Genomic DNA, 125,128 nt, shown 5'->3' with positions numbered 1-125,128 from the left:
AATATTTCCCAAATCAAATTTTCTTAAATTTAGTCGGTTACAGTGCATGGATCCTTCACTAGCTGCTCACGTTCAACCTTAATCCATAAACAAAAAGAACAAAATAAACACACAAGTGGACAGGTGTATAAAAATGCTCTGTTTCATTTTAAATACTTTTGGATAACATAAAAAATTAAAAATAGTTAAATGATGGGTTTGTTGGTGATTAAGTGATTAATGATGACATTATCATAATTGATCAAACCTGTCTCTTCCTTTCATAAACAGAAGCGCCAAAAAGTCTATGCATATTTCTTTAACTATAACAGTTAACCGACCAATATAAAATTTAATTTTAATACACTGTCGATACTAAAAAATCGTTTTATATATATATTCAATCACATAACGTCACATTAATAAAAATAATTATTTTTTATATTGATCGTATAAATAATTATCTAAAATAATAGTTATAATTATATAGTTGTATAAAATATTTTACACTATTAGTATATGAAAATTATTAAACTCTTATTAATATATACTTTAAACTATAATGAATTTGTACTCACTCATGGTTCGAAATCCATGATGCCTTTGCAATTTTTATAAGAGTATGGCCGGTGCTATTTGTGGCCCAAACTTGGTCATGTTCTCCACTTCTTTGCAAATTTGGTCATGATGATTGTTTCAGTCACAATTTTCTACCCTACCAAACACTACCTCTAATCTCTATTCCTCACATGGAGGAATCATTCATTCGCTTCCAGACATTTCTAATAAAGCAGGCCAATGACAGCTAATTAAAATTGGCAAAAAAAGCACCTGATTGTGATTGGACATGCATGCATGATGTGTTCTAAGTTATAACTTTTAGATCAAGAAGAAAAGTGATTTTCTTCATTTATTTACTTTTTTTAAAAAATAAAATAAAATTTACAGACCATCACTATTTATTACTACTATTCTCCTTGTGATGCTATACTTTACTTTATCTATTAACATGTGAAGTCACAAATAATATGCAACTATATATATTTTTGTATTTGAAATATATGTATAGTAGTGATATTTAAATAAACTAAAATTTGATATTTTTTGGAAATCTAACAAAGTCTAAACATAGAAAAAAAAAATTTAGATATTAAAAGTAAAAAATTAATTCTGGTGCATTCTCTAAGTGTAAAAGAATTTAATATTAATATTTAATTAATTATATATTATTATATCAGTAAAAATATACCCATAGGCAAATAATCAAATTCATGAAATAAAAAAGTTAATAAATTAAATAATTTTGAATACGAGTAAATACCTAACCCGGTCTTAGGACTACGAGTTTCATAACAAAAAATACCTAACACAGCTTTTGAACTTTATTTTCATAGGACTGATTAACCTGTGTGTAAACAAAAAACAAAAACAAAACACTGACACAGGACTAATGAGTCTCATAAAAATAAAACTCAAGAGCAGAATTAGATATTTTTTTATTAAGGGTCTCGTTGTCTTTCGAAGTAATTGTCAGAACGGACCGTTTAGAATTTTTTTCTAATACACATACACTATTTGAAAAACTAATAATTTTGTGCTATATATATAACGTTCCAGAGAAGCCTTTTGTGCTACATTTCTAAAGCATTTTCCTTCTATCTCTTAATCTTATCCTTAATATCTGCTTCTGAAGATGCCTGCCATAGCATTCGGGCGTTTTGATGATTCTTTCAGCTTTGGCTCCATCAAAGCCTACATTGCTGAGTTCATCTCAACATTGATCTTTGTTTTTGCTGGTGTTGGTTCAGCAATAGCCTATGGTAATTACTGATTTAATTAATTTTGAATTATTAGAAGATGTTGAACAAATTTGTTCATGTTTGATTTAAATTTGTGTAGGAAAGCTGACATCAGATGCAGCACTTGACCCTGCTGGATTGGTAGCAGTAGCTGTGTGCCATGGATTTGCTCTGTTTGTGGCGGTTTCTGTTGGAGCCAACATCTCTGGTGGCCATGTCAACCCTGCTGTCACTTTTGGTTTGGCACTTGGAGGCCAAATCACACTACTTTCTGGAATCTTCTACTGGATTGCTCAGCTTCTTGGTTCCATTGTTGCATGTTTCCTCCTTTCTTATGTCACCGGTGGATTGGTAAGTTTATAACCATAGATAAGTTTACATTCTCTGCGTCGAAACCACTTTGATAAAGACACTAAAAATATCTTTTTTTTAATGTTTACATGTGTCATAATATTATTGGACATCTTTATTAAATTAGTTAATAATTTATTTTTTAATAAACCAAAACAAAATCGGTTTATATAGCAACAATGTATACCTAATTGTCCACAGTATAATTATTAGACCCGATTTTATTCGATCGATTTACACAATTTAAACCAAATCATGTTTTAAATTTTTTGATAAAAAGACAAATATATTTTTTATTTTTGTTTAAAAAAACAAAAAAAATCGTGATCCAGTGAGTTATGTAAATTGGTCGGTTCGACTCGATCTGATAAGAATTAAGTTTATTGTTATTGTTATGAAAAAGTTGGTGTTTGTTAAAAAATTTAAAGGTAACCGGTTCATTAATACGTCCAATAATAATACAGCACATAAATATTTTATAAAAAGACGTTTTAAGCGACTTTATAAGAGTATCTTCTTGTTTATAAATGCACATAAATAATTTTCTGTCTAATAGAATCAGTTTTATAAGAATATTTCTGTATCTTCTAGAAATTAGAAGATAAATTACTTTTTTTTATATATCATTTTTATTTACTATACTATAATCCATAAAAAAAACTTACATTTTAGTTTTGAAAGAATAAATAGACTAATTACTTAATTATAAAATGTTATAGAAAAAGATAAATAAATTTCTTATTTTTTATCGCGAAAATAAACAAATCTCTGGTCAAATTAAAATTCAAGTAAATTCCTAATCTTTGTAAATAGAAAACACATAGATCCTTCAAGCAATGGTTTGAATCCGACACAAAAAAAAATTATACTTTTGCTATTTATATATCTTCAAAATAAAAATTCAGAAACCTATTTCTCATTTTCTCGTAATATTAATAAGAGAACATATGTTGGGTCCCAAAATGAAAATGCACATATGCCAAGGTATTCTATGTAGAGAAGCATTTCTCAAATTAAATCCAATACGGATAAAAACAAAAAGAATGTGACATTGTTGTAAGATTTTGTTGAATTATTTGGATGCAGACAACTCCAATCCATAGTGTGGCAGAAGGAGTAGGAGCATTTGAAGGAGTAGTGACTGAAATCATAATCACATTTGGATTGGTGTACACTGTGTATGCCACAGCAGCTGACCCCAAGAAGGGCTCACTAGGCACCATTGCACCCATTGCAATTGGTTTCATTGTTGGTGCCAACATCTTGGCCGCCGGTCCCTTCTCCGGCGGCTCCATGAACCCGGCTCGCTCCTTCGGCCCTGCCGTCGTCAGCGGCAACTTCCATGACAACTGGATCTACTGGGTTGGACCCCTCATTGGTGGTGGCCTTGCTGGCCTTGTCTATGCCAATGTCTTCTTGCCCTCTGACCATGCACCTCTTTCAAGTGAATTTTGATTTCATCAATTATTTGAGACTTGAGACTTGAGAGTTGCAATTTGTAATTTCGTCTTTTAATTTCTCCACAATAAAAGGAGGAAAATCAAGAATTATTTTCTTGCTTTTCTTTCTTTTATCTCTTTCTCTCTTGCTTTTGCTCTTATTGTAAAGGGTCTGTTTAGTGATGTGCATTATTAATTAGTCCTTTTCTGATTATGATCCCTATAAGATTTACTTTTAATTTTGGATTCCTTTTATCTTGGATGCTATGAGGACTAGTGTGCTACAACATACGGGTGTATGTTACCGAATCAAAACGAAATTTACCGTAAAATCGAGTCGAAATTTACAACAACCGAATAAAAAACTGAAAAAATTGGTTTTTTTAGTTTTTTTAAATTAAACCGATCAGTTCGGTTCAGTTTTTGGTTGGTTCGGTAGAAATCGAACCGAACCGAAAATATGGCTTAGTAATGCAATGTTTTATATTTAGTTGTTGAAATTGTGTTGAATTTGAATGTAATGTAATATTATTTCAATTTATTGATTGTTTTAAATATCATTTTATTAAGATTAATTTTCTATTAGTCAGGATTTAAAATTTGAAAAAACCGACTGAACCAAATCACTTTTAGTTCGATTCGGTTCGGTTGTTGCACAGATAACAAACCAATTAATTAGTACTCTGTAAAAATCGAATAGATCATTTCGATTAATTTTTTATCCAAAACCAAACAAACCAAACCAATAACACTCCTACTACCACATTTACAGTTATTATCTTTAATTAGATATAATAAGTTGACATAATCAGAAAATTTCAACCACAAATGTAGCAAAAAGATGGAATAAGAACTTCTGTTTTTTTTTTTTTTTTGAAATTATTGTCCATGGAAGAATTAGATAATGAAATGGTGCAACTGAAAACAATATCCAGTTGGTATTTGCAAAGTTTATTAAAATAGGCATGAATTGCTAATAAATTATTAATTCTTAACAACTAAGAACAAATTATAATAGAGATAGTCACCAAAAAAAAAATTATAATAGAGATAAAAAAATATATGTAAAAGTCTAACTTACTTTGCTACCTGATAAATATGCCAACTTGTCATACTACTAGATAAATACGCTTATATAATTATGATAAATTTTAGTCATAAATTTTAACTATCTTTTTTATAATTTGATTAATTTTGACTTATCAAATTCGATACAATTTCTGTAATCTTTTATAATTTGTTCTTATCAAAACATTAATAAATTCAATTTGTACTTCTCGTAAATACTTGGATATGACTTATTATATTGAAACTTTTATAATTTTCTAAAATTATAATTTAACTTGATTTTTTAATTTAGTTATTGATAATTGATAAACTTAATTTAAGTTTCAACAATAAAAAGGGTACAAAAACAGGAATCCAATGAACAAAGAAACATGATTCCATTACATGAAATGCATAATGTCTACAACAAATGTGCTATGGCCTATGACTTTATGTTTGTCCAATATAATCATATAAAGTTGTTGATGTGGTCCGAACCATCAAGTGCTAATAATAATAATAAGTGGAAAAACGCTAGAGGAAGGGCTTGAACCTTCGACCTTGTGGTTAACAGCCACACGCTCTAACCATCTGAGCTACTCCAGCTAATGTTATCAAGTTTCAGTTATTAAAATATTTGTATATAAAAAACGCGTGGACCTTTTCAATTATTTACAAATGTTGAATAAATAATTGTTATCTAATTTAATTTCGTAATCTCCATTATCTTCTATATCATAAAGGAATTGGAGAATGAAACTGCTTTTAATATCCAATTTTTTACTCTATTAGCATTCCACTTCTCTACTCAATGTTAACTAAGCTGTGTATGTATATTAGTGTTATCTAGATTTTTTTATTAGGTTAATATCGATGATAATTAATTATAATAGGAATATATAAGGAGTACATAAAATTAATTATAAAATATTAAACTAATAAAAAATAATTTAAATAATAATTTATGTATAATTTTTTTCTTTTTTCTACATTTAATTTCCATGACTCATTTTATTTTTATTTTATTTTTTAAATTTAATGGACAGACAAAATATTAATGAGTTTAATTTTAATACATTAATAATATAAAATATTTTATATAATTGTATAATCATATATGTTTTTTGAGATGAACATTCATGTAGCCAATATAAAAAAATTTATTTTTACTATTATGGTGTTATAGAATTAGATACTTATATAAAGTACCTTTTACATCTCAATTAAGAATTTAATTTGAAATTACCACTCACTTTTTTTTTTTTTCGGTTTACAAATTACCTTACAACTCTCAAAATAATGAACTGCTTCTCCAACAAACTACATCCCATAGATATAGTTTTCAGCCCAAAGCGATGTCCAAATACTTTCGAAACAAAATACTTTTTTTTTTCCTTATAAAAACCTTCAATCCGCACTCTTACTCAATTATATACAAGGGCAAGACCGTCATTGTGTATTGTAGATAACCCTCCCTGCTATTCTTCCCTTCCTCCACGCCACTCGCAAGTCGCAACAACCCATGGCTTCCTCTCTCCGTCTCCAAAACCCCACTTTCCACAAACCCCACGCTCCACCACCAACATGTACTCCCACGCGCCACCGCATCAACTACGTTCCCGTGCGGTGCGGCGGCCCGCGGTCACAGCGCGGACCCTTACTCAAAGGTCGAATCCTAAGCATCGAAGCAATCCAAGCCATACAAACCATAAAACGAATCCACCGAACCAACCCTCCTAACCACCAAACCCTAATATCCAACACCCTCACGCGCCTCATCAAAAACGACCTACTCGCCACTCTACGTGAGCTTCTACGCCAGCAACAGTGCGCTCTCGCGCTCCGCGTGTTCACCGCCGTTAGATCAGAGTACGACGCCGATCTCACGCTCTATGCCGAGATGGTCAACGCGCTCGCAAGTAAAAGTATGGGTGACGACGTGGACCGTCTGATTTTGGAGTTGGATGGGATTGAGTTCGCTGACGTGGCGGATCAGAAGGGGATGGTGAGTTTGATCAAGGCCGTTGTTGGTGCTGGGAGGAGGGAATCAACGGTCAGGATTTACGAGATGATGAAGAAGGGTGGGTGGTGTGAGAATGTTGAACCTGATGAGTATTTGGTTAATGTTTTGGTTAATGGGCTCAAGGGTTTTGGTGAAATGGAACTTGCTAAGCAGGTTCAGAATGAGGCTAATAGGGCTTTTGCTAGGTTCTCTAGGCCCAATTTGGAGTCATTCAGATTGTAGTAAGATTTATAAGATTCTTAAGTTCTTGTATGCTGGTTCTTATAAATCTTATGTGAAATTTTTTGATAAAAAAATCTCGTATATTATCTAGGTATCTGTTATATTGTGTGAGTTTATAATTTATAGTCTATCCTTTTGTTATTTACTCATTAGTATGTTATATAGGATAATAGGTCTAAACTTACGAATCAGTGAAAATCTGATATCCTAATTAAAAAAAGGCAAAAATAGGATCATTTTAAAAATGTTATGCTATTTTGATTATCTGCTAAGAATTAGAGGATAATAGAATAATAATAAGTCCATTGCTTGAGGTTTATGCTTATATGGGAGTGCTATGATATTGCATTCACGTGTAGGTTGGAACTTGGAAGAAGACAAAATAAAAAATATAGTAAATTCTTGATGGTTCAAAATTTTAGAATAATAATCTTGGTGGAATCGAATAGGCAAAGTAAACCCTCTGCCTGAATTTGTTGCTGGAAACTCGGAACTTGCTTTAGTGGCAGTATCACAGTTCCATTTATGGGTAGATGTTTTTTGCCTTTGTATGAACCCTAAACCACACTTAGAAAAAGTATTCATTTATCACCGAGTAAAAGTACTCATTATTTTTGTGCAACTTAATTTTTATTTTACACAAATATTTTTAAAATAACAATAAAATAAAAAATTTATTATGTTGTAAACAAGTTAGTTGAACCCCTCTTTTGTGCATATTTTTGCTTTCGTGGACTAAAATCTATATAGAAATTTCATTGCTAAATTGTTCAAAGGTTGATGTGTCATAGAAAACCTCCTCAGATTTTGGTGGCTTCTAAAGAAGTTATTAAATAGTCCAATGCAGGATCCTATAAAATAATATATACAACGCTAGAAGGAGGGCTTGAACCTCCGACCTTGTGGTTAACAGCCACACGCTCTAACCATCTGAGCTATTTCAGCTATATTTTCTTAGTTTTCCTTATTAGTTTATTTTAAGATGAGACTGTTGATAACGATATGTATGCCTTGACTAAATTAAATCTGAGATTAAAGGAGTATATCATGAAGCAATAAAAAGCAATTAATTATTTTTCATATTTATTTATTAATTAAAAATATATAAAAATAATAATTCAAAAGACGACTTATTTGAATTTTGTCAAAAAATTCAAGGATTGATCTTATCTAATATCTATTTTATGTTCTTCTTTGTACATGTTATAAACTTGTTGGATATATATATATATATATATATCACCAAAGAGGTACAAGAGACACTTTTGATTTTTCAGAATTTGAAATAAATTGATCAATATTATACTAAATAATTTGTTATTTAAAGGAAAAAGTTTAGATAACTTCAAAACTAAAAGGTTAGGGAAGAAAACATAAATGATGTCATATAATTTTACATATGTCAAAATAGTGAGTGGGAGGAAAGCAAAGGAAATTGAAAGTGAAAGAAAATGAGACAAAAGATATGATATCTCTTGGCACCAAGAAAATAGACTTTACAAACATTATGAAATAAAAGTGATGGTTGAGCTGATGAGTTCCATATGTATAGGGACAACCCAATTTCTTAGTGGAACTTACGTGTGAGGAATCTTTTGAACATGAAAAAGACTCTAGTTGCAATGGGGTTCATAAAGCATTATGTTCATTCATGCAAATATCATTTCAAATTTTATGTATATCGTTGATGCAAGAGTATATAAATTAAATGGTTTTAAATTTAACATATATCTTTTGAAAAAAAATATTAGGCACATAAAAAAAATAAGTCAACATGTATTTATATATAAATAAATATATTATTTAATTTATTTTTAATATATATTTATATTTAAATATGTATTCTATATAAATAATTAATTCATTAATTTATTTTTTATATGTACATGTAGCATAGTTGTTCTTTTGACATAAAATTCTTTTTGAATTTGGTATGTAAATAATTTATATATAGATTTATTTTGTCTCGAACTATAATTTTGTTTATATTTTAGAAGAATGAACCAATAAGAGTTAAATTGTGGACTTTATATATAATTATATAAATTCTGATAATATGTGATGAAATTATTTATTTTAAAAATTTAAATTGTTATGCAATATCATAAATAATTATATATCTAATTATATATATGCAAACAAAGTCGTTAAAATTATTTTGTAATAATATAGAAATTAAAATAGATTTACTCAAATAGAGAATAAAAAATAACTCGTCGGATTAAAAAAAAAAAGAAGACATTTCATAATTTATATATTATCTTCATTGCTGGTATGTTACTGTTACAAATACCTTTTTAATTATTATATATTTTATTTTTCTTCTACTTAAATTAATTAAGATTTAAAACCACAAATCATATTTAATTAAAGGAAAACTTAAATGCTATACATAGTTTCTCTTTTTCTTTTTCTGACAAATAAATCTTAACTTATAGTTTCTAAACATGGCATCTTTTTTGGGTACCAATAACACAGAAGTGGTATTTTGCATTAGACATTTTCCAAACATGAAAAAACAACCTTATGGAATATACATATATAGTGCTTTTGCTTTCAAATCTTGAGTCTCAGCTTAAAATTTGTTCTCATCACATTGTCAACAACGAAAAGAAAAAATAAAATAAAATAAAAAAATAAAAAGGAGAAACTTAAAACAAGAAACAAAATAAACATCCAGTCAAAATCAGTCAAAAACACTTTATCCTATTTTTTTCTTCATGCATGCATGATTAAGTAAAAGTGCATAATAATTGATGAATTAAAAGGGATTGGTAGATATCACTTAACTAGCTTCAATTCGAGCCTGTCGGAGAGAATTTTTTTTACTTTCTAATTATTGTTTTGGATATTTTTTTAGTGGAAGACCAATGGTCAAAAGAAATATATATCTTTTACAAAATCCTTGTATACCATCACGTCTCATCTTCTATTGATTTTGGTCATACACAACATGTGGCATGTAGAATTAATTCCTTTTATTTTTTATTTAATGAAATTTGAGATAATACCACCTTTTTTTTCTTTTTTCTTTTTCTTTTTCTTTTTCTTTTTCTTTTTTACTTTTGTTTTCTTTTTTTATTTTCCTCCATATATTACGTTATCAACTTATCATCTTTCATTTTCGTTGATTTTATTGTGACGGAAAAAAACGCTCACTCATAGAAAAAGGCTCCTTTTTGAAAATTCGACTATTCAAAAAATTAAAGCTATATACAATTATGCATGCTTGAGCTAACAACTTCCGTGTGCAAATATATTTTGAGATTTGAATAAGTAATTATTTATTCCAAAAATATTATTTATACACTTAAATCGATAATTATATATTTATGCATAAATATATGTTATTTAACTTATTTTAAATATATATTTTATATTAATGACTGATTTTAATATATATATAACATAATTATTTATCTATTTTATTTATTTTGAATTATTGCTTTATCAAACAATGCGTTTTGGTGAACAACTTGCATTGGAAATTTTTTTAGATTTACCTGTTTTGTTAGTTTCTATAGTTTTATCAAATTTTTAATTAAATTCTTATATTTTTTTAAATTGGGATTTTATACTATTTTTAATTTTATAATTAGATTCTTTTTATGTCAAATATGTTAAAAATTAACAGAATATTTTTTCTAAAATACATGCGATCAAAAATCTAATTAAGTATTTAATTATAAATACATTCAATTTGTGAAAAAATATTCAGATATACTAAGAAGGACTTAATTATAAAATTAAAAGTAGTATAAAAATCCAATTAAAAGAAAAAAATATAAGATTTTAATTAAAAATTTAATAAAATTATAGAGATTAATAAAATAATTAAACTATTTTTATATAGAATTTAATTTTTATTTATATAATTTTTAAAATTTATGAATTTAAATGACATTTTAAATAATATATTTAAATACTAATTATTTTTACTAATGTAATAATACATAATTAGATTTTGATCAAAACTTCTATAAACTAAATCATGATGATAAGGTTTCAACGCAAATATATACACATATTAGACATATACACAGCATGGACATAAAATTACAGAATTTAACTCCAAAAATATACATGCTAGCAGAACGTACAATACCATCATCATCATCATGAGTAGTTATCAAATTTAAAACTAGCTATTTGGCGTTTGGGGAATGTAATTTTCTTGTTGTTGCATTTCGTTCTTTTTGTTGTTTTTGGATCATAGTGCACAGAGTGTGTGATATTTTTGGTCGGTACTCGGTGATGATGTTTGTCTACAATTATACCAATGGTCCAATATATATATGTTAGAAGGTTTTTCTTTATTTCTTGAAATAAATTTTTAAGGTGAAATTCAATATTTATATATTAACATATTATACTATTTTTTGGACGTGGAAACATAAGAAGGTTTATTTAATCTGAATAAATGATGATCTTCAATTTCTTTTAACATTAGCGAAATTTTGTTCTTAATTAAGTCAATGAGACTTTTAAAGACAAAGTTATTATTGTAAAAAGTAAAATAATATATTTATGTGTATTTCATGTTTATACATAAACCAAGCTCCTAAGTCAAAATTACACACACTGTTTTACTCTCTACTAGATATATTTATAAAACGTACACTAGATATAGTTTTTTTAGGAGAAAGTATTATTATTTTAGTTTTTAATATTTGGATTACGTTTTATTTTGGTATCCAATATTTTAAATATTTTATTTTTAATTTTAAAAAAATTTTAAACGTTCTATTTTAATTTCAAAAAGTTTTGAACAGATTTAATATTGTCTAACTATTAAATTTGATACGAACAATTCACATATTAAAGAGTCAATAATGTTTGATGATTGATTATGGAGCATTGATGATTGATGGTTAGAATTTGAAGTTTTGTACAATAAAAAGATGTTATAAAAAAAAAGTTTTGGTTATATTTTGGTGATATGACTTAACCAATAATATTGTGACATCTATATCACTCGCTCTGTTAATAATTTGCGTCAAATTTAACAATAAGACAACATTAAACTTATTTAATTTTTTTTTAGAATAAAAATAAAATTTAAACGTCATGACAAAAAGAGTATTTTACTCTTTTTTTTTCGTTGTTAACCCTCCTCCCAAGAGTCAACAAGGCAGTGAGTTCAGTTACAATAGTACATACACTAGATATTTATCTGATTGTTTGCATTAGTAGCCAAATTAGTTATATTAGTTATGTAAAGTTAGTTAGAATTCTGTTTTCTGTTTGTGATGAATTGGCAAGTTAGTTACAGCTCCTTGCCTGTGAGTATAAGCTGAACTTCAGTTTCTCATTCCTCTCATAACTTTGTTACAAACTTACACAACTCACTACCATAACCCTCATGACCACTCATGCCTTTATAGGTAGCATTTGTTTTTTTTTTTTTTTTTTTTTCCTTCAAATCAAACAACCATGCATATATAAGATTGCAAATTGGACTTGGCTATTGCACATGCTATCCTGCATGTTAAGCTGAAAATTACATTATTATTATTATTATTATTATTATTACTATTATTATTATTATTTTGAAGGTGATGACTTAGTTAATAATTTTGCTTCAATTTTTGCATTAAATTTTCTCATTTACTTTATACTAATTTTTTTTATCTTTTGAGATTGATTAAAATTAAATTAAGAATTATTAAAAGAATTTTTTACAGAGAAAGAAGAGATTCTTTCTTTGATCTTTCCAAGATTTTCGTCTACTTTGCGGAGGGGAGACTTTAAACATCCCATTGATTATGTATCAAGGTTCTAATAAAAATACTTGCATGCATCAAAAACCTCAAGTTCAACACGGTAAATACATAAAAAGGGGTCAAATTTTAGCGGACGGTGCTGCTACAATTTGCAGCGAACTTGCTTTGGAAAAAAACATATTAGTAGTTAAATTTTTTGGACATAAAACTTCTACTACCATATTATAATGATATTATTTAAAAAATTAAAATTAATAGAATAAAATATATAAATAGTTATATCTCTAATAACTAATTAATTAGTTGATAATATTATTTACATAATTGACTAAAACTTTCAATAATTTGACCACATAATGAGTATGGTTCTTTCCATAATTATTATCGATAATATTAGAAAGACAAAAAAAATCAAAATTTGTCTTATTTAACATTTATTAATTGTTGTAATAAGGTAAATTCTGTCTGTTTTTGTTTAGTTCTTTTTGTTATCAAATATTTTGAATAAAAAATGTTAGGAGGTTAGTCGATTTTATAATTTATAATCATCAAACAGTAATTATTAATATTTTTAATGGTATAAAATTATATCTAATACTATAAAATTATTCATTTTTTTACTGATTAAATACCAACTAAATTTTAATAAAAATATTAACCCTAAACTTTCTCATTTCGAATTATTATTTATGTACCTCTAATCTCTATGATAGAGTTATATATGGATATAGTAGACTATAATAAAAATTGTAATTATAAAAAAATTTAGACGCATATTCCGTTTTAATAATGGATCACTTACTTACCAACTACCACTGCACTCAATTCTTTTTGTTGACTGTATAAGTATGTTTGTGCGTATTTAATAATTGTGCAAAATAAACATTTATCCAAGCAATGGTTCTGTGGAAAGTGGAAACTGCTGTTAATTATTATATAATATGTAGATGAAAAATTATATTTAATATTTTTTTAATTAACATAAGTTTTATAAAGATCCTTTTTTTATATTTTATTATGAATCACTTTACACAAAAAATAAATTTAATAGATAAAAATATAATATGAATAATTATATCTAACAATTTAAATGAATTGAAATATTAAATGTTCCTAACTTTTAGTTAAAGTTCAATTTTGTTCTCAATAATATTTAAAATATTTTAATTTTATTCGTAATATTTTTAAAGTGTTTCAATTATATAATTATATTTTTATTGTTAAATTATTAATAGTGTTGTCACTTTTTTTTCTCAATTTTTTCTTTGTTGTATCCTACTCCACGCACCATTTCCAGTGCCATTGTCCCTGCTACCATTGTTGTTACCACTATTTTTTAATATAAAAATGAGAAATAGAAAAAAAACGCAAAAGATAAGAAACAAAAAAAATTAAGAAAAAGGAAAAGAAATAGAAAAAATATGTGTTTTCTTCAAAGATTTTTGTATTTGGTTTTATAAAATTTTTATATTTCTATTATTTTAAAACAAACTAGTAATAGTTTAATATTAAAAATTTAATTACAAAAATACCCCGTTCATTATTCAATATTATTTATCGTGTATATAAAAAATAATATATTATATATCATTGTGTAAATAAAGAAAAATATATACTATAGTGCATTATTACTGTTCTAGAAAGAATTATGAATATATTAAGCTAACAAGTTTTTGTTTCCTTTGTATGAATTAATGGTTTGGTGTTATTATTTTAATGAGGCACTTAGATTCTGTTGTTTTGTTTGTTAAGCGAATTATTGGTGAAGGGAATAAATAAAGCATCTGACATTGATCTCCATACTTGTATGCCGTACCCCTAACCCTAGGTATAGTCCCAACAATCCCAATAAGGTTCGAACCCAAATTGAGGAACTAAGTCTCTCATATTAATTTATTTTATTTATTTATACCCTCAAAAAACCAAAGGCCACCACCACGCCAGCTTTTGCGTTTCCACACTTTAATTAATTTATTCATTAAAAAGGAATACTAAGCTATCATGGGTTGTTAATGTAGCAATAAAAGTTTGTCACATATTTTATAAAGGCGTGTATAGATTTTGTTTTTTTTTTACTAGGCAATTACTTTGATTTTTTTTGTTTTACACGGTATTCCCCAGTCCGACAGGTAAAGGACTAATTCATTGCAGATCTGAACTTCATTTAAGAGTCTGTCGTTAACTAATGGGTTATTGCATGCACAAGATAGGATTAAGCGAACGAATGAGCTTACCACTCGAACAACCCAAATTGGTTACTTTGATTGTTTTAAGAGAGAATTAGAGGATGAATTATTTTTTATTGTTAATTATTGTATAATAGGTTTAATTTAATTATATATACATTTAATATATAATAATGATGATACTTTTAATCAATTAAACTCATTAAATTTGGAAAAAGACTTTAATTATCTTAGAGCACCTAGCTACCCGTTAAATATATCTTAAAATTGTATAAATATTTTTTAAATTTCATATTATTAAACTACCAATGATGTAATAAATTAATTAATTAACACTTAATTTAAATATTATACTTTATTGGATTATTCAAATGAAAATATATAATAAGATTTATTTCATGTTGTATTAAATGTATGCATAATTAGACATATCATATAATAATACATGATAAAATTTAATTATTATCCAAAATTTATTTGACAAATGATATATAAGTCTTTCTATAAATAAATATATACACTGATTATTAAATCTTAAATAATAAAAGTATTTTAATTTGATATATGTTGTTGGTGAATTTTACTAATAATGAAGTCATGTAAACTTTTGTTAATGAAAAGATATAAAAATAAAAAAAGATGAAAGGGAATGGTGATGAGTCAATGAAAGTAAAGGAGAAAAGAAAAAGCAAGTTGTGCAAAGTTTCAGAGTCTATAAAATACATGAGAGCCTCAAAACTTTAGGTTCTTCATTGAATAGAGGGAGGGAGGTAGTAGCTACTAAGAAAGCAAAAAAACACAAGCTCTCAAACCTTTATTAGGCAAAGCCCTTGTTTGGGTGCACATACAAGGAAATAGCACAAAGGTGTGTCAAGAAAGATATCAACAAAGTAGAGAAGAAAAATTAAAGGAGAATAATAATTATTATTATTATCAAAGATTTTTAAAAATAGTTCATTATTTTCTTCTTTGTATATTTTTTATGTTTTGAAGGCATATATCATCATCACATAGAAGAGTGAGAAGTGAAGCAAATGATGGCTGGGAACCCTAATAATTGGTGGAGCATGAATCCATCTTCTTTGATCCCTTATACTCAATATGTGCTTGGATCTTCTTCTTCTTCAATTCCTTTCAATCCTTTGGTGGCAGAAATTCCAGAACCTTCTCCTCAGTCTTGGAGCCAACTTCTTTTGTAAGATCTTTCTTCCAATCCTTTGTGCCTGTATCTTCTTCTTCGTCTTCGTTTTCGTCTTCGTTTTCGTCTTATTATTATTATTATTAACAACATCCATTGCTATTATATAGTTTGTATTATAGATTAGCCCAATGAATAAGTCTTTCTTTACTTGAAAAAATTACAAGATAATATTTTGAGATTAAAGATTATGTTAAAATATGTTAATAAACATGACTTTATTTTTCTTTTTATTTTTCTTTTTAAAGCAACATGAACATTTAATTATCAAAGGGCCCTTTTATATTTCTTTTGATTTTTGCAGCACTGGGTTACCAGGAGAAGAAGAGAGACTTGGATTCAATCATTTTCATCAATCAAAAAAGTTAGAAAACTGGGATGACCATAATATCCTCATCAACAACAACAATAATCAACACAACACAAGAGTTGGTCCTAATAATAATAATATGATTGTTGATGGAATAATAAAGCAAGAGGTTTCCCAAAGTGGCAACTTGTACGGCCAAGAAGAGTTTCATGCTTCTAATGGGTCAACTTGGTCAACACATATGGTTCCCATTAATTCTTCATCACCTAGGTCAAGTGTCACTACCAATAATAATAACAATAATAATTTATTGGATTTCTCTTATAACAAGGTTGATCATAGCAAGAACCAACTACCTTATGCCACACCTCAGGTATATATACATAAGAAGATTAGCTAGCACTAATCATTATTATTACTATTATTTTGCTAATAATTAGCATCTTAGTATATATACTTTAATTAAGTGTTGGAATTCTAATTTAGTCATGCATGTACTAATTTTTATCTTTTATATATATTAAATATTGTAAAAATTTACGTACAGTTGTCTTTATATGAAGTTAAAAGTTAAGAATTATTATATCATAATATAGTAAAATCTGTTAAATCATCTAACAGCTCTTAATTATCAACTTCACGTAAAGACAACTGTATGTCTCTACATTATATTTAAATTAATTAATTTCTTTAATTTTCTCTTTTGCCCTAATAGTGTAATAGCACATCCAGTGCTGGAATTTGCAAGAAAGCTAAGGGTCAATCAACTTCAAGCTTACCACCATTGAAGGTCCTCTTTCTCTCTCTCTCTAAAACACAAACATACATAGTTGGTGTATTTTTGTGTGTTGTCTTTTTTTGGTTTGTTTGTCTCTCTAAGACTGTAATATTCTTTCTGCTCAGCTGAAAACACATATCATTGTTAACAGGGAGCAAAAAAAAAAAGCATATATATAAAAATTATGAATGAATTCATTTATGTCCTCATTCACTTCCATTTATGAAATCTGAAATTTTGTACTCATCATCAGGTGAGAAAGGAGAAGCTTGGTGATAGAATAACAGCACTTCACCAGCTAGTTTCCCCATTTGGAAAGGTATCAATAATAATATTAATAATTAATTCAATTATTGTTATCACACTCCATTAGCCATAAATGATAATGTCACACAATATCATGTTTAATTATTTACTTGTATATTTATTATAAAAAACATAATAAAATATAAATTTAATTTTAATATACTATTAGTATAAAAATAATTATTTTTTATATTAATAACATAAATAATTATTTAAAAAAACGAATATAATTAAATAATTATATAAATTGATAAAATATATACTTAAATGTTTATATTAATTCATACATAGAAATTAATTAAGAAACTATTACAATACAACTAGTGATATTATTGTATAGAAAATTTTTTAAATGTATTTAAAACATTGATATTTCAGTAATTTTAATAATTAATTTTAATTAATAAATATTATATATATTTTTTATAATTAAAATTAACGGTTAAAATTATTAGAACATCGATGTATCCAGTACATTTAAACTATTGTATGTATTTGGTTACAGTGTTTACTAGTCCATCCCCATGAATAGTTATTTTCCAGCTTTGTAAGATCCAATATCCAATAATCTAGACTTTAGGTCTTTATTAATATGAACTTTTTGTGATTGATTTTAAGCAAAAAAAGAGAAAAAAAAAAAAGAGAAAGAAAAGAAAGGTGAAAAGAAAGATGACCAGGCCTTGTGGTATGTGTTTAACTTTTGCAGACTGACACAGCTTCTGTGTTGTTAGAAGCCATTGGATATATTAGATTCCTTCAGAGTCAAATTGAGGTGATGTTTCTCTCTACACACTCACTCACTCATTCATCTGCAACTGCAAGCTATTCATCAGTGTCAGTAGTGTTAATTAGAGCATGCACTTAAAGTACTGTTACCACACCCATATCATCTTTCTCCATCTCACAATTCAAAAACATTCTTTAGCCATGCAAGTTATCAATTTTTAATTTACACACTCATCTTATAGTTTTTTTAATAATATTTTTTTAAAAATTAATTTTAAATTAATTTAATTATTCTATTAACTTTTATAATTTTATTTAATTTTTAATTAAACTCTTATATTTTTTTAATTAGATTTCTACACTGTTTTTAATTTTATAATTATATTATTTTCATATTAAAAATATTAAAATTAACATAATATTTTTATCAAAATACATATGGTCAAAGATTTAATTAAGTTTTTAATTAAAAATACCTTTAATTTGCGAAGAAATTCAGTTAATTTTAAAAAATTTTACACTATAAAGGACTTAATTACAAAATTAAAGCAATGCATGAATCTAATTGAAAAAAAAAACATAAGGATCTAATTAAAAATTTAATAAAATTATAAAGATCAACAAAGTAATTAAACCTTTAAAATTTTATTTGTAATGTTCTGATATGAGTTAATTATAAATTAGGAAGAATTTTAAATATTTTTAAAATATTGGTGTTTTGATAATTTTAATTATATATATAATATATATTAATTAAAATTAATAATTAAAATGACTGAAATATTAATATTTTAAGAATATTTAAATTTTTTTTATAAGTTATATAATATTTCAAGATTAAAAGAATTTTTAAACATAATGCCACTCATTAGAAAGGTTTATTAATTATTATTATTTGTAATAATGATGTGATTTATTAATTTTAAATTTATTTTTTCACTCACTTGGTGCAGGCACTTAGTTCTCCTTACTTAGGCAATGGATCAAAAAACATGAGAAGTCAACAGTATGTAAGTACCAATTTTCCAATTCAATATAACAAATTATACATGTGTTGAACATATAATTAAATATAGTAAGGGAGAGGTATAAACTAATGTGAATCTTTTTTTTTTAATCTTGATTTGATAATGTATGTCAATTTGAATTATTAGATGATAAAAAGGGAAGAAAGTATATGAACATTAAAAGTATGGTATTATATATATAATGTCCAAATAATTTATAAACACTAACTTTTTCCAAAGCCTCTTTTTCTCTTCAAACTCTCACGCGTTTGAGAGAAGGACAAAAATATCCATATTGTATGTTATGTAACTAGAACAGGGACAGTTCCATATAATTGAAGGAAAAGTTCCCACTTTTTAATTTTTTTAATTTTTTAATTTTTTTTAATTTTTTAATTTTTATTTTATCAAACAAACAGGTACATGGAGAAAGAAATTCTGTATTTCCTGAGGACCCCGGTCAGGTATGCATGCTTTATTGGATCCATCAACTTTTTTCATTATAATTAAATTAATTATTAGGAGGCTCATCATAATGCAATATTATTCTAATTAATTATTTAATTAATTAATTAAACCCTAGAGAAAGAAGAAAGGATAGAATTGAAAAATGACATGGTTTCTCAGCTTTTTAAAACACCCTTTTAAAGCTACTAGTGAAAAGCATAATGTGAGGCTACATTGCTATTAAGTCAAAAAGTGAAATTACTAATTAAACTTTTTTAAATTAATATATTTTTTTATTCCTATCTAGCTGTTGAATGATACTGGCCTGAAAAGAAAGGCAGCTTCAAGCCAGGTATTCTTTCTTTCTTTTCATACAAAGCTGTCTCATGATAAGTTTAGTATATTCTCCCTTCATTGACTCATTCTTATTTTTGGGTGTTTTATAAGTGTGAATTCTTCAACCTAATCATTATTTTCTTTTGATAAACTCAGCCTAATCATTATCATTGTGTATCAAGTTAAGAAGCATTCTAAGCTTTTTTCATTACTTAATGATGAAGATAACATATTAAATTCAAGTACATGTTATTTATTTCTTTCTTCAATCCCGGGGGGAAAAAAGCAAGGGCTATTTTAGCATCTTATTCATTCTAAAGTTATAAAAAAATTCTTATAAATTAAATACTACAATGTTAGTCCAAACATTTCCGAAAACATGTTATTTTAAAAAAATAGTTTTATAGTAGTTAGGAAACCGGATTATCATAACTCTACTCTTTAGGAATTAAATTAAAATACTTTTAAATTAAGTTTAATTACTTTATTAGTCCCTATAGTTTCACTAAATTTATCATTAGGTCTTTGCACTTTTTTTTTAATTAAGTCCCAACATTATTTTTAATTTTGTAATTAGGTTATTTTCATGTTAAAAATCTTAAAATTAACAAAATATTTCTTTTAAAAAATGTGGTCAAAGATTTAGTTAAGTTCTTAATTATAGATACTTTTAATTTACGAAAAAATATCCAATTAATTCTAATATTTTTACACTAAAAAAGATCTCATTATAAAATTGAAAACAATATAGGGACCAATTGAATAGAAAAAAAAAATACAGAAACCTAATTGAAAATTCGGTAAAACTATAGAGATTAACAGAGTAATTAAACGTTTAAACTATAAATTTAATTATTTTAAAAATAAAATTATTTTAGAAATAATTGAAATGTTTGGACTAAAAATTGAAATTCTTTAATGTAAGAAACAAAATTATTTAAACCTATTAATTAATTAATTTTATTTATGAAAAAAAATTCAGGATTCAAAAGATAACAAGGCAAAGGATTTGAGGAGTAGAGGATTGTGCTTGGTACCTGTGTCCTTCACCCAACATGTTGGAAATGAAAATGGAGCTGATTTCTGGGCACCTGCATATGGTAGTGGATTCTAATTAACATGTATGAGTATGAATCCTTTTTTGCTAAACAAATTAAAATGTGACAATATATAACATCTTGAGCAGTCAATCTGTAACAATGAGAGAAGGTTGATTCCTCACGATGCTATATGGCATTAATTATTTATGATAATGAAAAAAAAAAGTGTCCATATATAGTGTATTGTCACTAATCTAATTATTAGGATATATTAATTATTAAGTTGTTTGAGACGTCAAAACTATTTTAGCTATTGTAATTTAATTTTAATTATATATTCTTAATTACTATGCATTTTCTACTGATGAGGTAGTATACTAGTATACCTTAGCTTCTTTAATTGATTCGGAAGGAGGATTATGTTTGTATGTACGATGCAAGATTATAATTAATATTGATATTTAATAAAATTAAAAAAAAAAGGATGAATAATATTTATTGTATGATATTGTATACGAGAGAACAATATTATTTATTTATACTATTACTAAATTAATTTTAAATTTTAAAATAAGCTAAAACAATCAAAATCTCTAAATGATTCTGTTAGAAAAAGATAAACATAATAAATTTTATTTCTAGAAGAGAAAGATAAGATAACAAATAAAAATAACACAAGAATTTAATAATATTTGTGAAAAGAATTTTTATACTACTACTATTCATAATTATATTTAAATTTGATCTAATCAGACCGTTAAAAAAATTAATGAACAATTTGTCAGTGCACTACCAGAAATACGGGTATTACCAACGGGAAGATACCCACGAATAAAAAATAGTGGCAAATTATATGATCGTGATAATCACTTGCAACGTCTTGTATCTCCGTGGCTAAATTTTGTGGATTTTTTCGACGGTTTTATTTGTTCGTGGCTAACTTGAGATGACTTTCCTCATTTACCACAGACCTAATGATCACCGTGATGAATTCAAACGATTTTCACTTCAAAATTGTCTTTAATTTGGCGTTTTTCTCCATCTCTTTCAAAATATTTTTATGCAGTTTATACTTTTTCTCAATTTTTATGCAGGCTTTTCCAATTCTCCAATTGTTAATTTTTTCTCCCTTCTTCCTTTCTAGTGCTACCGTCGAAAAATTATACTCTGCCATATCTCCGAATCTTTTTTTAATTTTTCTTTCTTGATTTAAAAATAATTTTTTTGTGTGGTTGTGTTGTTCATTACTTTATAAAAATCATATTGTAATATAATAAAAAAAGACTAATTCATATACATACAATTTTACTATTTATATTTTTTAGTTGTCACTTTTTTTTATTCGTATTCTTTCTGACCAAATACAGTTTCAGTGTTCAATTTTACATTATGCATTAATTTAGAGACTTTAGTAATAAAATAAAATGATTCAATTAAAAATAAATGTTAAAATTATAAAAAGAGTATCAAAAGAGTACAAAAAAAAAGTACATATTTATCTTTAATAAAATAACTCTAGCTAATTCTAAAAAATAAAAAATATTAACTATAATTGATTAGAATAATAACTAATTTAATTACTCACTATTAATTTAGTGCAATATTAATGAACAAAGTTCTAACTCTTAAAATTCAGAATATTAGTTTTATAACTACATTTTATTATTCTATCTATTTATTAACATTTTATTAATTTAATAAAAAATAAAATAAAATAAACTTTATGGAAGTTCATTTTTTAACTATGTACAACATTTTTATTCTTTTTTAATTCAAAGGTATCAAATTTTTAAGTTTTAAGTTTATTTATTTTAATTTTTATTGATGCCATCTTTTTTAAATCCATCGGGTCAAAATTCTAAATTCTAATTTGTATGTAAAATTTTTAAAATATAATTTAAAGTTATAAAATTTATAATTTAATATTTTTATTAAAATTAAATTTTATTCTAAATTAAAAATGATAGTTACTTCACTAAACAAAATTCAAATTAACATTTATAATAAGATAAATGAAATTTTTAGCGGTAATGTTAAATGTAACTAGTAGCCCACTCACCCAGTTTTTACGATAACTTCCTCACACTATTTTTTCTCCAAATTCCCTATTTGTTAGTTCCTGTAATTGATTCAAGTTTGATAACATGCAACCTATCCCTCTCGCTAATAACATTCTCTTCAGTTTCTCCAAATCCGTAATTTCTTAGCTCCTGCAACTAACTTTCAGAGTAAATCCGTTATGCTCAATCCGTTCCTGTTTAAATTCTGAGTACGATCGCATTAGACATTTTGTGGAAGAGAAAGGACCATGATTTGCAGCAGTTCGAGTACCGTCAGTTCGAGTCACCGAAGAAGCAAGCAAAATCGGTAGAATCCGATTCTACGGCAAATCGCGAAGAAGACTTGAAGGAACCCTAGGTTGCTTCATTGCACCTCCTTCACTGTCACTCTCTCTGGAGGTAGTGCTCTGAATCTTGCCTCTCTAAAATACTGGTCGATTTAAATTTTCTCTTCTTGTTGTTGGTGGAGATGAATGCATTGTCTTGGATTTGCATGTTTTATTCATTTATCCTTTTGATGGTATAGAGAATGAATTTTTGGTATAAAGTATAATTTAAATGCATAAATATAATTATCTACTTAGTAGTACGTACTAATGTGATTAATTATATTCCTAATTAACTTTAGTTCTCCTTTATATGCTAAAATTTCTAAAATCAACATTATTTTGGTAATGCTCATAGCCATAGCAAGGTAGCAAATAAGAGTTATTATTTACATTTCTTATCATTTCTTGTGTTTCTTATTTTTGAGTCTAACTTTATGCATTTAGTTTTATATATTCTAAACCACTTCATAAGAAGAAGTTCCACCATTTAGATCACTATGGTAGCATCCATTCTTTAAACATTGTAATTTTTTATATACTTAAGAGCCTAATCTTTGTGAATATTTTTTTTTTATATGAGTGTTATTTTGTGATCATAATAATGTTAATCAGTGTAGATCAAACTATCTCAAACGAGAGAGATTTTAGTTTGATGTATGAAGAAGAAGGAATTTTCAAGAATGGTAAGAAGCATTCTAGACGTTGATCAATAGAAATGAGGTGGCAGTAAACAAAACTTCTTAAAAAATTGTAAGGATACTTTATTTGATTTGCTTCTTTCAACCTTTCTCTCATTATAACACTAGACAGTAGTTGAGACTGTTTTCTTTCAATTATTAAAGCGAAGTTGTTGTGTGATTGAAATTTGAAATTATTTAATAAAGAATAAGAAAAGTGAATTCATAATTGAAGTGGAGGCTATAGGTCATGTTAGACATAAACATCTTATGTGCCTGCTTGGAGGGAGTTAACAGGTATTTATTTTTAGCAAAGTAAATCATTTTAAGTTATTATCTATGCTCTCACAACTCCTGAGTACATAGTATCTATTTCTTTGTATTATCAATAGCATTTTTATTTGTTTTTGTTTCAGTATTTAAGCTACTAATGGATGAATATGTGAACAATGGTAACTTAGAGTAATGGATGCATGTTGCCATGGAACAAGGGACACTTACCTGGAAGATCCGCATGCTCGATATGCTCAATATTTACCTGGTAAGTTCAACTTTCTACTCTAAAATATTGATCTTGTTAATTGCTAATACATTTCTATTTTTATTTTTAAATTCTGTCTCTAAATGATTTTGATTGTAATCTGATATCTTACTTACTTACATGAAACAATTGAATTGAAAATTGTTTAGTAGGATATAAGTCTAGCAATATATAATATATTGATTGATGAGGAGTTTAATGATATGTTTTATGTTGTGAAAATGAAAACTCAGTTTTATTGGGTATGCATTTTTACTTTTTTTTACATTAAACTATTATTTTAAATAATGTCTTGGAACATTTTTTTTTCATGAATTAAGAGATAACACAATCTTATTTGAATGTTTTTGTAGGTACTCCAATGAAGACGTTAGAGATCTAATAATGATGCATTCTGATACTTGATTTTGTAATAGTTTAAACTCATTTAGTTCAGGATATTTGCTTTTCAACATTATTACTTAAATTTCATATTTTTATTAATAAGAATTCTACTTATATGGATATGACTAATTTTTTTTAATTTTATACGATATAATTTTGTACTAAGTAGCATCTTTATTATATATATATATATATTTTTTTTTTTAATTTATCTTTTATGATTAGCCACGGAAAAAACCATGGCTAAATAACCCACTAACATTAGCCACGGGCAAAATTGTGGCAAAAAAACCCAGCCCACCAATATTAGCCACGGACAAAATTGTGGCAAAATTATACTTGTTGATTATATTATTGTCATTTAGCCACGGTTTAGAGCGTGGCTAAAATAGTGAAAACCGTGGCTATTTAAATGTCTCCACGGGTCACAAAACCGTGGCTAACAGGCCAAAAACCGTGGCTAACTGAAAATGCGTCGCCCTTGTTAGCCACGGATACCCATTCGTTGCTAACGCTTGATTGCCACGATTTTTCTTGATTTTAGCCACGGTTTTTTCCGTGGCTAATCACCGTGTTTCTGGTAGTGGTGAGTGAGTGACTGGTTTAGAAGCGTTTCTTTTAAAGCAAGTTACTAGGATAAAAAATTCAAACTAAATCAAGATATATTTTGATATTATAAATTTATGTTCTATGATAGAGATAGAAATATAGATAACCTTAATATCGAGTTACAATTTCAATATTTGTACCGTTTTAAACAACTTTATACAACGATTAATTTTGTATTTTTAAGGAATTAAAATTAAATTTGGTTATTTAAATTTCATTTGGAATAATTGTTTCTATTTCTTTATAAGTTGATATCTTTTGGTAATTTGCTCTTAATTAGTTATCTTAATCTATCTTATCTTCTTTCGTATCTAAATATCTATTTCATAATCAGTTATAAACACATGATATATATATACGACATAATCTAAAAAATAAACTCAGAAAAACTTTAGAAGTGCATACACTAATCTCATCACCCCAAAACTAAAATCTATTACTCCATATATCAAATATTCTCAAAGGTCTTGTTTGTTGCTGCTGCTGCCAAGAACACCTGCCTTCTCCATGGATGATCAACGTAGACTCTTCTTCCGTATTTTGTTCTCACTCTTGAGATTTTGTATCGTAGCCTTTGGAATTTTTTCTTGTTATGTCTTCCTTTCTTTTTCTTTTCAATTTTTGGCAATTCTTAGGGCTGTAATTTTACTTCTATTTCGTTAACTTAGAGGCCAATTAATTTTTATTTTCTGCTTTTTTATTTTTTAATTCATGACATGGTATATAAAATAAAAAATAAAAAATAATTATATAAAATAATTAGGAGAAATTACGTATATAAAATAATTAGATAAAAAATTTATACAGTTATCTTCTAAAATATTTATATTCTGTTCTAATTTTTTTTATATAAACCGCGATATTCTATGATATTTTAATCATTTATACCCGCTATATTTTGTCTACTTTATTACGATTTACATTTAATAAGATAATTTTCATGTGTTTAAAAAGTCTGATTAATGATGTTTTAATTAGGACTAGAAGTAAGTCGAGTTGAGTGGAGTTAGACCAAGCTCAAGTTCGGTTCACAAAAATTAAGTTTGGCTCACGACTCGACTCATTAACAATCGAATCTATTTCGTAAGTTCAAGCTCGACTCAACGAAAGCTCACGAGCTAGCTCAAATAAATAATAGGAACATAATCTATAATTCTATATCAATAAATTATAACTTATATATATTAAAAAATTATTAAAAAATAAATTTAATATATTGTTTATCTATCAATTATAAATTTTTTATTTATGTCTTACATCAAAATTATATATAATAAATGACTATAAAATTTTAAATAATTAAGAACATTAATATATATATAAAATCATATATTACTATTTTATATGTATATATTAAATTATTAATACACATATCCAATATGCATTTAATCTATACTTTTAATATTATACATATAATCGAGTCAGCTCACGAGCTAATGAGCTGAACTTATCCAAGCTCAAATTCGGCTCATTTAATTTATGAGCTCAAATCCAAGCTCAAGCTCGGCTTACCAGCTCACGAGTTCAGCTTATTGAGCTATTAATGAGTCGAACTAATTATAATAATTATTGAAATAAATAATTTTAAAAATATTTATTGAAATAAATATTCTTTTCTTATTTTGTTTACATTATAAACGACATAATTTTGCACGTATCAGTGTAAACAAGATAGGGATAATTTTTCAATTTTCATATATCTCGTTTATAGTGTAAACGAGATATATGTATTTATAAATAATTAAATATAATTTTTGAAAATAATAAAAAATATTAATGATTTAAATTGGACTAAACTCTTAAAAATAAAATGTATCAAATAATAGAAAAGATGAACGATTTTAAATAACAGGAAGATGGACGGTCCATTTAAAATAAGCACGTTAACAGCTTTCCTAACCGTTGAAATAGGTGAAAGCACACCATTAAACTGCCCACTATTAACACAATTATCTTTTTTTTAACTATTGATTGGTTGGATGATTTCTAATAATAAATAAGTCAATGCCCATTGGATAAAAAGAAAGGTAACCGTGTTAACAGTGGACAGTTTAACAGTGTGCACTTTTAAAGTAAACGTGTTAACATGTTTATTTTAAATGGATAGTCCATTTTTCTTATTATTTTTTTTTGGGTTTACACCAGGGTATCCATCAGGCCGGAAGCCCAATGACTAATCCCTCGGGTACTGCAGAGGCACACAAAGTGGGCGACCCTCCCAAGCAAGCAAGCTCCATTCCCATCCTCCAGTGAGTATCGAACCCGGGAGAAATGGTTAAGGGACACAGACCCTCATCCATCTGTGCCAACTTGCGTTGGTATTTTTCTTATTATTTAAAATGGGCTGTTTATCCTTCCTATTATTTAAAATCGTGCATTTTTTATATTATTTGAAACATTCTCTTTTTAAGAGTTTGGTCCAATTTAAATCATTAATATTTTTTATTATTTTTAAAAATTATATTTAATTATTTATAAATATTATGAGATATATGAAAATTGAAAAACTACATATATTTCGTTTACATTGTAAACGAACAAAATACTTGTAAAATCATCTCAATAATATTTTTTAAATTATTTATTTTAGTAATTATTATAATTTATTTATTTATTAAAATAAAAAATCTCAGAAAATCGTGGTCTATATAAAAAAGATTAGAATAAAAATGTAAGCAGTTTCATAATGTTGTAATTTATGTAAATTTCTTCTCCAATTATTTTATACGTGTAATTTGTCCAATTTATTATATTTGATTAAAAAAGAGGAAGCGAATATGTATTGATATTTCAACAAATTTTGCTTAATCAAATTTTGTCTTGAATCTTACAAAAGAAAGAAAAAAAAGGAACAATGTCTCGGATCGTAAAAAAAATGAGGGCAAATTTATGCAGAGTATTCATATGCATGCAGATTCTGCAAAAATAAATTGGTCGTGTTTTGAAAGCTAATAAGGGACGCTAATTAATATTTATACTTGCACATAAACAAATAAATGGCATGCAATGTAATGCGATGATCATGAATGCTAATATATTATACATCATTAATACAGTCACTAATATTTTATATTTTTTTAAAGTTAATTCAGCCTTTTAATCTCATTCCAAATTCTGGTTATTTTGTAGGTATATTTATTAGACACTAATAAGTAATAATCATGAATATCACGCACGTGATATAAATGTTTACAAGACGTTTATCCTTTTTTTTTCTTTTTTTTAATCATTAAATCTGTTTTCTCTTAAATTATATATAGGATGTCAAGAAGTCTAAAAATTGATGGTATATAAAATCACTATCATTGTTTCACAAATTTATTAGGAACAAAATCATTTTACATGTGTATGATGTTTTGCCTAGAGCTACTAAAAAAAAATTAAAAAATTCATTTCAATTCACCGTCATTTTTTTTTCTTCAAATCCAATATATTACCATTCCTCAATAATTTATTATTGTCAAAATTTAAAATTCCATGTAATATTATTAACCTTAGCATGAGAAAATTTGACTATAAATTTAATATTTGAGAAAAAGATAAATAAGTCTTAAATTTATTAACTCGAAGATAAATAAATCTTTGATAAATTAAAATATAAAAATATGTTTTACTTTTTAAAATGCGAGATATCTAAATTTTTCTGTGTAAAATACACGAGAATAACAAATACATCTTTAGAAGGACTTAGATATTTTACATTTTTAAAAATTAAAGACATTTTTATATTTTTAATTAATTAAAATTTTATTTATCTTTAAATTAAAATTAAAGGTCAATAACCTATTTAAAGTGTTCTCTTTGTATTTTTATGGACTTGCCAACAACAAAATATGAGTAACTTGCCAAGAGTTTATGGCTATGAAATTCATGTAAGTGGCTTGTGGATAGATCTAGCTATATCTAGGGTTGGTATATATATATATATATATATATATATATATATATATATATATATATATATATATATATATATATATATACCCTTTATTTTATTTACTTTCGGTCACATTTTACAGAAACCTTTTGGCTGTTTATAAAACAAAATATGATGAGTATAATTACATTATTAATAAGGGAATATATAATTGAAGCTTTAATTTCTTTTTAATCATTATAAATTCAATACACATGCATAATGGTCCAAAATCTCCTAATAAGAAAATTTCACATTAATTTTGGACCACATAGATTTTAAAATAAACAATACTCAAGTGCTCCATGCCCCATTCCTTCAAAATCCTCAAGTGGCGCTTTCATCATACCTACGCTTCATATTGCATCATCCAAACACTAAAAAGCTTCTTCTTCCTTTAATCAATTTTTGTCTTTGCCTTCAATCTTGTCTTAATCAATTTCCACTTTCAAATGAAAATTCCAATGGGGTAATGACTTGTGATCACCTTTTATCCACTCCAATAATTAATTAAATTCACATTAGAATAATATGATCACGTTAATTTGTATATGTAATTATTAATATTTAAATGAATTAGTTAGATGATGATTAGTCCATTACGTAACGTGGCTCTCAATTTAATTATTGGCCTAAACATTTCATGTTTTGTTTTAGAATGACGTAGTACTCCTGTGGAAGGTTATAGATTAGAATTGTTTTATACATAAAAAAATAAATAAATATGAGGAAATTAAAAAGTAGATAAAGTTAAAAAGTTTGAATGTGATTGTATCATTTGTTTTCTAGCATGGTGTTTTTATCGCTTTTGTTTGCTTCAGCAGTCAATATATATATATATATATATATATATATATATATATATATATATATATTTATACGACACAGTAATAAACATATAATAATAATTTACTAGTTAAAGAATATGTATAATAAGTATAATGAAATAATATTTTTTTTTCTAATAAAAATGAAATAGAAGAGTTTATGACGGTTAAAAATATATGTCTTTAAAAGATATTAAAAGAATTATTTATCTTTATATCTATCCCTTAGTTAATTTATTTAATCCTTAGGCACGTGTACATGATGATGATGATAATAGTAGTACTTATAAGACGAATGAACAGGAATGATATGGGCTTAAGAATAAAGAACAAAAAGAAGTGGTTAGGAATTAAAAGACCCAATTTTCAAAGTAATTAAGTTCTTTATTCTTGGGTCATGTTCCTTTATCTTTATATGCTGCCAATTATGGGAATACAAGTGTATACGATAGCTTAGGTTAGGTTAAAAAGTAGAAGTAAAAAATGAAATTTAAGAAATATTTTAAGAGTAATCTTACCTTGCAAATAAATATTATTATTTTTTATTGATATTTAGTGAATAATAATTTGAGCTCATATTTATAATAATTTTATACATAATAAATATATAATTTAAATTTATATTTATCAAAATTTTATATACATAAATTAATACAGTTTATATTCATATTTTTTTAAAATTTTATATATTTAAATTAATAAAATTTATTTATTAAAAAAATATTTATATTAGTTAAATAATAACTAAAAATACTAAAAATGACCATTCCTAAGAATTTCTCTTTGTAATATATGTTCCAAACGAATTCATTAACACAAAATAAAAAATTTTATTACATCAAATAGATTACGTAATTGAAGAACTAAAATTTTGTAGTTTACCTCTACTATTTTTTTTAAATAATTATTATTATGCCAGTCTATTGGATCATATTGGCTTGATATTTAATTTTATTGCCACACTAATAATGCTAAAAGAAGCCATGTTTTTTTATATAATCCACAGAGATAGCATTTTTTTATAATTATATAAGAAATGAAAATTGATAATAAAAAATTGAACTTTAACAATTGTAATTATAAATAATATAAATTAACTTTGTTAGAAATGTAATTAGTTTAAAAAAAATGAATTTAAATTTTATGCATATTGACAGTGCAACCGAATCTTATATATACATCAAATTATATATTATCTCATCATTAAAAGGTAATTAATTATTAAACTTAATATTTAAAAAATTATCTAAATGTACAAATTTAAACTCAAACTAAATATAAACCATTTGTTAAATAAATTTTTTCTAACATTTTAGTAATGTAGTCAAATTAAATAAAAAAAAGTTGATTATATTATAATAATACTGTATTTTAATTATAGTCAAAATTCAAGTACAGCTCATGTAATTAAAATTAATAACTAAAAATTATTACATAATAATTTAATCAAATTTATTAAATTATTTAATAAATTTTTAATTATCAACTTCACATTAAATTAACTACACTAATTTTCACTATTGTTGATATTAGTATTATTTTTGAGGTTGCAGCATATGAAACTAAGAACTCATGGCCAAAACTGTGGCTTTTACTAATGCAAAGCCACCATCTAATCTCCATAGCCATGGAACCACATCACAAACTCACACCGTCTCCTTTCTCAATCTCAACAACCTCAGTTTCATATCTTGGTACTTCCCTTTTCCTTGTTTTTCTTTTCTTTTCTTTTTCCACTAATTTGTGTGGTTCATGTTGCAAGCTTCTGTGCAGTGCTCTGACTCTCAGACACAAGAATAAGCAACCCAATTGGTCAAAACCTTCGTTGGTACGCTCAAAATCTGGGCTTGGGCTTGGGCCTGTTGACCCATTGGAAATGGCAGCACAGGCTTGGAATCGCACTGCTCTTCTTGTAATTGACATGCAGGTCTGTTCCTAAATCCTAGCTGTGTTTTGTTGTTTTTGTAGGATGTGTTGGGAGAAATTAAGGATTTTGTTGTGTGTTTTGATGGTTTCAGAGAGATTTTATAGAAAATGAGGGTCCTATGCTTGTAAAAGGAGGGAAAGAAATAGTCCCAAATGTGATCAAAACTGTGCAAGTTGCAAGACAACGTGGAATTCTCATAGTTTGGGTAATAATTTACTTCATCACTTCATTGCCATTTGTGTGAGAGATGTATGTGGTGGATAGTTTTAGTTTAATTTTGATATTGAAGTGTATATTAGTATTAAGATTGTTGGATATTAGATAAACACATGTGTTTTTCTTTGGCTTGAGAAGTTATGGATACAACTTTTCTTTAGCATTTCTGTTGTAGGCATTGACATTAGGAAATGGGATAAGAAAGATGTGTTTTTTATAATTGTTGCTGGTGAAATCATAAATATGGAAAATGAAAACTTAGCATCAAATGTTGTTTTCCTTGAATTATACCCCTATATTGTTATGCTGTAAAAAATGAGGACACTAAAGGATAGCTTTGTGTTAAGCATTTGAATTGTTTGCAATTATAACAAGTTGAACAAATATCTCAGTTGGGTGCTTCTTGGTCATGCACTTAGCAGTCAAGAAAACGATTCAATATATACTAGTTGAATTGTGACTCTCAAAATGTTTTCAGGTCGTCCGCGAACATGATCCTTTAGGAAGAGATGTTGAACTCTTTCGCCGGCATCTATACTCGACAGGTGAAGTTGGTCCAACCTCTAAGGGAAGCCCAGGTGCGGAGTTAGTTGACGGGCTAGTAATCAGAGAAGGGGATTATAAACTTGTGAAGACTCGGTTCAGTGCATTCTTTGCTACACATCTTCACTCATTTCTTCAAGGAGCAGGAATTAACAATCTGGTTATTACTGGTGAGTATATAGTAATTGTTCTATTACACAAAGTTAACTACTTTTACATTTCTTATGTTTACTAATTCATTTTGTTTGTAGGGGTTCAAACTCCAAATTGTATAAGGCAAACTGTCTATGATGCCGTAGCATTAGACTATCAACCTGTAACTGTTATTGTTGATGCCACAGCCGCTGCCACGCCTGATATTCATCTTGGTAGGCATTTTTTCAGTTTCTTGGTAGCATTACAATATCATATAATTCTAAATATTTGATCAACTTTACAATATTGTATTTTTGTTTAAACTTTCAATGTTTTGTTCTTGAATCCTTGCTTGAATATGTTAAGTAGTGTCTCTGGAATAGTATCTGCTATTAGTTGCACACATATTTTGCACAATCGAGAACTATGATCGAATTCGGTTTGAACTTGTGCTGAAGTTGGTTAGATCATGTATTTTTTCTGGTTTAGTTGCTTGGTTATCTAACTCTGCAGATGCCAATTGCCTAATATAGTTAGCAGCAGCTTTGTTAGAGTGTGTGCTTATCTGATATGAAATCTATAACTAAAGGAATTCTTCATGCTAGTTTCAGACATAAATTATTTTTTTGAGATAAAGAAAAGGTGAAAACTCAGGTGTAGTCGACTTCACGTAAAGTTAATAACAGAGCCGTTAGATGAAAATTTAGTCAAATAAGTCAATTCATCTAACGGCTCTCAATTATCAACTTCACGTGAAGTCGACTGCACCTGAGTTTCCATAGATATATTATGATAGGATCACGCTATTGAAAACAACTAAAATACATGTATGTACCATACTGTTGAATGGTGGCATGTATGAGGAACTTCTTGGTGAATTATTACCTTTTCCTCTGTAATCTTGTGGTATAAGTATAACACATACACGAGTGTATTTCTTTTGTGGCTCCATTATGGTGTTTGGATTCCTTCAAGGCATGTTCATTATGTTATTCTTCTCCAAAATAACTCTATGATGATCAAATTTCATATCTGATGATGTGTGGTTTCAGCCAATGTGTTTGACATGAAAAACATTGGGGTCGCAACCCCAACGCTACAAGAATGGACCGACTTCAAAGCTTGACAACTTGGTGTGCCTTGGTGATGTTCAATTCAAGACTCAAAAAGTTGCTTATGTCTCTGTCAAGTTAAAATGCAGAGAGTTAAAAAAATGAGAAAAATGTATGATGCTTTGCTTTGCTGCTGCTGCCCATATGTATATGCGTATAGTGGCTAAAATTTCTATTTAACTTTCAAAATCTTTGGGTACTGTAATTTTAAATGAGTCAATTAGTTTTATAAAATTTGTACTAAGTTTTCCGATTTTACGGTTTAAATCTTGTCATAATTTTATGTTCTATGTGCTTAATTTACTTTTCAAGTTTCCAACTTGTGTTGTATAGTACATTCTAACAGAGAAAATCACAAGTTGCTAATTTCAACTCAAATCTATTCTTCAAATGCACTTCTAAATTGACTTTTGGAAATATTGGTCAATTTTTTATTTTTAAATTTTTTCCAACTTTTATAATTCTTAAAAAACTAAAAAAGCACTATAAGAAATTTTTCACTCATATTACAAATTATAATCAAAGTTAAACCATTTACCTAGAAGTGACCCAAGATATTACAACATATAATTAACCATGACTAATAAAAAGTTAAAAACAACTTTTTTCAATCATAGTCAAAGCCTTGATGAAAACTGATGTTGACTTTTGTTTATTATTTTCATGGCCAAAGAGACCATAATAGCAAATTATCTGGAATTTGAATGAAAGGCAATCTATAGTTCTAAGCAACATGATGGGCACCCCAACTTTTAAAAGAAATTCCTGACTAGGAATACCAGGAGATTTTATTCTGTTAAGAAGTTTGGAGTTTGGACATATGAATAATATCTAATAAATTATTGCTAAGATTGTAGTCCCAAAGACACAAACGATATCAGAGCTTAAATAAGTTAATGAATAGTATTTTTTTGCTAAGAACATTTGCAAATATTTACAAATACTTTTAATCTATGAATTTAATTGATATTTTTAACATTGTTTTCAACACATTTTTTTTTCCAGAGTGTAATTTTATAAAGTGAGAACCAATTAGGGGTGAACGCAGATCGGATTGGGTATGACCAAAATTTCTATTCGATCCGTACTAAAATCATTGGATTTAATATCTGCAGTTTTTTAGTTTGGATCTGATCCGATCCGCCGGATAACGAATATATCCGTAAAACTCAAAAATATTTTTAAAAGCTTATTTTTATTAAAAAATATCAATAAAATTCATTTTTTCTATTTTTTAAAATATGTTTAGTCTTAAAAGAATATTAAACATATTTTTCTTAAATAATAAATTAAATTAATACAACATATATGATAATTATTAGTTGAAATTAAACATAAAAAGAATATTTATTTATTTATTTGCGGATATGCAGTTACTAACACAAAATCCGCAATCTGATCTGACTAATGTGCGGATCTGATTCGATCCGATCCGATAGCCTTGTGGATCAGATCCATATCGCAATTTTCGAATCGAATTCGGATAAACACTGCGGATATAAAGATCGAATCCGATCCATGAGCACCCATAGTAACTATCACGTGCATTTTAAATGGAGCAATCTCAAGTAAGCCAAATGCTCATCATAAGAAAGAACGCGTGTCCAAAACTGCCCCTCTCACTAAACCATCCTCATCTTTTGCAAACCCACCGACTAATCCATTCTCAATCATAAAAACCAGAGTTTCTCTGACTCAGAGACACAACCATAAGCAACCCAAAATCTGGGCTTGGGCTTGGGCCAGTTGAGGCATTGGAAATGGCAGCACAAGGATGGAATGGCACTGCTCTACTTGTACTTGACATGCAGGCCTGTTCCCAAATCCTAGCTATGTTATGTTGTGTTTGTGGGATGTGTTGGGAATAAAATAATTAATGATTTTATTGTGTGTTTTCAGAAAGATTTTATAGAGGGTCCTATAGCTGTAAAAGGAGGGAAAGAAATTGTCCCAAACGTGATCAAAGCTGTCCAAGTTGCCAGGCAACGTGGAATTCTCATAGTTTGGGTAATCATTTATTAATTACTTCACTTTATTGCCATTGCCATTTTCAGCATCTCAGAAATGAATGTGGCGGATAGTTTTTAAATTTTATTTTTATATTATTGGATATTAGAGAAATCATGTGAAAGTGTACAGCAGTATTAAGATTGTTTTTTCAGTCTTTTGGAGACTATCATTATGATGACTACGATAGTATATATTTTTGTCAACAATTCAAGAATTTTTACTAAACTTGAACTAATATTGTTTTGCTATTTAAAAAAACACTTTTTAATTTAAAAATAAAAAATGCAAAAATTTAGAAAATATTTATTTAATTTTAGAAAAAATTTTTAAATGTTACAAAGGTGTTATATTGATTGTAGATATTGTAATGAAAATTATTGTCCACTTAATTATTTAGGAAGATGTTCTCAAATTCTCAAAATAGTCCTTTTAAATTGGACCCTTACACTAATGTCACTCCTGAATTTTTAATTGCACCATTTTGGTCCTCGAGATTAAACTCCAAGCACTATAAAAGTTTCCAAGCCTATTTCCAGTCTGAATCAGTAAATCGGAGTGCTGATTTGGCAAGTAGCTGTCACAGTGGATGTGGAAACGGCTATATGACATGGACATTTGGTGAATTTACTCCAATATAGTCCCTACTCCCATTTATAAACCCTAAACCCAATGCGAACCCTATCTTCTTCTTCCACTTCTGTCTTCTTTCTTCTTCATCTTCTTGTGACAAATGATGGGTGGTGCTAGTCACGCAGTAGGGAATTCGAGCCGCTCCTCTTCAACCAAGGACTGGACAAGAACATCAAATGCAGAGTCTTTTTCCCAAATTAATAACATGGTTTGTAGGATGACCATGCACCTCGAATTTCTCATAACCATTATCACCAGCCCAAATTGGATGCCAGTTTTTAGGCTCATTCCTAACCTTCTCAAGCCTACTTTTGATAACTGGTGATAGTATTCCCACGTGATTTTTCAGCTTCACCTTATTCTTAGACATTGTGCGCATTATAAATATTTTGACTTCCTCGAGCAGTGTGATGATTGGCTTTTCTCATGCTTCCTTTATCTTTGAGTTAAATACTTCACATGCGTTGTTGCAAATAGAGTCCAACTTCAGCTTGTGACTAAACTTTAACCTTGTCCATGAATCTCCTGGCCATTTTTCTAGATATGTCCAAGCATCCTCGTTAAGCCTCTTAATCTTATCCATTAACTCCTTGAACTCCTGGTACATAGTGGCCCGTGCACAATCCCACAACAATCCTCCTAGCTCTAAGTCTTTCCATTATTTCTTGAAATTACGCCACAAATGCCACACACACAGAAATTGTGATGTAGATTAGGCATCACCTCCCTCATGGCTGGAATCAGGCCCTGCAACAGAAATTGAGATAACATAGCCATGTTGAGTGAGAATACATAATGATTCACCATAATAGTCCTTAACTTTTACCCCGTGCACCATAATAGACCCTGACTTTTAAAAAATGCACCATAACAATCCCTAACTTTCACACTGATTCACCATAATAGACCTTAACATTTACATCGTACAAACAACATAGTCTCATTCTAATTTTGCAGAATCAGTTCCTATTCAACCCAAATAAAATTCACCAAATTGATTTCAAGAACAACTCATAAACGGTTGCTTATGCTATTATGCAGACTTCCTGATTTCAAGAATCAATAATCAATATATCATCATTATTAATCAATGTTAGTCACACACATACAAAATCAAATAAATAATTATTATTTCAATAATCATTAAACTTTTTGGTGAACAAGCCACCAACATTCCTTCGTCTTGTCATACCCAAACTCTTTATGATAATTCCTAATATAGAAAATATCTAATGTATCTTCATCAATATAAGCCAAACAACTTTTCTTATCAGGAGAATAAACCATCATTCATTCTTCATTTTTTTCAAAGCTACCTCCATGATAGAATATAATGTCAATTAGATTTTTCATCTGCATCAGAAATAAAAATTGTACACATTAACTCAATGATCATGGTCACAACCCAAAAATTAAGAGATTGCATTTCATGGATGGTAAAGAAAAAACTTTCTCCTGTTTCATTAGGCAAAAACAGAGCATGTTTAAAACCCATATCCTAGCAGAACAATATATGAAACCCTAAACCTTTATCAACGATGAAAACACCCCACCACAAACAAACAGAAAGCCAACTAAACCCTTGAAAATCAAGCTATGATTGTCGAAAAAAATAAATAAGGGCACTGTGTACTCACCTCAATAACAACAACAATGGTGTTTCCTCAATAACGGCACTGTGAACTCCACGACGACACTAGCAGTCCCGCAAAATTGTTGAACTCACAAACCCTAAACCACCACACTAAGCCTTTACCATTGTCAGAGGAAGAGGGAGTCTAAGTGTTTCGGTGTTGGAGAAAGGAAGGAGAAGATTGTGAGTGATCAAAACCCATATGGCTCTAACGTTTTGTTTTCTTCATTCATGTAACGTTTTACTCTCTTTAGGCGCCAAAACCCTAAACGACACCGTATGAAACATCCACTGTGGCAGCCACTTGCCAAATCAGCACTCCGATTTGCTGACTCAGGCTGGAAATAGGCTTCAAGACTTTTAAGGTGCCCGGAGTTCAATTTCGAGAACCAAAATGGTGCAATTGGAAACTCAGGAGTGAAATTGGTGTAGGGCCCAATCTGAGGGACCATTTTAGGGATTTAGTCCATAAAGACATTTAAATTGTCTTTTTGTAAAGATGTTTATGTTTCATATTATTATTGGACGTATTAATGAATCAATTATGTTAATTTTTTTTAACGAATTAGAATAAAATCGATTTTTTTATAACAATAAACACATTTTTTTAGAGATTTAATTGTATTTTTAAATTTTTAGGGATTTAAATGTCCACAAAACAAAAAATCAGGAATATATTTGTCTTTTTATCAAAAAATTTAAAGATATTTGGTTTAGATTGTGTAATTCGATCGGATCAAATCGGGTCTAATAATTATAATGCAAACAATTGAATTTATTATTATTACTATAATAAATCAATTTTACTCTAGTGTATTAAAAAATAAATTTTTAACCAGTTTAATAAAAATGTCTAATAATAACATGACACATATAAACATCTTTTAAAAAAATATTTTTAGTGTCATTATTAAAATAATCTCTAACTTTTTATCTATAAATATAATCACAACCACGTGCTTTTTTTTTTTTTATATTTGGCTTTAGGAATTATGGATACCATGAGTTATTGTACGTACACGACGAAAAAATTCTAGTCACTCGAACAACATAAATTAGCTGATTGTTTGTGATTATAATAAAAGTTCAAATATCTTAGTCTCTTGGTCAGACACTGAACAATCAAGAAAATGATTCAATATATACTAGATAAATTGTGTGTCCCAAAACACTTTCAGGTAGTCCGAGAAAACGATCCTTTAGGAAGAGATGTTGAACTTTTTCGTCGACATTATTATGCTCAAGGTCAAGTTGGTCCAGCCTCTAAGGGAAGCCCAGGTGCAGAGTTAGTTGAGGGGCTAGTAATCGGAGAAGGAGACTATAAACTCGTGAAGACCCGCTTCAGTGCATTCTTTGCTACACACCTTCACTCACTTCTTCAAGGAGCAGGAATTAACAATCTGGTCATTACTGGTGAGTAAATAGAAATTGTTCTAGCCTATGAAAGATGAACATTTTGTAAGTTATCGTCTTTTGCGACATATTTTACACACGACACTAATGCAATACTTATTCGACAAATCGACGCACATATCTAAAAAATACTTTATATTTTATATATATAACGTGTCTCCATTTCTTATAAAAAATTAAAATTCGTGTGTTCGCATACTTAGTCTTTTCATAGGTTTTACTTAATACGTAAAGTTAAGTACATTACATTTCTTGTGATTACTAATTTACTTTAATGTATTTCATTTGTAGGAGTTCAAACTCCAAATTGTGTTAGGCAAACTGTCTTTGATGCCGTAGCATTAGACTACCAACCTGTAACTGTTATTGTTGATGCCACAGCCGCTGCCACGCCTGAAATTCATCTTGGTATGTGTTCTTTCACAATATCATATAATTCTATTGATCAGCTTTTCAAGTCAAATGGTTATGATGATATGTGGTTTAATTTCAGCTAATGTGTTTGACATGAAAAACATTGGAGTGGCAACCCCAACGCTACAAGAATGGACCGACTTCAAAGCTTGATGTCAAGGGACATTGGAGCAGACAACTTGGTGTGCCTTGATGATGTTCGATTCAAGATTCAAAAACCTGTTTAAGATTCTGTTTATATCTTATAAAACTAAGAATAATTTATATTGCGGTATTAAACATCACAACTTCTTTAACATTTATGATTTACTCATTTAAATCATCGTTATAATATCTTATTGTTTTAATCATCTATCAATTTCACGGGTTAGTTGTAAGCCATGACTAATTGTTATGTATATCACAACTAATAAAACTAGGCATCTATGTATTTTTTAAACCGAATTTTTAATTAAGTGGTCACGTTTTTTTCTTATTATGTATGTGTAGTTGCTGTTTTTTCTTTTTTTTTTTTCTCTTTTTCATTTTTTTTTGTGTGCTTCTTTCTTCAACAAAGTCATGGTCATTATCACTACTTTCTTCTTTTTTTTTATTATATGCTCAACAAAGATATTGAGTATAAAAATTTTAATAGTACAAAAATTTTGATGTACAATATAATAAAATTTTTGTTATTTTTATAAATTTATACGCTATGTGCAAAATTTTTTGTATTGTATACAAAAATTTATATACTTTATAACAAAATATCTGTGTATTGTAACAAAATTCCTATGCTGAAAAAGTGCAAACAAAAAGCCCGTGATGAATGCGTGTATATTTTTTTGTTTGTTAAACTTGTATTAACTTAATTAGACTTAGTTACTAAAAACATGTGTATATTTATGATCATCCATATCACAAATCATTACTAATATTGACTAAAAATTTGAGAAGTACAATAGTCTATTATAAATTTATAATATTTATATTTAACTTTTTTTTTTTAAATTTATGTGTTTAGAACCAATGAATTATAGTTTAAATAATATAGTCTTTCTATATTCATCTAAAAAATTACAGATTTAAATCTTTTTATTTTTGATAAAAAAAATCATGGTGTTTGGATGTTTTTGCTCAAGCAAATTGTATATATAACACTCTTTTTTTTCCATGCAAATTATATTACATAATATTCACATACATTATCTCTATTTAGATATCAATCTCCACTTTTTGTAAATTGTAGTGGGTTCTCAATCATATCATTGTAATTATTTTTTCATTTACAATTTTTTTAAATTTCAAATGAAAAATATATAAAAAATATATAAAAAACAAAAATACCATAAGAAAGACTATAATTGAAAATCATAAAAAGATTTAATATAAATTATAATGTAAAATGCTAGAAATAGAACATATAATTGTCAAAGCTAAGTATATGGCCATTGACTTAAGAAATATTAGTACAGGTGCATAAACTCGCTAATCACACCTCAAAAAAATAAATAATAAAAAATTCAACAGACCTCCTAGGATTTAACACAGAGTTCTTGATCTTTCTATGTATGCTCCAGAAGATCTCAACCTTAACCTTAACAAATCTTTCAGTTTTCTTTCCTCCTTTTGTGTGTTTGTGAGTCAGTGTCTCTTGCTTTAAATTAACTCATCATTCTTCAGCTCAAGTGAAGATGGGTTCCCATCCCCAACTCATAAGGGGTAAAGGTGGAATTGCCACCATGCCCTTCATCATAGGTTTGTTTAATTCACACTTAGTTTTGATATAATGGGTTATATATAATTATCAAAGTAATTTAATTCTGTATATATAACCTTGTTGGCAGCAAATGAAGCACTTGCAAGGGTAGCAACCTTGGGGTTATTGCCAAACATGGTGTTGTATTTGATGGGAAGCTACAATCTCCATTTAGCAAAAGCCAACATGATTCTGTTATTATCAGTTGCTACCACCAATTTCACCCCTCTCATTGGTGCTTTCATTGCTGATTCTTATCTGGGTCGTTTCCTTGCTGTTGGTTTCGGTTCTATAATCACTTTCCTGGTAAGACTTCATTTTCAGTTGTAATAGAATTGAATTCAATTCTGTCAAGAGTTTAACTCTGTTATTTGGATTGAATTAGTAGATGATGTTATAGGATTGTATTCAATTTCATTAGTATCACTTTAGTTTAGAAATTAAAACTGTGTGGGTTGTTCTATTAGTCTATTGCATATAAATGATGTAGTTGTTTGACTCTAGTTATTGATTTTACTTTCTGCTTATAGTATCAAAGTGCAGTGCATATCTTTAAAAGGAATTTACATCACAATTTTGTTTTCTTTTGATATGATGAATTTACATTGCAATTATGCATTAGCTGAATTATGAAGTTACAAATATCAATTATGAATTTCACAACTATGTGATCTTCAAATTGTAATACATATAGGGGTGAATAAGCTACCTTGATGCATTCTTTCATGAAACAATTCATTACAACGATAACAACAAAACTTAATCCCACTAGGTGGAGTCGGTTACATAAATCAAACGAAGCTACTATGTCCTATCATATATGTTTACAATGAAACAATTCATTATGATGACAAAATAAACAATTTAAATAAAATTTTCACTTTCTAAGCCTGGTTTTTGAAGAGATCATTTACATTGTTACATTTAAATTAGGCAAAGGAATAACTAGTCCAATTGGGATTCAACTTTTTCTTTTTCTTGTCCCCTTTGGTTTCAGGGAATGGCACTTTTGTGGCTGACAGCCATGATCCCCGCGGCACGGCCTCCTCCTTGTGATCCTGCAACTGAAACATGCAAATCAGCAACAACTATGCAAATGGCAATACTAATCTCTTCCCTTGCTCTCATGGCATTTGGAAATGGTGGCCTTCAATGCTCCCTAGCATTTGGAGCAGACCAAGTGAATAGCAAAGATAACCCCAATAACCAAAGGGCCTTAGAAATATACTTCAGCTGGTATTATGCTTCATCAGCTATTTCAGTCATAGTCGCCTTCACCGGAATAGTATATATCCAAGATCATCTTGGATGGAAACTGGGTTTTGGTGTTCCTGCAGCACTCATGTTCTTGTCCACTTTCTTCTTCTTCCTTGCTTCTCCTCTTTACATTAAACACAAAACACATGGCAGCTTGCTCACCGGCTTTGCACGAGTAATCGTAGCTGCCTATAAGAACAGGAAGCTTAGATTACCAGCCAGGAAGTCGACCGGAATGTACCTTCAAAAGAAGGACTCTGATCTTCTTGTTCCAACTGATAAACTAAGGTTGAATCAAATCGAATTCTCACATTACCATTGTTGTTTTCTTTAGCTCATTCCATGTATGAAATAATACTAAAAGTAAAACTCTTCTGGTCATGTCTTTGTTTTGAAGGTTTCTGAATAAAGCTTGCTTTATCAAAGGCCCTGAAAAAGATTTAGCCTTAGATGGATCAGCCTCCACAATAGATGAAGTAGAAGAACTAAAAGCCATCATCAAAGTTATTCCCCTGTGGTCGACCGGGATCATGATGTCGCTTAACATTGGAGGCTCATTTGGATTGCTGCAAGCTAAATCACTGAACAGATATATCACTCGAAACTTCCAAGTTCCAGCAGGTTCTTTGAGTGTGATAATGATATTTACAATTTTCTTGTGGATAGCTATATATGATCGCATTGTTATTCCTCTAGCAACAAGGCTTAGAGGCAAACAAGTTAGGATCAGTGCCAAGAATAGAATGGGACTAGGATTGTTTTTCTCTTTTCTTCACTTGGTAACCAGTGCAATTGTTGAGACTTTACGGCGAAATAGAGCTATCAGGGAAGGATATATGAATAATCCTAATGCAGTGTTGAATATGTCTGCAATGTGGCTTTTTCCTCAACTCTGCTTGGGTGGCATAGCTGAAGCATTCAATGTAATAGGCCAAAATGAGTTCTATTACACCGAATTCCCCAAGAGTATGTCGAGCATCGCTTCGTCCCTCTTTGGACTTGGCATGGCTGCAGGATACGTGTTATCTTCTTTGGTATTCAGAATTGTGGAGAAGGTTACTTCTAGGGGTGGAAAGGAAGGTTGGATTTCGGATAATATCAACAAGGGTCGCTATGACAAGTACTATTGGGTTCTTGTGATGCTGAGTGCCATTAACATAGTGTATTACCTTGTTTGTAGCTGGCTTTACGGACCTACAGCTGATCAAGAATCTAAAGAAACTAGAGGAAATGGTTCAAATGATGAAGATCTTCCATTAATTGAATTTAGAAATCCTGGTATGTATAACAAGGTATCCAATTTCCATTATGGTTACAACTTGCAACAAAAATGATCACTTGTGTTGATTATCAAGGTTTAATTGTTCTGGTATTTTCTGTAGTTTTACTAGATTTTTTTTAACTAGGTTCTTAATAGTAGTCATCTTCTTTGATCCCTTTCCATATGTGCTTGGATCTTCCTCAATTCCTTTTAATCCTTTGGGGCAGAAATTTCAGAACCTTCTTCTCAGTCTTGGAACCTTCTTCAACACAACACAAGAGTTGGTCCTAATAATAATATGATTGTTGATGGAATAATACAGGAAGAGGTTTCCCAAAGTGGCTCCTCTTTCATAATAAGATTTACTTTTAACAACATTCTGATAGCAAGAAGCCATTATCCAAGCTCTCTATTTTCTCACCAACTAGAAATGCATGCACTTGATTTCCAATTTGAACCCAACTGCAACCAGGATTCTTTTTAGCTCCCCTTGACTTCATCAATTCCCTAACTTTGTTTGCCTCGTCCCATCTTTCAGCTTCTGCATACATATTTGAAAGCAGAATATAGTAGCCACAGTGCTGAGGCTTCAACTCAAAAAGATGCTCAGCAGCCCAGCACCCCAATTCTACATTTCCATGTATCCGGCATGCGCCAAGCATCGCACCCCAAATATTAGCATCTGCTTCGATGGAAAGGCCTCTAATAAGGTCTGCAGCTTCTTCCATTAGCCCAGCTCTTCCAAGGAGATCAACCATACATGCATAGTGCATTTGTGTTGGTTCAATATTAAGATCCTGCATCATTATAAAGTACTTTCTCCCTTTCTCAATTAAACCCCCATGACTGCAAGCTGACAAAACTGCGATAAAGGACACTGAATCGTAATCCACACCATCTTCCTTCATTGCCTCAAAGAGGTTGATTGCAGTGTCAAGCTCACCCAGCATACCATAGCCTAAAATCATAGTATTCCAAGAGGCTGTATCCTTGTATTCGATTAAGTCAAATACCTTGCTAGCAAGATCTATTCGTCCACATTTGGTATACAAATCCAAGAGTGAATTTGCCACAAAAAGATGTGTGTGAAAATGCTGTCTCACCAGCAGACCATGGATCTCTTTCCCTTGCTTTATGGAAGCCAGATTCGCACAAGCAGATATGGCACCCATGAATGAAACCATATCAGGCACCATGCCAGAGAGTATCATTTCTGAGAACAAATTCAGGGACTCTAAGCAGTCACTTGTTTGGGAATAGCCCATAATTAGCATATTGTATGAAACTTCATCCTTGATAGAAATATTAAAAACATTTCGAGCAAGGTGTAAGTGTCCGCATTTTGAGTACATGTCTGTAAGAGCATTAGAGACAAACAAATCAGAAAACCATCCCATCCGAATTATTTTGGCATGAATCTCTTTTCCAACTTGCAGGAAACGTAATCTTCCACAGGCTGGAAGAACATTTGTGAAGGTGACAGTGTTTGGGGTTTCTCCATTAGCTTGCATTCGCCTCACTAACTCTATGGCTGCAAATTCAAGCCTGTTTTGAGCAAAATTTGCAACCATGGCATTCCAAGATACAGTGTTTCTATCTATCATTTTGTTGAATACGGCCGATGCTACACCGGAATATCCTGATTTTGCATACATATCTATCAATGAGTTAGCAATAAAAATATCAGACTCCATACCAAATCTTAAACACAACCCGTGGATTTCCCTTCCCAACCTGAAAAGTCCTAATTCTGTTAACACAGGCAGCATGCTAGAAACCGTCACAGAGTTTGGTAACATTCCTGCTTCAATCATCAACCTAAATACATGAAAAGCATCTTTGCAGAGACCTCTAAAAGAAAAACTTGTCATAACAGCATTCCAAGAAACCACATTTCTGTCGTCCATTTCATCAAAAACCCGCTTGGAAGCTTTCTCGTTCCTACATTTCCCATAAGCATCAACCAAAGCATTCCCAATCTTCACATGACAACCCACCAAACCAACCTTCAAAGCATAACAATGCACTAGTCTTGCCATCACCTCGTCCTCAGTCTCCGCACAAATAGGCAACACACTAACAACGGTGACCAAATCCGGTTTAAACCCCGACGCCTCCGCAACCATCTCTCTGAGAAACCAGAGCGCCTTATAATAGAACCCATTCAGAGAACACAACCCAATAACAGTGTTCCAAGACACCTTATCCCTCTCAGGCATTTCATCAAACACCTTCATGGCATCAGCAAAAAACCCACAATTACCATAAAACATCAAAAGGGTATTCCCAACAAAGACATCCCTATCAAAACCAAGCTTAAAAACAACCCCATGAACCTCTTTACCTTTCTCAACCCGCTCGAAATCAGAACAACACTTTAGGACAAATGGGAAGGTGTGATCATCAGGCTTAACTCCAGCACGAACCATACGGTTGTAAGTGTGAAACCCGTCAAACACTCGAGCAATGGAGTTTGCGCGAATGAGAGTGTTCCAGAGGAAGGCACTGCGGGAATGCGGAGAGGTTCGCTGGAAGAGAAGGAGGGAAGCAGTGAGGTTACCAAAGGTGGCGTATTGGAGTATGAGGGAGGCGCAGAGAGAGATGCTGTGAGGGAGGAAGTCATGGATGAGGGCAAAGGCGTGAACTTGCTTGATTTGGAAAAGAGTATTCGAAAGATTGCAGAATTTCAGAAGGTTTGAGTGGGTGTGAGTATGAATGGTTGAAGAAAAGGGTTTCTTGAGAGGGAGTTTGTTGAGAAGATGGGAATGGAATATCATGGATCCTTCTCTCCCCAAACCACCAAATAGACTCTGTTATAAGTTTCTAGTGAATCTCTATAATAACCGTCTTGGGATTCCATCTTGATTCTTGATTTTTGATAATTGATTCACTGTCAAGCCAACTCATGAACCAGCTCAAATTCGATTTGTTAATAGCTCGATAAACTAAGCTCGTGAGCTTGTGAGCTAAGTTTGAGCCTGAAATTGAGCTTATAAATTAAATGAGTCGAGTTTGAGCTTAGATAAACTTAGTTCATTAATATATATATATATATATATATATATATATATATATATATATTATAACAATCTTAATTATTTAATATTTATATTTATTTTTTATATATAATTTTAATATAAAACATAAATAAAAAATTTATAATTTATTAATACATAAACAATATATAAAATTGATCTTTTTAAATATTTTTAAAAAGATATAAGTTATAATTTACTGATATAGAATTATAGATTATTTATTTATGTTTCTCTTATTTGAGCCAGCTCGTGAGCTTTCGGTGAGCCGATTTTAAACTTAAGAAATAGGCTCGATTGTTAATGAGTCGGCTCAACTCGGCTCACTTTCAACCCTAATCGATACTTACACAATACACTGGTGCCGAAGAAAATAGAAGAGAGTCAAGTTGAAATTTTATTTTTATAACTTTGTTAAGTTAAAAAGGAAATCGTTCTTTTGGGGATCAATTTTTTCACCGCCCACATCATTCAAAAGTTGAATAGTTAGTGACCGAAATAAAATAATATATCCAAAAAAATTATATTTTGTAAGTATTAATGATTTTTATATTTTGTTTTATATATTTTATAAAAGAATTTAATTTTAATATATTAATCATATAAAATAGTTATATAATAGTTTATCTATATTTATTTTTTAAAAAACTTTTATTATATAATATTATTTAATTAGATATATGTGTAAAATTATTTTAACATATAATACATCAAATTAAATTCTTTAGGAAATAGCAATAACTCATTTTTGTAAAAGAACTCATTCGAAATTTTAGAACTTTCTTATATCAAAACGAAGATGAATCTCTTTAGTTTAACCACACACTGAATTTCGATACTAGGATAGCTGTGGTTATCATGCTTAAGCTCTCTTCGAATATATATATAATCTCCACACAATACACATGTGCACGCATTGATGCATGTTATAAAATAAAATTTTAATTATTTTATATATTTATGTTACACTTTTAAATTTTATTTAATATAATTTTAATATTATAAAAAAATTTTGCATAATAATTAATCTTATTGAATAAAAAATATTCATTTTTTTATTTATATATTTTATATTTAATTATTTAAGAATAAAAGATTGTGTTATTAATTAAAATATTGTGTATTAAAGTATTGTTATCTAAAGCATTTATTTATGTACTAGGATATTCTGTATTTATTAGAGTCCATCAATGCTCTTCTTTCATATTAGCCTTTGATTTTTATCTAATCAAATCTAATAGTCTATATAAATGCGGCGCATCCAATAAGCATATAATTGTTGTGCTCGTTTTAGACATACCCCATGTATAGCAGTATATATGCTATATAGAAAATTATGTTTTCTATTTAAAAAGTCCACCTAACAAATATCAAAAATACTATTTGCATATTAAAATTAACATATTGATATATTTGTGTATTTATATTTATATATAATATATATAGTTTAATTTATTTTGTTGAATTAAAAAAATTATTATTTATTGTGATGATAAATATTTGATTACTTGATTAAGAATTTATTCTAATGTATGGATTGATTGTTTGTGCTATAAAATTTTAGGATTGGTCTTAATATTAATGCTGAATTGGTTAAATTTGAAAAGAATTCATCATCAAGAGTAAAAAGATTATTGCTGCTAAGAATAGAAAAAAAAAAAAGCCAATCATAACAATTATGAGCTAATAATGAATTAGTAATGCAATAATTTGATTATATTTGGATATACAAGGAAACACGAAGAAAATAAGAAAAGGAAAGTTGCCGCTTATAGGAAGAAAATAATCATGTCTTAAATGTGGAATGAGGAAGTATTGGGGGATAGAGTATCTATACAATGTGTATAATGGGGATATAGAGATGTTTGATTTGGTAGAATGTCAAGTTTTTATTATTTCTGGTACTCGAATGGTTATTCTGAATAGTATAGGTGTATTGTATTTGAGAAATTAGTAGTATTTTATTATGACTGTTTATTTTAAACTCATATTAAACTAAATAAATAGTTTATTATATACATTGTACAAATACACCGTTAACTTGCTAAGGGGAGTCATGTGGAATTGATCAGCTGCAAAGGTTAGCAAAATAATCGTTTTTGCTATAAGAAGAAGCACAAAGTTTGATGGGCATTAAGGAGAACATTCAGAAATTAAACACTGCACTATTGAACATTTTAGTTTGTATTTGATATTTAATTTTGAAAAAAACGTATAATTTATTGAGAAATTATTAGAAAAAATTTATCAATAAAAAGTCATTAACTAAGAAGAAAAGATAACTTAGTTTCAGATTTAATTTGTCTTTAATTTTGTTTGGTCTACTAATTTGATTTGGTCTTGATATTAGTTTGTGAATCACGAAATTATTACTTCGTTTGTTTTAGGGTAGAACCGGTTTAGTTCAATTTGTCTTTATATTGATTTTGACATTGGTAATTATAATTTTAAATTTGATACAATAAAATTTTGTTATTTTGTGATGAAAACTAGACGTAAATCTCATTACACATTGAAATTAAACTAAGATATTTACTGGTGTGAATCTCTCTACTCTTTCCTCATTTAAATTATTAGTTGTATAAAATAAATTTTATGTTTTGTAAATCAACAAAATAATTAAATAGGCAGTGTGAAGTGTGAACATAATGTGAAAGCGGTGTAAGGGATTTGCATAGCAAAAAAATAAACCTTTGAAATTGGCCTATGATTATAAACATAGACAATAAACAATCTTGTGTCGTGAACCATGAGGCATTTTTTTATTATTATTTTCTCTGTGATTGATGCCTTTTCCGAAGTTGGCTAACCATATAGTTGTTCTTTTATTCATATTCTATTTTGTAATTAAAGATTGGTAACACTATTAAATGTGAACATTGTAAAGGGAAGGTCAATTGTACATACAAAGTGGACTTCTAATTATAGACGCACCTATCAATATTACAGCTACCAAATTTAATTCATGACCCCCACAAAAAGAAGAAAAAAAAAACCTATTTTTTTTCAATATTTCAGCACTTATTTAATAATTTTTTTATTTTTCCCAGGTCAGTAGAGTGTTTTCACATCATAATAATAACATAATTGAATTAGAATATTAGTTAAATAAATAAAAATAAAATATTTTAATTTTCTCAATATATTTGATGAGTACGTTACAGACTTCAAAAGTTTTTTTTCCCACGAAAAATTTCTTCTTAACAGCTTAACACACAAAACATTTACGAATGAAGATGGCAAGAAAATATCCGCTAAGCTTAGAAGCTGCAAATCTATCTCTTTTGAATGATTGATAAAGAATATATACCACAAAAATAAATCAAAAGGATTGGATTCATTAGTGGTCACAACTCACAACTCACATGAAAGGAACGAACGTGCTCCAATACTAGGATAATTTACTTTAATTTTAGCACTTCATCAATGTATAATAATTGTGATGAATTTAATTGATGCACTATCACGTTAAAATATGATTAGAGTTATTAGTAGTTAAAAATTAAGTTAGTAATGATCAGTAATTAATACATAAAATATTTATGAAATTAATTTAAAATATTTCTATAAATAGTATGATTTTTGTATTATGTATAATATAATTTTAATATATATTTTTTATTTTTTATTTTTATTTTTTTATGAGATCAGAATCACGGTATTTAGGATAGGATTGTTGTGATAAAAATAAATTGAATGTCCATTTATAAGATTGGGCGGCTAACTATTCTCGTACCGAAGGAATGGTCTTTCAAGGCAAATAGAGAGTTAATGAAAGGTTGAATGGTTGAATATTTATATGTATAAATAGAGGATGAATCCTCTCGTAACATACACACAGCAATAATAAAACTAATATATTCTCTCTCTCTTTTTTACTATAAAGCACTTATTTTCTTTTCTCTTACTACACACAACCAAATAATAAGAAATCGATTCCCTTTTATGTTGCAATCAAATACCCTTCTCCTTATATTATTATTACAATTCTTTCTCTTCTTTTATTTTATAAGTATTTTAAATTCTATTTTCTATTACTCTTTACATATAATATTAATAGCAATATTAACCATCTTTAATATATTGAGATAGTAATAATAAACAAATGCAATTCTCTCTCTCTTTATTTTTAATACTCCTTTCTATCTTTGTATATATATATACATTGCAACATATAATATTATTATATATATATATATATAAATTATTATTGAGCTAATTATTTTAATACTAGAGTCTTCTATTTATACATCTTTATTTCATATATCTTTTATTTTACAACACGTTATCAGCACGAGACTCTAATCAAATCTTTACGAAGACTCAGGTAACAAATTTTTCATTATGTCGAAACTCTCTCATCTTGAATTCAATGCTCTTGAAATATCTGGAAACAATTATTTATCATGGATATTAGATGCTGAAATCCATCTTGATTCAATGGATCTTGGAGATACCATTAAGGCTGAAAATAATGCATCCCAGAAGGATAAAGCTAAAGTCATGATTTTTCTCCGTCGTCATCTTGACGAAGGATTGAAAAATGAATATCTTACATTAAAAGATCCTACAGATCTTTGGAAAGACCTTGAAGAAAGGTATAATCATCAGAAAACGGTGATACTTCCTCAGACCCGATATGAATGGACGCATTTGCGTTTACAAGATTTTAAATCTATAAATGAATATAATTCTGCAATGTTTCGAATCACCTCACGAATGAAATTGTGTGGGGAAAAAATAACTGATCATGACAGAAAACTTTCTCAACCTTCCATGCCTCGAATGTGCTCCTGCAGCAGCAGTATCGAGAGAAAGGGTTTAAAAAATATTCTGAGTTAATTTCTTGCCTTCTTGTTGCCGAATGCAACAATGAGTTGTTATTGAAAAATCATGAAGTGCGCCCAGCTGATGCCGCCCCATTTCCTGAAGTAAATACGGCAAATCATTACCCCAGAAGAGGTAAATGGCAAGCTTTTAATAACAAGAAAAATTATGGAAGGAAAAAGAATTATGTTCAAAAGAGAGGATCTTACCAGAAGTGGGATAAAGAAAGGAATATCAGGCAGAATAAATCAACCGAGGAGAAATATTTCCGTTGTGGTGGAAAGGGCCATTGGTCTCGTACCTGTCGTACCCCAAGGCACCTAGTCGATCTTTACCAGGCATCTTTGAAAAAGAACGACAAAGGAAAGGAAACAAATTTTTGTTTCAAATGAGGCTGAGAACTCCACCACTCATTATGATGTATCTGATTTCTTTGAGGATCCTGAAGGAAATATTGGTCATTTGATCAATGATGGAATAGTTTAATATGTGGGATTGTGAAGTATCTATGTAAATAAATAATGTAAAGAACTTATTGTTAAGTTTTATTTTCTATGTGTTTAAGTTTCAAATGTGATGTACATAAATAATGAAATATTAATGTTTATGAATTTTAAAATCATTAAATGTGTTATGTTTTAAAATAAAATTTTAGTGTATGACATTATTTTATGTATAGTGTTTCTTAGAAAAATAATTCTGATCAAGTATTCAATTTAACTGTGCATACTACTTATTTTATTATTATTTGTTTTTGAAGAAAATGGCAAGGATATGTAATGAAGATGTATGCCTTGCAGATAGTGCAAGTTCGCACACTATTCTCAAAAGTGATATATATTTTACCCATCTTGTGCCAAAAGAGGAATATGTTAATACTATTATTGGCTCAGGCAATGTGATTGAAGGCTCCGGAAGAGCTATAATTTTGTTTCCTGGAGGAACAAAATTTATAATAAATAATGCACTATTATCTACCAAGTCTCTGAGGAACTTGTTGAGTTTCAAAGATATTCGCCGAAATGGATATCATGTTGAGACAATGAATGAGGAAGATCATGAGTATTTATGTATCACAACTCATGATTCAAATAAGAAAGTTATATTAGAAAAATTACCCTCACTTTCATCTGGGTTGTATTATACCAAGATTAGTGCAATTGAATCACATGCCACTGTAAACCAGAAGTTTACTAGCTCAAATGAATTCATAACTTGGCACGACCGATTGGGTCATCCGGGAACAACCATGATGAGGAGAATTATTGAAAACTCTCATAGACATTCACTAAAGAACCAGAAGATTCTTAAAACTGGTGAATTTTGTTGTGCTGCATGTTCTCAGGGAAAGTTAATTTTAAAGCCATCACCGGTAAAGATTGGATTTGAGTCCCCTGAATTCCTAGAAAGGATTCAAGGTGATATATGTGGACCTATTCATCCACCATGTGGATCTTTTAGATATTTTATGGTCCTGATAGACGCATCTTCGAGATGGTCACATGTGTGCTTATTATCTTCTCGCAACCTGGCGTTTGCGAGATTACTGGCTCAAATTATTCGATTAAAAGCACAATTTCCAGAAAATCCAATCAAAGCAATTCGTCTTGATAATGCTGGTGAATTTACTTCCCAAGCTTTTGATGCTTATTGTATGGCTAATGGAATAAGTGTTGAACATCCAGTAGCTTATGTTCACACACAAAATGGGTTAGCAGAGTCACTTATTAAACGACTCCAATTAATTGCTAGACCCTTACTTATGAGAACAAATCTCCCAACCTCGGTTTGGGGGCATGCTGTTTTACATGCCGCAGCACTTATTCGTTTGAGGCCAACGAATTATCATCAGTTCTCTCTTATGCAATTAGCTTTTGGCCAGCAGCCAAATGTTTCCCATTTAAGAATATTTGGGTGTGCGATATATGTTCGCATTGCACCACCTAATCGCACCAAAATGGGACCCTAAAGAAAATTGAGAATATATGTTGGATATGATTCTCCCTCTATAGTGAGGTATCTTGAGATACAAACTGGAGATGTATTTAAAGCCCGGTTTACGGATTGTCATTTTGATGAATCAAAATTTCCAACATTAGGGGGAGAGAATAAGCTTCCTGAAAAGGAACATAACTGGAATGCATCATCGTTGATGCATTTAGATCCTCGATCAGGGCAATGTGAACTGGAAGTTTAAAAGATTATACATTTGCAAAGAGTAGCAAATGAATTGCCTGATGCATTTTCCAATACAAAGAGGATTACCAAATCTTATATACCAGCGAAAAATGCCCCCATTCGAATTGATGTCCTAGTAGGACAAGTAGCCACTGAAGCAAATTCACGCCAGAAACGTGGCAAGCCTGTCGGTTCCAAAGACAAAAATCCTCGAAAGAGAAAAGAGGTAAATAATATTCTTGTTGAAAAAGACATAGTAGAGACGCCTGCATTTGTCCAAAATTCTGATATAATATTAACGCCAGAAGACGTTCAGGAACCTGAAAATTGTGAAAATGACGAGATCTCGATAAATTATGTCTTTACAGGAGAGAAATGGGACCGAAATAAGACAATTGTCAATGAAATATTTGCATATAATGTGGCATTGAATATCATGCATGAAAATAAGGATCTTGAGCCAAGATCAGTTGAAGAATGTCGACAAAGAAATGATTGGCCAAAATGGGAAGCAGCCATGAAGGCTGAATTAAACTCACTCGCAAAACATGAAGTCTTTGGACCTGTAGTCCGTACACCTGCAGATGTAAAACCTGTTGGATATAAATGGGTATTTGTAAGAAAACGAAATGAGAAAAATGAAGTCGTGCGCTACAAAGCCCGACTTGTGGCACAAGGTTTTTCACAAAGGCCCGGTATAGATTATGAAGAAACGTATTCCCCTGTAGTGGATGCGATAACTTTGCGTTATTTGGTCAGCTTATCTGCATATCATAAACTGCATATGCATTTAATGGATGTGGTATCAGCCTATTTATACGGCTCATTAGATCGGGATATCTATATGAAAGTCCCTGAAGGATTAAAGATATCTAAACCATCCAATGAATATTCGCAAGGGTTATACTCAGTTAAATTGCAAAGATCTTTATATGGTCTAAAGCAATCTGGACGAATGTGGTATAATCGTCTTACTGAGTATCTGGCCAAAAATAGATTTAAGAATGATGATATTTGCCAATGTGTTTTTATAAAGAAAACTACAGCTGAGTTTATTATAATTGCTGTGTATGTTGATGATTTAAATATCATTGGGACTCCTGAAGAGATTCCAACAATTATAAAAACTCTAAAAGAAGAGTTTGAGATGAAAGATCTTGGAAAGACTAAATTTTGTCTCGGCCTGCAGATCGAGCATATAAAAGACGGGATCTTTATTCATCAAACAACATACACAGAAAAGATCTTGAAGAGATTTTATATGGATAAGTCACATCCATTAAGTACCCCAATGATCGTAAGATCTTTGGATGTGAAAAAGGATCAATTCCGTCCTAAAGAAGAAAATGAGGATATCCTTGGTCCTGAAGTACCATATCTTAGTGCTATTGGGGCACTAATGTATCTTGCTAATAATACGCGACCCGATATATTATTTGCTGTGAATTTACTAGCAAGATATAGTTCCTCTCCAACCAGAAGACATTGGAGTGGAATCAAACAAATTTTTCGATATCTTCATGGGACGGTTGATATGGGATTGCTTTATCCCTATGGATCCAAGTTACAACTAGTTGACTATGCAGATGCTGGATACTTGTCTGATCCACATAAAGGGAGATCTCAAACAGGATACCTGTTCACATATGGTGGTACAGCTATATCTTGGAGGTCCACGAAACAGACGATTGCTGCAACATCCTCTAATCATGCTGAAATACTGGCGATTCATGAAGCTAGTCGCGAGTGTTTTTGGCTGAGGAGTCTGATTCAATATATTCTGTCATCATGTGGACTGATTGATCATAAGATAGCTCCAACCGTCCTGTTTGAAGATAATACAGCATGCATTGCTCAACTTAAGGGTGGATACATCAAAGGTGATAGAACAAAGCATATTTCTCCTAAATTCTTCTTCACTCATGATCTTCAAAATCAAGGGACGATTGATGTCCAACAGATCCGCTCAAGCGACAATCTGGCAGATTTATTTACAAAGTCACTCCCAAAATCCTCCTTTGAAAGATTGGTACATGAGATTGGGATGCGTTGATTTTGAGACATTAAATGATGTCGACAAGAGGGGGAGACTGTACTCTTTTTTCCTTGGTCAGGTTTTTTTCCCATTGGGTTTTTCTTGACAAGGTTTTTAATGAGGCAGTCCTTATCACAAAGAATATTGTACTCTTTTTCCTTCACTAAGGTTTTTTCCCAATGGGTTTTTCTTTAGTAAGGTTTTAACGAGGTAATAATCCTAAATGGTCATCAAGGGAGAGTGTTGTGATAAAAACAAATTGAATGCCCATTTATGAGATTGGGCAGCTAACTATTCCCATACTAAAGAAATGGTCTTTCAAGGCAAATTGAGAGTTAATGAAAGGTTGAATGGTTGAATATTTATATGTATAAATAGAGGATTAGAGGATGAATCCTCTCGTAACATACACACAGCAATAATAAAACTAATATATTCCCTCTCTCTCTTTCTTACTATAAAGCACTTATTTTCTTTTCTCTTACTACTCACAACCAAATAATAAGAAATCGATTCCCTTTTATGTTGCAATCAAATACCATTCTCCTTATATTACTATTACAATTATTTCTCTTCTTTTATTTTATAAGTATTTTAAATTCTATTTTCTATTACTCTTTACATATAATATTAATAGCAATATTAACCATCTTTATTATATTGAGATAGTAACAATAAACAAATGCAATTCTCTCTCTCTTTATTTTTAATACTCCTTTCTATCTTTGTGTATATATATATACATTACAACATATAATATTATTATATATATATAAATTATTATTGAGCTAATTATTTTAATACTAGAGTCTTCTATTTATACATCTTTATTTCATATATCTTTTATTTTACAACAAGGATATATTTTTTCGTAAAACTACTATGTTTTCTTTCACAAAATTATTTTTTCTCTGTGTTGTTCTTTTTTTTTTCTTTATATCTGTTTTTTATGTTTTCTCACTTTAACCATAAATCCATCTTTTTCGTTTCATCTTTTCAAGTTCAACAGACCAAAAACCACTAGCATTTGCCGGCAATCCCATCTTTGCTGCCACTATCCTCTTTCCATTTTTCTTCTATGCGTCATCGCGTCGCACAAACTTTGTTCCTCCTTTTTGTCATGATCAGAGTTGTGGCCACGCCACACTTCTCTCTTTCTTTGTCTTTCTTTTTCTCTCGCGCCACACGTGCCGCCTCTTCCTCAACCATCTCATCAAAACTTATCAAAGATAAAATTATTAACATTTTTCATTCACCAGCTTATGGGATATATTAAAATATTATTAGAGTTGTTAGTAGTTGAGAATTAAATTAGTAATTATCGGTAGATAAAATATTTATGAAATTAGTTGGTAATATTCCTATAAATAGGACGACTCTTGTATCATGGAAAAACTTTAACACGGCAACTTTAATATATATTTATCATTTTTTTAATTCTATTTCTATTTTCTTATTATGTCAATAAAATAGTTTTACACGTATATTTAATTACATAATGTCATATCAAGAAAAATAACTATCTTTACATTAATTGCATGAATAGTTATCTAACATAACAAATGTAATTGCACAACTATATAAAATACTTTACACTAACAGGACATCAAAATTCAACTTTAATTTGAATATAATAATATAGAATGTCTAAAAAACATTCTAATATCTTTTCTTAAATATCAAGTGAAATAAAAATGAATATAATTGATGTTTTAATCTTAAGAAGTAGTATTTTCTTCCAAAACACAATTTTTAGAAGGATTTATTTGTTAGCAGGCTATATACTTATTATATTTTTTTATAGTAATTCACTCATATTCAAATTAGTATATGATTTAATTGTAATATACATTAAGTTAATTTTTTTAGGTTCATTAAAAAAATTATATATTTAAAGTTTAAACACATTTTTTAGATATACTAATTAATCTTTTAATAAATCCAAAAAACAAATTGGAGACTGTTAAATTAAAATGAGATTTTTTTATTAATTTATTCTCTTTTATATATTAATTTAGTAATATTACATTCATTTACTTCTTTTTTTTGTTTTTTTAAGTAGCTAGCCACTGATTTGAGATTAAACAATGGGAATATATCTGAAGGAGTAAATACCACTTGGGAAAAAAAAAGACACTCAACACTCACACACAAAAATTTCTGTATTTCAATTTAAGTTGTTAAATAAATAACTTTTTTAAATAAAAAATCGAAAATTCAACTGTATACATATGAAGATTAATATCTTAAACATTAGAATCCTTTTTATGATTATTTTTTTGGCATACACATACACACTACTTTAATTTGATTATGACAAAATAAAAAGGAATTATGCTAACTAATCAATAATTTTTTAAATAACATGAATAATTACTAATTAAATAAAAATATATTATATTTTTAAATTATTCATATAAATTTTAATATTAAAATAATTATTTATATACCTAGTAAAATAAATATCTAATATATTTATTATTTATATTATTTAGTATTTTTATTATCTACCTATATTTTTCAATGAAAAGAGAAACATGCAATGGCTATAGAAGCAGAAATAAATAAATAATTAATCTAAAAACTCCACTTGCATATTTGGATTTGTATGTCCCCATCCACAATCTGAAACCAATCAAGAAGATTTTGAATAATATAATGTTTGACTCCCAATAATTGTAGGCTTGTTGCTAGGGCACAAGCTGAGTAACAATAATAATCTAGTGGATGTGGATCCACTAAATCGGGTTCAAACTTTTCAATCAACTGCAGTGCTATATATATAACCAACTTGGGTTGGTTGAGAGATTAACTCACTCATCCACTTAAACAAGTGTCGAGAATTCGAACCTTGTTTTGTGCATGCATTAATTTATTGGCCAGCGACAGATCCTTAAATGGAGCTCAGATCCGCGACGGATTAGTCCTTGACCTGTCGAGTTGAAAAATACCGTTTGGGTAAACCAATATATATATATATATATATATATATATATATATATATATATATATATATATATATAAGACATTCGTGTTACAAACAAAAATAGTTATTTGTATTTTTACGAGTAATTTTTTTTTTTTATAATACATCTTTAACTAGTTGTTTGTGTCATTCCAAAAATTTGTTAAACACTGAATCACCCAATATTTAAGTGATTCATACAATATATACAAAAATTAACCGTACATACCATTCTTTTAGTTGCCATGTTTGCATCTTATCTATGACGTTTCTCTGCAATTCATTCCACAATCCACATGCATATTTTTGTTTTTTTTTTTTAATTGTGTTTTAATAAAAATAAAAATTCTTTAAACGTAATTGGATATATTCAATTAATATGATTATACATCTATATGTTTAATTGTATTGTTAGTTCATTATATTTAAAAATACATTACATGATTAAAAAAAATTAAAATATACAAAAATTAATTTATATTTAATATTAATAAAATATAATTTATATTTAAAAATACATTATATGATTAATAAAATATTAAATATTATAATTTATCAGTAATATATATATATATATATATATATATATATATATATATATATATATATATATAAACAAAAATTTGAAATTAATGTAAATATGTCTTACATCGTGTCATGTCTCATGTTTCATATTCATGCTTCATAGTTTTACATATTTTTTTCATCCGTTCGTTAATTGTTCATATTAATATATAAAAGAAATAAAATTTTAGTTTTTGAAAGAGTTTTCATCTTTTAAATAGGAAATAAAACGTCACATAATTGACACAAAATAATCTAAAAAATGTGCTAACTTTTTTTTAAAAAGATGTATGTTACGACTTGGTTGTTATTGTTCTAAAGCCAAATTCAATAGAGAATTACTGATATTGATTTTATCAAACTCGATGTTTATTTAGTATTAAAATTTAATTTTGATGCATTGTCAATATTAAATAATTTTATGTGTGAATCTAATTACATAATAATAGGTTGGTAAAAATAATTACTTTTTACATTTATTGTCTGAATGCTCGTTCAAAAAAATAGATATAATTAAATGACTGTATAAACTATAAAATATTTTATACTGTTGACGCATCAAAATTAAACTCTTAATATTAACTTAAATTATATGTTCCATTATAAACTAAATTATTATTTTCATTTGATTTCAATATAAACTATAAAATATTTTACATTGTTGACCCATCAAAATTAAATTCTTGTTAAAATATAAATACACATTAAAAATAAATTAAACCGCATATATATTTATACATAAATACGTTAGTGGTGGTTTTTGATGACTAATTTTTATGTACGAATAATATATTTGTCAAATTATTTAAAGCGAAGTTTGCTATTTTGAATTTCTCAAATTATTAGTGGTTGTTAAGATTTCTATTTTGGAAAATTTTATCCCAAAAATTAAAAGATATAGTTTAACTTCCAATGTATTTATTAAAAAGAAATGTCAAACTTTCTATTATTAGTATCATAGATTTTACTCTTTTTTTTTTAAAAAAAAATCTCAAATAGATGGCCCCATCATAGATTATTCCAAAATGTATGTATCCTAGTTTAATTAATGAATTTATTAATTAGTAATAATTAATGAATAATGTTGGGACAAGACAGAAACATGGTCCAAAGGTGGTTCACTACTTGAGCTGTGTTATCTATGCACACACGCTTATCATTCTTCACTTTCCCATTTCCCACTCATTACACAAGCTATGACATCACACTTCATTAAGCAAATTATTTTTTCTTCCTTTTAATTATTATCTCTGCTGCATGTCAAGTTCTATTTAAGATTTTCACTCTTTTTCTCCACAAGAAAGTAGAAACAAGTTTTCAATGGAGAAGGAAGAAGTTGAGCATTCCACAAGTGAAGTGGAAATGGCTTCTCACCAAAACATGTCACAACCACAAAAGAAGGGTGGTCTTGTTACCATGCCTTTCATCATAGGTACTTACAAGTTAAAACTTAACATAATTATTGTGTTATGTGATTTGTTTTTTTAATTTGTTTGGTTTGTGTTAATAATGGCAGCAAATGAAGCACTTGCAAGTGTTGCAACAATTGGTCTTTTGCCAAACATGGTGTTATATTTGATGGGGAGTTACAAGCTCCATTTGGACAAAGCAACTCAGATACTCCTTCTATCACAGGCAACAAGCCATTTCACACCTGTGGTTGGTGCTTTCATTGCTGATTCTTATTTGGGTCGCTTCCTTGCTGTTGGATTAGGATCCATAATCACTTTTCTGGTAAATAATCTTTTTTTCAACCTTATGAGTTCAATCAATAATTGTCCTTTTTGCCCTTCAATTATTATCATGTAAGAAAAGAAATTACTTGAGGAGGGAAGGGTAGTGTTGGAAATTCAAGTGTAAGTAGTTTGGTCTTAATTACATTAGTAAACTCGGATTAAGTGACACCTTACTTTAAGAAGACCATCCATGAGGTGGTCAAACGAGATCTACATGTAAACAGTCTCTCTGTAGACATGATACATGACAAAGCACAATGGCGTCGTTTGATTCATGTAGCCGACCCCACTTAGTGGGACAAGGCTTTGTTGTTGTTGTTGTTGTTGTTGCACTTAAGTAGTTTAAGTTAGATCTCCCAAAAGGCTTGTCTTGTTCTGTTCCTTTCAATTATTGCCAAAATAGTAAGAAAATAAATTTAAGAGGGAAGGTAGATGAAAAACAGATGTAGTTCTCTTTAATGTTAATATGTCAAATGAATTATGCTTAGAGGGCATGGAGGGTACTCAAAATTTGTTCATGATAGCAATATAAATATTTTTGTTTTCTGTTATTTGTTATCGAAGATCAGAGTTTCATGAAATGTAAGACAAGATCACTATTTCAATGTACTAATTCTCCAACAAAGACTAAATACTAACTTTTCAGTTTTCACTTATCTAATCACCTCAGAAATGTTGAAAACATTCTTAATCTTTTTTCTTCCTTTTGTTGCAGGGATTGGCACTCATGTGGCTAACTGCCATGATCCCTCAGGCAAGGCCTCCACCTTGCAATCCAGCAGCCGGAAAATGTAAGTCGGCGACGAATCCACAGATGGCAATGTTACTCTCAGCCTTTGCTCTCATGTCCATTGGAAATGGAGGCCTTTCATGCTCCCTAGCATTTGGTGCAGACCAAGTGAATAAAAAGGACAACCCTAATAACCAAAGAGCCTTGGAAATTTTCTTCAGTTGGTATTATGCTTCAGCATCAATTTCTGTCATAATTGCATTCACTGGCATTGTATATATCCAAGATCATCTTGGATGGAAACTTGGTTTTGGTGTTCCTGCAGCACTTATGCTCATGTCTACTATCTTCTTCTTCCTTGCTTCTCCACTTTATATCAAGAATAAGATACAAGGCAGCTTGATCACCGGCTTTGCTCGAGTAATCGTGGCGTCCTATAAGAACAGGAAGCTTCCATTGCCGGCTCAGAGCTCAGCCGGAATGTATCATCATAAGAAGGACTCTGAATTTGTTGTTCCATCTGATAAACTAAGGTAGAAAATCACATATTCACTTTAATATAACTCCTCTGAAGTAAGCTTTTTCTTAAGTTTGAGAGTAAGGGTGCATTTCTTCTTCTTAGCAATGCCTTTTTTCCTCTAAGTGGAATCGGCTACATAGATCAAACACTGTCATTGTGTCATGTATATGCATTGGGATGCGAAGTTAACTCACTAAATCAGTGATCTAAGACTAAATTACTGAACATGTGACACTGCTTTGTGTGCTTTTCAGGTTTCTGAACAAAGCATGCCTCATTAGAGATCCAGAAAATGACATAACTTCTGATGGCTTGGCCTTAAATCCATGGAGTCTTTGCACAGTAAATCAAGTAGAAGAGCTGAAAGCTATCATCAGAGTCATTCCTCTATGGTCTACAGGGATCATGATGTCTCTTAGCATTGGAGGCTCATTTGGATTGCTGCAAGCAAAATCACTCAACAGACACATCACTTCAAACTTTGAAGTTCCAGCAGGTTCTTTTAGTGTGATCATGATAGTTACAATATTCTTATGGATTGCTCTCTATGATCGTGCCATTATTCCTCTAGCATCCAAGCTCAGAGGGAAACAAGTTAGGATCACTGCTAAAAGAAGAATAGGACTAGGCCTGTTCTTCTCTTTTCTCCACTTTGTAACCGGTGCTATCGTCGAGACCACAAGGCGAAGAAGAGCAATCGAGGAAGGACACATTAATGATCCTCATGCAGTGTTGAAGATGTCAGCAATGTGGCTTTTCCCTCAACTTATCTTGGGTGGCATAGCTGAAGCATTCAATGCAATAGGCCAGAATGAGTTCTATTACACAGAGTTTCCTAAGACTATGTCAAGTGTTGCTTCGTCTCTTGTCGGATTGGGAATGGCTGCAGGGAATGTGGTATCTTCCTTAGTATTCAGCATGGTGCAAAACCTCACTTCTAGAGGTGGAAAAGAAGATTGGATTTCAGATAACATTAACAAGGGTCATTATGATAAGTACTATTGGGTTCTTGCTTCAATTAGTGCTGTTAATATATTGTATTATCTGTTGTGTAGTTGGGCTTATGGACCTACATCTGATCAAGTAGTATCAAAGGTAAGTGATGAAAAGGGTTCAATTGAAGGAAATGAATTGGGGAATGAGAGTGAGGAAATTGGACCAAAGGAGAAAGAGTTAACTGAATTTGGTCATGGTGGTCAAATTCATAAAGGTACTTAAGGTTGAGCCAATAATCTGTCACTTTATTTTGTCAACTAAATTCATGTGAAAGATGGAAGAGGTGAAGTTTGGGTTCATGATGATAATTAAGGAAAAGCAAGGATTAGTTGGCTAGTTGAATTGTTTTATAGTTGATTAAAGGGTGTATTATATGGGGAGCAACAACCAATTTGGATAGCCTTATTTTTGTTTACAAGTTTTTGGCTAGTAATAGATATAAGCAGGTTATGGATGCAGATATGTAAGGTATGCCTGAAGGTAATAAAGATTCAAATTTACTCCATAGAGAAATTGTATTGTTTTTGGATGATCTCTCAATGATATGAAAAAGAATAGATTTATAGATTATTTAGAACTCATTGCTGTATGAGTCTATGAAAGTTCTTTTTATCTTCTTTTAGTTGTATCAAGTTCTGAACTTATGATAATCTTAGATGACAAGTTATTGTTTTAGGGTAAAGTTTAGTGAAGAAAGAAATTAGAAACTATAATATCCCATATTTTAATGATCATTCATTCATGTTATGTTCTTCCATGTTGATTTTCAACATTTTGGTTCCCGGTTGTTATGCAGAACTGGCTAACATCTAAAGGGTCCATACTCCATAGTAGTTAGAAGATTTTAGAATTAACAAATAAATAAACTTTTTGATTTACCAAACATAAAACGAACACAAACATCTTTTCAAAAAACTTTACCAAACCAAGCCCCAGTTAGCGCAACAAAATGATACATTGATTGGTTTCTTCCAACGAAATCAGTTCAGTGGGATAAGGCTTGGATTCCTGAGCAAACTGCATAATCTTAACAACTTAACAGCATAAAAGAATGATCATAGATAATAAATTTGACCTGAACACTAGACATTAGACAGCTTTGTTTAAAGCATATCACCCAAATTATACACAAATAATATGTCAATTAGTTTCTAATAGTTTATAAAAAGGTAACTATTGTTAGTTGTTTCCGAAAATAATGTCATAGAAGAATTAACTATCTAAGTTTTAAAAATAAGTTACTACTTTTTAAAACAACCATGCCAAGGTTTTACCAAAAGTTTACCACCAAATCAGTCATATAAAAAATATATATTTAAATATAAAATATATATTAAAAATAAATTAAATAATACATATATTTATACATAAATATATAATTATTTAATAATTAACTTTTAATATATACATAATTTTTTAAAATAAATTATTAATAAGAGTTAATTTTCTTGAGATCATAATTTTTTTCAGGTAATTTCATCAAAAATTGAATTTATTTAGTCAAAATTTGAATTTTTTTGAATATTACTCTTTATTTTACTAAAAATTAATTTTCTAATATTTTGAAACATTAAAATATTTTATAGAATATAAACTAAAAATAATATTAAATAATTAAATTTTTCAATTAACATCAAGTTATTAATTAATTTTTTAAAAATTATTTTATTTATTTTAAAATTTATATTATAAATTATAAATTTTTAATCTTAAATTTTAAATTACAAATATAAATATTAAAATTGACCAATGCTAATTAATTAAAATTGATTCTTTATATTTTTTTATTAGATATATATACGTATTTTTGTACACTGTTGTGAATTTTTAAATATTTAATTATTTTATCACAAATTTAATTTTGATGATAGTGTAAAATACGGGTTAATTTTTTTATATTGATAAAATATGTGTAATATGTTGTTATTGGAAGATTGAATATTTTTTTTATATGACGTTGATTTTTTTTAATTGATATTAATCAAATCGGATGATTCGATTTGTTTGAAGAGAAAAAATAAATTACAAACCAGAGGATTTGATTTATATTTTAATTTTTTTATTTTTGAAAACAAAAATCGAACTATCCAATTTTAATATTAAATAATTACTTTTGCTTGATGACTTTATGTAATTGAATACATCAAAATTAAATTTATTTATCACATGTTAAAACTTCAAAAGTTCTTTAAAACGTTTTTATCATTTTAATTTTTAATCTTGAGTAACATAAAAAAATTTACAGAGAGGCACCCCTACACGCTCCAAAGAGATTGGAATTTTCAGTGCAGATTACAGAGGATGGGAGGAAGAGCAACGTCGCAGCCACGCGATGAGGACGACGACACCGACAACGACGTTATCAAGAGGAAGGGGAAGGCTTTAAGAACCACCGCGGAGCATCTCCATCCTTCGGCAACACCGCCTCCATGTCTTCCTGATGAGATCATCACTGAAATCCTGCTGAGGCTTCCAGCGAGGTTGCTTGTTCAGTTAAGGAGTGTCTGCAATTCATGGAAAACCCTAATTTCCAGCTCCCAATTCGCCAGCAATCATCTTCGCCGTTCAATCACCGCCGCAGAACCAAGCTTGAGCGAGCCACGAATCGCTTATCCTAGATGGTGGCATAAACACAACCAATTCGGAGATTTCTCCGTACGATCCGTGTTCGAGAAGCCTTTTACGGAAGGGTTTTGCTTCGAGGGAAAACGTGACTACAACATTATTGGCTCTTGCAATGGATTACTCTGCTTGGTTGATGCTGATCATAATAAGTTCCACAACCGTGTGAATGTCATCTTGTGGAACCCCTGCACTGGATTGACATCTCAAGAACTGGAATTTGAGGGTTTGTTGAATGTCTGTGGCTTCGGCTATGACCATGTTAGTGACAGTTACAAGCTTGTTGGAATTGTAAATGAGGAACAGAAAACACTAAAACCTCATAAATCTGCAACCACTGTATATACATTTGGATTGAATTCTTCATGGAGAAAGATTCAGGATATGGCATTTAAGGCCAGATATATAGAGAATAAGGAAGGGGTATTCGTCCCCGGCACCGGAACTCTTAATTGGATTGTTCCAGGTGATGGTGCTTTTAATCCCATGGTTCTTTCCCTTGATTTGGAGAAGGAGACTCATAGTTTGTTTTCCCCACCTAATCATAAGGATATGTATTGTCATTTCAAAATCCTAAAGTTATGTGTGCTGAGGAACTACCTTGCAATTTGTTGTGAACATAGAACTCATTGCCCTGTGTGGTTGATGAAGGAGTATGGAGTGTCTGAATCTTGGACTAAATTGGCCATGATCCCACAGTACCTTAACATACACGTTACTCCTCTGTATCTTTGGGAAAATGATGTTCTTCTGGGGACTGCTGCTCCTTATTCAAGAATAATTAGGTATAACTTAAACCATGGCAACTTTAAGTTCCCTGTCATTGATGGCCACAGGGATGGCATGATGAAAGTTGCTCCTTTGTCTAAGCACTCGATGGCGGCGAAGCGATTCCATGTTTATCATGAAAGCTTGGTTTCTCCATCACATTGTGGTCTTCTAAGTAGCACATCTGAAATGCGTTGGATCAAACTCATCAAAGTCATAAAAAACCCATGTCTACAATCTCTTCCAAGTGAATTCCTCTATTGGTAAAGGCTTTCTCGCCCTATTTAGTTTCTAGCTATTCTAGTTGAATGATTATATAGTTTTTTTCAGATTTGGTGTAGGGCTGCAAAACTATACTTTCTGTTGACATGATTGTTCCCCATTGCTAAATCACAATGTCACAGCAATTTTTCTGCTTTATTTAGGATATTAAGGAATGACTATCATTTACTGGTGTTCATTTACAATTAGAGTTAATTTTTTCTAGTCTCAAGTTCTATTTTTGTATGACAAGTTATCATTTTTAGGGTTAAGTTAAGGGAAGAAAGAAAATAGAAACTGTAATATCCCATAATTTAATGACTACAGTTTCATATTATGTTCTTCCATGTTGGTTTTCAACATTTTGGTTTTTGGATTGTTATTTAGAAGTTAGAACTGGTTTTGTCCATTGTCACTTAGAAACTGATTTTTATTCTTTTTTCTTACCTACATAATCACAGAAGTCAACCCATCCTTTTTTCCTACAACCTTTGCAACAATTCAACCTCTTTCTGTCATCAAATTTTATATTAGAAATTTTAAAGAAAAATGAAACAAGGCATGAATCAATTTGACTCAAATCCATTAATAAAAAAACCAAAGATATTTAAACATGTAAAATAAAGAGAAAAAACTTATTTGAAGATTTGCTATTGAGTAATACTATATACTGAAATCAAGAGAGACATAATCAAATGAATTATACGAGAGTGATAGAATTTACATCATCGTGAGAGCTATGACTATGATGAATAATTTTGAATAAGAACAACAATATTATCCGAGTGTATGAATAATTTTGAATAAGAATAACAATATTATCCGAGTGTATGAATAATTTTGAATAAGAATAACAATATTATCCGAGTGTACGGATATCCACCATGCCCTTACTTGCTTGAGATGGATAATTCACTTTGAGTTTATTTGGTTGAAATTAAATTTATATAAAAAGATTTTTTTTTTAAAAATTATTTTTATTATTTTAATATGTTTGATAAAATTTTAGTAATAAAAGTATAAAACTAAAAATAGTAGATAAATTAAAATATTTGTATATAAAATATTCAAATATAAAATTTTTCTATTTAAAAAAAATTCATAAAAAATCACTCAAGTAGTCAAGTCTTTTATGTTACAAAAAAAAATAGCGGGATTAATTTTTGAATTTTTTTTGGTTATTTAACTCTTTTTGAAAGGCACACGCAGTCACGTGGCCCACGGAAAAAGAAATAGGAATTGGAAATTGTCAAGTACCTACTCTACTGTAGTGCAGTCGGGAAGTTCAAAGTTTGTGAAGCTAAACCTTTTCGCCGTCGTGGCCGCCGCTAACCTCTCTTTAAGTTGTTATGGAGCAGCCACATGATTATTACGAGAGGGAGAGGAAGATGAAGCCTTCAAGAGTCACCATAAACGCCCCAAAACGGTCGCTGTCTTCAACGGTAACGCAATCGCAGCCGCTGCTGTTCTTTCCGGATGAACTCATTAGGGAAATCTTGTTGAGGCTTCCAGCAAGGTCACTGGTTCGGTTACAGAGAGTGTGCAGTTCATGGAAAACCCTAATTTCCAGCTCTCAATTCGCCAAAGACCATCTTCAACATTCAACCGCCGCGGGTCCAAGTTTGAGTGGGCCACGAGTTGCTTATCATCATAGTTGCAGCTACGGATTCGGAGATTTCTCCTTACGCTCCTTGGTCGAGAACCCTTCCAAACCTACGGAAGTCGTTCTCTTCGAGGAGAGACGTAACCACAGAGTTATTGGCTCTTGCAATGGATTGCTGTGCTTGCTGTTTCATGTTGATGGCATCAACATCTTTGTCAGGTTGTGGAATCCCTGTACTGGATTATTGACACCCCCATCGGTGGGATGTGGAGATTTCTTATCGGTTTGCGGCTTCGGCTATGATCATGTGAATGACAACTACAAGTTTGTTGGGATTGTAAATCACATGGGGGAATATAACACTAGAATTTATACATTTTGCCGCAACCCTTCCAATAGAGCCATTCAAGAGATCCCATTTAACAGCATAATGGGTGATGATAAAGGGGTATTTGTGCCTGGCACCGCCACTCTTAGCTGGATTCGTAGCCATGCCATCCTGGGTTGCTTGGTTTTTTCCCTTGACTTGGTGAAGGAGACTTTTAGTGAGTTTTCCCTGCCCTTCAGTGATCCGCATGGTAAAATCTTCTTCTTCCCACGGTTATGTGTGCTGAGGAACTGCCTTTCATATTGTTTTAATCATGAGAAAACTCATTGGTTCGTGTGGATCATGATGGAGTATGGAGTGCCTGAATCTTGGACTAAATTGGCCATCATCCCCTGCCTTCCGCGTCTATCTGATTATCATTTACGTCCATTGTATATCTGGGGAAACAATATTCTTGTGGCGGTTGCAACACCTTCAAGGATAGTTCTGTATAATTTGGATAATGGTAGCTTTGAATTTCCTCTATTGAAACCTACTCCTTCAATAGGATTGTCCGTCTTTATTTATCACGAAAGCTTAGTTTCACCACTATATCCTGGCCTTACAAATAGCTCATCCCAAATTCAGTTAATCAAACCCTAACGGACAAGCTGTCTTCTGAATAATGGTTTGATTCTAGTCAACTCCTAGGCCTTCTTTATGAGTTTTGACTTTTGAGAATTTATCTGTTCTTATTGCTTTTCTAATTTAGTGATTATTTATCTAGTTTCTTACAAAATTATTACTACCTGTTATGATTATTGCCAATTTCATATTCACATGCCCAGGCTGGATTTGTAGGGTTAACCATCATTTACTAGTGTTCCTTTGCACTTACAGTAAATTTATGCTTGTGATGAAGATCTGATCCAAGATTCAAACCTATTATTTAGGGTAAAATTAAGGGGAGAGAATGTAATATGTAATTTAATGCGTACCGTTTTTCTTTTAATTTTGTTGTTTTTGGATCCAAAACTGAATGCTTTACCCGTTGAATCAGATGAAATATGCTGATAATTGGTGCATGAATGATTCATACCATAGTATTGGCATCTTCAAATTATGGATTCATGGTCAGATGATTCTTTTATGACTAAAAAAAATCAAAACATTTTTATTTTTTATTTCTTGTGATAAATAAATGATTACCAGCTTTCAGTGATCAACATACTAGGCAGTGGGAAAAATGATATATTGATACATTTGTTTTCTCTCTTGGTGGTCAAAGAAATAATATGAACTTCTGAGGTACCAACCTGGTGATATAAGTTATCTGTTATTGATGAGTATTAAAGAATTGGAGCTTAAAACAAATGGAAGAGTTGATACGAGATTTTAATAAACAAAACTATAAGCCATGTCACAAAGAAAAAGAGCTTTTATATTCTTAATTATCTAGTTATCCCTTGTAGTTCTAGACCCTGTTTTATGACCAACAGTAGCATTTGTCCTGTTTTTTGCCAGCTCTCACTTTTTTTTATATTAGCCCTCTAGCAATTCTCGGGAATACTTATTTACAAACTTTCATCGGCTAACAAACTTAACCAACTCATCTTGTCAAAGAATAATATGAACTTCTACAAAATTAACCTGATGACAGAAGTTATTTATTATTCATGAATATTAAAGCGAAATATTTTTATGAATATATCACATAGTTTGTTTTTCCTGCCTAATCATAGAGATATGTATTGTCATTTCAAAATCCTGCAGTTATGTGTGCTGAGGAACTACCTTGCATTTTGTTGTGAGCATAGAACTCATTGCTCTGTGTGGTTGATGAAGGAGCATGGAGTGTCTGAATCTTGGACTAAATTGGCCATGATCCCACATTACCTTGGCATACACGTTATTCCTCTGTATCTTTGGGAAAATGATGTTCTTCTGGGGACTGCTGCTCCCTATTCAAGAATAATTAGGAATAACTTAAACCATGGTAACTTTAAATAACTTAAACCATGGTAACTTTAAGTTTCCTGTCATTGATAGCCACAGGGATGACATGATGAAAGTTGCTCCTTTGTCTAAGCTCTCCATCGCGGCGAAGCGATTCCATATTTATCATGAAAGCTTGGTTTAATCATCACACTGTGGTCTTGTAAGTAGCACATCTGAAATGCGTTGGATCAAAGTCATCAAAACCCATGTCTACAATTTCTTCCAAGTGAATTCCTCTATTGGTAAAGGCATTCCCGTGCTATTTAGTTTCTAGCTATTCTAGTTGAATGATTTATTTATATAGTTTTTTCAGACTTGGTGTAGGACTGCAAAACTATACTTCCTGTTGACATGATTGTTCCCCATTGCTAAATCACAATGTCACAGCAATTTTTCTGCTTTATTTAGGAGAAGATTAAAGAATGACTAGTATTCATTTACAATTAGAGTTAATTTTTTCTGGTATCCAGTTCTATTTTTATATGACAAGTTATCACTTTTAGGGTTAAATTAAGGGAAGAAAGAAAATAGAAACTGTAATATCCCATAATTTATTGACTACAGTTTCATATTATGTTCTTCCATGTTGGTTTTCAACATTTTGGTTTTTGGATTGTTACTTAGAACTGGTTTTGTCCATTGGATAGAAATAAGCAATACATGTATGATCTATAGTATTAAGATATTTGAATTTTGGACACAAAATCATCATCAATCAATCTTATGTTTGATTTAAGATAAATATGGAGATTGAAGGATAGATTTAGATCATGACAGCTTTGAATTTCCTGTATTGGAACATACTCCTCCGTCTAACAAAATGGGATTATACTTCTGTATTTATCACGAAAGCTTAGTTTCAACATCATATGGTGGCCTCCGAAGTACCTCATCCCAAATCCAGTTAATCAAACCCTAGCATACTGTTTTCTGGATGAACCTGATAATTGGTGCATGAATGATCCATACCATAGTATTGGCATCTTCAAATTATGGATTCATGGTCATAAATGATTCTTTTATGACTAAACAAAATCAAAATTAATACTTTTTTATTTTTTTATTTTTTTTCTTGTGATAAATAAATTTTTACCAGCTTTCTGTGATCAACATACTAGGTAGTGAGAAAAATGATGTATTGATACATTTGTTTTCTCTCTTGGTGGTCAAAGAAATAATATGAACGTCTGAGGTACCAACCTGGTGATATAAGTTATCTGTTATTAATGAGTATTAAAGAATTGGAGCTTAAAACAAATGCAAGAGTTGAAACGAGATTTTAACAAACAAAACGATAAGCCATGTCACAAAGAGAAAGCGCTTTTATATCTGTCCTGTATACAATAGGAGAACACTAGATGGTTAGTTGTGCGACAAGTGTACAACCATATATCTATCTTCCTACATATTGAGTAAACACAAATGGAATGGTAGTTCAAAATACAGAGATTATCACCGGTAAGGAAGAAGGAGCTCACGGTGATGGAAGGAGTAGAATGGAGGTGGTCGGTGCTGCAGTTGGGAAAGCGTTTGGTGAAGAAAATAGAGGACGACGGCAGAGGCTCCGAGTTTGTTTTTGGCGAGCAGCAGAGATGATGAACAATCAGTCAATGTGACGGTGGCTGTTGATGCAGCGTCAAGTAGAAAGAACAGCGGCAGCGGTGATTGGTGTTGCAGCTGTTGGTGAAGAAGGAGCAGCTGACAGCAAGTTGACGACACCGATGAAGAGAACGGAGAGCTTGAGATCCTACCTTCGGTGGTGTTACAGAGGTAATTTAAAAAAAAAAAAACAGATATTTATGTTAATCTGCTTCTGTTTTGGCTGGATGTTGAAGTTGGACTGGGTTGGGTTGGCAGAGGAGTTAATGGTGGTATGGCTGATTTGCAGTGATTACGATGGCACCCTTTCCAGCAACTTCGAATTATCTTCAACCGGTGCATATAAGGTATCTATTTTTATTTGCTAGGGTTTTATTGCTGCTTTCTAATTGTAGCATAAGCTAGCTTGGTCCAACTCACAGAAAGTCCTAGCCTTAACCTTGCATAGTTTGCACTTCTTCATATTTACCTTCTCAAATCTTGATTTTGTTTTGATTCTCAAATTAGAAAAATATCTTACTATTTTTATTCTCTGTTTGTTCTCTTCTTCGAAGGGTGAAGGAAGAAGAAGGAGAAAAAAAGAAAGCTGTAGGTTTCGTTGCCTTATATTATAAGTGAGAAGCTTGGGTGATGTTGGAAAGCATTATCCAACTGCCAAATGGGTTGTCATCTCTCAGAAAAAGAAGAACAAGCACAATCAGTTAGGCATAAACAGCAAGTTTAGGCGCTGATGGCAAAGAGAACTCAGAAATATGTAATGGTGGTTATTTGGCAGGAACCACATGTGATTGATTGTGCTTTGTTTTGTTTGTACATCTCACAATTAGTGATCCATTCTTGGTGGTGTTGCCGAAGGGGATGGATTAATAGTTGTTGGATAGACTTCTTTTATCCTTTTGATGAGTCAAGTATGTACCGAATGATCTTAAAAAAATGGTGAGCATAGCAGCGCATAAAGAAGGTAATATTTTACAACCGATCAACCCCTAGTTTTTTATTTTTTATTCTTTTGGCATTTCATCTGATGCATATGTTCAGTTTAGATTGCCAATTAAAATCGAAGTATATCCAAACTCAAAATTGAGAAATTTGATGTCAGCTGCTGACATTTTTCTTTTTTAATGTTAATTGGAATCTCTTTTTCTTCCTGTCTTCCCCTCTCCTTTTCTTTTTTGGTGTTTTGATTTGGTTGTACAGAGCATATAGGATAATAGGAACCAAGACTGCTGGACAAATCAGGAGCCATGCAGAGAAATTCTTCACAAAGGGTAATGGCTACCTTCTCATCTTGATCATATGTTAGGAATATGTATCTGTCCTTTTAACTTGCTGATGATTTAGTGGTTTGGTACATCACTTTGTATACTTTAATCAATATAATCCACCTCCAATGGCATCAAATAATTTTGTATCTAGACTAATGCTTTGGAACTTAGAAGGATCTCACATGAAAGTTAAGTAAATCTGATAAATTGACCATTTGTAGAAAAATTCAGAGCAAAAGTGGTTTTTTATGTTCATGTTTTGTTGAGAAAGTTGTGAGCACCTTTTAAAGTCTTTGATTCGATAAATCATTTTCAAAAAGTGGATGTGAGGTTGGGGACTTGAGGTAGATTATGTTAAGTTTTATAGACGTGCTTCAAGGATTATGCATTGAAACCTAGAGCTGTCTCAAAATAAATTTTAAAAAAATTCCATGGAAAATTAGTCTTTGTAAGTATATAATTAGATGTGTGCTAATTTAAATACTTCACAAAACCAATATTTTTATGTTGAAACCTGGAAAACGTTATGTTGATTTTCTTAATTTTAAGTTTGATGGGAAAGGCTAATACACAACCAGCATATGATACTACGATCTCATTTTTCAAATGCATCCAGTCAGTATTGTTATTGAAATAAAAACTACTCGAGTCACCAAATCCTTTCTTGAAAAAACAACCAAGTTCACAATTTCGAAAACTGACATTTCAGTTTCTAAGATCCCCACTTGTACGATTATCTTATTCTTAGAAACAAGTAGAGTCATTATAAATGGTCACAAAGCTACACAGTAACCAGACATATTTGATGAAGATAATAAGCTTACTTGGGGGGAAAGAGGTACGTGCATGGTGCTGAGAGCCGTAATTTTTATTATTACAAGACAAGAAATTGATGAACTCATCCATAAGAAACTGAAAATAGATTAAAGCTTTGCTACTGCATTTCTTTTACTTTATTTTTTCTAATTTTTTCTATAAACAAATAATCTTGATGAGACAATACTTGGTACTGCTGCTGCTTTCATTTTAAGTGAAATATTATTTATGGATTACAATATAGGTATGCAGAGCTGAGTTGAAAAATTGAACTCTGAGTTTGCTCATTCCACAATTATACACACCAAAGCCTAATGATAACTGAATGAGACAAGTTATACAAGTTCTACAGTTTTATATTTGTATTGAAAAAATTAGATGAAGGAATTGTTTCGTTACTATCATTATTGAAATTAAAAATTAACTAATATATCAATTCAAAGTCTGATATGTTAGAAAAGGTTGGATAATAAAAAGTTCTTTTTTACCATTTTTTTACTGTCTAAAGTTTAATTAATAATATTTACTTGGATACCCAATAGTAGGCAGCAATTTTACTTCTATTCCTGCTCAAGCTTAATGTTCTAAGTGAGAATTAGTTCTTGAGAGTTGCATGTTATTACTCTTTTGTACTGTGAAAAAGTTGGCAATTAAAGTAGTTTTTTTCTTGATATTCCTTTTTTTAAAGGCCTGATAATCATGCTATGATAATGCAGCTTCTTTGCCATAAGAACACTATGGAGAAAAATCCTTTGCAAGCTGCTACTTTTCCTAAAGGATTTGAGGTCTACAACCATCCATCCTTTAATTTTCTTGACACTTCATTTTTCTGATTCTTGAAAATTATATACTTGATAGAAATCAGCAATAATATGGAGTATAGACACAAATAAAAAAAAAAGAAGCTTTTTTTAAGCTTTTAGCAAGACATGGGATAAGATACTTTTCCTTTTGATCAATGACTTTGGTCCAATATGCAGAATTGCATTTATGAAATAGCCATGTCCCAGGATGATCCTAAACCACTAAAAATCCCCTAGAAGTATTCTGAGAGCTGAACCACAAACATGGCTGGGCATCAATATTGAACTTTTTTTCATTATCCTATGATACAAATTTATATGTTGCATGAGATGTCTTTTGGACATACTAAAGACCTTAGGTTTGACAGCAGTTGTATTCACAATCTGTCATTATCTTTTGAACTCTTCTTTCCCTGACTTGGGATATGTCTCATTTGGTTATCATCAGGCTTTGGTCACAGATGTATGTGATAAAACTCTTTACTATACATGTATAACTGCTGAAGTAATTGAGTTCTACCAATTGTTATACGGACTTATGTAGCAAGAGATAGAATTGTTACTAATCCTCTGTGCTAGCCCTTTAGTATTTGCAGGTTTATTTTTATAATTCCGTTTATCAAATTTGAAATATATGCCCATTTATATTTAATTTTAATAAATGTTGTTGAGTTAATAATCTCTATTTTTATTTGTGTATACCCTAAAAGGCACATGCTTCATGACCTGTCATAATTAGAGAAGAAAAAAATGGCACAAATAACTGAAGTTGGAAGGAGAGGGTCATGCTTTTAAGGTATATCTCTTCGTTTAGAGTTACTATCGGTTTTTACTATATTTATTCCAAATTCAGGTTGTAGCTTATCAATCTTAGTCCATGTTATCTAGGAATTTGTAAGCATAGAAATTTAAATAAAATTCTTAAAAAGAAATATCAAAAGTAATTGCAAAGAGTTTCTTTACTGTTGAGTTAAGAAATTAACTAAAATAATTAGTGATGACAAACATTATTCTTGGCAAAATAAATAATTAGAGTGGTTAAATTAATAAGTACACATTGCTAATTATTTATGCTATGTTGCAGGTCACACTTCATTTTTGGCAGCCCAAGTTGAATGAATAACAAAACAAAGCTAATGGGCTGAATGGAAAGTAAAGCCCAAGTCATTCATATCAAACAAAGAAGCATAGCAAGGCACCGGGCCAAAAAGAGAATAACCCGATCCAAGCTTGAAAGTGTTTTCAATTTCCCACCATCTTGCTCCAACCAAGGCAACGTTCCACTCCTCTCAAATCAGGTCATATCAAGACTTCAGAAAAGTAAGAAAGAGAAAGAGCTTCTTCCATAAGCCTTTAACCAAAGAAGCAAGAGAGAGAGAATTGAAGCTTGAAGCACAGAAGCTAAAACTGAAATCCCAAGCTAAATCAAGCTTAAGAAAGGTAAATCATATCATCTTGCATGCATCAGATCTTCACCCTTTCTCCACTACTCTCTGCTCTATCCGAAAATGGCCTTCAAGGGAAATCTATTCTCTGCCCTATTCTGCTGTGTATCTACGGTCTTATTCAAGACTTGGGGACCAAGTTGGTATTCAAGGGTTCAGATTTGGTTGACCATTGGAAAACAAGTTCGGTCACTTCTTCATGGCTTTCGGTCAAGTTGGAAAAGTCAGAAGCAAAGGTTACTCTTTGATGTTAAAAATGAAAAAGTGAATCTGTGAGTTGGTGAAGCTCAAGGCTCAAGGTGTTGACCTTGGATGAAGAACCAAGGAACGTGCATGAAGATAAAAAGGAGCTTGCTGTTCATTCAGTAGTAAGGAGAGAAAACCAGTGAACCTGAAGTGTTTGTTCTGAGAAAGCTCTTTGAAGAAGTTCAACTAACTGGACAGTGTAACCTAATCAAAGGTGCATTCCGCCAGTATGAAGAACTGAATCAGAAGCTTGCTAATCTGGTTTTTCGCATAGCACAGAGGCTGTTGGTGAAGTCAATCTCCTTTATGTTTTCTGATTGTAATGTACTTTTCTAAGCTTATCTTTCTGTAATTTCTTGAGAGAAAAGGCAAAGTGAGAAAGCTTAAGAAAAAGCCATGAGTGAAAAGGCTGAGAGATACACTTGAGAGAAAAGCCTAGAGTTATTTTCAGATTTCTTTAGGTTGGTTAAGTGTCTTGTATCTTATTCCTGTTTGGTATCCCTTTCTTAGTTGGGTTAGCACTAAGAGAAATAGTTAGGTGCTAGCATAACCAATGTCAAGTTAGGTTAGAACTTGAATGTGAAATTGGTGTATGTAATACTGTTAACTATAGTGAAATTCTTCCATATTTGTGGAGGAGACTGGATGTAGGTTGCATAGCACAAAACAACCGAACCAGGATATATGCTGGTGTAAGCTTTTTCTTCTCTGTGATGTTCTGTTTTCTGTTTTTCATGAGACAAAAATAAATTGTCTCATAAATTTCCGCTGCTGAGTTCAAACAGAATCTGATTTGTAACTTCTACTAAAAAGGGTCAAAACAGCAACTTAAAAAAGAAGGCATAGATTCAACCCCCCTTTTCTAAGCCTACTACAACCTTCAATTGGTATCAGGAGCAAAGGTCTCAAGAATCAAGCTTAACCGCTTGGAGCAAAGATCCAATGGCGAACAACTTGGGCACAACCACAGTTGCCTACACCCTCACTGAAGGTCAGTCAAACAACCGACCACCTTTCTTCAACGGGAAGAACTATTCCTACTGGAAAGAAAGGATAAGGATCTTCATCCAATCCATTGACTACAACCTATGGAAGATCGTTGTGAGCGGTCCAAAGATCCCAACAAAAACAAGTGCTGATGGAGTGGTGACTCCAAAAGAAGAAGCTGAATGGAATGAAGATGATAAGAAGAAGATAGAGCTGAACGCGAAAGCAATCAACCTTCTTCACTGTGCTATCAGCTTTGAAGAGTACCGGAAGGTGTCTAGATGCAAGACAGCCAAAGAAATCTGGGAAAAACTCCAGGTTACACATGAAGGCACCAAACAAGTCAAAGAAACGAGGATTGATATGTTGCGAAAAGAGTATGAGATGTTTAGCATGAAGGATGGAGAAAGTATTGATGAAGCATTTGAGAGATTCTCAATCATAATCAACAACCTTGATGCTATGGGTACAAACTATGCAAAACAAACCTTGGTGAGAAAACTCCTTAGAAGCCTCACAAAAGAGTGGGAAAACACTGCCACTGTCCTAACCGAAAGCAACAACATAAGTCCAATAACCTATGATGAGTTGAGAGGAAAACTCCTTGCCTATGAAGCCACACACACAAACACAGACTCAAAGAAAAAGGGAATAGCCCTTAAGTCACAAATAGAACCGAAAGAGAGTGAGTTAAGTGATGGTATTTCAGATGACGAGCTTTTGTTTTTTGCTAGGAGATTTAGAAGGATGTTGAAGAGCAAAGGCAAATACAAGGGCTCAAGTTCAAAGGAGCACAAGATAGACTTGAGCAAGGTGACATGTCATCATTGCAAGGAGGCTGGACATTTCAAGTCAAACTGTCCAAAGCTCAAAAAGGAGGACAAAGGAAAGAAGGAAAGGAAGAGAGTACTCATGGCAGCTTGGGAGGATCTTGAGAATGACTCAAATGAAGAAGAAGAATCTGAAGGAGATGACAAGGACTGTTTCATGGCTGGAAACAACAATCTCGATGAGGTAAACTATTATGATTTGACCATTGAGGACTTGCATGCTATTATTGATGATCTCACCTCAAACACCTCAAAACTGCTTGATAAATACAATGAATGCAGATCTGAAAGAGATGTGTTAAGAGCTGAAAATGAGGTTTTAAAAGAAAAAGTGAAGGAAACTGAATGTGCTTTAGACATCATTGAAGAAAACAGATTTCTAAAATCTGAACTTGAAAAATTAAAAGGAAAGCACATTGTGGATCCCTCACATGAGTTGATTGCTGAAAATGAAAGATTAAATGAAAAAATTAAAAGGCTGAATGGTGACTTGGCAAAATTTGCACAAGGTTCTAGTAACTTGGACAAATTACTTGCAAGTCAAAGACCATTGTTTGAAAAATCTGGTTTAGGATACATAGCCAAGGAAGATGCTGTTTCCAACACTTCCTCTATAAAATTTGTGGCCTCTTCATCAAATACTAAATCCATACCAAATAAATCAGGTATCGGATATGCTTCCACTTGTGAAGAAAAATCTGATGAAGAATACACAAATAAAACTGAAATTTCACCAAGAACTGGTCCGAGTTCAAACCGACCAGGTTTGGGCTATGTTTCGAAAAATGAGGTTGTTTTCAAGAAACCATCATTTTACAACAAAACCTCATATTCGAAAGGCAATAATGTTCAAAAAAATTCTGGTGAAAATACTTTTGCAAAGAGGAATAACTTTAATAAAAATCAGTTTGTTAAAAGAAATGCATCTCCTCCAAAAACCAGAAAATTTCAAAGCTTTAATCATTTCAAGCAATATAACTCACATCAGTTTCAGCAACGCACTCAAGAAAAACATTGTGTTAATTGCAAGAAATTTGGTCACTCATATGTACAATGCTTCATTGAGAAGAGAGTTGTAGGAAACAAAGTTTACAATGTTGTTTGTGATTTCAATGCACTTGGGCAACCAAGATGGATTAACTTCAAAGGATCCAAATTAATTTGGATACCTAAGGCTACTTGAAACTCATCATGCAGATTTGCCTAGCATCCAAGAACAAAAAGGACATGTGGTACATGGATAGTGGATGTTCAAGGCACATGACTGGAAGGTCAACCTACTTCATCAAACTAAATAAGTATGATGGAGGTTTTGTGACCTTTGGAGATGATGGTAAAGGTAAAATCATTGCTGTTGGAAAAGTAGGTAATGAGCAATCTACCTTCATTGATGATGTGCTTCTAGTTTGTGGTTTAAAGCACAATCTTTTGAGTATTAGCCAACTGTGTGATTTAGGATATCTAGTTGTTTTCAAAAGACTTGAATGCTGTGTTGTTAATGAAAAAACAAATGAAGTCATGTTTGTTGCCAAACGTTTCAATAATATGTATGGACTTACTCTTGATGAACTAAAGGATCAAAATGTAGCTTGTCTTCACTCTAAAGAATCTGAAAAGTGGTTGTGGCACAAGAGATTGGGTCATGCAAGTATGTTTCAAATAAACAAACTTGTAAAGAAAGAGTTAGTAAGAGGTCTTCCTTTGATTAAGTTTGACAAAGACATCACTTGTGATGCTTGCCAAATGGGAAAACAAACAAAAAGTTCTTTTAAACCAAAGGAAGACATCTCTACTAAAAGACCACTTGAGCTGCTACACATTGATTTATTTGGTCCAACAAGAACTCAAAGCCTAGGTGGTAAACATTATGGTTTAGTAATTGTGGATGACTATACTAGGTTTGGTTGGGTTTTATTTCTTGCACACAAAAATGAAGCCTTTTCGGCCTTTGAACCTTTTTGCAAGAAAATTCAAAATGAAAAGGATTTGAAAATCTCTTCTATAAGAAGCGATCATGAAACTGAATTTGAAAACAATTTGTTTGAATCCTTTTGTGAGGAATTTGGAATATCTCACAACTTCTCTTGTCCAAGAACACCACAACAAAATGGTGTTGTGGAAAGAAGAAATAGAAGCATACAAGAGATGACAAGAGCCATGCTTTGTGAGAGTAATGTTCCAAAATTCCTTTGGGCTGAAGCGGTTAACACAGCTTGCCACATTTTGAATAGAACAATCATAAGGAAATTTTTGAAGAAAACCCCTTATGAACTTTGGAAAGGCTACCCACCAAACTTAGATTACTTGCACATTTTTGGATGCAAATGTTTTGTTTTAAATAACAAAGAAAATTTGGAAAAATTTGATCCAAAGGCTTATGAGTGCTTGTTTGTAGGATATTCCACAACTAGTAAAGCATATAGGGTTTATCATCAAGATGCTAGAATTATTGAAGAGTCCTTACATGTTACATTTTGTGATACTAACTTGGTGCAAAGCATTTTGGAAGATGGTGATGCAGGAAATCAAGCTCAAAAGGATGATGAAGCTGCTCAGAATTATGAAAAAGAAAATTCTGGACAAGCTGAACCAGAAATAGCAAATGCTGAAAAGTCAAGAGACAATTCCATTTTGTCTCATGAACCTGAAGGAAATTCTGCAGACAGCAGCATACAGATTCCATTGGTGACCGAATCTGCCTCCAAGTCCACTAGACCTCGTGAATGGAGGTTCTTAAAGAATTATCCTGAGGAATTTGTCATTGGGGACGTCTCTCATGGAGTGCAAACTATGTCTTCCACTAGAAAGTCAAATGAAGGTTCAAACATTGCCCTTCTTTCACAAATGGAGCCTCAAAACGTCAAGGAAGCCCTTAGTGACCCATCTTGGATTAAGGCTATGGAGGATGAGCTTCTTGAGTTTGAAAAGAATCAAGTGTGGACGTTGGTTCCAAGGCCAAGTGAAAAGAGAGTGACCGGCACCAAGTGGATATTCCGGAACAAGTTGGGAGAAGATGACAGCATTGCAAGGAACAAGGCAAGACTAGTGGCACAAGGATATGACCAAGAAGAAGGAATAGACTTTGATGAATCCTTTGCCCCTGTTGCCCGAATAGAAGCCATAAGACTTCTCTTAGCCTATGCTGCATTTTGTGGTTTTAAATTATACCAAATGGATGTGAAATGTGTATTTTAAATGGTGTGATAGATAGAGAAGTATATGTGGAGCAGCCTCCTGGTTTTGAAAATAAAGAGCATTCTAATCATGTTTTTAAATTATCCAAAGCTCTCTATGGTTTAAGACAAGCTCCTAGAGCTTGGTATGAGAGACTTAGCTCCTTTCTTTTGAAAAATGGTTTTCAAAGAGGCACCACTGATACAACTCTATTTATCAAGAATTCTAATGATTCTTTTATTTTAGTCCAAATATATGTTGATGACATTATTTTTGGATCAGCAAATGAATCCCTTTGTACTGAATTTGGAAAGCTCATGACAAGTGAATTTGACATGAGTATGATGGGTGAACTTAATTTTTTTCTTGGGCTACAGATTAAACAAACTGAAAATGGTATTCTCATTCATCAAGAAAAGTATGCCAAGGAATTAGTTAAGAAATTTGGTCTTGAAAATGCCAAAACCATGGGAACTCCCATGCACCCGAATTCTAAATTGGATAAGGGAGAAAATGAGAAAGATGTTGATGAGACTAGGTATAGAGGGATGATCGGTTCTCTTATGTACTTAACCTCCTCTAGACCCGACATTGTGCAAAGTGTTGGATTGTGTTCAAGGTTCCAATCCAAACCTAAGGAGTCACATCTTTCTGCGGTTAAAAGGATCATTAGATATGTTAATGGCACATCCAACTTTGGTCTTTGGTATCCTAAGACTGATGATTTTTCTGCAGTTGGTTATTGTGATGCAGACTTTGCTGGTGACAGAGTTGACAGAAGGAGCACTTCTGGTTTATGTTGCTTCCTTGGAAAGTCCTTAAATGTTTGGTCAAGTAAGAAGCAACCAACAGTGGCCTTATCCACTGCAGAGGCTGAGTATATAGCTACTTCTTCTTGTTGTTCTCAGCTTTTATGGTTAAAAACACAGCTTGCTGATTACAAATTAAATGCTGAAAATATTCCCTTAATGTGTGATAATATGAGTGCCATCAATATTTCTAAAAATCCAGTTTTGCACTCTAGGACTAAGCATATTGAAGTGAAATTTCACTCAATAAGAGAACATGTCCAAAAGGGGGATATTTGCATTCAATTTGTTAAATCAGAAGAGCAATTAGCAGATATTTTTACTAAACCATTAGCTGAGAATAGATTCTGCATGCTTAGGACTTGTCTAGGAATTTTGAGTTATGATTCCTTGTTTGAAAAATACTGATGTATTTGCTGGAGCTTTTTTTTGTCTCATAAACAGGCATGAGACAATTCTGGGCAAGTGATGAACGTTTCCATCAAGTCAGTGTGATCTGGGCTTGTTTCAAGTAAATCTCAATCTGGGCCAACCTTAATATTCAGATCAAGAGTGGTCCAAATGTGTTTCATTGATTTCAAATCACATCTGGGCCCAATGTAAATGTTACATTCTTACTTGTGTGCTAAAGTTTTCATTAAAAGTTTGTTTGTGGCCCGAACAACAGTTTTGTTTTAATTTTTTATTTTGGTCCAAAATGAATTTCAATTTAATTCTGATTGCCATTCAAAATTTAAAATTAATTTCCTGTTTTAATTTTAAAAATCAAATAAGATCTTCTCTTTTATGAGGTCATGTCATGTCAAGTCTTTTCAAATGATGATACAGTTGCATGGTTTTGGAAAATTGCTTTTGGGTACGGTTACCAACACTCCCTCTCTTCCCTCCATAACTTCTCCTCAACCCTTCGGTTTCTTCCCTCTCACACCACTATCTCCCTTTCATCAAAAGCATCATTTTAACCAAAATGAGGAAGAAGGTCATTGCAAAAAGGGCTCCTCGTGAGAAGATTTACAAACTACCCACAAAACCTTCCACTCGCTCTCAAGACCGAACCTTTACCCCTTCTCCTTCTCCTCCAACCTCTCCTCCTCGGTGTGACCCCATGGCTCGAACCAAGAATACTCCAAGGTTCCCTGCCTCTGCCAAACCTACTCCACCACCAAAGGCAACGCCTTCCAAACCTGCCTCCTCAAAACCTGGCTCTTCAAAGCCACCCTCATCCAAAGGGAAGTGTCCGGCGACGGAGGAACCTGTTCCCGAGCCACACCAACCTAGGGCAAGGTCAGTTCCTGTGCGTTCACAGAGAGGTAAAGCTCGAGTTCCTCTCTCATCTGTTAGAGAACCAGAAGTTGATCCTTTTGCTCACAAATCACACTATATGACATCTCACTCTGACTTTAACCCCCATCGTTTCAAATCTGCCATGAACCACGATTTCTATGAGGGAGTTATTAAGTATCGTACTCTATGTCCATCTTTTCTGGCTGATTTACCTGATTTGAAAAAGAAAGGTTTTCCTTTTGTTGAAAACTTGGAATTTTTAGACTGGAATCACCTTTTTGACATCAAAAAACCTGTATATCCTCAGTTGGTCAAAGAATTTTATGCGAACATGACTTATCATGAAGGAAGTGTGCATTCTTATGTTAAGGGCAGAGACATCTTTTTAAATAATGAAACTGTCAGTGATGCATTGAAGTATACTGATGTTGGGCCTTGTGCTTACACTTCGGTTAAGTGGGATGAAGGTGTTGGAATTTCTTATCTTGATGCATTGGCTCACATTTGTGAACATGTTTCTTTAATTGATGGCATCACACCCACTCACAAAGCCCTAGGATATGAACGTGCTCAATTACACCGCATTGTCAACCACATTTTGATTCATCAAAGTGGTTCATATCAAAGGGTTTCTTACACTGACACACTTGTTTTATATGCCCTTATTACAAAAACAGAAATCTCTTTTGCATACTTGATGGCTAGATACATGTTTGATTCTGTTCGAAGTACAAAAGATAAAGCACTTCCTTATGGCATGTTTCTAACTTGCATATTTGAGCATTTTGGTATTGACTTGACCAATGAGAAATATGAAAATAGACATTCATACCTAAAAGGGGGTGGTTCAGTGAAACAGAACAAAGGACCCACTAGATCTGAAAGAGTCGTCCTAGATGATGAAGATGAGGACTGTGTCCCTGAGGACTCTCCTGCTCCTTCCACCGAGGGTACTTCCATTTCCACTGGGAAGAAATCCACTCTGCTGAATGTGGTCAAGGATGTAGCTCAAGAGTTTGTATCTCAATCTAATCACATGATTGCCATGAGCAAGGAACAAAGGAAGTTAGCTAGCAAGCATGAGAACTTTCTGAAGAAATCAAGGGATAGGGTGGCTGTGCTCATGACCTTCATTGATAACCTTAACAATGATGAAGACATTGCCACTGATGTTGAAGAGAATGATGCCTCGGAAGGAGATGGTTCTGATGCCTGAGATTTGTCTCATGAAGACTGCTGCTGTTGCTCTCATTTTGTCTCATGAATTTTATTTATTCTGCATCTGTTGAACTTTTTGGATGACTGTAATAACTCTAAATACTGCTGCACTTTTGTTGGTTTAGTTAGAACTTTTCAACTATGTCTAACCTTTCCTTGCAGGATTTGAATTGATGTTTTTGTTGATCCTTTGAGTTGTCCACCCTTGATGACAAAAGGGGGAGTAAGGATAGTATTTGGTATTTTTTGATGTTGATGCAACTACAAGTAGTTCTTTCAAATTTTTGTCTAATTGCTGCACTAAAATTTGATCTCACATGATGAATCCTTTTGCTGCTAACATTTAATTAATGTTGGGCTGATTATGTGATGTTGCTCATTTGATATCTCTTAGACAAGATAAATGTGTATAGCTCTTTATTGTGCTTTCTTTAAGTACAATGCATAAACAGGAACAAAGAGGAAAGCATAAATCCAGGGGGAGCTAATCTTGAAAAAGAAAGGGGGAGCAACATAAAAGCAAATGACAAAAATCAAAGGGAGTTTTCTAAACCTAACTCAAACTTATTTCCGTTTGATTATTGCTTAAATCATGTTTGTCATCAAGGGGGAGATTGTTGAGTTAAGAAATTAACTAAAATAATTAGTGATGACAAACATTATTTTTGGCAAAATAAATAATTAGAGTGGTTAAATTAATAAGTACACATTGCTAATTATTTATGCTATGTTGCAGGTCACACTTCATTTTTGGCAGCCCAAGTTGAATGAATAACAAAACAAAGCTAATGGGCTGAATGGAAAGTAAAGCCCAAGTCATTCATATCAAACAAAGAAGCATAGCAAGGCACCGGGCCAAAAAGAGAAGAACCCGATCCAAGCTTGAAAGTGTTTTCAATTTCCCACCATCTTGCTCCAACCAAGGCAACGTTCCTCTCCTCTCAAATCAGGTCATATCAAGACTTCAGAAAAGTAAGAAAGAGAAAGAGCTTCTTCCATAAGCCTTTAACCAAAGAAGCAAGAGAGAGAGAATTGAAGCTTGAAGCACAGAAGCTAAAACTGAAATCCCAAGCTAAATCAAGCTTAAGAAAGGTAAATCATATCATCTTGCATGCATCAGATCTTCACCCTTTCTCCACTACTCTCTGCTCTATCCGAAAATGGCCTTCAAGGGAAATCTATTCTCTGCCCTATTCTGTTGTGTATCTACTGTCTTATTCAAGACTTGGGGACCAAGTTGGTATTCAAGGGTTCAGATTTGGTTGACCATTGGAAAACAAGTTCGGTCACTTCTTCATGGCTTTCGGTCAAGTTGAAAAAGTCAGAAGCAAAGGTTACTCTTTGATGTTAAAAATGAAAAAGTGAATCTGTGAGTTGGTAAAGCTCAAGGCTCAAGGTGTTGACCTTGGATGAAGAACCAAGGAACGTGCATGAAGATAAAAAGGAGCTTGCTGTTCATTCAGTAGTAAGGAGAGAAAACCAGTGAACCTGAAGTGTTTGTTCTGAGAAAGCTCTTTGAAGAAGTTCAACTAACTGGACAGTGTAACCTAATCAAAGGTGCATTCCGCCAGTATGAAGAACTGAATCAGAAGCTTGCTAATCTGGTTTTTCGCATAGCACAGAGGCTGTTGGTGAAGTCAATCTCCTTCATGTTTTCTGATTGTAATGTACTTTTCTAAGCTTATCTTTCTGTAATTTCTTGAGAGAAAAGGCAAAGTGAGAAAGCTTAAGAAAAAGCCATGAGTGAAAAGGCTGAGAGATACACTTGAGAGAAAAGCCTAGAGTTATTTTCAGATTTCTTTAGGTTGGTTAAGTGTCTTGTATCTTATTCCTGTTTGGTATCCCTTTCTTAGTTGGGTTAGCACTAAGAGAAATAGTTAGGTGCTAGCATAACCAATGTCAAGTTAGGTTAGAACTTGAATGTGAAATTGGTGTATGTAATACTGTTAACTATAGTGAAATTCTTCCATATTTGTGGAGGAGACTGGATGTAGGTTGCATAGCACAAAGCAACCGAATCAGGATATATGCTGGTGTAAGCTTTTTCTTCTCTGTGATGTTCTGTTTTCTGTTTTTCATGAGACAAAAATAAATTGTCTCATAAATTTTCGCTGCTGAGTTCAAACAGAATCTGATTTGTAACTTCTACTAAAAAGGGTCAAAACAGCAACTTAAAAAAGAAGGCATAGATTCAACCCCCCTTCTCTAAGCCTACTACAACCTTCATTTACTTAATTGTTCTTATTGATGACATGATTGGGGTCATCATTATTAAAATAACTGTTCTTATGGTTTATTAACATATGATTGTTTACAAAATGCAACCATGGAATATAGGTTATTTACATGACTAAATTTACTGGTATAAAGGTATAGTTGAACTAAACCTTTTAAAATTAGGACCTTAAGTGATGGTCACAAATTCTTTGATATGAGTTATGTACGTGAACGAAGTCTTTGATATGCTTTAATTAATAAAATCATTATTTTATTACTTTTCTACCTTTAAAGTTTGGAATATTATTTCTTTAATTGACATCCACATTATGAATAGCCATACTACTGAATCTGGTTCAGTTCAATCTAACCATTTTTGCTTTATCTCTAATTTTGTTTATTTTATTTATTCTATATAGGAGAGGTTGGCGAAGGAGAATGTTTTGCTTTCAAACACTGTCAGGAAGCTTAGCAAAGATGTCTATAAGGTGTGAATTATTACTATATAATTCTGTCTTTGAATGAATAATTCTTAGTTCCTTGGCTTTATTTAGCAATTTGCCAAGGGGTTTAGGGGATATATCCAATTCTAATTATCTCTCTCTGAATTTTTAGGTCTTTAGATTTTTTGTTTTAACAGTTTTTACTGTAAATGTATTCTTGTTAAACTGTGGGCTTGTGTTCTTATAAACTTCATGCCTTGCTGTTTATGACAACTATCTAAGCATATAGCATACTTGGAAGATTACAACAGGCTAAGGCCTTTGATTTACAGAGGAGCTGATGTGTTTCTTTTGTGTTTTTCTCTCATCAGCAAAGCCAATTATGAGAATGTTTCCAAAAAAGGTTTTATTTATGATTTTGAGATTATTAATAATTAGCATCTGTCACATTTCAACAAGTCTTTAAGAAGAATAAAGATTCTTGAATTATTAATTAACAGTGGATGCCTGAGTTGAGACATTATGCTCAAATGTGTCATTTCCATTTTAACATGATAAATTGTCAACAAGTTAAGCTGAGAGCTGTGATTGTCTGCATTGTTTATGATATTCTTTTCGGCTATGTGAGGTGGTTTCTGAGTTCTCTTTGTCATCTCATTTATTTTTTTACTATTTATTCGCTATAGTTTAGCTATGTTTGTGTATCTGATTTTAATTTTTTTGTATTATTTTCAGATACGAAAGGAGCGGAGTAACTTCCGGTGAAGTATGGACGGCTAAGCAAAGATGGGGAATTCGGAAATAACGATGTTGTTACTGAGGTAACAGTGAGACCATTTGTTAAACATATTGTGAAGATTTCAGTTACTAAGGTGGGTCACAAATATGATGAGAACTGCTACCTTAATTAGAGTTCTCTTCAAACTAAAAACTCAGATCAAAGTTTACCAGTTTGGCTTTTTGCACTTCAATTTTTGGAGCCATCCAAGGCTCTACCAATGAATCAATTCTTTAGTAATATTGTTGTTTTTATTTTTTTTCTTACATACATAATCACAGAAATCAACCCATCCTTTCTTCTTGCAACCTTTGCATCCAATTCAACCTCTTCTGTCATCAAATTTTATATTTGAAATTTTAAATAAACCCTTACTTGCTCGAGATGGATAATTTACTTTAACTTTATTTGGTTGAAATTAAGTTTATAAAAAAAGATTTTTTTAAAAAAAAATTCTTTTTATTGTTTTAATATGTTTGAAAAAATTTTAGTAATAAAACTGAAAATAGTAGATAAATTAAAAAAATATTTTTTAAAAAAAACTTAAATTTACATTTTTTTAAAAATATTTTTTACTTAAAAAATATATTTTTAATATTATAAACAAATAAAAGATATTTTTATATTATCTTGTCTAAATATTTTTGGTGACTGAACTTATCTGGTCTAAATATGATTATTAAATAAAAATATTTTTATATAAAATATTCAAACATAAAATTATCCTATTTTTAAAAAAAATCATAAAAAAAAGTGGGATTAATTTTTGAATGAGCAATGTTAGGGGCCAGTAATTTTTGCTATTGGTAGTCAGTAAATAGCTATCAATAACGATTTAATGGTGTGAGATTGGTGTGAGATTTCATCTAATGATTCACATTTTTCTACTGGTTATATACCGGCCAAAATTCAACAAAACTGCTGGCCCTAGATTTTTCCATTTTGAATTTTGTTTGGTTATTTAACTCTACGAATTGGAAATAGTAAAGTTAGTTCAAAGTTTGTGAAGCTAAACCTTTTCGCCATCGTGGCCGCCGCTAACCTCCCTTTAAGGTGTTATGGAGCAGCCACATGATTATTACGAGAAGAAGTGGAAGCCTTTAAGAGTCACCATAAACGCCCTGAAACGGCTACTGTCTTCGACGGTAACGCAATCGCAGCCGCTGCCGTTCCTTCCCGATGAACTCATCAGAGAAATCTTGCTGAGGCTTCCGGCGAGATCGCTGCGTCGGTTACGAAGAGTGTGCAGTTCATGGAAAACCCTAATTTCCAGCTCTCAATTCGCCAAAGACCATCTTCAACATTCAACGGCCGCGGATCCAAGTTTGAGTGGGCCACGAGTTGCTTATCATTATCGTTGCCACTACGAATTCGGAGATTTCTCCTTACGCTCCTTGGTCGAGAACCCTTCCAAACCTACTGAAGTCGTTGTCTTCAAGGAGAGACGACACGACGCACTTATTGGCTCTTGCAATGGATTGCTGTGCTTGGTTGATGTTGTTGGCATCAACACCTATGTCAGGTTGTGGAATCCCTGTACTGGATTATTGACAACCCAATATGTGGAACGTGGGAAGTTCTTATCGGTTTTCGGCTTCGGCTATGATCATGTGAATGACAAGTACAAGCTTGTTGTGCTTGTAAATCGCAAGGGGAATCATACACCCAGAATTTATAGATTTTGCCGCAACCCTTCCAACAGAGCCATTCAAGATATCCCATTAAGCAGCATAAAGGGTGATCGTAAAGGGGTATTTGTGCCTGGCACCGCTACTCTTAATTGGGTTTGTCAGCATGACACTCTGGAGTACTTGGTTCTTTCCCTTGACTTGGTGAAGGAGACTTTTAGTGAGTTTTTCCTGCCCTTCAGTGTTCCGGATGATAAAACCTTAATCTTCCCACGGTTATGTGTGCTGAGGAACTGCCTTGCATATTGTTTTAATCATGAGAAAACTCATTGGTTCCTGTGGATCATGAAGGAGTATGGAGTGCCTAAATCTTGGACTAAATTGGCCATCATCCCCGCCCTTCTGTGTCTATCCAATTATCATTTTCGTCCATTGTATATCTGGGGAAACAATATTCTTGTGGCGGATGCATCAACGATAATTCTGTATAATTTGGATAATGGTAGCTTTGAATTTCCTGAATTGAAACCTACTCCTTCAATAGGATCGTCCGTCTTTGTTTATCAAGAAAGCTTAGTTTCACCACCATATCCTGGCCTTCCACGTAGCTCTTTCAGTTAATTAAACCCTAACGGACATGCTGTCTTCTGAATGGTTTGATTCTAGTCAACTCCTATGCTTTCTTTATGAATTTTGACTTTTGAGAATTTGTCCTTTCTTATTGCTTTTCTAATTCAGTGATTATTTATCTAGTTTTTTACAAAATTATACTTTCTGTTTTGATTATTGCCAATTTCATATTCACATGCCCAGGCTGGATTTGTAGGAATCACCATCATTTACTAGTGTTCCTTTGCACTTACAGTAAATTTATGCTTGTGATGAAGATCTGATTTTAGATTCAAACCTATTATTTTAGGGTAAAATTAAGGGGAGAGAATGGAATATGTAATTTAATGCGTACCATTTCCTTTTAATTTTGTTTTTTTTTTTTAATCCAAAACTGGATGCTTTACCCGTTAAACCAGATGAGATATGCTGATAATTGGTGCATGAATGATGCATACCATAGTATTGGCATCTTCAAATTATGGATTCATGGTCATAAATGATTCTTTTATGGCTAAACAAAATCAAAATTAATACATTATTTTTTTCTTGTGATAAATAAATGATTACCAGCTTTCAGTGATCAACATAATAGGCAGTGGGAAAAATGATATATTGATACATTTGTTTTCTCTCTTGGTGGTCAAAGAAATAATATGAACTTCTGAGGTACCGACCTGGTGATATAAGTTATATGTTATTGATGAGTATTAAAGAATTGGAGCTTAAAACTAATGGAAGAGTTGAAACGAGATTTTAACAAACAAAACCATAAGCCATGTCATAAAGAAAAAGAGCTTTTATATTCTTAATTATTTAGATATCCCTTGTAGTTCTAGACCCTATTTTATGACCAACACTTGCATTTGTCATGTTTTTTGCCAACTCTCATTTTTTTTTATATTAGCCCTCTAACACTGCTTGGGAGTAATTATTTACAAACTTTCATCGACTAACAAACTTAACCAACTCGTCTTGTCAAAGAATAATATGAACTTCTAAGAAATTAACTTGATGACATAAGTTATTTATTAAAGTGATATATTTTTATGAATATATCACATAGTTTGTTTTCCCCGCCTAATCATAAGAGATATGTATTGTCATTTCAAAATCCTGTAGTTATTTGTGCTGAGGAACTACCTTGCAATTTGTAGTGAACATAGAACTCATTGCTCTGTGTGGTTTATGAAGGAGTATGGAATGTCTGAATCTTGGATTAAATTGACCATGATCCCACAGTACCTTAGCATACACGTTATTCCTCTGTATCTTTGGGAAAATGATGTTCTTCTGGGGACTGCTGCTCCTTATTCAAGAATAATTAGGTATAACTTGAACCATGGCAACTTTAAGTTCCCTGTCATTGATGGCCATAGAGATGACATGATGAAAGTTGCTCCTTTGTCTAAGCACTCGATGGCAGCAAAGCAATTCCATATTTATCATAAAAGCTTGGTTTCACCATCACACTGTGGTCTTCTAAGTAGCACATCTGAAATGCGTTGGATCAAAGTTATCAAAAACCCATGCCTACATCTCTTCCAAGTGAATTCCTCTATTGGTAAAGGCTTTCCCACGCTCTTTAGTTTCTAGCTATTCTTCTAGTTGAATGATTTATTTATATAGTTTTTTCAGACTTGGTGTGGGGCTGCAAAACTATACTTTCTGTTGACATGATTGTTCCCCATTGCTAAATCACAACGTCACAGCAATTTTTCTGCTTTATTTAGGATATTAAGGAATGACTATCATTTACTGGTGTTCATTTACAATTAGAGTTAATTTTTTCTAGTATCAAGTTCTATTTTTATATGACAAGTTATCATTTTTAGGGTTAAGTTAAGGGAAGAAAGAAAATAGAAACTGTAATATCCCATAATTTAATGACTACAGTTTCATATTATGTTCTTCCATGTTGGTTTTCAACATTTTGGTTTTTGGATTGTTACTGGTTTTGTCCATTGGATAAGAAATAAACAATACATGTATGGTCTATAGTATTAAGAATATTTGAACTTTGGACACAAAATCATCATCAATCAATCTTATACTGGTAAAACCGAAGCAAACCCGTTAATGCAGTTATATTCTTTTTCCTCTTTATTGATTTGTTATGATGAATAATTAATTAGAATCCTTCATTGAAACATAGTTAGTAGAAGAAAATGATACATTGCTAATGAACTTGAAAGTTCAATGGATAGGCTTGGAATCGGAATCATAACGTTTTTAGTTGTTTTATACTTCGTCAAAATTCTCTTGAACTTTGTTTTAGTTTTCCCCGTTATGGAAGAACTTACATGATATGAAATTACCATGAATGAACATTCACATTATGAACAATGTTAAACATCATAGATAAGCAATTGAGCTTAACACAATAGTTATTACATCTAATTACTAAAATGCTAATGTTGTGGCAACGGCAAAACAGATTTATGTAGAGAAAATAATAAAATACATATTAATTAGGAGAAAGAAAAATGTATACTGATACAGGTACTTAACTCGATCACGGTCAGTGGAGTACCTCGATCACGGTTAGTCCCTCCACTGAGATGGATCTTTTTAATTTTTTTTTCAATTGAGGTAGTAAAATGTGATTTCTAACCCTTCAATATTTTCTCTTTCGTGCATTCTCTTAGTCCTACTTATAAAATTAATGGTAAGAGATTACACTTTACCTTCTCAAGTAAAAAAAAAATTGAGAGGATCCATTTTCATCCCTTCACTAGTCACTCTACACTCTGACATTTTACTTGATCTCAGTCAACTCTTTTGTCGATCAAAACCTTCCATTGATCAAAATCCTTCACATGTAATGGTCTAGCCAACTATCAATAAAAGCACCATTTGTTACAAGTATAAAATTTCAGAAAAACCAGAATTCAAAAGCTAATTATTGAAACAGAAGAATCTAAAACTTTTATCTTAAGTCGCCTCTCTAATGTGGGGCCGATATGAAAATGTTAAATGAGAGCAATTTCTGTAATTATTGAATGTTATACATTTATTCTTAAGTAGACTCATCAATAACAGATGAGATTGGAATTTATCTTCAAAAGAAAATACTGTATGTAATTTTTTTTGTTTATTCTTAGTTTCTTACTGAAATGGTAACAGCGGTCATGTTGACAAAAGGTATTCAACATTGAGCAATGCCACATAACCATATACATATGGGGACTTGGGGAGAATATATACATTTATTAAATATTATTCGTTATTCATGAAGATTAAAACACCAGTTTTTCATAGGCATATCACATAACTGAGTTTTTTTTTTTTTTTCTCTTTTTGGTGTCCTCATAACTGAAGAGCTTAAAAGAAAGAAAAAGGTAAGTGTTCAAACAAGATTATTAATAATAATTAATAAGTAACTGTGTAGATTAAGTCTCAAATAACAAAATTTTTATATGCCTTAATTATCCGGATAATAGTTAATTTTTCTAATATAAGTTAAGTTCCTTGTATAAATTTTTTAGTTTTCTTATAAAAAAGTGGGTGGATAATTGGGAGCTCAAAATTCGAATAAAGCTGAAATTTCGGGTTTGGAAAAATATTTAATTATTTTTTTATTTTATTTTGAAAAAAAAATCCTAAAAACTCAAGAGTCAAGTCTTTTACGTTAAAAAAAAAAATAGCGGATTAATTTTTGAATTTTGTTTGGTTATTTAACTCTTTTTAAAACGGAAAAAGAAATAGGAATTGGAAACAGTCGAGTAGAAATAGGAATTGGAAATAGTGCAGTCGGGAAGTTCAAAGTTTGTGAAGCTAAACCTTTTCGCCGTCGTGGCCGCCGCTAACCTCTCTTTAAGTTGTTATGGAGCAGCCACATGATTATTACGAGATGAAGAGGAAGCCTTTAACAGTCACCATAAACGCCTCAAAACGGCTGCTGTCTTCGACGGGAATGCAATCTCAGCCGCTGCCGTATCTTCCGGATGAACTCATCAGAGAAATTTTGCTGAGGCTTCCAGCAAGGTCACTGGTTCGGTTACGGAAAGTGTGTACTTCATGGAAAACCCTAATTTCCAGCTCCCAATTCGCCAAAGACCATCTTCAACATTTAACCGCCGCGGATCCAAGTTTGAGTGGGCCACGAGTTGCTTATTGTCATAGTGGCCGCTACGGATTCGGAGATTGCTCCTTACGCTCCTTGATCGAGAACTCTTCCAAACCTACGGAAGTCGTTTTCTTCGAGGAGAGACGCCACCAGATAGTTATTGGCCCTTGCAATGGATTGCTGTGCGTGCTGTTTGATGTTGGTGGCATCAACACCTATTTCAGGTTGTGGAATCCCTGTATTGGATTATTGACAACCCCATCGGTAGAATGTGGGGATTTCTTATCGGATCGCGGCTTCGGCTATGATCATGTGAATGACAAGTACAAGCTTGTTGGGATTGTAATTCACATGGGGGAATATACAACTAGAATTTATACATTTTGCAGCAACCCTTCCAAGAGAACCATTCAAGGTATCCCATTTAGCAGCATAAAGGGTGATGGTAAAGGGGTATTTGTTCCTGGCACCGCCACTCTTAATTGGATTCGTAGCCATGCCATCCTGGGTTGCTTGGTTTTTTCCCTTGACTTGGTGAAGGAGACTTTTAATGAGTTTTCTCTGCCGCTCAATGATCCGGATGATAAAACCTTCTTCTCCCCACAGTTATGTGTGCTGAGGAACTGCCTTGCATATTGTTTTCATCATGAGAAAACTCGTTGGTTCGTGTGGGTCATGAAGGAGTATGGAGTGCCTAAATCTTGGACTAAATTGGCCATTATCCCCTCCCTTCCGTGTCTATCCAATTATCATTTTCATCCATTGTATATCTGGGGAAACAATATTCTTGTGGCGGTTGCAACACCTTCAAGGATAGTTCTGTTTAATTTGGATAATGGTAGCTTTGAATTTCCTCTATTGAAACCTACTCCTTCAATAGGATTAGACGTCTTTATTTATCACGAAAGCTTAGTTTCACCACCATATCCTGAGCTTCCAAGTAGCTCATCCCAAATTCAGTTAATCAAACCCTAACGTACAAGCTGTCTTCTGAATAATGGTTTGTTCTTATTGCTTTTCTAATTTAGTTTTTTATAAAATTATACTACCTGTTATGATTATTGCCAATTTCATATTCACAAGCCCTGACTGGATTTATAGGATTAACGCATGTCTACAACCTCTTCCAAGTGAATTCCTCTATTGGTAAAGGCTTCCCCCCGCTATTTAGTTTCTAGCTATTCTTCTAGTTGAACGATTTATTTATATAGTTTTTTCAGACTTGGTGTAGGGCTGCAAAACTATACTTTCTGCTGACATGATTGTTCCCCATTGCTAAATCACAATTTCACAGCAATTTTTCTGCTTTGTTTAGGATATTAATGAATGACTATCATTTATTGGTGTTCTTTTACAGTTAGAGTTAATTTTTTCTAGTATCAAGTTCTATTTTTGTATGACAAGTTATCATTCTTAGGGTTAAGGGAAGAAAGAAAACAGAAACAGTAATATCCCATAATTTAAGGGTTAACTACAAAAAATGCCTCCAAATTATTCAAATGCTGATAAAAATACACCTGAATTTTACTATCGATAAAAATGCTTTCAAATAATTTAAAAACACAACAATACGCAACAGTAAACATATATTTTCAAAATATATTTTAGAGATTGAATTTTGATGCAATTTTTTTCAAGTATGATTATAAAAAAATAAATTATTATACATAAAATTTAGTGATTTTTTGTTAAGTATATCATTTTTTATAATTATTTTTGTTAACAATTAATAATACTTTTAAAAAATCACAAAATAATATATACTTAACAAAAAATCAGCAAATTTTAAGAATAATATCTCATTTTTCTAATTATGTTTGCAAAAAAATTGTATCAAAATTCAATCTCTAATGTATTTCTCAAAAGAATATATTAGAGATTGAGTTTTGATTCAATTTTTTGCCAGCATAATTAAAAAAACGAGATATCAGTATCCTTAAAATCTAATAATTTTTCGTTGAGTATATATATTTTTTGTAATTTTTTTGTTAACAACTAATAATACTTTTAAAAAATAAAAAAATATATATTTAAAAAAAATTATCAAATTTTAAGAATAATAATATTTCATTTTTTTAATTATTCTTGTAAAAAATCACATTAAAATTCAATCTTTAAGACATTTTTTGAAAATATATATTTACTGTTAGATATTATTGTTATGTTTTTAAATTATTTAGAGGTATTTTTGACGATAGTAAAATTCGAGTGCATTTCTGTCGGCGTTTGAATAATTCGGGAGCGTTTTTGGTTGTTAATGACTACAGTTTCATATTATGTTCTTCGATGTTGGTTTTCAACATTTTGGTTTTTGGATTGTTACCAAGAACTGGTTTTGTCCATTGGATAAGAAATAAGCAATACATGTATGATCTATAGTATTAAGATATTTGAATTTTGGGCACAAAATCATCATCAATCAATCTTACACTGGTAAAACCGAATCAAACCCATTAATGCAGTTATATTCTTTTTCCCTTGTTATGATGAATAATAACTAGAATCGTTCGTCAACATACTTAGCTAGTAGAAGAAAATGATACATTGCTAATGAGCTTGAAAGTTCAATGGATAGACTTGGAATCGGAATCTTAATGTTTTTAGTTGTTTTGTACTTCGTCAAAATTCTCTTGAAGATTTAGTTTTCCCCGTTATAGAAGAACTTACATGATATGAAATTACCATGAATGAACATTCACATTATGAACAATGTTAAACAACTTAACCACATAAAAGATACATCATAGATTAGCAATTGAGCTTAACACTATAGTTATTACATCTAATTACTAAAAAGCTAATGTGGCAATGGCAAAACAGATTTACGTAGAGAAAATAGTAAAATACATATTAATTAGGGGAAAGGAAACTATATAATGATACACTATATTTGACTGTGCTTAACTCGATCATGGTTGGTCCCTTTACGGGAATGGATCTTCTCAATTTTTTATTTCAATTGAGGAAGTAAAGTGTGATTTCTAATCCTTCAATACTCTTTTTTCCATGCCTTCTCTTAGTCCTATTTATAAAATTATTGGTGAGAGGTTACATTTTACCTCCTCAAATTAGAAAAAAATTGAGAAAATCCATTTCCGTCCCTTCACTAATCACTCTACACTCTTACTTGATCACAGTTAATTCTTTTGTCGATCAAAACCTTCTATTGATCAAAATCCTTCACATGTAATCGTCTAGCCAACTATTAATAAAGTATAAAACCTCAGAACTAGAATTCAAAAGCTAGCTATTGAAACAAAAGAGTCAAACTTTTATCTTAAGTCGCCTCCCTAATGTGGGGTTCAATATGAAAAGGTTAAATGAGAGCAATTTTTGTAATTATTGGAAGGTACACATTTACTCTTAAATTTGAATTGATCAATAGTAAGTGAGATTGGAGTTTATGTTCAAGAGAAAATACTGTTTGGTAACAGGGGTCATGTTGACAAAAGGTATTCAACATTGAGTAATGCCACATAACCATATAAATACTGGGAGAATATATACATTTATTAAATATTATTCGTTATTCATGAAGATTAAAACAACAGTTTTTCATAGGCATATCACATAACTTTTTTTTTCTTTTTTGGTGTCATCATAACTGAAGAGCTTAAAAGAAAGAAAAAGGTAAGAGTTTAAACAAGATTATTAACAATAAGTCACTGCGTAGATTAAGACTCATATAACAAAATTCTTATATGCCTTAATTATCCGGATAATAGTTAATTTTTCTAATATAAGTTAAGTTGCTTGTATAATTTTTATAGTTTTCTTATAAAAAAAAAGTGGGTGAATAATTTGGAGCTCAAAATTTGAATAGGGAACAGACTTCCGATTTCAAAACCTAATTCTCAAATAGATAGAGTTTTGTTTCTTTTAAACACACATTAATTTCACTCTTTGTCTCTAAAAAGATAGTGAGATTAATTGTTAATTGTTGAATTTTTAAATTTTGAATTTTGAATTATTCAACTCTTTTTTTGAAAGGCACACTCAGCCCGCGGAAAAGGAGTTGGAAATAAATAGTGCTGAGCCTTTGGAAGTAGCTAGAATCTCGATTTAACTCTTAAAATCTTCCGATATTATGATTTTAAATGAGTTTATCGATTTTACGAAATTTATACTAAGTCTGACAATTTTATCATTTAAATCTTATTAAGATTTTACGTTTTACGTTTTTAATTTACTTTTTCGATTTCACGTAAAATCTCGATTTTTTCTACCTAAATCGGAGGTGAAAAGTTTGTGTCCCTTCGCCGTCATTCTTCCTTTAAATTGGCCATCATCCCTTGTCACCCGTGTCTATCTTGGCGTCTATCTGGTGATCATTTACGGCCATTGTATATCTGGAAAAATGTTATTATGGCAGTTGCATTGTATTCAAAGATAGTTCTTTATAACTTAGATAATGACAACTTTGAATTTCATGTACTGGAACCTACTTATTCATTTCCCTCAATTTGATTCTATGTCCATATTTATCACGAAAGCTTAGTTTCACCGTCGTATCGTAACCTTCGAAGTAGCTCATCTCAATTTAGGTTGATCAAACCCTAGTGTAGGAGTTCTCTTCTAAATGGTTTGTTTCTGGTCAACTCCTTATAGTTTATTTTTTTTGTCATCATTTTTAGTTATTGATTTAATATTTTTTATTTAATAATTTAATAACATATTTTTAGTCTATACTTTTAAATATTAATAATTAACTGATAACTGATAATATAATATTTTTTAAAATATTAATAGTTAACTGATAACTCATAACATGATTTTTTCTTTTTAAATTAGTGATTTATTTATCTAGTTTTTAAATATTAATTTACTGTGATGATTATTTCCTATTTCATCCTTCATATTCACATACTAATGCTGGACTTGTAAGAATGACCATCAATCCATTATTTATTAGTATTCTTTGGCACTTACATTATAATTTAAGTGAATTCTATAGTACCTATAATTTAGTGTCTAATTTATTTTTTATAATAAATTTTGAATATTTAATAATTATTTTTTATATTTTTTAACATTAAATATTAATTTTTAACTATTTTTAATAAGTTAGACAAACACTTTTAGATACTATAACAATTACCTCTAATTTAACTCTGAAGATGAAGATGATGTAAATTGTAATAAAATTAAAGTAATAATTCCATAAAAAAAATAGTTGATTAAGTTAAAAGTTGATTAACTATATGAATTGTCTTGTCAAACAAAACTATTGTTCAAGAATATTTTGTTGTTAGGATGTCCAGAGATCTATTTTGTCAAAATATGTACTTTTTGAGTCCCAAAATAACTATTTATTATCATCTTTATTTGCACAGTTAATTACACGTAAAATATTATATTGCAGATGCAAACAAAATATTGTCTATTAAGAAAGCTTTTCTAAAGCATGGGCTGCATATTTTTCACTTTTCTACTAACATGACAAAAAGAAAACTAATTCACAAAGTGAGAGTCTCATAGATGTCTCAAATATATGAATATATACAAAATTGAAAACAAGTTAAGTCAGCTGTGAATTCTTCAAACACTCGGAAACTTTATAAGTTCTAATGATATACGAGCATAAATAAAGTCAATAGATTTCACTTTTTTCTTGTATGCATCTAAATATGAGGACTATCACTTCAAATATGATCATAACTGCTACCCTAATTAGAGTTCTTTTCAGAAATCAAACTAAAACTCAAATCAAAGTTTACTAGTTTGTCTTTTTGAACTGCCTTAGCTTTTATGGAGCCATCCACGGCTCTCCCAATGAATCAACTTTTTAATAATATTGCTGTTATTATTCTTTTTTCTTACCTACACAATCACAGAAGTTAACCCATCCATTCTTCTTGCAACCTTTGCATTCAATTCAAATTCTTTCTGTCATCAAATTTTATATTAGAAATTTTAAAGAAAAATGAAACTAGATTTATGTAGAGGGCATGAATCAATTTGACTCAAATCCATTAATAAAAAAACTAAAGATATTTAAACATGTAAAATAAAGAGAAAAAACTTATTTGAAATTTCGCTGTTGAATAATATGATATACTGAATTCAAGAGAGACATAATCAAATGAATTATATGAGAGTGATAAAGTTTTGATCATGTCACGTCATGAGAGCTATAATGAATAATTTTGAGTAAAAATGACAACATTATCCGGATGTACGAATACTCATCCTGCCCTTACTTACTCGAGATGGATAATTCATTTTAAATTTATTTGGTTGAAATTAAGTTTATAGAAAAAAAATTTTAATAAAAAATATTTTTATTGTTTTAATATGTTTGACAAAATTTTAGTAATAAAATTTAAAACAGTAGATGAATTAAAAACTATAATTTTTAAAAAAACTAAAATTTACATCTTTTTTTTTTAAATTTTTTACTTTAAAATTTCTTTTAATATTATAAATAAATAAAAAATATTTTTATATAAATTATTCAAACATAAAATTACTCTATTTTATAAAAGGAATTTCATAAAAACTCGCTCAAGCAGTCAAGTCTTTTATGTTGCAAAAAAAAGAGTGGGATTAATTTTTGAATTTTGTTTGGTTATTTAACTCTTTTAGAAAGGCACACGTAGTCACGTGACCCACGGAAAGAGAAATAGGAAATGGAAATAGTCGGGTAAGTTCCAAGTTTGCGAAGCTAAATATTTTCGCCGTCGTGGCCGCCGCTAACCTCTCTTCAAGTTGTTATGGAGCAGCCACATGATTATTACGAGAGGGAGAGGAAGAGGAAGAGGAAGCCTTTAAGAGTCACCATAAATGCCCCGAAACGGCTGCTGTCTTCGACGGTAACGCAATCGCAGCCGCTGCCGTTTCTTCCGGATGAACTCATCAGAGAAATTTTGCTGAGGCTTCCAGCAAGGTCACTGCTTCGGTTACGGAGAGTGTGCAGTTCATGGAAATCCCTAATTTCCAGCTCCCAATTCGCCAAAGACCATCTTCAAAATTCAACCGCCGCGGATCCAAGTTTGAGTGGGCCACGAGTTGCTTATCATCATAGTTGCCACTACGGATTCGGAGATTTCTCCTTACGCTCCTTGATCGAGAACTCTTCCAAACCTACGGAAGTCGTTCTCTTCGAGGAGAGACGTAACTACATGGTTATTGGCTCTTGCAATGGATTGCTGTGCTTGCTGTTTGATGTTGGCTTCAACACCTGTGTCAGGTTGTGGAATCCCTGTACTGGATTATTGACAACCCTATCAGTGGAATGTGGAAATTTCTTATCGGTTCGCGGCTTCGGCTATGATCATGTGAATGACAAGTACAAGTTTGTTGTGATTGTAAAGCACACGGGGAAATATACAACTAGAATTTATACATTTTGTCGCAACCCTTCCAAGAGAGCCATTCAAGGTATCCCATTTAGCAGCATAAAGGGTGATGGTAAAGGGGTATTTGTTCCTGGCACCGCCACTCTTAATTGGATTCGTAGCCATGCCATCCTGGGTTGCTTGGTTTTTTCCCTTGACTTGGTGAAGGAGACTTTTAGTGAGTTTTCTCTGCCGCTCAATGATCCGGATGATAAAACCTTCGTCTTCCCACAGTTATGTGTGCTGAGGAACTGCCTTGCATATTGTTTTAATCATGAGAAAACTCATTGGTTCGTGTGGGTCATGAAGGAGTATGGAGTGCCTAAATCTTGGACTAAATTGGCCGTCATCCCCTGCCATCCGTGTCTATCCAATTATCATTTTCGTCCATTGTATATCTGGGGAAACAATATTCTTGTGGCGGTTGCATTAACTTCAAAGATAGTTCTGTTTAATTTGGATAATGGTAGCTTTGAATTTCCTGTATTGAAACCTACTCCTTCAATAGGATTGTACGTCTTTATTTATCACGAAAGCTTAGTTTCACCACCAGATCCTGACCTTCCAAGTAGCTCATCCCGAATTCAGTTAATGAAACCCTAACGGACAAGCTGTCTTCTGAATAATGGTTTGATTCTAGTCAACTCCTATGCCTTCTTTATGAGTTTTGACTTTTGAGAATTTATCCTTTCTTATTGCTTTTCTAATTCAGTGATTATTTATCTAGTTTTTTACAAAATTATACTTTCTGTTTTGATTATTGCCAATTTCATATTCACATGCCCAGGCTGGATTTGTAGGAATCACCATCATTTACTAGTGTTCCTTTGCACTTACAGTAAATTTATGCTTGTGATGAAGATCTGATCTTAGATTCAAACCTATTATTTTAGGGTAAAATTAAGGGGAGAGAATGTAATATGTAATTTAATGTGTACCATTTCCTTTTAATTTTTTGTCGTTGCCCGGAAGCAACGCGTTGTATGGCTCGAGTACGGTGTCAAAGCAAGAGCCGCTGCATCGGTGCCCGGATGTAGTGTTAAATGAGCAAGGGTTCTCGCGTTTTCGTGAACGGACGAGAGTAAATAAGCTAGTTCACAAAGTAAAAGGTAAATGTCAAAACGACAGAAGGTTGAGATTTGGGACATGGAACATAAGCACTCTAACAGGAAAGTCCATGGAGGTGGTAGACACCATGACAAGGAGGAAGATTAACATTATGTGCCTACAAGAAACGAAATGGGTTGGTGCAAAGACTAGGGAGTTGGATACTTCTGGTTTCAAACTTTGGTATACAGGAAAAGTGAAGAATAGGAATGAGGTTGGAATAATTGTGGATAAGCAGTGGAAGAAGGACGTAGTGGATGTTAAGAGGGTGGGAGATCGGATCATCTCTATCAAACTTGTGGTGGAGGGAGGTGTTTTTCATGTGATTAGCGCCTATGCACCGCAAGTGGGTTCAGACGAACAATACAAGATTAGGTTTTGGGAGGATCTAGAGAGTTTGGTTCAAGGCATACCTTTGGGAGACAAGATTTTCTTAGGAGGAGATTTAAATGGCCATGTTGGGAGAGAAGTGACTGGATATGGGAGTATTCACAGAGGCCATGGTTTCGGGGTAATCAATGCCGAGGGTAAAACTATTTTGGACTTTTCCTCAACCTTTGATCTTCTCATCGCAAATACATGTTTTAAAAAGAGAGACGAACATCTTATAACCTATAAGAGTGGCATGACAAGCTCTCAAATCGACTTCTTCTTGTTGAGGAGAATCGACCGAAAATTTTGCATTAACTGTAAAATTATTCCGGGAGAGAGTTTGACAACACAACATAGGGTGCTCGTCATGGATTTTCGCGTTGAGTAAAAGTTGAAGAAAAGACATCATACGAAGAACCCAAGGACGAGGTGGTGGCGGATGAAAGGTGAGGAACAAAAAGCTTCATAAGACGGGTAGGAGAAGAGGCAAAGTGGGATGGGAATGGAAGCGCGAAAGAGATGTGGAGGGAGATGGCAGAAGTTATTAGAAGAACAGCGAAAGAAAGTTTTGGTGAATCTAAAGGAATAGGACCAAGAGACAAGGAGTCCTGGTGGTGGAATGCGAGTATACAAGAAAAGATAAAGATAAAAAGGGAATGCTTTAAAGAGTGGTCTTTATGCCGCAATGCAGATAACTGGGAAAAATATAAGGCGGCTAAGAAAGAGACAAAAGTGGCTGTAAGTGAAGCAAGAACAAGAGCATATGAGAGTCTCTACCAGTCTTTGGGCACGAAAGAAGGAGAAAAAGGTATATATAGAATTACAAAGAGCCGGGAAAGAAGAACGAGAGATTTGGATCAGGTTAAGTGCATAAAGGATAAGGATGGAGAGGTGTTGGCTCAAGAGGAGAAGATTAATGAAAGGTGGAAGAGCTACTTCTACGAGTTATTTAATGAGGGACAGAAGACTCTTCCGAGCCTTGGTCGATTATGTACAAGGGAAGAAGATCAAAACTTTTACTACTATCGAAGGATTCGAGACTTCGAGGTAAAAGAAGCTCTAAAGCAGATGGAAAATGGCAGGGCAGTAGGACCTGATAATATCCCGATTGAGGTTTGGAAGGGTCTTGGAGAAAAAGGCATCAACTGGTTAACCAAGCTTTTTAATGAGATTTTAGGGTCAAAGAAGATGCCTGATGAGTGGAGAAAGAGCACCTTGGTACCTATCTACAAGAATAAGGGGGATATACAAAGTTGCGGAAACTATAGAGGGATTAAACTTATGAGTCATACTATGAAGTTATGGGAAAGGATGATAGAACGGAGGTTGAGAAAAGAGACACAAGTAACAGAGAACCAATTTGGATTTATGCCAGGCAGATCTACCACTGAAGCGATATACCTATTAAGAAGGATGATGGAGAGGTATCGTAGTAATAAAAGGGATCTACATATGGTGTTTATTAATTTGGAAAAAGCGTATGATAGGGTACCAAGGGAGGTCTTATGGAAGGTTTTAGAAAAGAGGAGAGTAAGGATCGCATATATTCGGGCAATTAAAGACATGTATGATGGGGCCACAACTAGTGTGAAGACTCAAGGTGGTGCGATAGAGGAATTTTCTATTGGTATAGGATTACACCAGGGATCATCCTTAAGTCCATACCTTTTCACATTAGTCTTGGAAGTACTCATAGAGCACATCCAAGAGCCTATGCCATGGTGCATGCTTTTTGCCGATGATATCGTCCTTATGGGAGAGTCAAGAGAAGACCTAAATAAGAAGTTTGAGTTATGGAGAGAAGCTACAGAAGTGTATGGTCTGCGCATAAGCCGTAGCAAGACGAAATATATGGAATGTAAGTTCAGTCTGAGAAGGGAAAACTCCAATATAGAGGTGAAGATTGGAGAAAACATCCTACGAAAAGTTAAAAGTTTTAAGTATATTGGGTACACCATACAGGATAATGGAGAAATTGAACATGATGTAAATCATAGGATCCAAGCAGGTTGGTCAAAATGGTGGAGTGCATCTGGTTTTATATGCGACAAAAAAGTGCCTTTAAAACTTAAAGGTAAATTCTATCGCACCGCTATAAGACCGGCTATGCTGTATGGTACGGAGTGTTGGGCGGCTAATGGGGAGCACGAACATAAGTTGAGTGTGGCAGAGATGAAGATGTTGAGATGGATGAGTGGTCATACGCGATTGGATAAAATAAGGAATGAAGATATAAGAGAGAGAGTTGGAGTAGCACCCATTGTGGAAAAGATGGTTGAATCGCGTCTCAGGTGGTTTGGACATGTGAGAAGAAGACCGATAGAACATTCAGTCAGGAGGGTGGATGAGATGGAAGATGGACAAAGGGCGAAAGGCAGAGGAAGACCTAAGAAGACCATCCATGAAGTGGTCAAACGAGATCTACATGTAAACGGTTTCTCTGTAATGGCGTCGTTTGATTCATGTAGCCGACCCCACTTAGTGGGACAAGGCTTTGTTTTTGTTGTTTGTTGAATACAAAACTGGATGCTTTACCAGTTGAACCAGATGAAATATGCTGATAAGTGGTGCATGAATGATGCATGCCATAGTATTGGCATCTTCAAATTATGGATTCATGGTCATAAATGATTCTTTTATGACTAAACAAAATCAAAATTAATACATTTTTATTTTTTATTTTTTATTTCTTGTGATAAATAAATGATTACCAGCTTTCAATGATCAACATACTAGGAACTAGGAAGTGGGCAAAATGATGTATTGATACATTTGTTTTCTCTCTTGATGGTCAAAGAAATAATATGAACTTCTGAGGTACCAACCTGGTGATATAAGTTATCTGTTCTTGCTGAGTATTAAAGAATTGGAGCTTAAAAAACAAATGGAAGAGTTGAAAGGAGATTTTAACAAACAAAACGATAAGCCATGTAACAAAGAAAAAGAGCTTTTATATTCTTAATTATCTAGATACCCCTTGTAGTTCTAGACCCTATTTTATGACCAACAGTCGCATTTGTCATGTTTTTTGCCAACTCTCACTTTTTTATATTAGTCCTCTAGCACTCCTCGGGAATAATTATTTAGAAACGTTCATCGACTAACAAACTTAACCAACTAGTCTTGTTAAAGAATAATATGAACTTCTAAGAAATTAACCTGATGACATAAGTTATTTATTATTCATGAATATTAAAGAGATATATTTTTTATGAATATATCACATAGTTGAATATTTAAAAGAAAAAAAAGAAAATTGGTAAGAATTTAAAGAGAGGCTTGTTAACTGCATCCAATGGTGAGGTGAGTGAGATTGATGTCACTGATATTGGAACTCTTGAAAGAAAGAAAGTGTTGCAAAGGTTGGTAGGTACTGCTGAAGAGGATAATGAGAAGTTTCTGTTGAAGCTGAGGGAAAGAATTGATAGTTAATATAATATCCATTGTTAAAGCTTGTCTTCTCTTTTATTTTCTTCAACAGTTTTAAATTGCAAAACGTTCCTTTGAATATTTTCTGCAGTTGGAATCCATATTCCAACAATTGAAGCCAGGTTTGAGCATCTAAATGTTGAGGCAGAAGCTCATGTTGGCAGCAGAGCCTTATCCACGTTTTTTAACTTCATTGTTAATATAGTTGAGGTAAACCACGTGTGATTTCTAAATCTCTCTTTCCTTTGATGCTTCAATCCAGATTGTTGTTGGTTTTAGTTTGTGTAAGATTTGTACTTATTCTGAAATTTTTAATCTTCCAAAGTTATTTAAATTATCTTCATATCCTTTCAAGCCAAAAGAAGCAAGTGACCATTCTTAAAGATACTAGTGGAATTGTAAGACCTTGTAGGTAAGAAGATAGGATTAGTTGAAATCCTGAAGCTCAAACTTTATTCATCTTCCTATTCACCACTACATTTTGTTTTCATTTTCGGGATGACATTGCTTTTAGGCCCTCCAAGTTCTGGAAAAACCACACTTCTTTTGGCTCTGGCAGGAAAGCTTGGTGACTTGGTCTGGATCTTAAGGTTAAAGTGCTTCTTTCATGTTTTTCTTCATGTATGCATCAATCAGATAATCTAACCAAACCATGATTATTGCTCACCTTAGATCCATTTTTGGCTGAAAAATATGTTGCAGTGGCGGAGTTACCTATAATGGCCATGAAATGAATGAGTTTGTACCTCAAAGAACTGCAATATACATTAGCCAGAATGATGTTCATATTGGAGAAATGACTGTGAGGGAAACCTTGGCTTTCTCAGCAAGGTGTCAAGGGGTTGGTTCAAGATTCGGTCAGTCGAATTTTACCTTAATGGCCAGGCCAAATATTTTCAAAATGCTGTATGGATATATATTGTTAATGTTTTTGGGGAAACTTAGACCATGGTCATTTTTATTATTACCTTAGATTTCATGTTGAAGCATATTTCTAGGGACCATGCCAAATATTTCGTTGGTATCCATAGCCATATTTAAGTCATCATTATATTGTACTCCGATCTGTCCATGATTATTTTTTATTTTTGAACAAGCTAAGCGTTCTTATCAAGATCAGATCCTAGGCAACTCCGATGGCTATTAGCTATGCACGCACTTCTTTATTTTGTGATCATTCAAGATATGATATGTTGAAAACCTCACTGATGATAATGACTTTGGTTATGATGTTGGATTAATAATTTACCTCACTGATAATCCATTCCCCTGTTATCTAGTTGTTTCTCCTTCTTGTCCATCAAACTGAAAGCACAAATTTCTCTCCTGAAAGAGCAGAAGGTTACTCTCTTTCTCTCTATATATATATTAAGATTTTCTTCTCTCTGTTTTTTATACAAACAATTTTTAACTAATGAAATTTCTTAGGATCCTCTATTCGTTTTATGCCTGATTCCGAATCAAAATAATTTGACTAACAAAGTAAGCAATAGTTCGTTTTCTAGCTAGGTTTATATTCCCAGGCTCCCTTCATTCTTTGTCTCAATGTTTCGACAATAATAATTAGAACTAGATATTTAGCATTAGAAGAGGGATATAGTTAATTTTTGACTTTACATTATTATTGAGGAACCTTCAACATGGGATAGTAGTAGTTAATTACTTTGATAGTAGTTGTTATTGTCTATTACTAATATATATATATATCAAAAGCTAATTAAAAAAGCAATGATGGCTGTGAAAGATTTGGAGAATATATTATTAAGATTTCATTCCTATGAAAATGTGTTGAGGTATCTGATTTGTTTGATAAACTGAATTTGGCAGATTACAAAAATTTAGGCTAGAGTGGTTATCCATGTTTGTCTATATTCTTAGCAAAGGGAGCCAGATTGAGTCAAGACCAACTTTGGAACAGGTAATAATTATTAGCATTTTAAGATTTGTCCTACTTGTTGATGAAAATTGTAAGGGAAAGTTAGGAAAGTTAGCAAAATTGTAAGGGAATATGAGTGAAATCTCTGAACCTTTTAAGAAGCTACAACTTGAAAGCCATTTAATAAGTTTGACATAACACTAAATGCTACTACTTGGACTTCAACTCAGAAAGAGCACATATAATGGTGAATTGGTGATTCTAACACTTTCTGAGTCCACTTTCTTTACTTTTACTACTATCTTTCATCCACTTTGTTCATTAGAAAAACTATCTCATTACTCTGCTGATACAGTTTAAAGTATAAACTCATTGATGTTATTAGTATGTGCTAAGTTATTGCCCAAGAGTGAGTTTATTTCAGGCTTTTGATAGTTCTTTGTGGTTGTAAATGACCTGAAATTGATATGTTAGAATTAATTAGTCTAGGTTATTTTTTATTTTTTGATGTCATTATTCAGATTCTTCTTGTTTGTTGGTGTTGTGATATTAATTTTGATTTTGTGGAACGGATTTGATACTGTTTTGAGTCTTTGATAATTGGTTACTAAGTTTTTGTAGAGGTTGAAGGTTATTAATTCAAGTTCTTTTGATACAAGAAAAAAGCAGGTTCATTTCTTTTCTTTTCTTTGCTTTATATGATCTTTGGTTGTTGCTTCGGTACCAAGGTTGTCTTGCCATGTAATGTACTCTCTTGCTGCTAATCTTCATTCCTTGAGTCATGGAAATTGATTAATTATTGCTGCTATATAGGCCATGTAATTGCAGTGCTATATAGGCCATGTAATTGCAGTGCCAGTGAGGGAGAACCATCAAGCAGTGCTGCACAGGCAAGCATTTCCTTTTGCTTTGTAACTTGGATCCTTGAGATTCTATTGTCCCTGGATACCTTTTTTGGGTGGCTGGAGCATAACCCTTTATTTATTGAATTGAACAGGCAATAGGCTTGATAGAGGCAGGGAAGGAATTGCAAGGACTTAAAGCTCTGGATCTAAATAAACCATTGCACCTGTTGGGAATAATACACCATTTCCCCTTGAGAAAATATCTTTCACAGAGAAATAAATAGGCACAATCACAACACAAGAATTTAATGTGGAAACTCCAAGTACGGGAGAAAAAACCACGGCCGTTGTCAAATGACAATCGGAGAATATCATTATGTGAAAATTGTTACAACACATAGAATATCACTATGTGAAAATTGTTACAACACATAGACTTCTTTCTCTCTAATACTGGCATCCCAGTACACCCACACTCTCAAAGCAAATATTTAACTACACCTCACAACACTCTCTAATCAAAAGGTATAGAGGAAAAGAAAAGTCAGATACAAGCTTTAAGTGTTTTCGACTGATGCAAAAAAATATGGAGAACTTAGCTTCATATTTATAGTCTATGCTACCCACTCCATTTGCTATCCTAAGTAATGTGGGACTAATTCAACCAAATTCTAAAAACACCTCACTTCGATGCTTATATCATTTAAGAGAGATGAAGCCCTGTTCAAATACTTGTAATCTGCCATTTGACTCTTGTATTTCTTGTGTAATTTAGCTTCCCGAAATTCTAAACTCGAATAGATTCATATTAGAGGCCTGCTACACATACAAGTCTTTTTGGCTTACAAGTCTTACAAGTCCAATAAAACACACGCATTACACTTAATTAACGCATTACACACTTCCACATTCAAGAGTAAATAAAACGCACGTTATTCAATAACTTCCTATTTCCAAAGCGCGTTACTCATCATGCATTATGAACGACTCTTCTTCTTCTTCCTCCATAAAAACAATTTTCTTGCCAAATTTGAAGATAATGGAACTTCAGAAATACACCAAAACGATTACAGAAATACACCTAAAGAATTACAGAAATACACCCAAACGGTTACAAGAATTCACCCAAACGATTATAGAAATACACCCAAAGGATTACAGAATTACACCAAAGGATTACAAAAATACACCCAAAGGATTTAAGAAATATACCCAAAATTCGTTGAAGTACACCTTATGTATATTTTAGAACTCTTTATCTTTCTTCTCCTCATCTTCTGTTGCTTCTTCTTCTTCAAAAACGATTTCAGAGCTTAATGTAAAAAAAATGGAAATCGAGAATAACGAAGAAATAAAACAGAGAGAAAAGCACGTAAATGAATAAGAAGAACAGAAAGAGGAAGAAGAACGTGCAGCAAGAAGAAGAAGAAAGAGAAAGAGAAGGCAAGAAACGAAAGAAAAGAAAAAGAAGAGGAAGAGGAAGAGGAAGAAGAACGTGCAAGAAGAAAAAGAAGGAGAAAGAGAAGGCAAGAAACGAAATAAAAGAAGAAGAAGAAGAGGAAGAGGAAGAAGAAGAAGAACGTAGATCTTGCATCGCGTTTTTAGGATTTATTCGTTAATTAACTTGTAAAGCATACAAGCCCTAATGACTTGTATGCAGAGCTTTTCTCTTAATATTAATACTGAATATTTTGATCATTAATAACACTAGTTTGTAATTTTGTAGAGATAGAATATAATAATAAATAATAATATTTTATTATAAAAAAATTTCAAAAGTAAAAATAATGCATTATCGGAGAAAAAATATTACAGAATGAAAGAATGAAAGAGTAATCGGTGAGTATGTTATGAAATACAGAAATAGTTAAAATAAAAAAAGAATAAGATTGTGTTTTTTAATAAATTAAAGTAATATTCACAATTATATAATTGATGGTGTATTAAATTATTAAATAATAAATTGCAAGCAAATATTAATAAATTATTATATTTGATATTAAAATAAAATATAAATAATAGATAAAAATGTTAGATTTAAAATAAAAATATTTAAGATGAAAGAAAGAAATGAAGAGAAATTTTTGATAAATTGATTCAAAAATGTTATAGTAAGAGTTATGCTTAAATTGATTCAAATAACGTATATTTAAATTAATTGAATTAAAATATATATTATTTAATTATAGTAAGAGTTATGCTTAAATGCTTATGCATGTTAAATTGCACTTTATTTTTTTTATAATAGCCTTATTAACTAAATATATGTATATATATATAAAATATATTTATTAGCCATTTATATGCATGTCAATGATTCAGCAGGGAAAACAATTAAAGAGCAACAAAAATGATGGCAAAAAATGCGCGGAGAAAAGATAATTAGTTAATTACTATAAGTACTAAGAACGTGGGTTGTGGAAAAAAAAAATAGCCACTAAATTTGATCTACTAAAAAGTTTAGGATTTATTTAAGCGAGTTTTTAAAAAAATATTTTTTAAGTTATTTTTTTATGAAAGATTTTTTATTAAAAAAAATTTATATTTAGATATCTCATATAAAAAAGTTTTTTATCTATTAATTATATTTAGATAAAATAATATAAAAATATTTTTGTTTATTTATTATGTATAAATTTTTTTATAATATTTTTTAAAAAAGATGTAAATTATAATTTTTTAAAAAGAATTTTTTTATTTTTTTAGATTTTTTTACTTTTATTATTAAGTGTTTGTTTGACCGTTATTTTTAAAAGATATATTTTTTAATATCTTTTTTAAAAGATCTTTTATAAAAAGTAAAAGAGATTTTTATTTAGATATTTCATATAAAAAGATTTTATTATTTATCAATTATGTTTGGATAAAATAAGATAAAAATATTTATTTATTTATTTATTATGTAAAAAATATCTTTAAAAAAAATATAAATTCACATAGAGCACAAACAACCAATTTTAAGATTTGATTCTTAAATAGATAGATTTTTGTTTCTTTTAAATACAGAGATTAAAGAGATAGTGAGATATATTAATTTGAATCTCTATTTTCAAAACTCAAGACGCAGGCGTTGGCGTTATATCGCGGGAAAGGAACCGGAAGAAATAAATAGCGCCGAGCTTTCGTGAGGCAACGTTTTTGCGCCATCGCCATTCGCCCCCAACTTCCGCCGAAATCCAAATAGCGTTAATCTCTCTTTCAAGTAGCTATGACGCAGCCTAGTGATTATGTGAAGAGGAATAGGAAGCGTTTGAGAGTCACCAGAAACCGCCTGAAACGGCTTCTGCCTTCAACGGTAACGCCATCGGAGCCGCTTTCAGTCCTTCCGGATGAACTCATCAGAGAAATATTGCTGAGGCTTCCGGCGAGGTCGCTGCTTAGGTTTCAAAGTGTGTGCAGTTCATGGAGAACCTTAATTTCCAGCTCCCAGTTCGCCAACGATCATGTTCGTTTAATCGCGGCTGATCCAAGTTTTAGCTATCCACGAGTTGTTTATCATGGTTGTTGGTTCTACAAATACAAAAAATTCGGAGATTTCTCGGTACGATCTTTGTTCGAGAACCCTTCCCAACCTACTGAAGTCGTTCGCTTCGCGGGAAAAAGTAGCCACGAAATTATTGGCTCTTGCAACGGATTGTTGTGCTTGCAAGACAATGTCATGGATAACTGTATCATGCTGTGGAATCCCTGTATTGGATTGACATCCCAACCGCTGGAAATTCGGGGTTCCATAGGAGTTTGCGGCTTCGGATATGATCATGTAAATGACGAGTACAAGTTTGTTGCGGTTGTAGAACAGATACATAAACAGGAACTGCTTAAATTTGAAACCAGAATTTATACATTTTGTCCAAACCCTTCGAGGAGAATCATTCAAGATACCACCTTTAAATGGATAATTGGTGATGGTAAAGGGGTATTTGTGCCTGGCACCGCCACTCTTAATTGGATTCATTGGCATGGCTTGGTTCTTTCCCTTGACTTGGTGAAGGAGACTTGTAGTGAGTTTTCTCTGCCCCTCAACCTCAAGGCTCCGGAAAATAAATCCTTCATCTTCCCACACTTATGTGTGCTGAAGAACTGTCTTGCATTTTGTTGCAGCCATGAGAAAACTCATTGGTCTGTGTGGCTGCTGAAGGAATATGGAATGCCTCAATCTTGGACTAGATTAGCCACCATCCACTGTCACTCACTGCTTACTGGTGCTGAGTTACACCCGTTATATATCTGGGGAAATACTCTTCTTATGGCGGTGGCATCAACTTCAAAGATAGTTATGTATAACTTGGATGATGGCGGCTTAGAATTTCCTCTACTGAAACCTACTCCTTCAAATGTCTCAATGGGATTGTGGTTCTATATTTATCATGAAAGCTTAGTTTCACCATCATATCGTTGCCTTCGAAGTAGCTCATCCCAAATCTGGTTTATGAAACCTTAGTGTACAATCTGTCTTCTAAATGCTTTGATTCTTGTCAACTAATTCTTGTGACTATGCTTTCTGTTATTTCAAATTCAAATGCCCAGGCTAGATTTGTAGGAATATAATGTACAAGTATCCCTTTGCACTTATTGTATAATTTATGCTTGGGATGAAATTATGATCTTAGATGCAAGTCATGCAACCAATTATCCCATTATTTAATGCAAGTCATGCTTTTATTCTTTTGGCATTTCATCTGATGCATATGTTCAGTTTAGATTGCCAATTAAAATCGAAGTATATCCAAACTCAGAATTGAGAAATTTGATGTCAGCTGCTGACCTTTTTCTTTCTTAATGTTAATTGGAATCTCTTTTTCTTCCTGTCTTCCCCTCTCCTTTTTCTTTTTTGGTGTTTTGATTCGGTTGTACAGAGCATATAGGATAATAGGAACCAAGACTGCTGGACAAATCAGGAGCCATGCAGAGAAAATCTTCACAAAGGGTAATGGCTACCTTCTCATTCGATCATATGTTAGGAATATTTATCTTTCCTTCTAACTTGCTGATGATTTATTTAGTGGTTTGGTACATCACTTTGTATACTTTAATCAATATAATCCACCTCCAATGGCATCAAATAATTTTGTATCTAAACTAATGCTTTGGAACTTAGAAGGATCTCACATGAAAGTTAAGTAAATCTGATAAATTGACCATTTGTAGAAAAATTCAGAGCAAAAGTGGTTTTTTATGTTCCATGTTTTGTTGAGAAAGTTGTGAGCACCTTTTAAAGTCTTTGATTCAATAAATCATTTTCAAAAAGTGGATGTGAGGTTGGGGACTTGAGGTAGATTATGTTAAGTTTTATAGACGTGCTTCAAGGATTATGCATTGAAACCTAGAGCTGTCTCAAAATAAATTTTAAAAAAATTCCATGGAAAATTAGTCTTTGTAAGTATATAATTAGATGTGTGCTAATTTAAATACTTCACAAAACCAATATTTTTATGTTGAAACCTGGAAAACGTTATGTTGATTTTCTTAATTTTAAGTTTGATGGGAAAGGCTAATACACAACCAGCATATGATACTATGATCTCATTTTTGAAATGCATCCAGTCATAATTTGTTATGTGGTTTCTGATATAGTATTGTTATTGAAATAAAAACTACTCGAGTCACCAAATCCTTTCTTGAAAAAACATACCAAGTTCACAATTTCGAAAACTGACATTTCAGTTTCTAAGATCCCCACTTGTACGATTATCTTATTCTTAGAAACAAGAAGAGTCATTATAAATGGTCACAGAGCTACACAGTAACCAGACATATTTCATGAAGATAATAAGCTTACTTGGGGGGAAAGACGTGCATGGTGCTGAGAGCCGTAATTTTTATTATTACAAGACAAGAAATTGATGAACTCATCCATAAGAAACTGAAAATAGATTAAAGCTTTGCTACTGCATTTCTTTTACTTTATTTTTTCTCATTTTTAATATAAACAAATAATCTTGATGAGACAATACTTGGTACTGCTGCTGCTTTCATTTTAAGTGAAATATTATTTATGGATTACAATATAGGTATGCAGAGCTGAGTTGAAAAATAGAACTGAGTTTCCTCATTTCACAATTATACACACCAAAGCCTAATGATAACTGAATGAGACAAGTTATACATGTTCTACAGTTTTATATTTGTATTGAAAAAATTAGATGAAGGAATTGTTTCGTTACTATCATTATTGAAATTAAAAATTAACTGATATATCAATTCAAAGTCTGATATGTTAGAAGAGGTTGGATAATAAAAAGTTCTTTTTTACCATTTTTTTACTGACTAAAGTTTAAATAATAATATTTACTTGGATACTCAATAGTAGGCAGCAATTTTACTTCTGTTCAAGCTCAAGCTTAATGTTCTATGTGAGAATTAGTTCTTGAGAGTTGCATGTTATTACTCTTTTGTACTGTGAAAAAGTTGGCAATTAAAGTAGTTTTTTTCTTGATATTCCTTTTTTTAAAGGCCTGAGAATCATGCTATGATAATGCAGCTTCTTTGCCATAAGAAACACTATGGAGAAAAATCCTTTGCAAGCTGCTACTTTTCCTAAAGGATTTGAGGTCTACAACCATCCATCCTTTACTTGATGGTAATCAGCAATAGTATGGAGTATGGATACAAATAAAAAAGAAGAAGCTTTTTTTAAGCTTTTAGCAAGACATGGGATAAGATACTTTTCCTTTTGATCAATGACTTTTGTCCAATATGCAGAATTGCATTTATGAAATAGCCATGTCCCAGTATGGTTCTAAACCACTAAAAATCCCCTAGAAGTATTCTGAGAGCTGAACCACAGACATGGCTGGGCATCAATATTGAACATTTTTTCATTATCCTATGATACAATGTTATATGTTGCATGAGTGTCTTTTGAACATACTAAAGACCTTAGGTTTGACAGCAGTTGTATTCACAATCTGTCATTATCTTTTGAACTCTTCTTTCCCTGACTTGGCATATGTCTCATTTGGTTATCATCAGGCTTTGGTCACAGATATATGTGATAAAACTCTTTACTGTACATGTATAACTGCTGAAGTAATTGAGAAACCATGCCATATTGTTGAATCCCTGTACTGGATTGCAATCCGAATCGCTGGGAATTGGGGCTTGTTAATTCATTATAAATCAACTTGCATCACTAGAATTTTCATGAAGAGTTTTTGAAGTCAAAATGGTCAAAGAAGAAGCAAAGTTTTAGTTGAATACAATAATCATCAATTGGCTAGATATTGCTAGAAGCTAATGTTGGAAGCTTGAAGATTTTTGAAGAACATTCAAGAGAGTAGTATACATACAATATTCTACAACATTGAAGAAATTCAAAATCAAATTGAATTGAAATTGGAAGTCAAGCAAATTAGAAGATTATGGAACCTATATGAATACAAGTTGAAAGAAGATTCATGAAGCCAACTCATAAAATAGTAGTCATTACAAAATTGAGTTGTAATTCATAAATTATTATTTTAGTAGGAAAGCATTGCTTATATAAAGGCACATATGCCTTGTGAAATGTATGTGTGTGTTCCATAATGAAAATGAGTATGTTTTGAAATTCTCTCCTTTGTTTTATGAGTGTTAGTGAGTTTGAAAGATGAAAATATGATAGCGTCATTTATATGAGTGAGTGATCCTAGGGCCAAGTAAGTTGTGGGTATTTTACTTACATTTGGTATCAGAGCCGGTTAATCCAGCGTCTGGTGTTTGAGATTTTGTGAGGTGTGAGAGAGTTCTCACATAATTGTTTATTCATAGAGTCGGTATGGCAAATACTTTTAACATTGTGTGGTTCGGTCCCAAGTTAGATGGGAAACTTGATTATAGTTATTGGGAGACTTTGATGTCTACCCATTTGAAGGCTCAGAACCTGTGGAATTTCATTGAACCAGGTTTGCAAGAAGGAGCAGATGCTGCCCAACAAAGGAGAGATCAATTGGCGCTATCTCAAATTCATCAAGGAGTAGATTATACGGTGTTTGGCAAAATAGCAAATGCCAAAAGTGCAAAGGAAGCATGGAACACGTTGAAGCTGTCATACAAAGGCGTAGATAAAGCTCAGAAAGCAAAGCTACAGTCTTTAAGAAGAGAATATGAAAGGTACGAGATGTCTAGCTCAGAAACCGTTGAGCAATATTTTACTCGTGTTACAGATCTTGTCAATAAGATGAGAGTCTATGGAAAAGATATGCCCGATAGCAAAGTGGTGGAGAAAATTCTTCGCACCATGCCGATGAAGTATGACCATGTGGTGACTACGATACTAGAGTCCCACGATATGGATACCATGACGATTGCAGAGTTGCAAGGAACCATGGAAAGCCACATCAGTAGAATACTGGAGAAATCAGAAAAATCAATCAAAGAAGCCCTGAAAAGCCGAGTGAATTTCAACAACGTTGCAGAATCAAGCCGTACACAAGAAGGACGAGGTCGTGGTTTTAATTTTCAAAGTAGAGGCAGAGGAAGTTTCAGAGGTAGAGGTCGTGGCAATTACAACCAAGGAAGTTATAATAATTTTACACAACCTAATCAAGGAAGAGGTGGAACGAATTTTAGGTCTATCAACCGAGGAAGAGGTCGAGGTAATTTTTATCAAGAAAGAACCAATTTCAATTGCTTTCATTGTGGAAAGTATGGACACAAAGCAGCAGATTGCAGATTCAAATGGTGAATAACAATCAAGTATACGTTGCAGAAAATCAGCATCAAAATACTGATGACAATCCGGGTACTCAGACTTTATTTTTTACAAGTAATTCATGTGCTGAAGATGAAAATATATGGTATTTGGATAATGCTTGCAATAATTATATGTCTAGTAGAAAGGAGTTATTTTCTTCTCTAGATGATTCAGTTAAACTATTATTGAAGTTTGGTAATAGTACAAAGATTCCTATCGAAGGAAAAGGGCACATACCAATTAGATTGAAAGATGGTTCTCTGAGTTATATTTCTGATATTTTCTATGCTCCTGAACTTGATTACAATTTACTGAGTATGGGGCAATTATCTGAGAAGGGATATAAGATGATAACTTATCGTGGATATTGCACTGTATTTGACAAGAATGGAAGGTTCATTGATAAAGCAAAGATGACTTCAAACAGAATGTTTCCGTTAAAAATTCAACATGTTAATCCCTCTTGCATGAGTTCTGTGATACTTGATGATAACTGGTTGTGGCATATGCGGTTTGGGCACTTTCATTTTTCTGGCCTAAACTACCTGTCAAGAAAAGGACTTGTTTCTGGTCTACCACGGATTCATATTCCCAATTGTGTTTGTGAGATTTGTCAACTGGGAAAGAAGCACAGAGATCCATTCCCTACAGGAAAGTCTTGGAGAGCTAGAAGATTACTTGAAATTGTGCATTCAGATCTTTGTTCTGTAGAAGTTCCAAGTAATGGTGGTAGCAGGTACTTTATCACTTTTATTAATGATTTTAGTAGATATACATGGGTATACTTTCTGAAGCAGAAATCAGAAGCATGTGAAACCTTCAAAACATTCAAGACGTTTGTCGAAAAACAAAGTGGCTATAAAATCAAAATTTCCAGAACAGACAGAGGAACAGAATATCTTGCATGTTCAGAATACTTTAAGCAACACGGAATTCAACACCAATTAACAACTAGATATACTCCTCAACAAAATGGAGTTGCTGAAAGAAAGAACAGAACCATCATGGATATGGTCAGATGCATGCTCAAGTCAAAACAAATGCCTAAAGAGTTTTGGGCAGAAGCAGTCGCAACAGCAATTCATATTTTAAACATGTGTCCAACAAAGAGTGTTCGTGATAAAACTCCAGAGGAAGCTTGGAGTGGAAAGCGGCCTTCCATTCATCATTTCAGAGTCTTTGGGTGTATCGCTTATGCCCATGTACCAGATCAATTAAGGAAGAAGTTAGATGACAAAGGCGAGAAGTGTATCTTTATTGGCTATAGCACAGACTCAAAATCATACAAGTTATACAATCTAGAAACAAAGAAAGTAATCATCAGCAGAGACGTGACGTTCGACGAGAAAGACATGTGGAACTGGAACACAAAGACAGAAAAGCAGCTGACTATAATTCCAAATACATGTGACAAAGTAGAAGAAAGACAACCTGACACAACTGAACAACCAGAATCATCTAGAAGACCTCAAAGAGAGAGAAGACTACCTGCTAGATTGACAGATTATGAAGTTGGCAATGACAACGATCCGTCTGATGAAGAAATCATAAATTTTGCTCTATTTTCAGATTGTGAGCCGTTGAACTTTGAAGAAGCCTTTAAAGACAACAATTGGAAGAAAGCAATGGATGAGGAGATTCATGCCATTGAAAAGAATGACACATGGGAGCTGACAGATTTACCAGCAGATAAGAAGCCAATTGGAGTAAAGTGGGTTTACAAGACTAAGTACAAACCTAGTGGTGAAGTTGATCGTTTCAAAGCAAGATTAGTTGCAAAAGGATACAAACAAAAACCAGGTATTGACTACTTTGAAGTATTTGCTCCTGTTGCTAGATTAGATACTATTCGTATGATTATTTCACTCTCGGCTCAAAATAAGTGGAAGATACATCAAATGGATGTTAAGTCTGCATTTCTAAATGGCACTTTAGAAGAAGAAGTGGATGTTGAGCAACCTGTAGGATATGAAGTTCTTGGAAAAGAAGATAAAGTTTATAAATTGAAGAAAGCTTTGTACGGATTAAAGCAAGCACCAAGAGCATGGTACAAGAAGATTGATTCTTATTTCATTGAGAATGGTTTCAGAAGATGTCCGTTTGAGCATACTCTTTATATCAAGTTCGTTGAAAATGGAGATATTTTGATCGTGTGTCTTTATGTTGATGATTTGATCTTTACTGGGAACAATTTGAAGATAATTGCAGAATTCAGGGAGGCTATGATAAAGCACTTTGAAATGACAGATATGGGCTTGATGTCTTACTTTCTTGGCATTGAAGTAGTTCAAAAAGATGGTGGAATTTTCATTTCTCAAAAGAAATATGCAAATGATATTTTGAAGAAATTTCAGATGGAACATTCAAAGCCAGTTTCTACTCCAGTCGAAGAGAAGTTCAAATTGCTGAGAGAATATAAAGGAAGAGCAGTAAATCCCACATACTACAAAAGCTTGATTGGAAGTCTAAGATACTTGACTGCGACTAGACCAGATATTGTGTTTGGAGTTGGTTTGCTTAGCAGATTTATGGAGGAGCCTTGTATCAACCATTTGCAAGCGGCAAAGAGAATTCTTCGATGTATCAAAGGTACTTTAAATGATGAAATTTATTATGAGAATACTAATGAAGTAAATCTTGTTGGCTACACTGATAGTGATTGGGCTGGAGATATAGAAACAAGAAAAGTACTTCAGGGTTTGTATTTCATCTTGGTTCTGGTGCAATTTCATGGTCGTCAAAGAAACAACCAGTAGTAGCACTATCTACAGCAGAAGCAGAATATATAGCAGCAGCAAGTTGTACAACACAAGCAGTTTGGCTAAGAAGAATTCTTGAGGAATTGAATGAGAAACAAAATACTCCAACAACAATATTTTGCGATAACAAGTCAGCTATTTCACTTTGCAAAAATCCAGTATTCCATGGAAGATCGAAGCTTATTGATATTCGGGTTCATAAAATTAGAGAGTTGGTAAATGAGAAAGAAGTTGTGATCGAGTACTGTCCAACTGAAGAACAAGTTGCAGATATCTTTACAAAGCCATTGAAGACAGAGTTATTTTACAAATTGAAGAAGATGCTTGGAATGATTAATTCTGCAAGCTTGATTTAAGGGAGGCAATGTTAATTCATTATAAATCAACTTGCATCACTAGAATTTTCATGAAGAGTTTTTGAAGTCAAAATGTTGAATACAATAATCATCAATTGGCTAGATATTGCTAGAAGCTAATGTTGGAAGCTTGAAGATTTTTAAAGAACATTCAAGAGAGTAGTATACCTACAACATTCTACAACATTGAAGAAATTCAAAATCAAATTGAATTGAAATTGGAAGTCAAGCAAATTAGAAAATTATAGAACCTACATGAATACAAGTTGAAAGAAGATTCATGAAGCCAACTCATAAAATAGTAGTCATTACAAAATTGAGTTATAATTCATAAATTATTATTTTAGTAGGAAAGCATTGCCTATATAAAGGCACATATGCCTTGTGAAATGTATGTGTGTTCCATAATGAAAATGAGTATGTTTTAAAATTCTCTCCTTTGTTTTATGAGTGTTAGTGAGTTTAAAAGATAAAAATATGATAGCGTCATTTATATGAGTGAGTGATCCTAAGGCCAAGTAAGTTGTGGGTATTTTACTTACAGGACTTCTTAATAGCTAGCGGCTTCGGCTATGATCATGTGAATCACAAGTACAAGCTTGTTGAGATTCTACATGAGATAACGAAATGTGCAATCAGAATTTATACATTTTGCCGGAATCCTTGCAAGAGTGCCATTCAAGATATTCCAATTGGCAGCATAAATGGTGATGATAGAGGGGTATTTGTGCCTGGCACCGCCACTCTTAACTTTGTGAATGAGACTTTTACTGAGTTTTTCCTGCCCCTCAATAATCAGTATAATAAAACCATCTTCCCACAATTATGTTTGTTGAGGAACTGCCTTGCATGTTGTTTTAATCATGAGAAAATTCATTGGTCTGTATGGGTAATGAAGGAGTATGGAGTGCCTCAATCTTGGACTAAATTCGTCATCATCCCCTGTCACCCGCGTCTATTTTTGCATATATCTGGTGATCATTTACGGCCATTGTATATCTGGAAAAATGTTATTATGGCAGTTGCATCGTCTTCAAAGATAGTTCTTTATAACTTTGATAATGGCAGCTTTGAATTTCCTGTATTGGAACCTACTTCTGCGTCTCCCTCAGTTGGATTGAATGTCCATATTTAACAGGAAAGCTTAGTTTTACCATTATATCATGGCATTCGAAGTAGCTCATCTCAAATCAGGTTGATCAAACATTCAAACCTTAGTTTACAAGCTCTCTTCTAAATGGTTTGTTTCTAGCCAACTCCTTATAGTATTTTTTTTTTATCATTTTTATTCATTAATTTAATTTTTTTATTTAATAGTTTAATAACATATTTTTAGTCTACACTTTTAAATATTAATAATTAATTAATGACTAAAAATAATAAATTTTAATTACTGTTTTACATTTTTTATAAATTAGTAATTTATTTATCTAGTTTTTTACAAAACTATACTTTCTGTGATGATTATTTCCTATTTCATATTTCATATTCACATGCTCATACGGGACCCATCATTTACTAGTATTTCTTGGCATTTACATTATAATTTAAGTGAATTTTGTGGTGTTTATAATTTAGTGTCTAATTTTTGTTTAATTTATTTTTTATGACAAATTGTGAATATTTAATAATTATTTTTTATATTTTTAAAATTAAAAATTATTTTTGATAAGTTAAACAAACACTTTTAAATACTATAGCAATCACCTCTCATTTAATCCTGCCCAAATAAAAATAAAGATGATGTAAATTGTCAGAAATTATTTTACATATGGAGAAATGAATGATGCTTTATTTAAATATAGGTGTTTGAGATATTTTACAGAATTATGGATCTGTTAGAAAAAAATTCTAACATGCAGGTAACGTAGGTAACGTGTTGACGTGTCCACCAAAGACACGAACGCAAGTACGCAACGTGTCAATGCCAACTCAGCACACAGGCTTCGTGTAAGTCTAATCCAGCCACGTGTCCAACATTTGTGCAGCACGCAAACTGCGTGTTGGTCTCGGTCGTCCACGTGTCAGCATCCTGCGCAGAACGCAAACTGCGTGTTTCTCTCGGCCGTCCACGTGTTGCACATGCATCAGCACGCTACATGCGTGTTGCCATGTGTTGCGTCGCAAGAGGGAGGCCCCGCACCGGGAACAGCAGCCATTAATGTGGCCATGTGGGACATTAGGGGTTGGCAGCAAATGTATAAAATGGTGGTGGGGCTGTGATAATTTTCATTGTTTTTTTTTAGAGTGACAAAGGAGTAGTGGCATTTGGGGTTTAGGAATGTTTTGAATTCGTTTTAGTTATCCGTCTCTTGAAGATCATGTTATTAATTATCTAGGGCATCCTAATTATGTAAGTTTATTATTTTTTATTAATTTATTAATATTTACTTGATTAATATTAGTTTAATAGTTTGTATGATTATGATATAGTTTTGTTTCTATATTTTTTGATAGAA

At 31.6% G+C, this 125,128-nt stretch overlaps 14 protein-coding genes and 2 non-coding genes across 21 annotated transcripts; 13 read left to right on the top strand and 3 right to left on the bottom strand.

The window, feature by feature from the left end:
- Window positions 1-1,577: 1,577 nt before the first annotated feature.
- LOC112709919 (aquaporin TIP2-1) lies at window positions 1,578-3,782 on the top strand. The gene is made up of 3 exons (XM_025761915.2): window positions 1,578-1,799; window positions 1,879-2,129; window positions 3,216-3,782. Exons 1-3 carry the CDS (start codon window positions 1,673-1,675, stop codon window positions 3,582-3,584), a joined length of 747 nt encoding a protein of 248 aa, XP_025617700.1. The 5' UTR covers window positions 1,578-1,672; the 3' UTR covers window positions 3,585-3,782.
- Window positions 3,783-5,147: 1,365 nt separating this feature from the next.
- Window positions 5,148-5,221, bottom strand: TRNAN-GUU (transfer RNA asparagine (anticodon GUU)). Its single transcript has one exon. It is a non-coding gene; the product is annotated as a tRNA-Asn (tRNA).
- Window positions 5,222-5,629: 408 nt separating this feature from the next.
- On the top strand, window positions 5,630-7,135 carry LOC112709918 (protein THYLAKOID ASSEMBLY 8, chloroplastic). Its single transcript, XM_025761914.3, has one exon. It carries the CDS (start codon window positions 6,138-6,140, stop codon window positions 6,858-6,860), a length of 723 nt encoding a protein of 240 aa, XP_025617699.1. The 5' UTR covers window positions 5,630-6,137; the 3' UTR covers window positions 6,861-7,135.
- Window positions 7,136-7,731: 596 nt separating this feature from the next.
- Window positions 7,732-7,805, bottom strand: TRNAN-GUU (transfer RNA asparagine (anticodon GUU)). The gene has a single exon. It is a non-coding gene; the product is annotated as a tRNA-Asn (tRNA).
- Window positions 7,806-15,520: 7,715 nt separating this feature from the next.
- LOC112709916 (transcription factor bHLH68) lies at window positions 15,521-21,278 on the top strand. Of its 3 annotated transcripts, XM_025761911.3 has the most exons (10): window positions 15,521-15,634; window positions 15,763-15,964; window positions 16,272-16,650; window positions 16,993-17,067; window positions 17,309-17,374; window positions 18,068-18,133; window positions 19,041-19,097; window positions 19,514-19,558; window positions 19,849-19,893; window positions 20,860-21,278. In XM_025761911.3, exons 2-10 carry the CDS (start codon window positions 15,804-15,806, stop codon window positions 20,989-20,991), a joined length of 1,026 nt encoding a protein of 341 aa, XP_025617696.1. In that variant the 5' UTR covers window positions 15,521-15,634; window positions 15,763-15,803; the 3' UTR covers window positions 20,992-21,278. The 3 variants fall into 3 exon arrangements, with proteins under 3 accessions (XP_025617696.1, XP_072058375.1, XP_029144661.1); XM_072202274.1 differs by having other exon boundaries at window positions 15,521-15,988; window positions 16,078-16,650; XM_029288828.2 differs by lacking the exon at window positions 18,068-18,133 and having other exon boundaries at window positions 15,521-15,964.
- A 10,500-nt stretch (window positions 21,279-31,778) lies between these two features.
- On the top strand, window positions 31,779-34,446 carry LOC112709913 (probable inactive nicotinamidase At3g16190). 2 transcript variants are annotated; one of them, XM_025761908.2, is made up of 6 exons: window positions 31,779-31,954; window positions 32,034-32,187; window positions 32,279-32,392; window positions 32,882-33,116; window positions 33,198-33,314; window positions 34,134-34,446. In XM_025761908.2, exons 1-6 carry the CDS (start codon window positions 31,833-31,835, stop codon window positions 34,205-34,207), a joined length of 816 nt encoding a protein of 271 aa, XP_025617693.1. In that variant the 5' UTR covers window positions 31,779-31,832; the 3' UTR covers window positions 34,208-34,446. The 2 variants fall into 2 exon arrangements, with proteins under 2 accessions (XP_025617693.1, XP_025617694.1); XM_025761909.3 differs by having other exon boundaries at window positions 31,783-31,954; window positions 32,023-32,187.
- Window positions 34,447-35,760: 1,314 nt separating this feature from the next.
- LOC112709915 (probable inactive nicotinamidase At3g16190) lies at window positions 35,761-40,643 on the top strand. Its single transcript, XM_025761910.3, has 5 exons — window positions 35,761-36,004; window positions 36,093-36,200; window positions 39,645-39,879; window positions 40,171-40,287; window positions 40,373-40,643. The coding sequence occupies exons 1-5, from the start codon at window positions 35,954-35,956 to the stop codon at window positions 40,444-40,446; spliced, it is 585 nt and encodes a 194-aa protein (XP_025617695.1). The 5' UTR covers window positions 35,761-35,953; the 3' UTR covers window positions 40,447-40,643.
- A 1,019-nt stretch (window positions 40,644-41,662) lies between these two features.
- LOC112709912 (protein NRT1/ PTR FAMILY 1.2) lies at window positions 41,663-45,962 on the top strand. 2 transcript variants are annotated; one of them, XM_025761906.3, is made up of 5 exons: window positions 41,726-42,030; window positions 42,120-42,337; window positions 43,029-43,576; window positions 43,686-44,566; window positions 45,088-45,962. In XM_025761906.3, the coding sequence occupies exons 1-5, from the start codon at window positions 41,967-41,969 to the stop codon at window positions 45,117-45,119; spliced, it is 1,743 nt and encodes a 580-aa protein (XP_025617691.1). In that variant the 5' UTR covers window positions 41,726-41,966; the 3' UTR covers window positions 45,120-45,962. The 2 variants fall into 2 exon arrangements, with proteins under 2 accessions (XP_025617690.1, XP_025617691.1); XM_025761905.3 differs by lacking the exon at window positions 45,088-45,962 and having other exon boundaries at window positions 41,663-42,030; window positions 43,686-44,660.
- On the bottom strand, window positions 44,831-47,352 carry LOC112709911 (pentatricopeptide repeat-containing protein DOT4, chloroplastic-like). The gene is made up of 2 exons (XM_029288825.2): window positions 46,894-47,352; window positions 44,831-46,780 (listed from the first exon to the last, which is right to left on the bottom strand). Exon 2 carries the CDS (start codon window positions 46,766-46,768, stop codon window positions 44,918-44,920), a length of 1,851 nt encoding a protein of 616 aa, XP_029144658.1. The 5' UTR covers window positions 46,769-46,780; window positions 46,894-47,352; the 3' UTR covers window positions 44,831-44,917.
- Window positions 47,353-61,233: 13,881 nt separating this feature from the next.
- LOC112709910 (protein NRT1/ PTR FAMILY 1.2) lies at window positions 61,234-64,712 on the top strand. The gene is made up of 4 exons (XM_025761903.3): window positions 61,234-61,585; window positions 61,670-61,887; window positions 62,605-63,152; window positions 63,394-64,712. Exons 1-4 carry the CDS (start codon window positions 61,474-61,476, stop codon window positions 64,355-64,357), a joined length of 1,842 nt encoding a protein of 613 aa, XP_025617688.1. The 5' UTR covers window positions 61,234-61,473; the 3' UTR covers window positions 64,358-64,712.
- A 1,724-nt stretch (window positions 64,713-66,436) lies between these two features.
- On the top strand, window positions 66,437-67,792 carry LOC112712786 (F-box/kelch-repeat protein At3g23880). The gene has a single exon (XM_025765704.1). The coding sequence runs from the start codon at window positions 66,437-66,439 to the stop codon at window positions 67,790-67,792; it is 1,356 nt and encodes a 451-aa protein (XP_025621489.1).
- A 1,198-nt stretch (window positions 67,793-68,990) lies between these two features.
- Window positions 68,991-72,278, top strand: LOC112712785 (F-box/kelch-repeat protein At3g23880). Its single transcript, XM_025765703.2, has 2 exons — window positions 68,991-70,384; window positions 71,470-72,278. The coding sequence occupies exon 1, from the start codon at window positions 69,136-69,138 to the stop codon at window positions 70,357-70,359; it is 1,224 nt and encodes a 407-aa protein (XP_025621488.1). The 5' UTR covers window positions 68,991-69,135; the 3' UTR covers window positions 70,360-70,384; window positions 71,470-72,278.
- A 16,426-nt stretch (window positions 72,279-88,704) lies between these two features.
- On the top strand, window positions 88,705-93,759 carry LOC112709909 (F-box/kelch-repeat protein At3g23880). 2 transcript variants are annotated; one of them, XM_072202272.1, is made up of 2 exons: window positions 88,705-88,875; window positions 89,566-92,001. In XM_072202272.1, the coding sequence occupies exon 2, from the start codon at window positions 90,667-90,669 to the stop codon at window positions 91,855-91,857; it is 1,191 nt and encodes a 396-aa protein (XP_072058373.1). In that variant the 5' UTR covers window positions 88,705-88,875; window positions 89,566-90,666; the 3' UTR covers window positions 91,858-92,001. The 2 variants fall into 2 exon arrangements, with proteins under 2 accessions (XP_072058373.1, XP_072058374.1); XM_072202273.1 differs by lacking the exon at window positions 88,705-88,875 and adding an exon at window positions 93,040-93,759 and having other exon boundaries at window positions 90,561-91,890.
- A 1,912-nt stretch (window positions 93,760-95,671) lies between these two features.
- LOC112712782 (F-box/kelch-repeat protein At3g23880-like) lies at window positions 95,672-96,889 on the top strand. The gene has a single exon (XM_025765701.1). The coding sequence runs from the start codon at window positions 95,672-95,674 to the stop codon at window positions 96,887-96,889; it is 1,218 nt and encodes a 405-aa protein (XP_025621486.1).
- A 5,641-nt stretch (window positions 96,890-102,530) lies between these two features.
- Window positions 102,531-103,958, top strand: LOC112709907 (F-box/kelch-repeat protein At3g23880-like). The gene has a single exon (XM_025761900.3). The coding sequence runs from the start codon at window positions 102,628-102,630 to the stop codon at window positions 103,852-103,854; it is 1,227 nt and encodes a 408-aa protein (XP_025617685.1). The 5' UTR covers window positions 102,531-102,627; the 3' UTR covers window positions 103,855-103,958.
- Window positions 103,959-114,088: 10,130 nt separating this feature from the next.
- On the top strand, window positions 114,089-115,321 carry LOC112712781 (F-box/kelch-repeat protein At3g23880-like). The gene has a single exon (XM_025765700.1). The coding sequence runs from the start codon at window positions 114,089-114,091 to the stop codon at window positions 115,319-115,321; it is 1,233 nt and encodes a 410-aa protein (XP_025621485.1).
- The last annotated feature ends 9,807 nt before the right edge of the window (window positions 115,322-125,128 follow it).

Source organism: Arachis hypogaea, chromosome 9 (assembly GCF_003086295.3).
Source record: "Arachis hypogaea cultivar Tifrunner chromosome 9, arahy.Tifrunner.gnm2.J5K5, whole genome shotgun sequence".
Taxonomy (NCBI): Eukaryota; Viridiplantae; Streptophyta; class Magnoliopsida; order Fabales; family Fabaceae; genus Arachis; species Arachis hypogaea.
Note: the sequence above shows the minus strand (reverse complement) of the source record. Positions and strands in the feature narration are given on the sequence as shown.

Bases quoted from the DNA above. Each gene is read 5' to 3' on its own strand.
- LOC112709919 (XM_025761915.2), top strand. From the start codon at position 1,673: ATGCCTGCCATAGCATTCGGGCGTTTTGATGATTCTTTCAGCTTTGGC. The intron at 1,800-1,878 runs GTAATTACTGAT...AAATTTGTGTAG, and splicing joins TGGTTCAGCAATAGCCTATG to GAAAGCTGACATCAGATGCA. The intron at 2,130-3,215 runs GTAAGTTTATAA...ATTTGGATGCAG, and splicing joins CTTATGTCACCGGTGGATTG to ACAACTCCAATCCATAGTGT.
- LOC112709918 (XM_025761914.3), top strand. From the start codon at position 6,138: ATGGCTTCCTCTCTCCGTCTCCAAAACCCCACTTTCCACAAACCCCAC.
- LOC112709916 (XM_025761911.3), top strand. From the start codon at position 15,804: ATGATGGCTGGGAACCCTAATAATTGGTGGAGCATGAATCCATCTTCT. The intron at 15,965-16,271 runs GTAAGATCTTTC...TGATTTTTGCAG, and splicing joins TCTTGGAGCCAACTTCTTTT to CACTGGGTTACCAGGAGAAG. The intron at 19,894-20,859 runs GTATTCTTTCTT...AAAAAAATTCAG, and splicing joins GAAAGGCAGCTTCAAGCCAG to GATTCAAAAGATAACAAGGC.
- LOC112709913 (XM_025761908.2), top strand. From the start codon at position 31,833: ATGGCCAAAACTGTGGCTTTTACTAATGCAAAGCCACCATCTAATCTC. The intron at 31,955-32,033 runs GTACTTCCCTTT...GCTTCTGTGCAG, and splicing joins AACCTCAGTTTCATATCTTG to TGCTCTGACTCTCAGACACA. The intron at 32,188-32,278 runs GTCTGTTCCTAA...TGATGGTTTCAG, and splicing joins TTCTTGTAATTGACATGCAG to AGAGATTTTATAGAAAATGA.
- LOC112709915 (XM_025761910.3), top strand. From the start codon at position 35,954: ATGGCAGCACAAGGATGGAATGGCACTGCTCTACTTGTACTTGACATG. The intron at 36,005-36,092 runs GCCTGTTCCCAA...GTGTGTTTTCAG, and splicing joins TACTTGTACTTGACATGCAG to AAAGATTTTATAGAGGGTCC. The intron at 36,201-39,644 runs GTAATCATTTAT...AAACACTTTCAG, and splicing joins GTGGAATTCTCATAGTTTGG to GTAGTCCGAGAAAACGATCC.
- LOC112709912 (XM_025761905.3), top strand. From the start codon at position 41,967: ATGGGTTCCCATCCCCAACTCATAAGGGGTAAAGGTGGAATTGCCACC. The intron at 42,338-43,028 runs GTAAGACTTCAT...CTTTGGTTTCAG, and splicing joins GTTCTATAATCACTTTCCTG to GGAATGGCACTTTTGTGGCT. The intron at 43,577-43,685 runs GTTGAATCAAAT...TTTGTTTTGAAG, and splicing joins GTTCCAACTGATAAACTAAG to GTTTCTGAATAAAGCTTGCT.
- LOC112709911 (XM_029288825.2), bottom strand. From the start codon at position 46,768: ATGCCTGAGAGGGATAAGGTGTCTTGGAACACTGTTATTGGGTTGTGT.
- LOC112709910 (XM_025761903.3), top strand. From the start codon at position 61,474: ATGGAGAAGGAAGAAGTTGAGCATTCCACAAGTGAAGTGGAAATGGCT. The intron at 61,586-61,669 runs GTACTTACAAGT...TAATAATGGCAG, and splicing joins TACCATGCCTTTCATCATAG to CAAATGAAGCACTTGCAAGT. The intron at 63,153-63,393 runs GTAGAAAATCAC...TGTGCTTTTCAG, and splicing joins GTTCCATCTGATAAACTAAG to GTTTCTGAACAAAGCATGCC.
- LOC112712786 (XM_025765704.1), top strand. From the start codon at position 66,437: ATGGGAGGAAGAGCAACGTCGCAGCCACGCGATGAGGACGACGACACC.
- LOC112712785 (XM_025765703.2), top strand. From the start codon at position 69,136: ATGGAGCAGCCACATGATTATTACGAGAGGGAGAGGAAGATGAAGCCT.
- LOC112709909 (XM_072202273.1), top strand. From the start codon at position 90,667: ATGGAGCAGCCACATGATTATTACGAGAAGAAGTGGAAGCCTTTAAGA.
- LOC112712782 (XM_025765701.1), top strand. From the start codon at position 95,672: ATGGAGCAGCCACATGATTATTACGAGATGAAGAGGAAGCCTTTAACA.
- LOC112709907 (XM_025761900.3), top strand. From the start codon at position 102,628: ATGGAGCAGCCACATGATTATTACGAGAGGGAGAGGAAGAGGAAGAGG.
- LOC112712781 (XM_025765700.1), top strand. From the start codon at position 114,089: ATGACGCAGCCTAGTGATTATGTGAAGAGGAATAGGAAGCGTTTGAGA.